This window comes from Thalassophryne amazonica, chromosome 12 (genome assembly GCF_902500255.1).
Source record: "Thalassophryne amazonica chromosome 12, fThaAma1.1, whole genome shotgun sequence".
Taxonomy (NCBI): Eukaryota; Metazoa; Chordata; class Actinopteri; order Batrachoidiformes; family Batrachoididae; genus Thalassophryne; species Thalassophryne amazonica.
The window spans coordinates 43,347,838-43,484,346 of NC_047114.1; the positions used below are offsets into that span (position 1 = coordinate 43,347,838).

Sequence of the window (136,509 nt, forward strand, 5' to 3'; positions counted from 1 at the left end):
GCAGGGGGAGAGAAGCTGCAGAGAGGTGTGTAAGACTACAACTCTGCTTCCTGGTCCCAACCCTGGATAGTCACGGTTTGGAGGATTTAAGAAAATTGGCCAGATTTCTAGAAATGAGAGCTGCTCCATCCAAAGTGGGATGGATGCCATCTCTCCTAACAAGACCAGGTTTTCCCCAGAAGCTTTGCCAATTATCTATGAAGCCCACCTCATTTTTTGGACACCACTCAGACAGCCAGCAATTCAAGGAGAACATGCGGCTAAACATGTCACTCCCGGTCCGATTGGGGAGGGGCCCAGAGAAAACTACAGAGTCCGACATTGTTTTTGCAAAGTTACACACCGATTCAATGTTAATTTTAGTGACCTCCGATTGGCGTAACCGGGTGTCATTACTGCCGGCGTGAATTACAATCTTACCAAATTTACGCTTAGCCTTAGCCAGCAGTTTTAAATTTCCTTCAATGTCGCCTGCTCTGGCCCCCGGAAGACAATTGACTATGGTTGCTGGTGTCGCTAACTTCACATTTCTCAAAACAGAGTCGCCAATAACCAGAGTTTGATCCTCGGCGGGTGTGTCGTCGAGTGGGGAAAAACGGTTAGAAATGTGAACGGGTTGGCGGTGTACACGGGGCTTCTGTTTAGAACTACGCTTCCTCCTCACAGTCACCCAGTCGGCCTGCTTTCCTGGCTGCTCGGGATCTGCCAGAGGGAAACTAACGGCGGCTAAGCTACCTTGGTCCGCACCGACTACAGGGGCCTGGCTAGCTGTAGAATTTTCCACGGTGCGGAGCCGAGTCTCCAATTCGCCCAGCCTGGCCTCCAAAGCTACGAATAAGCTACACTTATTACAAGTACCATTACTGCTAAAGGAGGCCGAGGAATAACTAAACATTTCACACCCAGAGCAGAAAAGTGCAGGAGAGACAGGAGAAGCCACCATGCTAAACCGGCTAAGAGCTAGTAGCTGCGCTAAGCTAGCGGATTCCTAAAACACACAAAGTGAATAATGTGTAAATAATTTAGAGGTGATTCAGCAGAGGGAGTGCTTTAGTTAAGGCACGTGAAGATTACCGTATTTTCCGGACTATAAGTCGCACCGGAGTATAAGTCGCACCAGCCACTTTATCCATTATAAAGAAAAATAAACCATAAATAAGTCGCACCGGAGTATAAGTCGCACCAGCCACTTTATCATTATAAAGAAAAATAAACCATAAATAAGTTGCACTGGACTATAAGTCCCATGGACATACAGGTATGTTAAGTTAACATGAAAAGTTCAGATGATAATATTGTGACGGCTACCGTTTTCAGATGCATATTTCACTAGTCGTAACTTACAATCTGCAGAGTATGATTTTCTTTTTGGTGGCATTTTTTCGGGCCTTCTCCGTTGTCTTGTTAAGTTATCAGTAACGTTGAAATTTTTATTTTTCTATGGTAGTCAGAAGTCGCAGGAACAGTCACACAAGCCTTGAGTGCCCTCTGGTGAGCTGCATTTACCTACAGATGTTTGTATTTTGCGGACCACATTGCGAGCCGAACCATGCAGCACCTACCTGCGCAGCTCATGACCACCCAGCGTTGTCGATCCAGCTCCTTCCAAGTGCAGACGCTAATCCTCCGCCGTCGCTCAGTGCTCCCATGCAGCTCTCAGCGTCAACTCTGCTCACACTGATATCCAAGGGTTGAAGCTGTTTTGTTAGCCGTCCCAGAATAAACACCATGTTCGTCTGCTTCAAACGCTATTCACAATCTTTGACGCCAGCTCCTTCCAAGTGCACACACTAATCCTCCGCCGTCGCTCACCCGGTGCTCCCACGCAGCTCTCAGCGTCAACTTAAACACTCTGCTCACACTGATATCCAAGGGTTGAAGCTGTTTTGTTCGCCATGCCGGAATAACAGCAAGCACCGTATTCGTCAGCTTCACACGCTGTGGGTGAGGTGAGGAATACGCATCCAACGTTCTGTTCTCTGATTGGTTATCGCGACCAGCGTGACTTATAGGACGGCCGCCATACTACAGTGTCCATGATGCATTGCATTTCCTTTTCTGGTGGCCATTTTAAAACATAGATCGACTCTGTCACGTAAAATTGTTTTGTTACAGTAAATTAATTGAGATCCTACCGGTATATTTTTCATTTATAAGTTGCACCGGAGTATAGGTCGCACCCCCGGCCAAAACATGTAAAAAAGTGCGACTTATAGTCCGGAAAATACGGTACACTGTGAAACAAATCGTTATCTAGGTAACTATACTCAACAAAAATATAAACGCAACACTTTTGGTTTTGCTCCCATTTTGTATGAGATGAACTCAAAGATCTAAAACTTTTTCCACATACACAATATCACCATTTCCCTCAAATATTGTTCACAAACCAGTTGAAATCTGTGATAGTGAGCACTTCTCCTTTGCTGAGATAATCCATCCCACCTCACAGGTTTGCCATACCAAGATGCTGCTGATTAGACACCATGATTAGTGCACAGGTGTGCCTTAGACTGCCCACAATAAAAGGCCACTCTGAAAGGTGCAGTTTTGTTTTATTGGGGGGGGATACCAGTCAGTATCTGGTGTGACCACCATTTGCCTCATTCAGTGCAACACATCTTCTTCGCATCATCCGTGAAGAGAACACCTCTCCAACGTGCCAAACGCCAGCGAATGTGAGCATTTGCCCACTCAAGTCGGTTACGACGATGAACTGGAGTCAGGTCGAGACCCCGATGAGGACGACAAGCATGCAGATGAGCTTCCCTGAGACGGTTTCTGACAGTTTGTGCAGAAATTCTTGGTTATGCAAACCGATTGTTTCAGCAGCTGTCCGAGTGGCTGGTCTCAGACGATCTTGGAGGTGAACATGCTGGATGTGGAGGTCCTGGGCTGGTGTGGTTACACGTGGTCTGCGGTTGTGAGGCTGGTTGAATGTACTGCCAAATTCTCTGAAACGACTTTGGAGACGGCTTATGATAGAGACATGAACATTCAATACACGAGCAACAGCTCTGGTTGACATTCCTGCTGTCAGCATGCCAATTGCACGCTCCCTCAAATCTTGCGACATCTGTGGCATTGTGCTGTGTGATAAAACTGCACCTTTCAGAGTGGCCTTTTATTGTGGGCAGTCTAAGGCACACCTGTGCAGTAATCATGATGTCTAATCAGCATCTTGGTATGGCACACCTGTGAGGTGGGATGGATTATCTCAGCAAAGCAGAAGTGCTCACTATCACAGATTTAGACTGGTTTGTGAACAATATTTGAGGGAAATGGTGATATTGTGTATGTGGAAAAAGTTTTAGATCTTTGAGTTCATCTCATACAAAATGGGAGCAAAACCAAAAGTGTTGCGTTTATATTTTTGTTGAGTATAGATCAATCTAACTGCGCAGATTAAACAGCTAACAGATACAGCAAAACACCGCTGTCCTCCGGAACAGGAAGTGATACAATACCGCAGTGAGAGCCAACCACCAGTAGAGGCAAGCAAGCAGATCCACTCAGCTACTTGCTCTATGATTCATACCGGTCAGTCACAAATATTTTGCTGATCAATATATGCTTTAAATCATCCGTCTTTGGTTCTTGGTTGTTGAGATATACAAAAAAGATGTGTTTCACAATTTCACCACAATTTCTTTGCACAGACTTTCTTAAGTCAAAGTCACACTTTGACGGATTGAGGAAACGTATGAGTAGCGGATACAAAATTCTAATATCCGTTCATGTCCGTTTTAGTCCTGTACAAATCCTTTTCTCATTTATTAAATGCACTCCTTGTCAGCTAATGTCCAGCAAGTCCGTCTGAAAGTTTTATTCATGCACCAATGTTTTAACGGACATCAGATGGAGCGCTTCCCCTGTGGCTACACCGTTTTGTTGTGGACTTGGTCATTAGTTTGCCGAACGTTAGTTGTATCCATGATTTATCTGTTCATCTTCTGGTTGCGTCTGGAAGCATTATGCACCCATAATCAGAGGATGGTCCAGTTATTCCATTACAGCCCCAAATCCACTGAAGACTGATGGATTAGGCAGTTTTTGCCACCGGACAAATTATTTCAGTCTGTTACTAATTGGTTTACTCAGTTCATCACAGTGTGACTACACTTTCAGATACAAGTATGGGGAGTTCCAAGAGAAAAAGATTGGGAACCACTCTACTAATGGATGCTAATAAGGAGTTTAAGGAGTGACAGATTTAAAGGTCTGCAAGGTGACCAAGAATAGATCTATGTTTCTGCCACAGCAATATAGGTAATGTATTTAAACATCCTAGACTTTAATTCAGTGGAGAAAACCATTCAGAGAACACGGTCCTCAACAACAGCTTGTGAAAACCTCTGGTCAAAGCGAGAGACTGTGGATTTAATCCCTCTGACTGGCAAGTATGGCTGTCCTAGTTTGACGGAGAGATTTGGATAACAGGAAGTGAGTCAGCAGGAGGAATTTACATCATGTCTTTCTGGACCTTCCTCTGTTCCATCAGAAAAATCACACATATTGGGAACATTTGTACAGATACAATTGTGGGGGGGGAGGCTTGGTTCATTATTGGGTGGGCTTAAGCCCCCCCCCAAGCTCCCCCTTGGTGTCGCCACTGCTGGAAGACCCAGCCACATTGCATCTTCAATGCTGTCACTGATGGAAGGAGGTTTTGGCTTAAAATCTCACGATACATGTCCCCGTTCATTCTTCCCTTAACACAGATCAGTCGTCCTGTCCCCTTTGCCCTAAAATGTTCTATTTTAGTTTCATCTGACCACATGATATTCTCCCAGTCCTCTTCTGGATCATCCATATGCTCTCTGGCAAACTTCAGACGGGCCTGGACACGTACTGGCTTAAGTAGGGGGACACGCCTGGCACTGCAGGATTTGAGTCCTGCTGATTAGTGTTACATACCTTTTAAGTTCTGTTTTTTTGCATTCATATTTTATTTATTTATTTAGATTTTGATTCGTGGACATAAAATAATAAGGATTTAGGATTAGGATTTCAGCAATGCATTCAGGACTTGACACACATTGGTGGAAATACCCTGGATTTGGTTCTTGCACGTGGTTTTACTGTCACTCAAAACTACACTTGATAAGATTGCGCCCCCAGTCGCTTTGGTTCAATGGTTACTTGCATGACCTCAGGCAGAAGGCTAGAGGTTTGGAACAGAAATGGTGTTGCTCCAAATTAGAGGTGTTCCACCTTGCGTGGTGTGATGCTATCTTAGATTATAAGAATGCACTATTGGCTACAAAGTGGACCTATTACTCTGATTTGATCAATAAAAACAAGCATAACTCAAAGTTTTGTTCAACACGGTAGCATTATTCATTCATGGACAGCCACCTGTTAGTTGCTCTCCCTTTTCAGAACAGGACTTCTTGGATTATTTCAAGAAGAAAATAGAAGACATTAGGTTGAGCATATCCCAGCATTCCTTGGCCCAGCCACTGCACCCTGCTATGGAGGTGGGTGCTACCACTGAGGTGTTACCTAGATTTACAGAATTTGAACTGATGAAACTCGGAACGTCTACAAAAGGCACAACCTGCTTATTTGATCCTATACCAACAAAACTATTTAAGGATCTATGGCCCACTCTTGGGCCAACTGTGCTGGAAATTGTTAATCTCTCACTAACTTCTGAGTCTGTTCCTAAATGTTTCAAATCTGTAGTGATTAAACCATTATTTAAAAACTCTCATATTGACCCTAGTGTATTGAAAAATTATAGGCCAGTATCAAATCTGTCATTTTGCTCTAATATTCTGGAAAATGTGGTTTTACGGCAGCTCATCAACCACCTTACTGAGAATAATCTTTTTGAGCCATTGCAGTCTGCTTTTAGAAAATATCATTCCACAGAGACAACGCTCACTAAAGTAGTGAATGACCTTCTGCAAGCATTGCACTCGGACATGGTTATGGTGCTGTTAGAGCTTCGTGCTGCATTTGATACCATGGATCATCATATTTTACTTGATAGGCTGGAGAATCATTTTGGGATTACTGGAAGTGCCCTTGCATGGTTGACATCATACCTGTCCAGTCGTTCTTACTGTGTTTTGAAGAATAACACTACCTCTAACCTTAATGACATGAAGTTTGGGGTTCTACAGGGATCCGTCTTAGGCCCCCTGCTTTTCTCCCTTTATGTAGCACCTTTTGGGCACATATTGCGGCTTTTTGGGACTGCCTTTCGTTGCTATGCTGATGATACTCAATTGTACATGCCATTAACTGTTGGTAATCTCATTCACATAAAATCCTTAGAAGATTGCCTTGCATAAGTGAGAAGCTGGATGTCTAGTAACTTCCTACTTTTAAGTTCTGATAAGGCTGAAATGATGGTTCTTGGTTCAGCAAGGCAACGGAATCAATTTGACCAGCTAGTGCTTATCTTAGATTTGTGTGTTATACATCATACGGACAAAGTGAGGAACACTGGGGTAATTTTTGATCCAACGTTGTCCTTTGACCTTCACATTAGTTACGAGGACTGCTTTCTTCCATCTGAGAAATATAGCGAACATTTGTCCCATCCTGTCTATGGCTAATGCTGAGTCTCTGATACATGCATTTATCTCTTCTAGATTGGACTACTGCATTGTTCTATTTTCTGGTTTACCGCAGTCCAGCATTAGGGGTCTTCAACTGGTTCAAAATGCTGCTGCCAGACTCTTGACATGAAGTAGAAAGTTTGATCATGTTACGCCCATTTTGGCATCTCATCATTGGCTTCCTGTCTCTGTGAGATCAGATTTTAAGGTTCCATTACTGGCCTATAAAACTGTTCATGGACTGGCACCTCCCTACCTGGCTGACCTGGTTAAGCCCTACGTACTGGCTCGGGCCCTGTAGGGTGCAGGACTTGTCTGCGTTCCTAGAGTGAATAAAAAGTCTGTGGGTCACAGAGCTTTCTCTTATCGTGCCCGTGCTCTGTAGAACGATCTCCCTGCACACATAAGGCAGTCGGATTCTGTGGAGACTTTTAAATCAAGACTTAAGGCCCATTTGTTTTCTCTGTTTTATCGTTAGTATATTATGTTTTGTGTTTTTTCTATTCTTTTTGCTTTTTTATGGTTTTGCTCTTTTATTGACTTTATAATCATTTAATTCATTTTGTTCTGTTTTCTGTGTTGTGTTGTGTTGTGTGAAGCACCTTGAGGTGACCATGTTGTGAGTTGGCACTATATAAATTAATAAATTTGATTTTTTTTTTTTATTTAGATTTTTTTAATAACATGAAAATCCAAGGGAGAAAATATGTCATAGGCACTGCCTCTTTGTTTATGATTTTAATTTATTCTGTTCCTTAAATTCGTTTTTTTTTTCCTTGTCTTCACACTCCAGCTGTAAGTAAATTCTAGTACAGAACAATCAGGATGAAAAAATGGCAGCCACGCTGTTACCAACGGGTCCTGATGGCTTACGGCAGTTCACTTGCGAATCCTTGGCTGCCCTGGAGCAGAGGATTGCGGAAGAGCAGGCCAAGAATGCCAAGGATTGCCACAAGAGTCTCAAGAACACAGAGCCAGCCAAACCCAGTGCTGACCTGGAGGCGGGCAAGCAGCTGCCGCGCATCTACGGTAGCGTCCCTACAGAACTTATTGGGATACCGCTGGAAGACATCGATTCCTTTTACTTCAAGAACCACAGGGTGAGATTTCCTCTGTGTTGTGGGATAGCGTTGTTGTCCTGTGGCGAGTTATGTTCCTTGCAACTTTTGAAATGCACATTTCTTCGATTCAACCTGCTGTGGAGTAACCTGTTATCAAAGCTGGTTATCTCAACCTCTGTTATCTCAGCTGTATGTATGTTACTTTCACAGAACTAAAAATGCTTAATGTTATGCTGTACAGTTAGGTTTACAAGTATTTAGACAGTGACAATTTTTGTAACTTTGCCTTAGTGCACTACCAGAGTGGAGTTAAAATGAAACTATCAAGATGTGCATGTAGCATATGCTTTCAGGTGTAGTTCAACCATTTAGGAATTATGCCCATTTGTATACTTAACCCCAACCATTTTTAGAACCCGGAAGGGACAAAATACAGTTCATCCGGAAAGTATTCAAAGCACTTCACTTTTTCCACATTTTGTTATGTTATAGCCTTATTTCAGAATGGATGATTTTTTTTCCTCAAAATTCTACACACAATACCCCATAATGACACAATTGTGAAAAAATTGAGATTTTTGCTAATTTATTAAAATAATAAACCTAAGAAATCACATGTACATAAGTATTCACAGCTTTTGCCACGAAGCACCCTGTTTCCACTGATTATCCTTGAGATGTTTCTATAGCTTAATTGGAGTCCACCTGGGGTAAATTCAGTTGCTTGGATGAGAAACAAAATTCTCTGGTCTGATGAGACAACGCTTGAACTCTTTGGTGTGAATGCTAGGCTTCATGTTTGGATGAAACCAGGCACCATCCCAACAGTGAAGCACGGTAGTGGCAGCATCATGCTGTGGGGATGCTTTTCAGTGGCAGGAACTGGGAGACTACTCAGGATTGAGGGAAAGATGAATGCAGCAATGTACAGAGACATCCTGGATGAAAACATGCCCCACAGTGCTCTTGACCTCAGACTGGGGTGATTGTTCATCTTTCAGCAGGACAATGACCCTAAACACACAGCCAAGATATCAAAGGAGTGGTTTCAGGACAACTCTGTGAATGTCCTTGAGTGGCCCAGCCAGAGCCCAGACCTAAATCTAATTGAACATTTCTGGAGAGATCTGAAAATGTCTGTGCACCAACGTTCCCCATCCAACCTAATGGAGCTTAAGAGGTGCTGCAAAGAGGAATGGGTAAACCTGCCTAAAGACAGGTGCGTGAAACTTGTGGCATCATATTCAAGAACACTTAAGGCTGTAATTGTTGCCAAAGGTGCCTCAAGGTATTGAGCAAATGGTGTGAATACTTACTGCGTACATGTGATTTCTCAGATTTTTATTTTTAAAAAATTGTAAACATCGCTCACTCATCTTCAACCGCTTAATCCAATTAAGGGTTGCGGGAGGCTGGAGCCTATCCCAGCAGTCATAGAGCGTGAGGCGGGGTACACCCTGGACAGGACGCCAGTCAGTCACAGGGCCACAATAGACAAACAAACACATTCACACCCACTCGCACACCTACGGACAATTTAAAGAGTCCAATCCACCTAACTCGCATGTCTTTGGATGTGGGAGGAAACTGGAGCACCCAGAGGAAACCCACGCAAACATGGGGAGAACATGCATACTCCACACAAAAAGGCCACAGGCAAGAATTGAACCCATGACCTTCTCGCTGTGAGACAACAGTGCTAACCACTAAGCCACCATGCTACCAAATTGCAAACATTTTAAAAACAAATAAAACAACAACAAAAAAAACTCTTTTATGTTCTCATTATGGGGTGTTGTGAGTAGCATTTTGAGAGAAAAAATTAATTTACTCCATAATGGAATTAGGCTGTAACATATTAAAATGTGGGGGAAAAAAAGAAGCTCTGTGAATACTTTCCGGATGCACCGTACTTACTTTCATTCCCATTCTCTCCAGAGTGTACTGCCATCTCTCCAGGCTAGTCTCAACTTGCTCTCTACTCTCACTACAGGTCACAATGTCATCTGCAAACACCATAGTCCATTATTGAGAAAAATCATGATCAGTGAGCAAAGCCACAAAATATTCTCTCATTATCTGCTGTCTCTGTAAAAATCTTCTCATACATGCAGCAAGTTTGACTAATAAATGCTGTGATGCATAATTTATCACACTACGCATTTTAGAGGCGGTCATGACCCCAAAAACAGTTAGAAATAAACCACAAAGTCAAGGATATTTCAGTAATGTACTCTATTGTTGTGGTGTGTCAGGTCTATGGTATTGAATCAGTTCAATTCAGTTTTTTTTTATAGCACTAAATCACAACATATTTCACCTTAAGGTACTTCACAAGTCTAAGATCTAACCTTACCAAACCCCCCGAGCAAGCACATAGGTAACAGTGGTAAGGAAAAAAACACCCATGAGTTTTGAGTAAGAAACCTCAAGCAGACCAGACTCAGGGGTGACCAACTTCAGCAGTTCTAAGAATAACAATGATCAAATAAACAACGTACAACAAAGAATTTTCAAAAATGCAAACAAGAACAGAAAATAAAAACAAAAAGGTTCTAATCCTTCAGCAGTTGACACCCCAAATTTTCCTTAGACAGGCTGCATCATGAGACACCAACAACTATACCTTTGCTTCACTAAGACCTGCTCCATTATTAGTAAAATTAGGATGAAGGCGGAAAGTAGCTCAGTACAACATTGATATCATACTCATGTGAAAGAGAGAACAGATGCACCTTTTATCTGGATTTGAATGTCTCCAGAGAATCAGAATGTCAGTGGGTGGATTGTTCTAGAGAGCAGGTGCATGGTGAGGAAAAAAAAATCTGTGGCCTGCTGACTTCTTTTTAACCTTTGGAACACAGTAATCCTGCATCCCGAGGATTCCAGTGCAAAAGGTTTGTTGGGTTGCTTTTATTGGATTACTTTTGAAGTGTTGCCGGGATAAAAATACTTACACAACCAGTGTTGTTTAATGACCAGAAAATCACACTTAAGTAAAAGTACAGATACCCATTAAAAAAATGACTTTGGTAGAAGTTCAAGTCACCGATTGAAATGCTACTCAAGTAAATGTCTTAAAGTATCTAGTATTTATTGTACTTAAGTATGACAAGTAATGTACAACTAAATGTACTCAAGTATTGAAAGTAAAAGTACAAGTAAATGTTAATAATCGAAAACGGACTGATTTTTTTTTTTTTTTTTTTTTTATTACAAAGTTTATCTAGGCTTGTAAATGACTGGTAGTATTAGTCAAAATACTGAAAATTGTGCACATCACACAAAAACACTTCAGAAACAAGGTTTCAAAACCTAAACGAGAGTAGGGTACTCACTAGGTGTTCACAAGAAACAGTTATTTATTTCTATATGTATTTATTTCTTTTCATTGTTAGTTGGTTTTATCTTTTCTGTTGTTTTCTTTCATTAGGTTCTTTTTGTCTCTTTCTCTAAAATTGTATTGTAACATTTAGTCTATTATTATTGATTATTATTGTGTATTATGTAGACTATTATTGTTGTTGCTATTATTAATATATGAATAAAAATAAATAAAAAAAATACAATTTGACTCTTTTACGACAACGAATGCTGAGCCATTATTTATACAGAAAACAAATCAACACAAACGTGCTGATGCAAACAGCTTAATGTAAACAGCTTAATGCAAACTTTAACACTGAAAACGCCATAGACATGCTAATGCGTTAGCATCGGTCCCGTTTTAAGTTATAAAATACATCTATCAACTGTTTCAGAAGACCATAACAGGTCAGTTTAACATAAAAATATTAACTATTACTCACAGACATATGCTCTTCAGGGTTTTAGCAGGGAAGAATTAGGATAAAGTGAAATTAAACAATGAATCCACGAATCGTAGATTGAAGCACTGCTTCAACCTGCGAATCACTGCTTCGATTGGTTCAAAGCAAAGAAATGAAAAGTTGATTACAGACCCGCTGCAGTTCTGTAATCAATGTAGAGAAATTATCATTTTCCTGACAAACACACCCAAGTGCGCAACTGCAAAAAAGCCTACCGAACATGCCTCATGACAAATCGGCCTGACTTTGTTGGAGTCATTAGTTGTCTCTGGGTGAAAACACGACTTTTTTCGTGTGTGTGTGTGTTTTGTAACGAGTAATGGCATGGCACATAGAACATGGATTGGAGTAGAAGTAGGCAATTAATGTCGGAAATGTAGTGAAGTAAAAGTGAAAGTAAGCTAAATTTAAAAACTCAAGTAAAGTACAAAGTCTCCCAAAACGTACTTAAGTACAGTAGTGAAGTATTTTTACTTCATTACTATACAACACTGTACAGAAGTACACAAGTTGGATAGACATATTTGAGCATCGAAGTGGTTACAATTCCTAAATGATTAGTTTGATATTTTTTGTTAAAGCCCCTGAATCAAAGCTAAAACTCTACAGTTCTGTTATGTGTCGGACGCAGCTCGGAGAACCGACCAGCGTTTGAAGGACCCAGTATGAAATAAGCAGAGCACGGTACAAAGGCTAACTGAATTTAATACATAACAGTGACAAAACAACAAAAGAATGTGCGGTCTGGCGTGGTGGTGATACGGTGCGCTCCCAGCAGCGCTAACGGTCCGGAGCCAGAAGCCGTTCGGACCCAAGGACCCCGCCGACACCCCCCAGGTGGCCGCAACAAACCGAGTCTGTGAAAGAAGGAACCATTATGTGAGTCCACACTCTACACACAGAGAGACCACTCAAAGGTGTACATAACAGCAAACACTTCCTGGCTTAATTACTAATCAGCTTCCCAACCTGCAGGCATGGAACATCCAGTTCACAAAACTCCACTGCAGTGGAAGCCGATACATGACTAACGTACAGCTCAATATAATAAGGTGTGAGGGACACCACATTACTGACTGTATAAACGTTAGTCACAAAATCTAACGTACCTCAGGAAGTGTGCTGACGAGCGTGAGACCTCACCCCCTCCTCTTTCACAGACCGTGCATCAAACCCTGGACGTTCTCTGCATCCACTGATGATGAGATGGCTCCCGAGACGACGATCTCACCCGTCTGGTCACAAGGTCGAGTCTCTGGCAAATACACACTGTATACTCCAGTCTTAAATGCCACCATGTTCCAATCCATATAGATGCACCACAGCTGTGAGTCCTGACGAGCCGCAGGTGATCAGGGTGAGGTCCTGATAACCTCAGCAACACAGCCACTCAGTCCCAAATGCAAGCCACCTGGAAGGAAAACCAAAAGACAGAAACAAAAAGGCAGCCAGGCCCCCCCAGCCATACAACAAGTTCAAGTACATTTTGAAGGATTAATTTCAACTCTATTACGGTGGTGTACAGAGGCAAAATTACAAAAATGATCATAGTCCAGATACTTCAATACATGAACACTTTTTCTGTCTTAGACCTGCTGTTTAGTTTGAATAACTTATGGATGCCGAAATCTGTTGCTTAACAATGTTAGGAATAATGCAAAATGTGACTTTTGACATGTTTTTGTGTTTTTGCAGACTTTTATAGTACTTAACAAAGGCAATACCATCTTCAGATTCAGTGCCACATCTGCACTTTATATATTTAGTCCTTTTCACTTCATCAGATCTATCGCCATAAGGGCTTTAGTCCACTCATATCCTTTGTTTTTTTAATCTCCATGTGTTTCTGTTTCTTCCTGCCACTGCTGCACATCATACATGATGATGATGCCATCCATGGTTGTACTTAGAAATATGATGTAATCATGTAATTCAGACAGGTTGGTCACTGTTGTGTTGATCATTAGCTCATATTATGTTATTGTCATGGTAATTATCTTGATGCTTTATTATTGCGGCACTCCTCTTTTTGGGAAAAGTGTCCCTAAGGGCCCCTTCACACATAATACAATTGAGGCAGAATGGCGCACGAAGGAGTCGTCAAATGCCACTCATGAAAAATCAGAGCCACCTCAAATGACTCGTACAGCTGTCGCTACAACCATTCGTGCACACCAGCGGTTGAAAGACAGCGAGTGCCCTGTGCGTGCTCATTCGACCCCCGTCTCGGCAGGTGTCAGCCAAATTCCAGGTGTCACACACGAACATCCAACAACGCTTGCTGGACACATAGAAAAGGCGGGGCTATTCGCACTCCTGGCACGAGAGTAGAGAGCAGGCGACCACATTTAAGCTGTTTATGAAAATTGTCTAAGTGCCCCACAAGTGTGGCATCACCAAGCAACACACATGGTTGTGGCTGTGCCAAGCCCCCCTAACACATCTGAACACACACAGCACAGCGCCTCTCAGCTGATCACCAGCCAGCCATGCGCTGACAGCTGGAAATGACGGCTCTGTGCACACGACGTGTTACATTAAAAACACAGAGAACAGAGACAGGACAGGTATATAAATTAATACTACAATAACTACATACATAATTACATAACAAATAACTAAAATAATTAATCACAGAATGGTAAGTGGACTGCATTTATATAGCGCTTTTCCATCTGCATCAGATGTTCAAAGCACTTTACAAATAATGCCTCACATTCACCCCGATGTGAGGGCGCTGCCATACAATGTATTCACTATACACCGGGATCAATAGAGGATTAAAGATCTTGGCCAAGAGCCCTTAGTGATTTTCCAGTCAGGCTGGGATTTGAACCGAGGATCTTCTGGTCTCAAGCCCAATGCCTTAACCACTGGACCATCACCTCCCCTATACACAGAAGACAGAAACAGAGAGTGACACTTTGTTCTGTGCGCTGAATGAAAAGGAGGGCCTGACCACACACAGCAGCAGTTGTTGAGATCTCGGGACCCGCGAATCACAGCTGGAGAACATGTACCGTGTTTTGACGGACATGACCTTTCAGCTCTACACCGTGAGGCGTGTGCTTGCTTTCCTCACGTGGAAATAATTAAAAACACATATCTGCTCCTGTCTGACCGTGTTTCCCTCCCGACAGCAGATGGAATGTTTTGCGGTTCCCCATTTCATTTTTTGTTTGTGGATTTTCTTCGGGTTTCTGTTTCATTCGCCCAATGTCGTGTTATGTGTGAAGCGGCCTTAATAACAGTAATAACTTTCAATAACAGTTAATGAAAGTAACAAACACAGCGTTTAAATCATTCATCAATCATTTAGTTATTGATTTGTCCAGCTAGTTTTTGTTGGTAAAATGTTGAGGGACAAACCATAAATTTAAATTATGGAATATCCAGATTTCTGTGTGTCAGAATGAAGATTAAACTAGAACACACACATATGTGTGTGTGTGTGTGTGTGTATATATATATATATATATATATATATATATATATATATATATATATATATATATATATAAAATATATATAATGTGTGTGTGTGTGTGTGTGTGTGTGTGGAACCACATCTTGCATTCTGTCCTTGCAGATGAGACCATTTATAATATTTACTGATGTCTGTCCATGTCAGTTTCTGTTGGATTTCATTTATTTATTTATTTACGTTTTCATAGTTCTATTTTTGAAACTGCTTTGTAATGGCCCCTTCTGACATGGCAAACCTAATCGCTACATCACCCACTGTTAATCTCTGAAATGAAATAAGACCAAAGAGATTTTACATCATATGAGAGCTGCCGATTAGCTCTGTGTCCTCACTGCACTTTTACATGTGGGAAAGTATTTTCATTTTGTCCCCTTTGTATGTTACAGATTTGAAAACCTCATTCTCTGTTTTGTCATTTCTAATTATTCACAACTCATTCATTGAGTATTAGTCTGTTTTTTTCTTCATCTGGAAGCGTGTGCTACTTTCTTGATTAGGTTTTGTTTCATTTAAAATAAACAATTTCGTAACTTTAAAGGTAACGTTTAGAAAATTTGAATTTGTTGTTTTATGTCAATCTCTCTTTTTGTCTCTCTTGTTTTCTGGTCTGTCACTTTATTGCTATGTCTGTCCCCTGTCTTTCTAGCTGTCTGTCTGTATATGTGTCTATGTGTCTGTCTGTCAATTTATTGCTCTCTGTCCTCTGTCTCTCTAGCTGTCTCTCTGTCTATGTGTCTCTCTGTCTATCAGTCTATGTATGTGTCTCTGTCCCTCTGGATGTATGTCTGTGTGTCTCTGTCTGTCTTCTGTCTGTCGTTTGATCTTTATGTCTCTCTTGCTCTCCGTCTCTCTCTGTCTGTCTGTCTCTCACTCTGTATGTCAGTCTCTCTTTTTGTCTGTCTCTCTATGTGTCTCTCTGTCTGCCACTTTATTGGTCTATCTATTGCCTTGTCTCTCTAGGTGTCTCTCTGTCTGTCTATGTGTCTCTCTGTCTCTGTCTGTCTGTCCCTCTGGATGTATGTCTGTGTGTCTCTATATGTCTTCTCTGTCTGTCATTTGATCGCTATGTCTCTCTTACTCTGTCTGTCTCTCTCTCTCTGTTTGTCTCTCAGAGAGAGATACAGTCATAGAAAATGACTAATTCTTTTGTTCCCATTTTAAACATAACCGCTGAATTTGTCATTCTGCTGTAGACACGATCACACACACAGAAGTTCAATATGTTGCTATGCAGATCTCATCAAAAACAATCAAACTATTATTACATATTTGAACTTGACTAATGTATGATTTAGTTTTAGTATAAATTCAGAGTTATCCACATTTGTAGATTTATTGTTTATTCTTTATTTTGTGTACTGTGAGTGTAAATGATTGTTTTATCCTCTCATTTCCTTAACTCATTTCCACATTGTTCAGCCTCTTCATAATGTTCACTATACTCACCAACTGTTTCTTCATGGCGATGTCTGATCCGGCACGTGGGCCAAATACTTAGAGTAAGTAAGTCTTAAAGTCTTCACCTGCATGGAGGCGAAGTTTTTGTTCTAATGTGGAGCTTTGTCAGGGTTTGTTTCTGTCATGTGCAGACAGTAAGTTGACATGTAAGCATGGAATGCACGTTTGCTGCACTCAGAATGCATCCTCAATCTGTTATTTTGTGTGCTTTTTAAAATCCTACAATGCTTCATACCTGAAGATGTTATAGAATGAAAACTAAATGTTTCAGGGGAATCGTGTTTTTAAGATGGTGTTATCAGTGTGTTGCAGCCACATTCAGCATGCTGCATGCAGTCTGCAAGGATAAATACACTGAATGTGTGTATTCATGCAGCTGTGCATTTTTACCTTCATTTCAGCTTCATTTGAAATTATATCTACAATATTAACAATTGTGGATCATTAACTAAGCTTATATCTTTGTATATTCAAACCCCCCCCCCCCCCACACGCACACAAAAAATACACAATTAAGCAAGTAGGTAATGTATTATCCAGAGTATAAGCACTGTTTCTTTAACTAGTTTGGGAGATCCTGTACCTAAATACACCAGTGTGACTTTTACTCCATTATATAAGTGCAACTTGCTTACCAAAATTTTTTATTGGGCTTTCCCAGGAGTCAAAGCACCAAAGAAAATAACAAAAAAATACAGGCCAGTAAGATAAAAAATAGAGAAAAACTTATATACAGTTGTGCTCAAAAGTTTACATCCCCTGGCAGAGTTTTGGTTTTTTGGAGAATATGAATGATAAACATTTTCTTTCACTCATGGTTAGTGGTTGTGTGAAGGCTTTTATTGGCGCACAACTGTATTTACTATTTTTAAATCATAATGATCATGGGTGGCAGCTGGACTTTGCCCGACTCCAGCGACGAGTGGGTCGAATGGCTATTCGTCCAGGGTTTGCCAACATTTGGCCACAGGTGTGAAGGCTGCCTCAATCGCGCCATTTGGCCATGGGTGTGACATAGCTCATGATTTCGTTCAGCTCCCTGGCTGCGGCATGATATGGCCAACATGCGTTAGACACACTGTGCGAATGATCCGAACACAATCAGATGGCAGTGCGACCTCATCTTACACACACCGTTCGAATGGGTTTTCTGCCATGAGCAGCACCCAAATGTAGAGTACATGTGCTGTGACCAAATGGTTGGGGCGACTACTGTACAAGGCGTTCCGTTTTTTTCACAAGTTTCACCAGTATTCACGCCTTACACAAGTGGGTTCAGGATACCCTGCACTTACAACAGTGAAACTGAGTTGAAAACAGATTAAACTAAATAAAAGTAAGCTATATATATATATATATATATATGTGTGTGTGTGTGTATATATATATATATGTATGATATATATATATATAATATATATATATATATATATATATATATAATCTATATGTATTGTGTGTGTGTGTGTGTGTGTGTAAAAATTTGCCCTGCATCACTTCCAGGAGCTTTGATGGGCAGCACTCTGCTCACAGGGTCTGATGTGTTTGCACCGACATCTATCAACTCACCTGAAAATACTGAAAAACTTGAGTAATAATCATAATAAAATTATTATAAAAATGCCTATTCAAATTTGCTATGTATTCAAAGCTACCTCAAAAAATCAAAGCTCATGGACCCAAGACCTCAGAGTGACGTCGATGTTAAACAGTAATGATAAACAACTTGACAGACAAACTCAGCATCCTCAGCTGAGGTGCTTGGGTTCAGATTTGGACTAAGATGAAGATCTTGCATGTTAGAATATAATTTGCAAGAGCTTCATCTTAGTCCAAATCTTATATTATATTATTTGTACAGTAGTATGTGTGTTTGTACTGCTTAGGATGATTTGTATTCTCAGTTCCACTATTTGTTTTCAGCTCAATCAAATGTATGCTGTTTACACTTTTTAAGACTTAACACATTTTCTGATCTAATGAAGCATACAATAAACAGCAATCTGCAATATCTAAAATCATATTGTGAACATTATCAGTTCCATTGAAGGATTTGACATTGTAAGTCTGTTCTTACTCCTTAGTTTAATGGATTGATTTTTTTTTTAAAGCTAAAAGTAGCTCTGAATTTGTGGTTTTGCTTTATGCCTGGTTTCAATTCTGACCCTTCTGAACTATGACTATTTTGCAGATATACTTTCACAGCCATCTACACATTTGAGTCAGCAATAAAGTATTAGCGAGGGGGTTCTGTGTTGATTCGTTCACCTTCCTGAGAGACCCTTGGAACTGGCTGGATTTCACTGTCATCGTCATGGCGTATGTAACTCTCACTGGTCTATTACCTATCGTATGATGTACGGTATAACAACTACTAGTGATTTATTGAGTTAGGCTCTCTCTTTCTCTTTCTTTCTCTCCCCCAAGAAATTAGCCACAAAAACATATCGGTATTAAAATATTAATATAGTTTGAATATTAAAATATATTAATATTTTATAAAGAAACAGATGACAGATCTATAAAAATATGTACAGGTGCTGGTCATATAATTAGAATATCATGAAAAAGTTGATTTATTTCAGTAATTCCATTCAAAAAGTGAAACTTGTATATTATATTCATTCATTACACAGAGACTGATATATTTCAGATGTTTATTTCTTTTAATTTTGATTATTATAACTGACAACTAATGAAAATCCCAAATTCAGTATCTCAGACAATTAGAATATTACTTAAGACCAATACAAAAAGTATTTCTAGAAATGTTGGCCAACTGAAAAGTATGAGCATGTACAGCACTCAATACATAGTTGGGGCTCCTTTTGCCTGAATTACTGCAGCAATGCGGCCTGGCATGGAGTCGATCAGTCTGTGGCACTGCTCAGGTAGTATGAGAACCCAGGTTGTTCTGATAGTGGCCTTCAACTCTTCTGCATTGTTGGGTCTGGCGTGTTGCATCTTCCTCTTCACAATACCCCATAGATTTTCTATGGTGTTAAGATCGGGTGAGTTTGCTGGCCAATTAAGAACAGGGATACCATGGTCCTCAAACCACGTACTGGTAGCTTTGGCACTGTGTGCAGGTGCCAAGTCCTGTTGGAAAATGAAATCTGCATCTCCATAAAGTTGGTTAGCTGCAGGAAGCATGAAGTGCTCTACAACTTCCTGGTAGATGGCTGCGTTGACCTTGGACCTCACAAAAGTAGATTTCTCCTGGTAGCATCAAATCTCAGATCAGTCTGACTTTCCAGGCTGAAAACCATCTAAATGAAGTATACAGTCTTACAACAACCATCAAATGAAGCATTTCTTTAAAATGAAGATGCAAGGTTTGGGGAAAAAAACGTTGAGTAGATGCACATAATAAATCTGTTTATTTCAGATATGTGACAGAGTTTGTAGACCTCGGAAATGTCTCTGCACTGAGAACCTTCAGAGTACTACGAGCACTGAAAACCATCTCAGTTATTCCAGGTAAGAAGTCTACAGTGTAAAACGTCCTGTTCATGTATTGCTGTCAGGTCTGCCACATTACTGAGAAATGGTTTGAGCTGTACTGATGTTGCACAGTGTCTCTGTTGGCTCATCCTTCCAGGTCTAAAGACCATTGTTGGTGCTCTGATCCAGTCTGTGAAGAAGCTGGCTGACGTGATGGTCCTGACTGTGTTCTGTCTCAGTGTGTTTGCCCTGATTGGCCTCCAGCTTTTCATGGGGCTCTTGCGACAGAAGTGCGTCCGCAGTGTTGTGCACTGTGTCAATTCCTCTTCTAACCCCAGCTCTTCTTTCATCTGCAACAACAGAACCTGGAGCTCCACAGCAGAGTTCCTCAGCAGTGAAGGTCAGTCTGAAGCTACTTCTGTTGGGAAAAAATTAGAAAAGTACTGTGGAAGAAAAAAAAAAATCAACTGCATATCAAGATCCCAAATCCTAGGGCTTTGTATTCTACCCAGTGCAAAGCTGCACACAACACAAGTATTATAGATGCTTTACATTTCATTTCAATGCCCTGCCTGCATGCTGATCCATAAATAGCAAGTACAAAAAAACTGTAAAATAAAATGTAAAAACAAGGTTTAAAAGTTTTATCAATCAGATTAAGAAACTGGAATAATCATACATATAAATGCCATCAAAAAGCAGCAGACCAATGGTAAGTGCTAAAAACAATTTGCTGTAAACTCATTCAACACAAGTTTGTCTCAGTTATAAGAAAGAGAAAACAGATGAGTCTTTTACCTGAAATTTTAAAAAAGTTCACAAAATCAGACTGCCTGTCTCAATAGGAAAACTGATCCAAAAAAAGGGTGCATAATAAAAGAAGTCTGTATGACCTGCTGATATCTTCACCCTTGGACAGTGTTGCCAAAGTTACTTTTTTAGTTACTTTATACAATTACTTAATACAGTTACTTCGTTAGCAGTTCTATGCAGTTACTATTAGTTAACTATTAGTTACATTGCTGAAAAGGTACTTTGCTGATTACTCAGTCTTAACCAAGTTAGATTACTAGTCACTTTATTACTTACATTTAGCAGCCGCCAACAAGTTGTTCACAGCTACTAATGAAGTACAACCCCAATTCCATTGAAGTTGGAACGTTGTGTGAAATCAATCAATCAATCAATCAATTTTTTTATATAGCGCCAAATCACAACAAACAGTTGCCCCAAGGCGCTTTATATTGTAAGGCAAGGCCATACAATAATTATGTAAAACCCCAACGGTCAAAACGACCCCCTGTGAGCAAGCACTTGGCTACAGTGGGAAGGAAAAACTCCCTTTTAACAGGAAGAAACCTCCAGCAGAACCAGGCTCAGGGAGGGGCAGTCTTCTGCTGGGACTGGTTGGGGCTGAGGGAGAGAACCAGGAAAAAGACATGCTGTGGAGGGGAGCAGAGATCGATCACAAATGATTAAATGCAGAGTGGTGCATACAGAGCAAAAAGAGAAAGAAACAGTGCATCATGGGAACCCCCCAGCAGTCTACGTCTATAGCAGCATAACTAAGGGATGGTTCAGGGTCACCTGATCCAGCCCTAACTATAAGCTTTAGCAAAAAGGAAAGTTTTAAGCCTAATCTTAAAAGTAGAGAGGGTGTCTGTCTCCCTGATCTGAATTGGGAGCTGGTTCCACAGGAGAGGAGCCTGAAAGCTGAAGGCTCTGCCTCCCATTCTACTCTTACAAACCCTAGGAACTACAGTAAGCCTGCAGTCTGAGAGCGAAGCGCTCTATTGGGGTGATATGGTACTACGAGGTCCCTAAGATAAGATGGGACCTGATTATTCAAAACCTTATAAGTAAGAAGAAGAATTTTAAATTCTATTCTAGAATTAACAGGAAGCCAATGAAGAGAGGCCAATATGGGTGAGATATGCTCTCTCCTTCTAGTCCCCGTCAGTACTCTAGCTGCAGCATTTTGAATTAACTGAAGGCTTTTTAGGGAACTTTTAGGACAACCTGATAATAATGAATTACAATAGTCCAGCCTAGAGGAAATAAATGCATGAATTAGTTTTTCAGCATCACTCTGAGACAAGACCTTTCTGATTTTAGAGATATTGCGTAAATGCAAAAAAGCAGTCCTACATATTTGTTTAATATGCGCTTTGAATGACATATCCTGATCAAAAATGACTCCAAGATTTCTCACAGTATTACTAGAGGTCAGGGTAATGCCATCCAGAGTAAGGATCTGGTTAGACACCATGTTTCTAAGATTTGTGGGGCCAAGTACAATAACTTCAGTTTTATCTGAGTTTAAAAGCAGGAAATTAGAGGTCATCCATGTCTTTATGTCTGTAAGACAATCCTGCAGTTTAGCTAATTGGTGTGTGTCCTCTGGCTTCATGGATAGATAAAGCTGGGTATCATCTGCGTAACAATGAAAATTTAAGCAATACCGTCTAATAATACTGCCTAAGGGAAGCATGTATAAAGTGAATAAAATTGGTCCTAGCACAGAACCTTGTGGAACTCCATAATTAACTTTAGTCTGTGAAGAAGATTCCCCATTACATCAACAAATTGTAATCTATTAGACAAATATGATTCAAACCACCGCAGCGCAGTGCCTTTAATACCTATGGCATGCTCTAATCTCTGTAATAAAATTTTATGGTCAACAGTATCAAAAGCAGCACTGAGGTCTAACAGAACAAGCACAGAGATGAGTCCACTGTCCGAGGCCATAAGAAGATCATTTGTAACCTTCACTAATGCTGTTTCTGTACTATGATGAATTCTAAAACCTGACTGAAACTCTTCAAATAGACCATTCCTCTGCAGATGATCAGTTAGCTGTTTTACAACTACCCTTTCAAGAATTTTGAGAGAAAAGGAAGGTTGGAGATTGGCCTATAATTAGCTAAGATAGCTAGGTCAAGTGATGGCTTTTTAAGTAATGGTTTAATTACTGCCACCTTAAAAGCCTGTGGTACATAGCCAACTAACAAAGATAGATTGATCATATTTAAGATCGAAGCATTAAATATGGTAGGGCTTCCTTGAGCAGCCTGGTAGGAATGGGGTCTAATAAACATGTTGATGGTTTGGATGAAGTAACTAATGAAAATAACTCAGAACAATCGGAGAGAAAGAGTCTAACCAAATACCGGCATCACTGAAAGCAGCCAAAGATAACGATACGTCTTTGGGATGGTTATGAGTAATTTTTTCTCTAATAGTTAAAATTTTATTAGCAAAGAAAGTCATAAAGTCATTACTAGTTAAAGTTAATGGAATACTCAGCTCAATAGAGCTCTGACTCTTTGTCAGCCTGGCTACAGTGCTGAAAAGAAACCTGGGGTTGTTCTTATTTTCTTCAATTAGTGATGAGTAGAAAGATGTCCTAGCTTTACGGAGGGCTTTTTTATAGAGCAACAGACTCTTTTTCCAGGCTAAGTGAAGATCTTCTAAATTAGTGAGACGCCATTTCCTCTCCAACTTACGGGTTATCTGCTTTAAGCTACGAGTTTGTGAGTTATACCACGGAGTCAGACACTTCTGATTTAAAGCTCTCTTTTTCAGAGGAGCTACAGCATCCAAAGTTGTCTTCAATGAGGATGTAAAACTATTGACGAGATACTCTATCTCCCTTACAGAGTTTAGGTAGCTACTCTGCACTGTGTTGGTATATGGCATTAGAGAACATAAAGAAGGAATCATATCCTTAAACCTAGTTACAGCGCTTTCTGAAAGACTTCTAGTGTAATGAAACTTATTCCCCACTGCTGGGTAGTCCATCAGAGTAAATGTAAATGTTATTAAGAAATGATCAGACAGAAGGGAGTTTTCAGGGAATACTGTTAAGTCTTCTATTTCCATACCATAAGTCAGAACAAGATCTAAGATATGATTAAAGTGGTGGGTGGACTCATTTACTTTTTGAGCAAAGCCAATAGAGTCTAATAATAGATTAAATGCAGTGTTGAGGCTGTCATTCTCAGCATCTGTGTGGATGTTAAAATCGCCCACTATAATTATCTTATCTGAGCTAAGCACTAAGTCAGACAAAAGGTCTGAAAATTCACAGAGAAACTCACAGTAACGACCAGGTGGACGATAGATAATAACAAATAAAACTGGTTTTTGGGACTTCCAATTTGGATGGACAAGACTAAGAGACAAGCTTTCAAATGAATTAAAGCTCTGTCTGGGTTTTTGATTAATTAATAAGCTGGAATGGAAGATTGCTGCTAATCCTCCGCCCCGGCCCGTGCTACGAGCATTCTGACAGTTAGTGTGACTCGGGGGTGTTGACTCATTTAAACTAACATATTCATCCTGCTGTAACCAGGTTTCTGTAAGGCAGAATAAATCAATATGTTGATCAATTATTATATCATTTACTAACAGGGACTTAGAAGAGAGAGACCTAATGTTTAACAGACCACATTTAACTGTTTTAGTCTGTGGTGCAGTTGAAGGTGCTATATTATTTTTCTTTTTGAATTTTTATGCTTAAATAGATTTTTGCTGGTTATTGGTAGTCTGGGAGCAGGCACCGTCTCTACGGGGATGGGGTAATGAGGGGATGGCAGGGGGAGAGAAGCTGCAGAGAGGTGTGTAAGACTACAACTCTGCTTCCTGGTCCCAACCCTGGATAGTCACGGTTTGGAGGATTTAAGAAAATTGGCCAGATTTCTAGAAATGAGAGCTGCTCCATCCAAAGTGGGATGGATGCCGTCTCTCCTAACAAGACCAGGTTTTCCCCAGAAGCTTTGCCAATTATCTATGAAGCCCACCTCATTTTTTGGACACCACTCAGACAGCCAGCAATTCAAGGAGAACATGCGGCTAAACATGTCACTCCCGGTCCGATTGGGGAGGGGCCCAGAGAAAACTACAGAGTCCGACATTGTTTTTGCAAAGTTACACACCGATTTAATGTTAATTTTAGTGACCTCCGATTGGCGTAACCGGGTGTCATTACTGCCGACGTGAATTACAATCTTACCAAATTTACGCTTAGCCTTAGCCAGCAGTTTCAAATTTCCTTCAATGTCGCCTGCTCTGGCCCCCGGAAGACAATTGACTATGGTTGCTGGTGTCACTAACTTCACATTTCTCAAAACAGAGTCGCCATAACCAGAGTTTGATCCTCGGCGGGTGTGTCGTCGAGTGGGGAAAAACGGTTAGAGATGTGAACGGGTTGGCGGTGTACACGGGGCTTCTGTTTAGGGCTACGCTTCCTCCTCACAGTCACCCAGTCGGCCTGCTTTCCCGGCTGTTCGGGATCTGCCAGGGGGGAACTAACGGCGGCTAAGCTACCTTGGTCCGCACCGACTACAGGGGCCTGGCTAGCTGTAGAATTTTCCACGGTGCGGAGCCGAGTCTCCAATTCGCCCAGCCTGGCCTCCAAAGCTACGAATAAGCTACACTTATTACAAGTACCATTACTGCTAAAGGAGGCCGAGGAATAACTAAACATTTCACACCCAGAGCAAAAAAGTGCAGGAGAGACAGGAGAAGCCACCATGCTAAACCGGCTAAGAGCTAGTAGCTGCGCTAAGCTAGCGGATTCCTAAAAACACACAAAGTGAATAATGTGTAAATAATTTAGAGGTGATTCAGCAGAGGGAGTGCTTTAGTTAAGGCACGTAAAGATTACACTGGGAAACAAATCGTAATCTAGATAACTAGATCAATCTAACTGCACAGATTAAACAGCTAACAGATACAGAAAAACACCGCTGTGCTCCGGAACAGGAAGTGATACAATACCGCAGTGAGAGCCAACCACCAGTAGAGGCCAAATGAAATGTAAATAAAAACAGAATAGAATGATTTAATATATATATATATATATATATATATATATATATCAAATCAATTTTATTTATATAGCGCCAAATCACAACAACAGTTGCCCCAAGGCGCTTTATATTGCAAGGCAAAAGCCATACAATAATCACAGAAAAACCCCAACGGTCAAAACGACCCCCTATGAGCAAACACTTGGCGACAGTGGGAAGGAAAAACTCCCTTTAAACAGGAAGAAACCTCCAGCAGAACCAGGCTCAGGGAGGGGCAGTCTTCTGCTGGGACTGGTTGGGGCTGAGGGGAGAGAATCAGGAAAAGACATGCTCTGGAAGACAGCAGAGATCAATCACTAATGATTAAATGCAGAGTGGTGCATACAGAGCAAAAAGAGAAAGAAACACTCAGTGCATCATGGGAACCCCCCAGCAGTCTAAGTCTATAGCAGCATAACTAAGGGATGGTTCAGGGTCACCTGATCCAGCCCTAGCTATCAGCTTTAGCAAAAGGAAAGTTTTAAGCCTAATCTTAAAAGTAGAGAGGGTGTCTGTCTCCCTGATCCGAATTGGGAGCTGGTTCCACAGGAGAGGAGCCTGAAAGCTGAAGGTTCTGCCTCCCATTCTACTCTTAAAAACCCTAGGAACTACAAGTAAGCCTGCAGTCTGAGAGCGAAGCGCTCTATTGGGGTGATATGGTACTACGAGGTCCCTAAGATAAGATGGGACCTGATTATTCAAAACCTTATAAGTAAGAAGAAGAATTTTAAATTCTATTCTAGAATTAACAGGAAGCCAATGAAGAGAGGCCAATATGGGTGAAATATCCTCTCTCCTTCTAGTCCCCGTCAGTACTCTAGCTGCAGCATTTTGAATTAACTGAAGGCTTTTCAGGGAACTTTTAGGACAATCTGATAATAATGAATTACAATAGTCCAGCCTAGAGGAAATACATGCTTGAATTAGTTTTTCAGCATCACTCTGAGACAAGACCTTTCTAATTTTAGAGATATTGCGCAAATGTAAAAAAAAGCAGTCCTACATATTTGCTTAATATGCTCATTGAAGGACATATCCTGATCAAAAATGACTCCAAGATTTTTCACAGTATTACTAGAGGTCAGGGTAATGCCATCCAGAGTAAGGATCTGGTTAGACACCATGTTTCTAAGATTTGTGAGGCCAAGTACAATAACGTCAGTTTTATCTGAATTTAAAAGCAGGAAATTAGAGGTCATCCATGTCTTTATGCCTGTAAGACAATCCTGCAGTTTAAGTAATTGGTGTGTGTCCTCTGGCTTCATGGATAGATAAAGCTGGGTATCATCTGCGTAACAATGAAAATTTAAGCAATGCTTTCTAATAATACTACCTAAGGGAAGCATGTATAAAGTGAATAAAATTGGTCCAAGCACAGAACCTTGTGGAACTCCATAATTAACCTTAGTCCGTGAAGAAGACTCCCCATTTACATGAACAAATTGTAATCTATTAGATAAATATGATTCAAACCACCGCAGCGCAATGCCTTTAATACCTATGGCATGCTCTAATCTCTGTAATAAAATTTTATGGTCAACAGTATCAAAAGTAGCACTGAGGTCTAACAGGACAAGCACAGAGATGAGTCCACTGTCTGAGGCCATAAGAAGATCATTTGTAACCTTCACTAATGCTGTTTCTGTACTATGATGAATTCTGAAACCTGACTGAAACTCTTCAAATAGACCATTCCTCTGCAGATGATCAGTTAGCTGTTTTACAACTACACTTTCAAGACTTTTTGAGAGAAAAGGAAGGTTGGAGATTGGCCTATAATTAGCTAAGATAGCTGGGTCAAGTGATGGCTTTTTAAGTAATGGTTTAATTACTGCCACCTTAAAAGCCTGTGGTACATAGCCAACTAATAAAGATAGATTAATCATATTTAAGATCGAAGCATTAATTAATGGTAGGGCTTCCTTGAGCAACCTGGTAGGAAGGGGGTCTAATAGACATGTTGATGGTTTGGAGGAAGTGACTAATGAAAATAACTCAGACAGAACAATCGGAGAGAAAGAGTCTAACCAAATACCAGCATTACTGAAAGCAGCCAAAGATAACGATATGTCTTTGGGATGGTTATGAGTAATTTTTTCTCTAATAGTTAAAATTTTATTAACAAAGAAAGTCATGAAGTCATTACTAGTTAAAGTTAAAGGAATACTCGACTCAATAGAGCTCTGACTCTTTGTCAGCCTGGCTACAGTGCTGAAAAGAAACCTGGGGTTGTTCTTATTTTCTTCAATTAGTGATGAGTAGTAAGATGTCCTAGCTTTATGGAAGGCTTTTTTATAGAGCAACAGACTCTTTTTCCAGGCTAAGTGAAGATCTTCTAAATTAGTGAGACGCCATTTCCTCTCCAACTTATGGGTTATCTGCTTTAAGCTGCGAGTTTGTGAGTTATACCATGGAGTCAGGCACTTCTGATTTAAGGCTCTCTCTTTCAGAGGAGCTACAGCATTCAAGGTTGTGCTCAATGAGGATGTAAAACTATTGACGAGATAATCTATCTCACTCAAAGAGTTTATATATATATATATATATATATATATATATATATATATATATATATATATATATATATATATATATATATATATATATATATATATATATATATATATTCAATTGAATACACCACAAAGACAAGATATTTAATGTTCAAACTGATAGACTTTTGTTTATGTGTAAATATTTGCTCATTTTGAAATGGATGCCTGCAACACATTTCAAAAAAGCAATGACAGGGGCAACAAAAGACTGGGAAAGTTGATGAATGCTCAAAGAACACCTGTTTGTAACATTCCACAGGTGAACAGGTTAATGGGAAACAGGTGAGTATCATGATTGGGTATAAAAAGAGCATCCCCAAAAAGGCTCAGCCATTCACAAGCAAAGATGGAGCGAGGATCACCACTTTGTGAACAACTGCGTGAAAAAATAGTCCAACAGTTTAAGAACAATGTTTCTCAACATTCAGTTGCAAGGAATTTAGGGATTCCATCATCTACAGCCCATAATATAATCAGAAGATTCAGAGAATCTGGAGAACTTTCTACACGTAAGCAGCAAGGTCGAAAACCAACATTAAATGTCCGTGACCTTCGATCCCTCAGGTGGCACTGCATTAAAAACCAACATCATTGTGTAAAGGATCTTACTGTGTAGGCTCATGAACACTTTAGAAAACCATTGTCAGTTAACACAGTTCGTCGCTACATTTACAAATGCAAGTTAAAACTGTACCATGCAAAGCGAAAGCCATACATCAACAACATTGAGAAATGCCACTGCCTTTTCTGGGCCCAAGCTCCTTTGAAATGGATAGACGTAAAGTGGTAAAGTGTGCTATGGTCTGATGACTCCACATTTCAAATTCATTGTTTTTGGAAATCATGGACGTCATGTCCTTCGGACAAAAGAGGGAAAAGACCATCCAGATTGTTACCAGCGCAGAGTTCAAAAGCCAGCATCTGTGATGGTATGGGGGTGTGTTAGTGCCCATGGTATGGGCAACTTACACATCTGTGATGGCACCATCAATGCTGAAAGGTACATTGCCATCCAAGCAATGTCTTTTTCAGAGACGTCCCTGTTTATTTCAGTAAGACAAAGCCAAGTCACATTCTGCACGTATTACAACAGCATGGCTTCGTAGTAAAAGAGTGCAGGTACTAGACTGGCCTGCCTGCAGTCCAGATCTGTCGCCCATTGAAAATGTGTGGCACGTTATGAAGCGCAACGGAGACCCCAGACTGTTGAACAACTGAAGGTGTACAGCAAGCAAGAATGGGAAAGAATTCCACCTACAAATCTTCAACAATTAATGTCCTCAGTTTCAAAATGCTTATTGAGTGCTGTTAGAAGGAAAGGTGATGTAACACAGTGGTAAACATACCACTGTCCCAGCCTTTTTGAAAGGTGTTGCAGGCATCCATTTCAAAATGAGCAAATATTTGCACAAAAACAGTTTATCAGTTTGAACATTAAATATCTTGTCTTTGTGGTGTATTCAATTGAATATAGGTTGAAGAGGATTTGCAAATCATTATCTGTTTTTATTTACTTTTTACACAACGTCCCAACTCCACTGGAATTGGGGTTGTAACTGTATAAAATCACTGTAAAATGTAACTGTAAAAAGTAAATAATAAAGTAACTTTTCAAAGTTACTTTGGCAACACTGCCCTTGGAATACACAAAAGTCCATGATCCTGAGCACGCACACCATCAATTTTATACAATACCGTAAAAATCTCACACACTCATCTTCACCTGCTTAGTCCAGTTAAGGGTCGCAGGTGGCTGGAGTCTATCCCAGCAGTCATAGAGCGTGATGCAGGGTACATCCTGGACAGGACGCCAGTCTGTTACAGGGCCACATTTAGACAGTCAAATACATTCACACCCGCATGCACACCTACATACAATTTAAAGTTTCCAATCCACCTAACCTGCGTGTCTTTGGATATGGGAGGAAGCCAGAGCACCCGGAGAGAACCCACGCAAACACTGGGGCAAACTCCACACAGAAAGGCCACAGGTGGGAATTGAACCCATGACCTTCTCGCTGTGAGGCAACAGTGCTAACCACTAATCCACCACGCTGCCCCGTAAAAAATTACAAAATCTTAAATCAAAATCTTAATTCAGTCCTTATCATAGTTCAAATAATTCCATCTGATAATTAATGATCCTGTTTATAGGTCAAGGTCAACTTTATATTGATCGCCTAGGAAGTGCCTGTTAAATGTGTATGAAGTCCATCCTTCAATATGTAATTCACCACAACAAATCCTCCAGTGTTAAACCACAATGTTATTCATTACTCTGAATGACAACAGCATTTCTATCACTTTTTCACTAGTTTATAACATTTACTCATGGAATTCATATATATTTTCTGTATTAATCACGTATGTTCTCATTTAAAATTATTTTATGGCATTTTAATGAATTTCAAGGCACTGTCACAATACTACTTAATATTTTACGTGAATGAAATTATGGTACATGTTGCACAGAAAAACTCTGTCTGTTGGGTATGAGTCATCTCTCCTTCTCTCGCTCACACTCACTCACTCACTCACTCACTCACTCACTCACTCACTGGGTTAGCCGGCCATCACAGGCCGGCCCATCCTTTCCTTATGCAGTTCGATGTGCCTGGGTCAGGCTCTCTTCCACTGTCTGACATGCTCTCCCTTCTGCCACAAATCTAAATATAACCATACAAATTTAGTAATTTCTTATGGTGCACAAGTAGCTGGCACTGCAACAGCTGCACCCCCTTTCATGCCCCTCCCCAACCACCACACAAACACACATTTAAAAAAAAATAAGTAAATGGTGGCATACACAGTTTTTACCCGATGCCATCAAATATGGCCATCAGGTATTGCGAAGACTTTGCATCTGTCTGTCTGTCTGTGCTCAGCATAAGTCCAATTCTATTACTGCCAGGGTCTTCAAACTCACAGGGAACATTCTTGGGACCCAAACCTTAGACAACTTCAAAGATGGTGAATCTTGACATAGAGTCATATTCTCTTACCTAATAACACCTCTGGAGTGATTTACAAGACATTTTGTGGACGTCAACATGCACACTAAGTTCCACGACTTCAAAGCTAACATTCGCTCTTGTCAAAAGCTCATAAATGTAAATATTGTTTATGATTGATTGACTGATAGAGGGGTTTTATTGAACATGTACAAATTGTAAATCAGACAATAGGATCTTAATAATTATATATATTATAATATTATATTATAATAATTATATATATATATATATATATATATATATATATATATATATATATATATATATATATATATATATATATATATATATATATATATATATATATATATATATATATATGACAGTGCTCATGCAGCTGAGGGTATTTTTGCATTGCATTATATTTAAAACTATGGAGTGTTTCTTCAAAGACTGCAAGAAAGTAATAATTCTCTATCTTTCTTTGTTCCTTAGATAATTTTTACAAAGTCGAAGGAGCAAAGGATGCCTTAATATGTGGATATGGAAGCGATGCAGGGTGAGTGCTTGTCTTGTTTTCTGTTAATCATCTTCAAGGTATTACACAGTAATAAAATGTTTTCTGTCTAATGGCTCTTGATCCCATGCATGCTGTATTTTATAATTGGATACAGTAGCTTTGACATCCACCCTGGTGCAGTACCCAAGAACACTCAGATACAATAGAAGATGTATGCTGTATTTCTTTTTGTGACTTATAAGCATAACATATTGAGGAGTTAGTATCTCCTCAAAGGGAGGGGTGCAGTGTGAGCATGAGAGAAGCGCTGCACAAGATGACGTGGTGTGTGGATAATCACCCGCGTTCCACTGGAACCCTTGACTGAGAAACATGGAGTTGCCAGCTGGAGAGAGGGGCAGTCTTTGGAGATTTCATCAGCTCTAAAGCTCTGTGACATGATTAGGTTAACCGCAGTGGACCAGGCCATTTGGGCTGGATGTTCTGTTATTGTCAAGATGAGATCCTGTATTCATGTTTTCAAGTGCATTCCTGCAACACCTCAGTTTGTGGCAGCTGAGCTCTTTGCCGGCACAATTTTTGGAGACAGTCAAACTAAAATTGTCCTGCAAACTGATTTTAATTGCAAAAAGTTAAATATTTTGCCCAGGCATTTACTACCTTCTTAGGTCAGTAAATACAGATCGGCATGAATATTTTATTTGTGGATTGGTGGACTTTGGTCTAAGTCAACATTCAAATATTGCTACTCAGCCTACACACTGAATAATGCCGTAAATCCAAATGCTTTTGAAACAAGCACAACAGGATGACTTTGTCCATGCCAGGCCTAGTTCAAGGGTTACAATGAACTAAATTCCCATCTGTGTGAATCTGAAATCCCATGGTTTAAAAAAATAGCCTCCATTAGATCTTCCTGTTAATGATACAAGATAGATAGATGATCAAAAATAACAAATATGTTGGTATAGTTTGGCTGGATGTGCTGCAGAGACTTGTGTTTCTATTTGAAACATTCTTGCTTGGAATTAATATATTAAGAGTTAGAAATGGCATTGGTGACAGTAGGTGTACTTTTTTTTATTGCAGAACACAACACAGATTTTAATCTGATTTACCTCCTCCAAAAAAAACAAAAACAAAAAAAAACACAGGAATTTAATCCATCAAGAAGTAAAGTCTGATTCAGTAATTTGTGTTCAACTCAGAGGAAAACATGATATCCCAGGACATTGAGGGGAACACAACATTTTCCTGAAATAGGTCAGGAAGATCACACCTGGCACACATTTGACTAATCCAGGTGTCCTAAATTCAACAAGTTACTGCAGATGAACTTTTGTATTTGTTTGTTTTTGTTTGAGTATTCAGGATCTGCATTGATATTAGAATTTTTGAGCTGTCTTGACAATCTATGGTGCTAGGTCTAAAACACATACCACAAATGCATGTGGACGGTGTCCAACCCCATGCTGCCATTTGCACAGTGCAAAATCTGAGCACAAACAAGGGAACAGGGTGCAAAGGAGTTATATTTCATCACCTATATAGTAATGGACATGTTTTGGGCATAGCATGATATGAACCAATCTGATTGTAAGCTGTATTCTATACCATAATAGGCAAGTGGCCTCTCTGTGAGTGCATGTGTGCATGCGTGCATATGGTTTTGATCACCCAGAAACCATGAAGAGCTGACAATTGCCGTTTAGTATACTTATGTACTGTATTTTGGGTCAAGGAAGAACGCTGCGAAAATGGAAAGCTGATAGGATGAATATTTATGGAGAAGTTAGAGATATTAGCTAACAACACTAAACGATGGACATTGCGCTGCAATGCACCTTGGGAGTTTGGGGTTTTAAATATTGTTATTGTGGTTCTTGTTAGTTTAATGGTGTTGTTAGAGTTATTGATTTATTGTGTTTTTGTACTTTAATTGGTTTAGTCATTTTAGTTAAGTGTCAAATTGCCGTTATCATGAGTGAGTTATGTGTCATGTTGCTGGTACCATGAGTGAACAGTGTATTGATTTTGATGTCTTCCAATTAAAAGCACCTGCTTGCAGTAGAATGCAGAAAAGACAAAAACCTCTTCTTGCATGTGTGCATGCATGCAATTTTGATCACAGACATGGGGAGAGCTGACATTTTGCCATTTAGTATGCTTATGTATTTTGGGTCAAGGCTGAAAGCTGCAAAAACAGAAAGTTGATAGGACTAATATTTTTGGAGAAATTAACTATATTAGGTAACAACACTGAACAATGGATGTTGTGCTGCATTGCACCGTGGGAGTTCAGGGTTTTGGGGTTTTAAATGTTGTTACTGTGGTTCATGTTAGTTTAAGAGTTGTTAGTGTTGTTGATTTATTGTGTTTTTGTAGTTCAGTTGGTTTTAGTCAGTTTAGTTAAGTGTCATATTGCCGTTACCATGAGTGAGAAGGATGGTGTGTTTGATGTCTTCCACCACCATCTCTGTTTGTGGGTTTATAAAAATAAAAGTGTGCATGTATACAATTTTGATCATGGACAAACTGGAGAGAGCTGGCATTTGCCCTTTGGTATGCTTTTGTATTTTGGGTCAAGGATGAGTGCCACCAAAGCAGAATGTTGATAGGAGTACTATTTTTAGAGAAGCTAGCAACACTGAACATTGGACGTTGATATTTACATTCTGGACTCGCACACAATCCAGCACAGGGTGGTACATCATCTATATATTAAAAGGTTGCATGCATGCATGCATGATTTTATTTAGTAAGTTCAATGTCAGTACATAACATAATTGTAAATATGTTAAAAATACATAGGTGACACAAGAAAGTGAAAACACTTCCATTGCGGTCCATTTAAAAATCAAATGACAAAATACAAGTTAATAATGAAATAAAATCATTAATATGTATATGTTGCGGACATGAATGAGCACCCCCCCCCCCCCCCCCCCCCCTCCGCGTTTTTTAAGCATTTTTCTTTATTTGCCTCTCACATGCCTGGAAACTCCTCACCATCTAAACCATATCATTTATGTCCTTCAGGCTTTTTTTTTTCGGTAAAATGATTCTTGCGAGCATGAGCATGGCTAAAATCTTTCAGCTTCTGGGGGAGTTCTGTCCCCTCACGACCCCTGCCTTTTTAAACATATTTCTTTTTTTCTTTTTTTTTTTACATTTTAGCTTCTGTGGGGGCTACACCCCCCAGACCTGCCTAATTACAGCCCTCTTAACCCCCTAGCTGCCACTTTAAGCATTTTTAATGTAGATGTAAATTAATATTCAAAGTTTTCAGCTAGTTGACAGTAGGGCTGTACAATATGGCCAAATGATCATATCTCATTATTGCCATATCAATATGATAAACGATATGACTATGATTTCACACAAAGTGCAGCAACAGTGAAAATTTAAACAGTAATAATGCCACGCTCATTTTGCACTCATAAGGTTAGGATACTGTGCCCTCCAGAAGTATTGAAACACTTGGTATTTCACACATTTTAATTTGTTTATGGCATTTCAAATACAAGAAATACAAAAAATATAAATAAAAATTTCTAAAATTATCTTCCGCAAACTCAAACTTCCTCAAGCAAATCTCAAAAAGTTGATAAAACCTGTAAATAATAATCAGTTTTATTGCCAGTTTTCTTCAGACAAGTCCGGGGATGGAAACATGAACATTTCCAAGTCACTGAACATGTCTTGGACTTTATTTACATCAGTTATGAAGAAATACAAGTTTCTTTCACCAAACCATCAAATCTAGACTTTCATCTCAAAATGTACTTTCTGGTAAATTGTAGCTGAACATTCAGGTCGTCTTTTTAAGAAAATCCTCCTCTACACCACTTCATCAGGAAGCTGGATTTTATATTTTTAATTAATTTATATAAATTTGTAGACATTTATTTTCAGTTTGAGTTTAAGGAGGATAACTTTAGATTTAGTTATTTATTTGTATTTGAAATGGCATAAACAAATTAAAATGTGTGAAATACCAAGTGTTCCACTACTTTTGAGTACAGTTGAGAAACACTCTGTGGCATGTGTATTTTTAAGTGAAATGCATCATCCTGGTGTCACTCAGACAGCAAAGGTAAGAGGTTATTTAACCAACAGATGCCTGCTCGTTTAAAAATCACTGTAGAAACACGTATATATAAGTCAACCCGAATTAAAGGAGAAATGCTGCTTTTAACAACCTGGACCTCATTTCTGGCATAAAATACGGTCATTTACTCACCAGTATAACTTTGGCGTCATTATTAGTCCACGGTTCAAATGACGTGTTCAGTTCAAATCTGAGGCAAACATTTTTCTTCATCTTCTAAGATGGATTAGAACTTTTTTGTGGTACACAGCACCAACTACTGGACAGGAGGAACCTAGCAGTCAATATGACACTGATTTCAAAATGCAGCTCTTTTCAACCAGACCTGTGGTGCCGTGACATGTCAATCATCTGTGTCCAATCAGATTTCAGGGGAGTCCAGTGAAACCCCGGCCTCTGCTCTAGCTCCACCGATGCTAGGAAGTGTTCAACATTTGACATTTCCTGTTTCACTGTGGACTCAAAATTTGGCACTTTCTGTTTCAGTGTGAACTTGCCACTGAGTTCCTGCGAGATTCCATGAAATCTCATTTGTCGATCCAGGAAGTATTTGACATTTGACATTTCCTGTTTCACTGTGGACTCAAAATTTGGCACTTCCTGTTTGGGACTCCCTGTGCCATGAGCAAGCTTTTGCGCCACTGTGCGGTGCTTCACTCGCATATTAATAATAATAATAATAATTAATGTGTATATGATAAAAAGAACCTAAGCAATTTATAAATACATTAAGACAGTACATTAACATTACAAAAATTATGTAATTAACAGGAGGTAAAAGGGCTCAGTTCTTCTAAAACTGTTGAGGTCTAAGGTTCTAAAAACATTCTGGACTCACATGCCATTCCAACTCATTACAGAACCTTTGTACAATTTGTTACCACCCTTGAAAAAGGTCAGCTACCTATTTTATAAACACTACCCAATCTAGTGCCCATGGATCCCCAGTGCAGCAGGATCAGGAGTATTGCTAGCCAGAGGGCAAACTTCAAAGTGAGGGGTTTTCTGGCGAGGACCACTGACTGGTCTTGTGTATTAGGCCCAGTAGGTTCAGCTGGCCTGAAGTGCCAGCTGTGAGAAAGAATGGCAACATTACAAAGTGGTAAATGCTTTGGTGTCGCAACTTTTTTTTGGAATCTGTTGCAGGCCTTAAATGCAGGAATGGACATATATTAACAAATGAGATGACGTTTAACTTGGAAAAAAAAAAAGAAATATCTTGGGTTAATTACTGTCTGCAATGAAACAGAAGTCAAACTAAATGTAAGAAATTGGAATTTTTTAAATTACCCTGTGTGTCAGCAAAGCAGTAAGCAGGGTATTGTTTTACTGTCATGTGGGTCTGTTTGTCTGTGGACAAAATAAATCAAAAAGGGTGCATTGATTTCCTTCAAACTTGTCCGGAAAAAGATGACCCTGTTGAAGTTCAAACTGAGCATCAGATTCAGTGGAGTCTTCCATGCCCTAATATCTGTCTGTCTGGTGCAAATTTAGAGAGAATCTCTGCAGTACTTTTGATGTAATCCTTCAAAGCCTATATAAAGTGAAATCTTGAAACAGGACAGACATGGGGCCAAATACAAAAGTATTTGTATTTGAAAATACTTAAATACATTTTTCAGAGTATTTGTATTTTCTGATTTTGAATTCAAAGTATTTGTATTTGTATTTCAAATACATCACAGATACCAAGTATTTCCAAATACTTTTACAAATACCTTTTCAAATACTTTTCAAACTTGGGAATCTCTGTGACACCATGTTGAATATAGATTGTGATAGTTTGATTATTGCCTGTGATATTATAATAGTGAATTTGTGATAAAACATTCAATCCTTTACTTATCAATAGTATTTTTCATGCTATTTTCACAATAAATTGTCACCGGTTTATCAGTTTTTGTGTTGATTTGTTGTTTATAGTTCATTGAAAGTATTTGTATTTGTATTTGAAGTACTCAAAATATAAAGTACTCAACAAAAATATAAATGCAACACTTTTGGTTTTGCTCCCATTTTGTATGAGATGAACTCAAAGATCTAAAACTTTTTCCACATACACAATATCATCATTTCCCTCAAATATTGTTCACAAACCAGTCTAAATCTGTGATAGTGAGCACTTCTCCTTTGCTGAGATAATCCATCCCACCTCACAGGTGTGCCATATCAAGATGCTGATTAGACACCATGATTAGTGCACAGGTGTGCCTTAGACTGCCCACAATAAAAGGCCACTCTGAAAGGTGCAGTTTTATCACACAGCACAATGCCACAGATGTCGCAAGATTTGAGGGAGCGTGCAACTGGCATGCTGACAGCAGGCATGTCAACCAGAGCTGTTGCTCGTGTATTGAATGTTCAATTCTCTACCATAAGCCGTCTCCAAAGGCGTTTCAGAGAATTTGGCAGTACATCCAACCAGCCTCACAACCGCAGACCACGTGTAACCACACCAGCCCAGGACCTCCACATCCAGCATGTTCACCTCCAAGATCATCTGAGACCAGCCACTCGGACAGCTGCTGAAACAATCGGTTTGCATAACCAAAGAATTTCTGCACAAACTGTCAGAAACCGTATCAGGGAAGCTCATCTGCATGCTTGTTGTCCTCATCGGGGTCTCGACCTGACTCCAGTTCGTCGTTGCAACTTCGCACAGCCATTGAAGAGGAGTGGACCAACATTCCACAGGCCACAATTGACAACCTGATCAACTCTATGCGAAGGAGATGTGTTGCACTGCATGAGGCAAATGGTGGTCACACCAGATACTGCTGGTATCCCCCCCCCCAATAAAACAAACTGCACCTTTCAGAGTGGCCTTTTATTGTGGGCAGTCTAAGGCACACCTGTGCACTAATCATGGGGTGTAATCAGCATCTTGATATGGCACACCTGTGAGGTGGGATGGATTATCTCAGCAAAGGAGAAGTGCTCACTATCACAGATTTAGACTGGTTTGTGAACAATATTTGAGGGAAATGGTGATATTGTGTATGTGGAAAAAGTTTTAGATCTTTGAGTTCATCTCATACAAAATGGGAGCAAAACCAAAAGTGTTGCGTTTATATTTTTGTTGAGTATATTTGAAAAAGTACAAAGTATTTGTATTTGGAATTCGAAAATCGAAAGTATTTATATTTGTATTTAAATACAATGCAAAGTATTTGACCCCATGTCTGATACAGGATCTGGATCAAGATCACCTCCAAAATTTAATGGTGTCTTCCATGGCCTATCACCAATGTGTGGTGAAAAATTTATGAAAATCAATGAAGTAGTTTTGATGTAATCCTTTAAAGCCTATATAAAGTGAAATCTTACTCTGGATCACCTCCAAAATTCAGTGGGGGTCTTCCATGCCCCAGTATCAATCTGTGGTGAAAATTTTGTCAAAATCAGTGCAGTAGTTTTGACAAACAGACAAATAAACGCCATTGATTTTATTACGTCCTTGGCGGATGTAACAATTATTGTAGACTGACTCAGACTCCAAACAACTCATCCTTTGTTGACCAACTGCCCACCTCCTCACATAAAATGACACTGAAACCTGTTTATGTGCATTTGAGATATCCTGTTGGCACACAAATGGGGCTGAAAACATTATACGTCCACAGCAGAGTGAAATGACAGAGCTTTATAATATTGCTTTATTGAGCATATATTGTGCGTTTTATTTTTTGTGTGAAATGATTGACGTCCTCGTAGATGGAGCTTTCTGAGGGTTGCTGTGTTGACAGGCAAGATATTAAACAGGTCAGGATGGAGGACATAAAAGATAGAGGATTGCTTAATCTTTTGAGTGTATTCCAACAAGTAATCCCTGAGTAGATTTCCAAATTAAAGCTTTGGCGACGTTATGATGAGACGCACGCGCGTGCACACACATATTTAAATATGTTCAACCCCATTAGTGACAAATGACTTGCTCAAAGGTCAGTGGCTGATTATCATTGTGCCAACAGCAGGTGTCAAGTGCATGTTTCTGCCGATTCACCTTAAAGTGGGAATACACCAACAATTAGACTCTACAGGTTTTCATAGGAAGTTTAAAAGAAAATGTTTGTTTCCTCTCAAATACAGGGTGACCCCCCCCCCCCCCCAAAAAAACAACAACAAAAACCAACAACAACAAAAATAACAGAACCCATTAAAATTGTAATAAATCCTACAAAGGTTATGTCTTTGGTGTTTTCCTTGATTGACCAAGACATGCTGGGGAAGACTCCCCAACATGTCTTGGTCAACCAAGGTAAAGACATTTTGTCTGAAGGCCTATTTTTCCAACAAATCATGCCAATTGGAGCATAATTTTCAAAGAACATGACTTTTATGCAAAGCAACTAATTTCTTGAAATTTGCTGAACCTTTGTAGGATTTATTACAACTTTAATGGGTTCTGGGGTTTTTTGGGGTCACCGTGTATCATCCAAAACAAAATGTTTCCATGACTCCCACTTCAGTTTTTAAGTATTTATCTAAAAACAGTTCCTTATATCTTACTGAAATTTTACTTTTTTAGTTAGTCTCATATTATGTGGAGATTAGATGGTCTGACAGGAAATGAGATATACTTTGTATGAATTTGCTTTTTTTTTTTTTTTTTTTTTGTGGCGTGCATCAGCTGATAATAAAAATTTTAATGTTTCCTGCACAGCAAGTTTGCCGGTATTAAATTTCCAGTGTTAAGGCATGTCAGAGTTAACTGTCGCTAATTGTGGGTAAAATGAAACTGCACGTCATTTAAGATAGCTCTCAGAGTTTCTGCTTATGTGGTCAAGGTAGGATGGTCTCCCATTGCCAGTTTTTGATAGAATGGAATAGAATAGATTATAATTTAGTCATTGCCGGTAATACAATGAAAATTTAATATACTAAATATCAAAGATATTAAATTCTAAAACAAACTGTAAAAGAAAAAGAAAAACACATAAAAGACAGACCCACATAGGCAGACAGTAATGATACCTGGTTGTGTTGGTTTTCGGTGTTAAAAAAATTGGACACCCAACAGAACAAATACACTACGTAAATGCAATGTTGTATTTTGGTTGAGGTTTAACATCCCAGTAATGTTGCTTCAAGGTTGATGATGACCAAATGTACACAAGTTCATATGGTTCTGAAGCATTTCACCTGACTAAGAGTCAAACTGAAGCAGTGGTAAGACATTTGACTGATGTGTGAGGGACCCCCGGTTCAGTCCTGGGTGGAGGCATAAACATGGCTTTCAACATGTACTAAGTATTACTGGAGTTAAACCTACTAAACAGTTTCCAGTAAAATACTAGCAAACGTGTTCCTTTCATTGGTTGTGTAAAGGTTGGAATACAATTCAGTTTCAATTTACTTCATTTATATAGTGCCAAATCACAACAAAGCTGCCTCAAGGCGCTTCACACAAGTAAGGCCTAACCTTAACAACCCCTAGAGCAGGGGTCACCAACCCTGTTCCTGGAGGGCACCTGCCCTGCATGGTTTCTAACTCTCCCTGATCCACTCCCAGGCAATTAACTCTGTCAGGTGTGCTCAGCCAGTCAACAGCTTGGAAGACACTTACAAAAAGTGTGACTTGAGTAGGTTGACATGGCAGGGTCTCTCCAGGAACATGGTTGGTGACCCCTGAGATACAGATTTGAGCAAAAGCTCATAATGGTCAGTATTTGTGATTGACTGATGAAGTCACAAAGCAGAGGTCACCAACCCTGGTCCTGGACAGCACCTGCCATGTATGTTTTCCACATCAACCTATTCAAGTCACACCTGTTTTTTTAAGTGTATCTTCCAGCTGTTGATTGGCTGAGCACACCTGATAGAGATAATTGCCTGGGAGTGGAACAGGGAGAGTTAGAAAACATGCAATCTTTCTGCACGTTTCCCACAACTCCACACATTTACTTTGCTGAAATGTCAATTCCTAACATTGCTGCCGCAATCAGTGTACTACATTGCCACATTGTTGTATTTTCATAAAATTGATAGCTGGGAAGAGTTTCAAATTGGGTGTAAAGTCGTGTTTTAGAATTTGAGCAATTGTGAAATTTTTAAACGTTTTAAAGCATTTGTGACATCAGTATAAGCCGTGATCCAAAACAGGTGAACAGCTGGATTTGACTGGTGCAGACCGGGAGGGTACGCTTGTGTAACAGCTGGATGAAAGTGGACAATCAGGTACAACATGCAGTCATCAGGACCTTCTTTGAGGGGAAGCCTCCTTCTGGTCCTCCTCCAGAACATGAAACACATGAAAAGGATGTCACGCTCTTCAACAGAAGACAGATGTTAACACAGATCTTTTAGTTTTTTGGATAAGTGTGGAATAAAAACGCAGAAGTCCCGTTTTACACCTGCACTGACCTGCAATCGGAATCATACTTACAACAATAATCTGTTACAGTCAAATGTAAGCAAATATGAAGTAGTAGTTAATATGACTTGTGCCTAATATTAAAAAATGTGACTGATTTACTCAATTTTGGAATCTGGACAAGAATTTGGGCCAAAAATCCACAATGGGAGACTGCCCTAAATCAGAGTAGTATGAAGTACCACATAGATGCTTTTGTCCTCGGCTCACTACCGCTGTCCACAGCACTGGATGTTAATGAACATCTCTGCCAAGCTGGCTGCTTGGAGATCTACAGTACAGCTGTTCCCGGCCAGCTGTTTCCCAGCCATTATCAAATTATCCTGCACTGATATTGACATGACCGGATTGTGGGTCTTACATATTCTCCGGACAATGAAGATCAAACATTGCACCATAGAGATGAAATGCTCAAACTGTTATTTGACATCCATCTGGCTCAGTGTAATAATCTCTTTTGTTATGGGTTGGTTTAGTACCTATGTGCAGAATTTCTGCAGCTGAGGTAATAGTGGTGTTTCCAATTTACACAGTTACTGACTCACCTTCTCTCCCACTTGGAGTCGATTATTTCTGAGCTACACGTCGACACTCTTTGGTGAAGCAGCATGGATTCTGCCAAAACTCTCTCTGTCCCAAATACTTCTGAATTAATTCTCCTCAGTTGTTCTTTATCAGTACTTTAATGTAATTATCAGTTTCTTGCTTGTATTTTTGGTCTGTTTTAAAATCTAAACTATGTTTGCTTTACAGGAAATGTCCAGATGGATTTGAATGCCTAAAAGTAGGGAGAAATCCAAACTATGGCTACACAAGTTTTGATACCTTCAGCTGGGCTTTTCTGGCCCTGTTCCGACTCATGACGCAGGACTGTTGGGAAAAATTGTTTCACCAGGTGCTGTTAATGAATATTTTTTACTCTTATTTTGTAACATAAGGTACTGTTTGGAAAAAATGTGTAAAAACTCTTCCCTGTCATGAATTGTATCTAATTACTATACAGAATAGAATAGAATACATACGTATTAATGTTTCTTTTAAAAAGTAATTCACGGTTTTGTTTTTAGAAACTGTATTAAACATCTTGTTGATTTTCTATAAAGAGTTGGGAGACACGGCCATATTTTTTTTATTGAAGCTCATTAACTTGCAAGGAATGTTTGCACAAATTCTTATTTTCCAAATGCTTAGCTGTGCTTATAACTTCTGTTTTGTAGTATGGTGCCAGAACCAGTAGGGGAGTTAGGACCACCACCTTTGAATCCCCACACACCTTCCGAGAACTACCAAAGCAAACCAGCTGTGTTGTTTTGACAAACACAATACACAATCAGGATGTTCCCCAAAATGAAAATAAATAAATAAATAACCCTGGTCTCAAGCCAGAAGCCAGATATTGAAGATGGTGTCCAAATTGATCACAAACATGATGTGTCCCACCCCCCACCCCCCATTAAAATAACTTAAAATATAAGCGTTTTCAAAAAAATATTCCAGATGACGAAAGGTTAAGAAATTTGTGCCTAAATCATTTGATTCACATGTTCTGAATTCATATTGACATCCAACTGGCAGTTAAGGTTGCTGCCATTTTGTTCCATTTGCAGAGTGGAAACAGAATATTTACTGGTCAGTTCTGAAACTGGTTTACTTTATTATTTTATCAGTTACTTTTTAGTTACTTTATACAGTTACTTCATTAGCAGCTTTATGCAGTTACTTTATTAGCAGCTGCTGACACCTTATAACTAATAAGTAATGTAACTTAATAAGGTTACTAGTAATCAAACTTGATTACTCTTAAGACTCTTAAGTAATCAGCAAAGTAACTGCACTGACACTTGCATGACGTGTGTCGTGCAGGAGAGTAAACTCATCTTTAACGGGTGTACACTGAACGGGAGAGGGGCTGCCGGCGCGTGAAATTGCACAAAGAGAATTTTGAAATGTTCAAAAAATCCTTCATGCATAAATGTTGTGTTACGTGGCGCAACCTGTTCGCCAACACGACATGCAGCTCTTCAAGTGGAGTAAAGAAGTGAACAGAGCAAGTGGTTGCATCAGAGTGCAGCTCATCTGAAGGATTATAATGAGATGTTAAATCTATCATAAACATATTTTAACAGCTGCAGACAAGAAGGAAAAAACATGCAACTGTTTTACCAAGCCATGACAATGTAAACATAATAAATAATTACCTTTTTAGATGGCTCCAAATGCTTTCTCTAGCTCATTCAGCGCACACACGTGAACAGCGCTGCTGGAGGGGTCCTCTGTGATTCAGGAAGCGATTAGAGCCATGTTCAGACAACTTGCAGAGAAAATGATTAATCCACTACAAAATAATCATTTTATATACACAGCATCCAGTGCAGAGCGCGTGGCAGGTGGTGGAACAAAGCACAGCGTCCAGCTGGGAACACAGCGGGTGGGATCATCACGATGACGTGCGTGCGCGGATCAAAGTCATGCAAGTATCAGCACAGCTTAACTCATAGTTACTTTTCTGAGTACTCAACCTTAAAAATAACCAAGTTAGATTACTACATTCAGCAGCTGCCGACAACTTGTCCGCAGCTGCTAATGAAGTAACTTTTCACAGTCACTGTGGCAACACTGTAATTGACTCAAGCCGAGCACACTGCAGAAAGATAAAACACTACAAAGCAAATTAACATGTTGAGTGCACACTTTGTATCATAAATTCAGAGCTTTAACCAGTGTGAAATATAATTATTGATATTAATCTATTGTTTATGCAGTGTGGTGACTCCAGATTAGTTGAAATTAATTGCATTCATCCCTGCTAGAGGGTGCCAGTGAACCAACAATACCACACCTGGAGCAAGTGGAATTTAATAACCTATGTTGTGCCTACAGCGTCTCAGTGTGTAGTCTGATAGTGGAGGCAGCATTGGCAGGTAGACAAAACTTGAACAAATGTCTTGTTTTTCAATTTTATTAAAAGCGTAACTAAAAGCAAGTATGTATATTCTTCATTATAATTATTAATTACAGCTTATTATGAATATTTGCTTCAGTGCTTTGTACCATATGAGTAGTTTTATTTGAATGAATTATTATTAAAATGGCATGGTATTAAACATAATAGTGCAAAAATAAATGATTACACACTCACACAAAGCACTTTTCCATTGTGGTCCATTGAAATAATCTGATCAGGTGTGAGATGGAGAAAGATGATTTCTGGAGTGAGTTTGATGATGTGGTGGAGAGTGTGCCCAAGCATGAAATAGTGGTAATAGGAGTGGACTTCAATGGTCAAGTTAACGAAGGGAATAGAGGTGCTGAGGAAGTAATGGGTAGATATGGTGTCAAGGACAGGAATGTGGAAGGACACACGGTAGTTGATTTTGCAGAAAAGATGGAAATGGCTGTGGTGAAAACCTACTTTAGGAAAAGGGAGGAGCACAGGGTGACATATAAGAGAGGAGGAAGGTGCACACAGGTGGACTACATTCTTTGTAGGAGATGCAAGATAAAAGAAATCAGAGACTGTAAGGTGGTAGCAGGAGAGAGTGTAGCTAGACAGCATGGGATGTGTTTTTTAGGATGACTTCAGAGGTGAAGAAGAAGAGAGTGAGAGCTCATTGAAGGGTCAGATGGTGGAAGTTGAAGGAGGAAGACTCGTGTGAAATTCAGTGAGTAGGCGAGAGAGTCCCTGAATGGAGGGGAACCAGTTTTGGACAACTGGAAAAGTACTACAGATGTGGTGAGGGAGACAGCAAAAAAGGTACTGGGTGTAACATCTGGACAGTGGAAGAAAGACAAGGAGACTTGGTGGTGGAACAAAGATGTCCAGGAAAGCAGAAGGAGAAAGAGGTCTACGAAAACATTTTGGGATAATTGGAGAGATGAAGAAAGGAGAGAGGAGTACAAATAGATGTGGCGTAAGGCAAAAAGAGAAGTGGTAAAAGCTAAGGAAAAGGCATATTGCGAGCTGTACAAGATGTTGAATAGTAAGGAAGGAGACACGGACTTGTACTGATTGGCCAGACAAAGAGGTTGAGCTAGAAAGGATGTGCAGCAGGTTAGGGTGGTAAAAGATGCACATTGTAATGTGCTGACAAGCACGGAGAGTGTGTCAAAGTGGAGGGAATATTTTGAGGAGCTGATGAATAAAGAAAATGAGAGGGAAAAGGCTGGATGATGTGGTGAGAGTAAATCAGGAAGTGCACGAGATTAGCAAGGATGAAGTGAGGACAGCTATGAAAAGGATGAAGATTGGAAAGGCAGTTGGTCCAGATGACATTCCATTGGAGGCATGAAAATGTCTAGGAGAGATGGCAGTAGAGTTTCTAACCAAACTGTTTAATAAAATTTTGGAAAGTGAAAGGATGCCTGATGAATGGAGATGAAGAGTGCTGATTCCTATTTTTAAGAAAAAGGGTGATGTGCAGCGCTGCAGTAACTACAGAGGCATTAAGCTGATCAACCACAGCATGAAGTTATTGGAAAGAGTAGTAGAAGCTAGGCTGAGAAAACAGATGAAGATATGTCAGCAGCAATATGGTTTCATGCTGAAAAAGAGCACCACAGATGCAATGTTTGCTCTGAGAATGCTGACGTGCAAGTATAGAGAAGGCCAGAAGAAGTTCAATTGTGTGTTTGTGAATTTAGAGAAAGCTTATGACAGGGTGCCAAGAGAATAGTTGTGGTATTGTATGAGGAAGTCTGGAGTGGAAGAAAAGTATGGGAGTGTAGTGCAGAACATGTATAAGGATAGTGTGACAGTGGCAAGATGTACAGTAGGATTTACTTATTCAAGGTGGAGGTGGGATTACACAAAGGATCTGCTCTGAGTCCTTTCTTATTAGCATTGGTGATGGACAGGTTGACAGATGAGATCAAACGGGAGTCTCCATGGACTATGATGTGTGTAGATGACATTATGATCTGTAGTGAAAGTAGAGACCAGATTGAGTCTAGCCTAGAGAGGTGGAGATATGCTGTGGAGTTAATGCAAATGAAAGTCAGGTGAATCAAGACAGAGGTCTTGATCCTACTGACGAAGGCCAAAGAGGAGGTTTATAGATGTGTTGAGGTAGGACATGGAGGTGGTTGGTGTGACAGAGGAATTTACAGAGGACAGGGTGAGATGGAAATGATTGATCTGCTGTGGTGACCCTTAGTGGGAGCAGCCAACAGAAGAAGAAATTAATGTGAGCACGTGATCAGTACAGGCAACATTAAGTAAAGAATTAAAATGCATGAAAATACAATAAACAGCGATCGACACTAATGAAATCTCTGATTTAAAAAGTTCCTATAACAAAACATTGTGCATTTCCTTTAGTTTAACTTCATGTCCAAATCCTTCAGACTCTGCGCTCAGCTGGGAAGACCTACATGATTTTCTTTGTGCTGGTAATCTTTTTGGGCTCCTTCTACCTCGTCAACTTAATCCTGGCCGTTGTGGCCATGGCTTATGAGGAGCAGAATCAGGCCACCATTGCTGAGGCCTGGCAGAAAGAGAAGGAGTTTCAGATGGCAATGGAACACCTCCGCAGAGAACAAAGAGTAAGTGCAACACAATGTCTTCAAACTTACTGACCTTCCCAAGTCATCTCAAACTTATTTCATATTTCTTGTGCAAAGTTGGCAGCTAAAAGACAAGCACATGAGACGGACTCTGTGTTGTCGCCGGAGTTGTCTGCGTTGTGTATGAAGGCAGGAAACATACGGCGAAGCAGCAGCAGACAGCGGAGATCTCACAGGACCTTATCAGCCGAAACAACGGAGGAGGTGGATGAAGATCAGGTTGATCCGCTGGAGGAGCCAATGGTGCAGCATTCAACAATCACAGGCTTATCAAAACGCTTAATTTTAAGAGGATTTTTAAAAGGGATCATTAACAGGAACTAATGGTACCTCTGTGTCTGCAGCCTCCTCTGTCTCCTTTGCCAGTCCACCCTCTGCTGGCCACCTTCTCCTCTCACCCACTCAGCACAAGAAGACCAAGTCAGAACAGCATTTTCAGCACTTTTCGTGCACGAAACAACTCAGAGGGTGACTTTGGGGATGATGAGTACAGCAATTACGGGGACCCGTTCAGGAGTCGCGCCAGTTCAACAGCGACAGCATGGAAGAAGAGGACAGGTAGCGTGCACAGCCACTGCTCCCAAGTCCTCAGTCCCAGCCACAACATCAACGGCCGATTCAACTTTTCCCTCGACCAGAACGGAGTCACCACAGTGAGCCTGCACATCCCCACCTCCACCACCGCTTACAGCATAGAAAAGGTCAAAGATGACACAGTGAGTGTTGGAAAATTTATGTAATTATGACAGACCACAATCCCATGAGTGTCCATTAATAATAATCTTAAGGCCCACTTGGCAGACCACCAAATAAAAGACAAGAATGCCTCACATTTCAAGCTGTACCTACCACTGTCTTGTTTTTCTTGTCTCTCAAAAGCCCATATGTGAGGACACGGTTCCAAGAACGGTTCCCCAGCCTTCCCCAGCAGTGATCGAGCCCCCAGTGCACAGGAAAAGAGGCATGAGCTCTATTAGCTTTCTCAGTGATGCCATGGATGGTGAGTTTCCCATTTTCTCAAACTCCAGGCTACAAAAACAAAACGGCTGCGGAAGCCTAGAAGAAGACATTGATTCTTGAATTTCCTTGTCCCTTAATGTTTTTCTTTTTCAAAATGTCACAATAACCACACAAATTTTAAAAATAATGCAATGTTAAAATACCCGCCGTTTTATGAGCATTGTGTTTTTATAGTTTGCAGTTGTTTAATGAATTGTTAAGATCCTATTGTCTTACATACAATTTGTACATGTTCAATAAAGCCCCTCTAGCAATCAATCAATCATAAACAATATTTTTATATTTTACATTTTAATAGTGGACATTTTGCAAATCAAGGAATATTTGTAGATCACCCTCTGTAAATTTTCAGGTGTCAATGAGACAAATTCAACTCCGTAGAAAGTTAGCTTTGAGTTAGTGGAACTTAGCATGCATGCTAACATCTACAAAAACTGTTTTATTTTTAGAAGTGTTTAGTTCTCGCTAACTTTTACATAATATATGACAAAGAGGATATATTTAAACACAAACAAAACCGAGTTTTGCAGCTAGTTACTATCTGTGATGTCACCATGCTAACGTCCGCGAAATGTCTTGTAAATAAGTTCAGAGTTATCATTAGGTTCCAAAAACAGCATTTTCAGAAGAAGTGTTTATTTCTCGCTAGTTTTCGCATAATAAATGAGAAACATTTACATAAACATACAAAACAAAGCAATTTTGGAGAGACCAGCCATTGACATTACGGTGCAGCTCTACTCTGATTGGATGCCACTAAAAAACAAAAATAGATTGAAACAGAATGCGACTTTTTAACCTCTTCAGTTAGGTCAAGGTTTGTCCAAGGTCTGTGTCCCAAGAATGTTCTCTGTCAATTTGAAGACTCTGGCAGTAATAGGACTGGACTTATGCTGAGCATAAGCAGACAAACAGATGGACGGACGGATGAAAAGCCTTTGCAATACCTGATAGCTATATTTGATGGCTTTGGGTAAAAATAATAAATTGGAAAACACAATAGATGAGATGGCAGCACACAAAAGGCATTGCACTATTGATGTTATAACAATTAATTGTATACGTAGTCTGCACTGTGTCATCTTCATCGTCATCAGCATCCTTATTTCTAAAGAATATGGACATATGCAGAGTATTGCTGTCTGGAGTTGGTTTTGACTTGTAGGTGACCTTCTCCTTTTCAGCTGCCGGAACCACTTGGTGTCATGACATTTAACACTGTCGGGTTCACAGTTTTCAATAAGGTGCTCCCAGTTAGAAACTGATGTCAAAAGACAAGAGGCTGTACTTGTATGCATCCTTAGGGCGATTGATTCGCGCTACAATCTTTCCATACAGTAGGTCTTTGGGAATGTGATCATCTTACATGCGGCAAATGTAGCCACTGTAGTCACCTTTGCTTGATAGGGGCTGCAACACTCGCCACTCGATCTACTAGTCAATCTTCATTCCTACTCTCACCTATGGGCATGAGGGTTGGGTCATGACCAAAAGAACTACAAGCGGCCGAAATGGGCTTCCTCAGGAGGGTGGCTGGTGTCTCCCTTAGAGATAGGGTGAGAAGTTTGGTCATCCATGGGGAGCTCGGAGTAGAGTCGCTGCTGCCTCACATTGAAAGGAGCCAGCTGAGGTGGTTCAGGCATCTGGTAAGGATGCCTCCTGGGCACCTCCCTAGGGAGGTGTTCCAGGCACGTCTATCTGGGAGGAGACCCCGGGGAAGACCCAGGACTACGTGGAGAGATTATATCTCCACACTGGCCTAGGAACGCCTCGGGATCCCCCAGTCAGAGGTGGTCAATATGGCACAGGCTGGAGCTGTTGCCCCCACGACCAAACCCGGAAAAGCGGTTGAAGATGAGTGATGAGTGTGACATCTTAGACCCAGTAAAACAGCACTTGCAGTTTGGCTTCACTATGAGCAATGAGAACAGCATGACTGTGTTGTCAGCTTTACACATTAGCTTTACTACCTACAGCAACACAGAGTAACAGAATTATTCACTGTAGCTCTCACTTGACTCTTGTTTGTTAAAATATACTTTATGAAAAATTCAGATGCAGAGGACCCTAGGTTTTGGATGCCGCTGCCCTTTGATTTAAAATGTTATTGTGAACATAGCTGGTGGGAACTGTTGCACATGGCTCCTGTTTAAGAATTATCTCTGAAACTTTCATACACAGTGGCTCCTCCCAGTTTGACCTGTATAATGTTAGGGAAACCATGCTCTGTGCTTGACTTGTAAAGAGATGGGAGGCACTCTGGATAAACTAAGGGTGCAAATCAACCATCACTTCATGCTTTCTAGCCTTGATATAAGGATTCCACTGTGCACAGTTGAGTACAATGCAGTCACAGCTAATAGAAATGATCAGAGAATAACTGTGACAATAATACCCAAATTGAAAATGACATTTTCAGTTGCTCAAACAGTTATCATAACTGGTGTTTGAAATGAATAATGAAGACTTAATTTGATGTGTCTTTGCAGAACTGGAGGAGTCGAGGCAGAAATGCCATCCGTGCTGGTTGACATTTGCCAAGAAGTATCTGATATGGAACTGCTGCCCCTGGTGGCTGATGATGAAGGAGTGGATCAAATTCATGGTGATGGATCCTTTCCTGGATTTGGGTATCACCATATGCATTGTGCTTAACACCCTGTTCATGGCACTGGAGCATTACCCTATGACTGATGAGTTCAGCACAATGCTCTCGGTTGGCAATCTGGTAAGTGGTTTTCAATTAAAAGAGGCGGGGATAGGAGTGGGCAGATTCCCCGTATTTATAGCTATTTTAAAAACATTGTTGCTGTGTGGTATATGAGCACTGCAGAAGTTCTTATGAAAAAAGTATGCTTAAAGTTTATCTTATTCAGTAAACGTAGGTAAGTATACCTCACGTTCACTACCTAAGTACGAGGTCTGTCCAAAAAGTATCGTACCTTTTTATTTTTTTGCAAAAACCATATGGATTTGAATCACGTGTGGTTGCATCAGCCAAGCTTGAACCTTCATGCGTATGCGTGAGTTTTTTCACGCCTGTCGGTTGCGTCATTCGCCTGTGAGAAGGCTTTGAGTGAGCAGTGGTCCACCCCTCTCGTCGGATTTTTAGTGCGAATAAATGTCTGAACGATTTGGAGCTTTGCTGCATCAAATTTTTCCAGAAACTGTGAGAGACCTCCAGGTGGACACCATTCGGAAAATTTAGATGGCTTTCAGCAACGATTTTATGGGGATTACACAGATTAAGGAGTGCTCCAGCCGGTTTAAAGACCGCCCACAGCATCTGAGAGTGCGGCGCACTCCGAGCGCCGATCGACAGGCTCAAACCCCACTGAAACAACCAGATCATTTCCAACGTGAAGGCTTTGTTGATCTGGGACGTCGTCTAACTTTCACAAAAAAGGCAGAAGGCATGGACATCAGCACTTTTTCGGCACATTCTACTGTTACAGGAGTTTTTTTTTCATTGAAAGAGAAGTGGAGGATTGCGCCACCATGCCGCTCATGGCGCGGGACAAAACTACCTCCGTGTTGGTCTCACAGGACGGCTTTCAGATGGCTCAGACGGCTTCCGGTTGCTTTTCAGTCGTGTGAGTATCCGAGAAATTGTGCATGAGCTGGACATGCCCCGACATGTCCTGTGAGGCTTCATCACGGCGTTGGTTTGCACCATGCGCCCTCCGCGACGCGCGGAGTTCCTCCGCTCCTCTTTCCATGACAAAAACTCCTGTAACAGTGGAATGTGCCGTTCATTTCTAAACTGGACGCTGTCTTGATCCGGTATGTCGTCTGATTAGCACAGGAATTGCGGAAGACGTGGACATCAGCACTTTTTCGGCACATTGAGACAGACGTGCGGAGGAAAGCACCGCCGTGACTTTATAGTAAACTGTAGCCTTTCATTATTTCTTGGGACTAATTTGGCCCACAGTTTAGTTTCTAAAAGTATGCTTGTAAATACACTTTAAGCATAAAGGTTGTAAAATTTGAGTACGCAACTACAACCCCTGGCAAAAATTAGGGAATCACCGGCCTCGGAGGATGTTCATTCAGTTGTTTAATTTTGTAGAAAAAAAGCAGATCACAGACATGACACAAAACTAAAGTCATTTCAAATGGCAACTTTCTGGCTTTAAGAAACACTATAAGAAATCAGGAAAAAAATTGTGGCAGTCAGTAACGGTTACTTTTTTAAACCAAGCAGAGGGAAAAAAATATGGAATCACTCAATTCTGAGGAAAAAAATTATGGAATCATGAAAAACAAAAGAACGCTCCAACACATCACTAGTATTTTGTTGTACCACCTCTGGCTTTTATAACAGCTTGCCGTCTCTGAGGCATGGACTTAATGAGTGACAAACAGTACTCTTCATCAATCTGGCTCCAACTTTCTCTGATTGCTGTTGCCAGATCAGCTTTGCAGGTTGGAGCCTTGTCATGGACCATTTTCTTCAACTTCCACCAAAGATTTTCATTTGGATTAAGATCCGGACTATTTGCAGGCCATGACATTGACCCTATGTGTCTTTTTGCAAGGAATGTTTTCACAGTTTTTGCTCTATGGCAAGATGCATTATCATCTTGAAAAATGATTTCATCATCCCCAAACATCCTTTCAACTGATGAGATAAGAAAAGTGTCCAGTCCAGAAGTGGCGCTCGTCTACCTGTGCGACACTGTGCAGCCTGCTGAGGCGTATGTTCTGAGTGCTGGGTGTTGTTGTTGTTGTCGATTGTGTGTTACTGCTGTGGACGTCTATGCCTGTATCTGTGATCGAGGACTAAGCGGAGTTACGCGGAAACATGAAGGGAGCTTACATCGGGATCTTCGTTGCTCTCTGGACTCTGTCGTGTCGGAGCATTAGCGGCTACCAAGATGGCGGAGAAGTGAGTGCTGGTAGGATTATCTACAGTCGGGAACTCTTGTTGTCTCTCCGTCTGCCAGAAGCGGGTTCGGAGTCCTTGCGTCCTCCTGGCTCGCCGGGTGGGTTTTTCGACACTGCAGAAAGTGGATTGGTACCAAGGAAACGCCGGAGAAGAAGGGGGAGGAGGGGTGGCGTCCAGCGCCGGCTGAGAAGAATTAGACTTGACGATAGACGCCGGCTCCCACCTCTCCCAACAGTCCTTCTTTCCAATGTTCAGTCTATCAGGAATAAGATGGATGAACTCGAGATCTACGCAAAGTGGAAACATGAGGTTAGAGAGACTTACCTCCTCGCGTTCACTGAAACATGGCTGGGAGAACGAGATAGGAATGAGGATTTCTACTTAACCGGCTTTGGACTCCCCATTCGTCTGGACCGCCCTTCTTTCATTACAAATAAGTCTAAAGGAGGTGGGGTCTGTTTTTATATTAATGAGAGATACTGTAAAACTGTTGGTGCGAGAGAAAATATGCACCTCAGATATTGAGCTTTTGAGTATCTCACTTCGCCCCTTATACTTGCCGAGGGAGTTTCCTCAGTTGTTTTTTTCCCTGGTTTATATTCACCCGAGAGCTGACGTCACGGCAGCTTGCCAGCTGATCGAGGATGTGAATAATAAACTAACTGCAATTTCCCCTGATGCTCCTAAATTTATTTTGGGGGATTTTAACCACTGCCGATTAGACAGAGTACTGAGGACATACGAGCAGTATGTTACTTGTTCAACAACTATGGGGAATTCTATTGTTGACCATGGTGCTATGGCTCAGTAGCCAAAGCTTATAGGTCCATCAGTATGCCCCCTCTCGGAGCCTCATACCATAATAGTGTTCTTCTTTTGCCGACTTATAAGCCAGTCTGTAGACGTCGGGAGCGGACTATAAAGACTGTGAGGTGTTGGTCCGAAGACTGCATCGACAAACTGAAGGCTTGCTTCGAATGGACTGCGTGGGAGGTTTTCTATGATACATGCTCTGATCTGAATGAATTGACACAGACTGTTTCCTCTTATATATCCTTCTGTGTGGATATCAACATTCCTCAGAAGAATATTATTAGCTATGCCAATAATAAACCGTGGGTCTCCAAAAATTTAAAGAGTGTTTTAAATAAGAAGAAAAAAATGTTTTATATAGGAGATAATGTGGAAAAGAAAGAAATTAACAAGGAGGTTAGGAACGAAATCCGTAAAGCTAAAAGAGCTTACAAAGACAAGGTAGAACATATGTACAGTAGTGGTGATTTGCGGGCAGCCTGGATAGGCATTAAATCTATGGCTTCAGTTACCAATGTCCAACAGGATAATAATAGAGCGCCAATTAAAGTAGAGGGGAGCTACGATGAGGATCTGCCGAATGCATTTAACCGTTTCTATTCTAGGTTTGAGAACTATGAGGTTGCAGATAAACTCCCCCTTGAGAGCACTTCCTCTGCTACTGACGATGGTATAATCATTAGCGAGGATAGTGTGAAAAGACTTCTGGAGAAGGTTGATGTAAGGAAGTCTTGTGGTCCAGATGGAATTTGTGGACGTACACTGAGGTATTGTGGTGAGCAACTCAGTAGTGTCCTCCTGTATATCTTTCAGAGGTCACTTAGTTGCGGCCGAGTGCCAGATTTATGGAAATCATCACTTATAATTCCTGTCCCGAAAAAGTCATTTCCTAAACAGTTTAATGATTTTAGACCTGTGGCACTTACATCACTGTGTATGAAGGTCTTTGAGAAAATTATGAAGAATATGATAATGTCAAATATGAAAGGGAATATTGATCCACTTCAATTTGCATATCAGGCGGGTAAAGGAGTAGAAGATGCTAAGCTTTTTATTCTCAACTGTCTTTACAGACATTTGGAAAAGCCTCGAGCTCATGCTCGGCTTTTATTTGCTGATTTCTCTTCAGCTTTTAACTTGATGCAGCCTTGCCTTTTAATTAAGAGGTTAAGGTGTGATTTTAAATTGCCTCACCAGATGGTTGAATGGTTGGCGGACGTTTTAACGAATAGGAGACAGAGAGTTTTGGTAAATGGACGCGTTTCAGACTCCTTAGTTTTGTCCACAGGCTCACCACAGGGCTGTGTTCTTTCCCCCTTGCTTTTCATCTTATATACAGATGAATGCAGAAGTGTCAGGCAACGCAGCTATTTAGTTAAGTTCTCTGACGATACTGCTTTGCTGTCCCTTCTTCAGGGAGAGGAGTCAGGACATGGGGAGGCCCTTGCTGATTTTGTTTCATGGTGCGATACAAATCACTTGGAGTTAAATGTATCTAAAACGAAGGAGCTTATAATTGATTTTAGACGTAACAAAGGTTTGCTATAGACAGCATTATTCATGGGAAAGCTGTAGAAAAAGTTCCTGCATATAAATATCTGGGCACTTTTTTTGATGAGAAGTTGAGATTCGACGTAAATACGGCAGACATTGTGAAGCGAGGGCAACAGAGAGTGTACCTCCTTCGCAAATTGAAGTCCTTCTCTGTCAGTTCTGTTATTATGGGTCGTTTTTATCAGTCTTTTATTGAAAGTCTTTTATGTTTTTCTTTCATCTGCTGGTTTTCTAGCCTGGCACTGAAAGATAAAAGTAGCTTGCATAGTATCACAAAGACATGTTCAAAGATCATTGGAGTGGAAACCAGAGACCTAGCTAGTTTTTGTGAACAGCAAATGGTGAGGAAGGCAAATTGTATTTTGTCTTCTCCCGGACATGTGCTGGCAGGTGAATTTTCTTTGTTGCCTTCGGGCCGTCGTTATGTTTCACCTGTCTGCAGGACGAATCGGTTGTTAAAATCTTTTATTCCTTCTCCTATCCGTCTTTTAAATTCCTTGTAAGGTGTGGATGTATGGGTATGTGGATGTAGTATGTTGCACATTTTATGTGGATGTAGTATGTTTTTTGTGTGTGTGTGTGTGTGTGTGTGATGTGCCGGTATGCAGGCTGCTGAAATTAATTGCCCCTGGTGGGATGAATAAAGTTGTCTAAGTCTAAAGTCAAATATCAACGTAAACTTGTGCATTTATTGATGATGTAATGACAGCCATCTCCCCAGTGCCTTTACCTGACATGCAGCCCCATATCATCAATGACTGTGGAAATGTACATGTTCTCTTCAGGCAGTCATCTTTATAAATCTCATTGGAACGGCACCAAACAGAAGTTCCAGCATCATCACCTTGCCCAATGCAGATTTGAGATTCATCACTGAATATGACTTTCATCCAGTCATCCACAGTCCACGATTGCTTTTCCTTAGCCCATTGTAACCTTGTTTTTTTCTGTTTAGGTGTTAATGATGGCTTTCATTTAGCTTTTCTGTATGTAAATCCCATTTCCTTTAGGCGGTTTCTTACAGTTCGCTCACAGACGTTGACTCCAGTTTCCTCCCACTCGTTCCTCATTTGTTTTGTTGTGCATTTTCGATTTTTGAGACATATTGCTTTAAGTTTTCTGTCTTGATGCTTTGATGTCTTCCTTGGTCTACCAGTATGTTTGCCTTTAACAACCTTCCCATGTTGTTTGAATTTGGTCCAGAGTTTAGACACAGCTGACTGTGAACAACCAACATCTTTTGCAACATTGTGTGATGATTTACCCTCTTTTAAGAGTTTGATAATCCTCTCCTTTGTTTCAATTGACATCTCTCGTGTTGGAGCCATGATTCATGTCAGTCCACTTGGTGCAACAGCTCTCCAAGGTGTGATCACTCCTTTTTAGATGCAGACTAATGAGCAGATCTGATTTGATGCAGGTGTTAGTTTTGGGGATGAAAATTTACAGTGTGCGTCCATAATTTATTTCTCAGAATTGAGTGAGTCCATATTTTTTTCCCTCTGTTTGGTCTAAAAAAGTAACCGTTACTGACTGCCACAATTTTTTTTCTTGATTTCTTATAGTGTTTCTTAAGCCAGAAAGTTGCCATTTGAAATGACTTTAGTTTTGTGTCATGTCTGTGATCTGCTTTTTTTCCTACAAAATTAAACAACTGAATGAACATCCTCCGAGGCCGGTGATTCCATAATTTTTGCCAGGGGTTGTAGTTTTATTTTACAGTGCAAGTGAACTTATAGGTAGTAGTTAAATACTTGTAGCCAACTTTTTAGTTTAGGAAAGTGATCTTATGGCCCAGTCACACGGCATATGACGATTCCTGAAAGTAAAAAGTAAAAAGCACAATTCATTGAGAAACAAGATTTATCAGCGAATAGCCTGCGAATCAAGAGCGCAAAAGGGATGAAAGAGGAACGAAACAAAACCAAAGCTAACATTGATCTCGACGCTTTAAATGAAACGCGCCTGGAGCCACTGCTGGAGCAGTGTGTGTCTGCATCGCTGTGTTCCAGGACTCTGCGCTGGGATGGAGCTGCAGCTCCTGAACTAAAGCGCTCAAAAACCAGCTTTTGTACTGTATGAAAACATTCAGCTGGTTGATCGAAGTCAAATGTTACAAAAACTAAGCAAAAGGACAAGAAACCGTCAAGAATAACAGCAAAACGAAATACTGATGAATTGAGGGTTTTGTTGCCCTTCGTTCAAATTTTTCGACAGTTTAAAAATCCTGATGAAGTGACTGCTGCAGGGACGAAGCTGGGCGAAGGTTAAACGATGCCAACAAAAGTCAAGATTTCTTGTTTCGTTTGGGCTTCATTGCCCTTCGTTAAGTGCCGTGTGACTGGGCCATTAGTGGTTTTCCAGCTTGATTGAGATTTGAAACTACGATTCTCTGATTTCGTACCCACATCTCTAATCCTAGACCATGACAGTCAGCTTTACAGCTGGATATCATGGATTTATGTATTACCTGAAGACACTTGCTTCTTACAGCTTGTATACGCCACTATAAGTGTGATTGTCAGTTTACCCAAGAATATTTACACCTTCCTGCATAATGACAGTATAACAACGTATTCTTGGACTTTCTACTATTTGTCAATATACACCAAAAATATTGTACTTACACTTTTCTGTGCATTTGAACTTTGACATCTTGAAGGAGTTAAGAGTAAAACCACTACTCCTTCACACCGATTGAAGTCAGCTGAAGTTATTTGGACGTGCAATTCAGATTACTCCCAAGTCCCAGACACATTGAAACATTGAAGAGACTCCAAGGTTGCTGAAATCAATGGAAAATAATCTGTCTTATCTAACCTGGTAACACCTGAAAAATCCATAACGAGGAACTGGAACATGTGGCTGGGAACAATGATGTTTTTACAACTTAATTACAATGCTGTCACCACAACCTGGCCTGGAATTAGCAGTTGGAAAATCAATCCATGGATTTGGAAATATTTTGATGGATATCTTGACTTTGCAAGTTACAACATGTGAAAAAAAATTTCAAATTTTATACTTAATGCCTTGGAAACTTGGTTTGTTGACTTTACGTTTTACTGCAGGAATGTAAGCTGGACAAATTTCAGACTAATAATGCTTGTTTTATCAAATGGGTATTAATGATTTTAGCAATAATGATATTTTGATGTATTTTCCAGTTTTTTGTGTTCATGCTTTTTGTTCTCCAGGTTTTTACAGGAATCTTTACAGCTGAGATGGTGCTGAAGGTGATTGCTTTGGACCCTTACTACTACTTCCAGCAGGGCTGGAACATCTTTGATGGCATCATTGTGTGCCTCAGTCTGATGGAGTTGGGCCTCTCAAATGTAGAGGGTCTGTCTGTCCTTCGCTCATTCAGATTGGTAATAAAAACATTGACACTGCAATTTCATACAGGCATGGTGTAACTACTTTTTTTATCAGTGATTATGAAATGGGATTTGTAGAGTTTGTATGAATGAGAAAATTACAATATTCACACTTAATGTGATGATATTGTGAAAATTATGGTGTGTTTTTTATTGCTCTTTCATGTGTGCATGGAACTATGGTTTTCAGTTGGAACATCGTTAATGTTACATGAATCTAAGGCACAAACTTTAGGCATGAAATCACTTGTTTTAGATTTTTCAATAGGTGAAAGTGTCCATAGAATAGTTTTTTAAACACAAATTTTAATGTATTTTTAAGACTCCTACATGAGCTACCACTTCTGTTCCACTGTGGGGTATAAGTTGGGTTACCAATATGTAGGCCTGGGTTTGTTTCCCAGTCATGCTACCTGTCTGTGTCCATGTACAAGACATTTTATCTGCATGATCTCCACCCAGCAATAAATGGGTACCAGACTTGACTGGCAAAGTAACCTATGATAGTGTCCCATCCAGGGGAAGTCATAGACTCTCATTCACTTCACATTCACTTCATGCTTAAGTATCTGGAGATATCCAGTGGACCTCAGAGCATGTATAGGTCTTGCTTCGTCTTCTTTAATATTCCTATACTGGAATTGCTTCCTGAATAGATGTACAACCTGACTGCATTTAAGGTTAACAATGGTTCGATTCAATTTATATATATCCAGGGTACAAAATCCAGGAAGCAAATCCAGGGTTTTTCCACTAATGTGTGTTGAATCCTGAATGCTGGAATCCTAATACAACCATAATTTCCATATATAATTTGTAGAGGGGATCAGAAGCCTTATTTATATGACTGTTGAAGTCACCAATAATCAGAATGTTATCTGCACTAGTTGACAAGTTAGAGATAAACTCACCAAATTCATCTAAGAATTCAGACTATGGGCCAGGGGGTCTATATACAGTGACAAAGTAATACGGCTGATTTGACAGTGGTAGTTATCGCAGGTCTCTAGCCCTATTTCTTATCATGGTAAATAAATATAAGCCCCTACAAATACATAGTTTGAGCCCCAAAATCTGGATTGTTATCCAAATCTGCATCAAACCTCACCTATTATTAGATAATATCACTCTATATGTATATGCCTTTTTTCCCAAAAGATCTGCCCATTATCTCTTGAGAAATTTGTGAAAATGTTGAAAATGCCCTAGGGTTAAAAAGAAATTCAGGATTCGTCCCTTAATCAAATTAGATCTAAAAGTTACTGCTTTCTATCAAGCTTAATGGTCAAGAATGGACTTTCTACTCTCACACTAGAGGAATACATTTAAAAGGCTTTACTGGTAAACAGGCAAAAAAAAAAAAGGTACACGGTTAGGCAGTCCAAAATCAGCAACAGTAACAGAAACATAAGGCTAAGGCATGGTCCAAAATGAGCAGGCAGTCAAAAACACAGCAAGGCAACAATGGGTCAAGTACAGGGCAAAAAACGTAGCTGGAAGTAAAAGCACAACGATCTGGCGGGGAACTAGTGCAACCAGTGAAGCTTATATACACCCTGGTGATGAGCTATAGATTAGAAACAGCTGTGTGGAAAGCTCCAGAATAGGGTGTGGCCCAAATAGTGTGCATCGCCTACCACCAAGTACCAAGAGAGGTAGACAAGAGAGACAGGGAAAGACAAAGCCCAAGCAGGAAAAATCCAGCAAGAGAAATCACAGAAAAGCAACCAAACCTAACCTAATTAAACAGAACAAAACAGAACAAACATAATACAAAATCCAAATCCTGACAGTTTCCTATGTGGCTCATACGTCACCCTTCCACCATTTTAGAAAATCAGTTCAGCTGTTTTGCATAATCTTATTAAGACAAACAGCGCTGAAAACGTTACCTCCTTGGCGGAAGTAAGGGAACAAATATTAACACTATAAAAAAATATATATGAGCATTTAATCATGTATGACAAGAAGGTTTACACTTTGCAAAGTTGAATAATGTAAGGTTTAACAAATGGACTCAACATTAAACTGATGTTTATTTTATAGTTGAAACATTATTTTTGTCCCTTCCTTATACTCAGTTAAGAGTCTTCAAGCTGGCCAAATCCTGGCCCACACTCAACACTCTCATACAAGAATCATCGGCACTCAGTGGGCGCCTTGGGCAATTTGACACTTGTGCTGGACATCATGTCTTCATCTTTGCTGTGGTGGGCATGCAGCTGTTTGGGAAGAACTATCAAGACTGCGTGTGTAAGATCTCCATTGATTTCAGCCTGCCTCGGTGGCACATGAAGGACTTCTTCCACTCCTTCCTGATGTGTTCCGAGTACTGTGTGGAGAGTGGATCGAGACGATGTGGGATTGGATGGAAGTAGCTGGGCAGCCCTCTGCATCCTTGTGTTCATGTTGGTCATGGTCTTGGGAATTTGGTGTGAGTAAAAGTATATTCAATTTAATTGCCATTTTTCTTCAGATAGTCAGGGGATGGATACATGAACATTTCAAGTGACTGAATATGTCTTGAACTTTATTTACATTAGTTATGAAGAATCAAACAGATGGCACTCTATGGTAAATCTGTGTGTAGTAGACGGTTCATCAAAAAACTGAGTGACTGTGCAGATGGAGAAGCTTGAAGACACCAAGACACCCAGACAACCCAGAAGAAGTTCAGGCTTCTGTGGCCGTGATTGGAGAAATTGGTGCACAGTGCATATTTTGCATTTTGTATACCAGTTATACAGCTTCATGATGAGTGGTATAGGGGAGGATTTTATAAAAAGAAGACCTGAAAAGTTCAGCTACAATTTGCCAGAAGGTACATCTGAGATGCAAGCCGAAAGAAAATCCTCCTCTTTTAATTTTACACTCACAAAAATATAACGTCAACACTTTTGGTTTTGCTCCCATTTTGTATGAATGAAACTCAAAGCTCTAAAACTTTTTCCCATACACAATATCACCATTTCCCTCAAATATTGTTCACAAACCAGTCTAAATCTATGAAGTGAGCACTTCTCCTTTGCTGATAATCCATCCCACCTCCACAGGTTGTGCCATACCAAGATGCTGATTAGACACCATGATTAGTCCACAGGTGTGCCTTAGAACTGCCCACAAGAAAGTCCACTCTGAAGGTGCAGTTTTGTTTTATTGGGGGGGATACCAGTCAGTATCTGGTGTGACCACCATTTGCCCTCATGCAGTGCAACACATCTCCTTCGCATAGAGTGTGATCAGGTTGTCAATTGTGGTCTGTGGAATGTTGGTCCACTCCTCTTCAATGGCTGTGCGAAGTTGCTGGATATTGGCAGGAACTGGTACACGCTATCGTATACGCCGGTCCAGAGCATCCCAAACATGCTCAATGGGTGACATATCCGGTGAGTATGCCGGCCATGTAAGAACTGGGACATTTTCAGCTTCCAAGAATTGTGGTACAGATCCTTGCAACATGGGGCCGTGCATTATCCTGCTGCAACATGAAGGTGAGTCTTGGATGTATGGCACAACAATGGCCTCAGGATATCGTCACGGTATCTCTGTGCATTCAAATGCCATCAATAAAATGCACCTATTTCTTCGTCCATAACAGACGCCTGCCCATACCAAACCACCACCACACAGGGGCACTCGATCCACAACATTGACATCAGAAAACACCTCACCCACATGACGCCACACATGCTGTCTGCCATCTGCCCTGAACAGTGTGAACCGGGATTCATCCGTGAAGAGAACACCTCTCCAACGTGCCAAACGCCAGCAAATGTGAGCATTTGCCCACTCAAGTCGGGTTACGACGACGAACTGAGTCAGGTCGAGACCCTGATGACGACGAGCATGCAGATGAGCTTCCCTGAGATGGTTTCTGACAGTTTGTGTGGAAATTCTTGGTTATGCAAACCGAATTGTTTCGCAGCTGTCCGAGTGGCTGGTCTCAGACGATCTTGGAGGGTGAACATGTTGGATGTGGAGGTTCCTGGGCTGGTGTGGTTACACGTGGTCTGCGGATTTGTGAGGCTGGTTGGATGTTACTGGCCAAATTCTCTGAAATGCCTTTGGAGACGGATTATGGTAGAGAAATGAACATTCGATACACAAGCAACAGCTCTGGTTGACATTCCTGCTGGTCAGCATGCCAATTGCACGCTCCCTCAAATCTTGCGACATCTGTGGCATTGTGCTGTGTGATAAACTGCACCTTTCAGAGTGGCCTTTTATTGTGGGCAGTCTAAGGCACCCTGTGCACTAATCATGGTGTCTAATCAGCATCTTGATATGGCAGCACCTGTGAGGTGGATGGATTATCTCAGCAAAGGAGAAGTGCTCACTATCACAGATTTAGACTGGTTTGTGAACAATATTTGAAGGAAATGGTGATATTGTGTATGTGGAAAAAGTTTTAGATCTTTGAGTTCATCTCATACAAAATGGGAGCAAAACCAAAAGTGTTGCGTTTATATTTTTGTTGAGTGTAAATTGAGAAGCCTGATTTACTTTTTGTATTTCAAATGTTTGTTGTCCATTCGGCTGCTCCCGTTTTGTGTTCGGGGTCGCCACAACGGATACAACCAGATCCGCATTGATATTTGGCACAAGTTTTACACCGGATGCCCTTCCTGATGCAACTCCAGTGTTACCTGGAGAAACACACACAGCTGTTGGTGTTCCAAAGAGGTCTCCCATCCAAGTACTAACCAGGTCCCACACTGCTTAGCTTCTGAGATCTGATGGGATCAGGCTTACACAGAGCAGATCGGCTGCACTTTTTGTATTTCAAATGCCATAAACAAATTAAAATGCATGAAATACCAAGGGGTATGCATACTTTTGCAAGCCACAGTGTGTAAATGGGGACATGGCTGCACAGTACAGAGATGTTTGGTGTTGCTGCTCTCGAAGCTATTAGGTGGATTAGAATTGGATGATTGGGCACTGTAGTATAGATAAACAGCATCATGAATTGTATGCACACGTGTGTGTGTGTGGCCGCTGTGTTTACAGTGCAGGATTATACAGTGCTGACAAAATCTGATGGCATTGATGACACACATGGAATCCCTTATTCTTCAGTTTAAAGGGGCCTTGTGTGGGAATTCATTTTGGACATATTTGGCCCAGATGTAGCCTAAAATATGAATCACGGACCAGGGCCAAATGAACCCCAGAGTTGCGGATCCAGGCCAGATCTACACCACGCCATGTCATTAATAACTGTGCTGGCCATGATCTGTTCCTGATCCGTAATTCAAATTTGTGCCAGCATTGGGCCACTGGAATACTAGACCCTGGGGCAGACCAGTTTAGCAGATCTGCACCAGATGCTATCTAACATCTGGCCCAGGTGTGGCACTGCTATCTTTGGCTGTCTGGACTTTGTTGAGTAAATCCTGCCATAAGAAAATTGGTCTCATGCAACAATACTGTCAACTTCGCTCAAATTTATCTTACCTTTTTTCTTACATTTAGCTCAGATTAGGGTATCACTGCAGATTTGGGAAATGCTTGTAAACTCATAAAATTGAATGCCAAATTGAAACACACCCCACCCTTTTATGGCGGAAGTGTCCAATCAGGACGCAGAGGAGCTTCACAAGTTTGGGGGTTGCTGTCCTTCTGTCGGAGTTACACAAAATAAAGTCTTTTTTTTTTTTTGCCAGCATGAGCAGTAGCATTGACTGGTAATGGCAGAGAATTCATTGATATAAACATATTGTGTGTACAAGAAACCAATTGGAAGGGAGGTAAGAACGGGGTGATGTGTGCATGTAGGTGGAATACATTCTCTGTAAGAGATGCAACCCAAAATAAATTGGAGACTATAAAGTGGTGACTAGAGAGAGTGTAGCTAGACAGCATAGGATGATGGTTTGTAGGATGACTTCAGAGGTGAAGAAGATAAAAGAGAACGAGAACTCAACAAAGGATCAGGTGGTGGAAGCTGAAGGAGGAAGACTGTCATGTGACATTCAGGGAGGAGGTCAGACAGGCAGTGGATGGAGGTGAAATAGCTTTGAACAACTGGAAAAGTGCTGCGGATGTGGTGAGGGAGACAGGCAGGAAGGTGCTGGGTGACATCTGGATAGAGGAAGGAAGGTGAGGAGACTTGGTAGAATGAAGATGTTCAGGAAAGTATAAGGAGAAAGAGGTTTTTGAAAAAAAATTGGGATAGTCAGAGAGATGATGAAAATAGACTGGAGTACAGAGAGAGCCGGTGAATGAAGAAATGGCAAAGGAAAAGGCATGTGGAGCTGTATACTAAAGAAGTGGACTTGTGTGGATTGGCCAGACAGACAGACTGAGATGGAAAGGATGTGCAGCAGGTTCGGGTGGTAAATGATGCAGATAGTAATGTGCTGACAAGCGAGAAGAGTGTATTGAGAAGGTGGAGGGAATATTTTGAAGAACTGGATGAGCCCTTTCTTGTTTGCAGTGGTGGTGGACAGACTTGAGACAGGCCAAAGAGGAAGTTTTGGATGTAGTGAGGGAGGACATGCAGGCGGTTGGTAAAACAGAGGTTTAAACGGGTGACGTGCTGTGGAGACCCCTAATGGGAGCAGCCAGAAGAGGAAGAGGAAAACTAGGTTTGAATAACGGCAGATTAAATACACCTTACCTCAGCTACAGCCTGGACATTTTGTTCTTATCTTAGTCCATGAGCCACTCATCAATTTTGAACAAATCGGTACCACTTAACGGAAATAAACAACACTTAGAATCCAGCCTCAGTGTATCATGGCCTACACAAAAATGTATGACAGCCATCCCATGGTGGTAGCTGTAGCCAGGTAGGGGTCAGTGAAGAATTACACAGAGGTCAAACTTTAAAAATGTTCCAATCATGCTGAAAACTATATCACATTACTTGTCTGATCATAATGATTTCAAAAAGGTATAGTTTGGACTATTTGTGATGGACTGGTCTGGAGTTATGGGGTAAAACAGCAAAAATGGTGACAAAGGTCAGTTTCAGTTTGTATAGGGGTCAAAAGTTAAAGTTGCTAAATTTCAGTAAAAAAAATAAATAAAATGATGCAAATTATTGTTTGGGTTAATAGGGTTCTAATAAGGAAGAGTTTGCACCATCTGTCAAGCTTAGTTTTCATGTTACAGGGCAATATATGTCACATGTCATAGAATCCAATAGATGTTAAACTTGTTTGACCTTTACCTTGGAGACCAAACATTCAACACAGATCATCAAAACTATACCTTTTTGGAATCATTATGACCAGACAAGTAATGTGATATAGTGTTCAACATGATTGGAGCATTTTTAAAGTTTGATCTCTGTGTAATTCTTCACTGACCCCTATGTGGCTACAGCTACCACCATGGGATGGCTATCATACATTTTTGTGTAGGCCATGATACACTGAGGCTGGATTCAAAGTGTTGTTTATTCCCCTTAAGTGGTACTGAAAACCTGCTTGGCTCATGGACTATCTTCAAAAAAACACAAAATACAAAAAAAAATGTTGAAAAGGAGAAGTTGTCTTTAATCCCTTACAAGATGTTTATGAATGAAACTGTTCCTGTCACAAATCTGTGCATTAATGTAATGTGTATCCATGTGTCAACAGGTGCTGAACCTTTTTCTGGCCCTGCTCCTCAGCTCCTTCAGCTCTGACAACCTCTCGGCTCCTGATGAAGATGGTGATTTGAATAACATCCAAATCGCCATCGCACGCATTCATTCTGGCATCTCCTTGTTCCTCAGAAACATCGTTGACCTCTTCAGCAACTTCAGGCACCGACAACAGAAGGCAAAGGAAGCCAGTCAGGCCATCACGCTGGTTGACAATCATGTGGAAAGCAACGGCGGGATTTTTACCCACTACGGAGAGAAGTACAGAGAGAAGTACATTCTACCAGAGCAGGACAGCTACCTGACTAATTCCACCTTGACTGTCATTGTTCCAATTGCACCAGGAGAATCAGATATGGAATTTCTTGAGGAGGAGCAACTATCAGAGTTGTCAGAAGATGAGGAAAACAAACTGGTGAGTTTTTCACTGCCAGAATCAGAACTTCTTAACTTGTTTGATTGTTCTCCATCAGGGTAAAAATTTGACACCGAAGCAGCGTTTGTTGTAGTTTTGGTTCAAAGTTGAATGGCCTTCCTTTCTTTTTTTGGACAGGTTTCCAGGTCTGCACTTTATAAGCCATCCTGAGGAGGCAAGCCAGATTAAGCAGTTTCATCCAGTTTTTGCACTTTTTTGGATCATGGTGGTAGAATGACACCCTGTGGAATAGCCCTATAAATTGTAAATGTAAAAAACGTGCTGGAATTACCCTGTGCTATAATAGAATATTTACTTGCATTGTAAGGGAGTGCCATCTTCAATTCAAAACAGTGGTTTCAAGGTCAGTGAGAGCTGCAGTCCTTAACAAGGCATCTCCATGTCCAGCTCAGTTTTAACCGAAACCATCAAATATGGCCACTGGATATTGCGAAGACTGTGTCATTCCTTCCGTCAGCTTAAGTCCAGTCCTATTACTGCCAGTCTTCACATGGAACATTCTTGGGACACAGACCTTGGACAAGTTCAAAAATGGCTAACCTTGACCTATTTTAAGAGGTTAAAAAGTCAGATTCTGTTTTTTTTTTTTCTTTTGGGGGATGGGGGTGACAGCCAATCAGAATAGAGTGACGCTGTGATGTCAGTGGATGGTCTAGCTAGCTGCAAACTCCATTTCGTTTGTGTGTAAATATAACCTCTTTGTCATATATTATGTAAAAGGTAGCAAAGGCTAAACACTTCTAAAACTGAAAATGCTGTTTTTGGACCCCGATAACACCTCTGAAGTGATTTACAAGACGTTTCGCAGATGGTAGCATGGTGACGTCACAGGCTGGCCTAGTAAGCTGAAAACTCTTTAATTTGTGTGTAAATATAACCTCTTTGTCATACAGTATATTATATAAAAGCTAGGGAGAAATAAACACTTCTAAAACTGAAAACACTGTTTTTGTAACCTGATAACACCAGCAATTTATAAGACATTTTGCTGACGTCAGCATGCACACTAACTTCCACTAACTCAAAACTAACTTCCGTTGTGAAAACCTCATGTATCCATCCATCCATCCATCCATTTTCTTCCGCTTTATCCGGAGTCGGGTCGCGGGGGCAGCAGCTCAAGCAAAGCCGCCCAGACCTCCCGATCCACACACACCTCCCCCAGCTCCTCCGGGGGAACCCCAAAGCATTCCCAAGCCAGCCGAGAGATGTAGTCCCTCCAGCGTGTCCTGGGTCTTCCCCGGGGCCTCCTCCCAGTGGGACGTGCCCGGAACACCTCTCCAGCGAGGCGTCCAGGGGGAATCCGGAAAAGATGCCCGAGCCACCTCAACTGACTCCTTTCGACGTGGAGGAGCAACGGCTCGACTCCGAGCCGCTGCTCATGTATTGTATTGTAAATTGTATATGCAAGACAATAGGAACTTAATAATTAATGTAAATAACAATAAATGTAATTTTTTGTCTGTCTGTCTGTCTGTCTGTCTGGCTGGCTGGCTAGATAGATAGATAGATACTTTGCACTGGGATACCAATTAAAAAACTGCAAATTATAAAGAAGACCATCCTCACACAGCCGAGAGTATTTTTGTATTGCATTATATTTTGACTTCCTTTGACGTCATCAACATAACATAATTGATCCATTTGGTTTCAATATGTTATGTAGTTCCTGTGATATGGTCATTAATATTGCTGTCACAATATACTGAACTCCTGATGTGATGTGTTTCTTGATGTTTTTATATGTGTCAAGATATTTGAAAAATGCACTTCTGCAAGTGTTGCAATTTGATGTTACTCTCATGGGTATGATAAAGTAGTCAAGAGGGTCTTTGTTTTTTTAAGAATGAAACAAATGGCTGCCTGAGTGAGAGTCTGGTAAAGAGTCAGTGCTTCATTGTGCATTTTGCGTAAGTTAGGGTTTATCTTGAGAAGAATCTTTTGATAGCTCTTCAATGCGTAGCTGTCAGAGCTTGTTGCAGTGTTGTGCTTGTCAATAACAGTCTTCTCTGGCAGGCAGACAGCAACAGGCCAGATGTGGATCCCAGCTCTGCAGGTCAGATTAAACTGACAGCTGACCTAAGCAGGCTGCAGTCTGTCGCTCTCTCTTTCTATTTCCCTGCTGGACTTTACTCAGCAACACATTAGAATTAGGGAGAAAACATCCTCCAGCCATCCATCAGCTTAACTGTACATGAACAGCTGGATGCATTTTACATGTACATAGGGCTTTAAACACATGACAAACCACAGCAGTACTGTGATAATTGAGAAATTGTTGCTAGAATGATTCTTCAAACCTTTTAAAGTAAATATGTTCAACCACTCAATCAGAGTTGTAAATGTGGGGCAATATATGTGGTCTTTGTGTTTCATACAATGCTCACTCCACAGCCATCTATGTCTCAACTGTCTCTTAATCTTTTCCCAGGTCTGGATTGTCTTTAATGCTGGATTAGAATTTGTGGCATTTATAGGATTGAAGAAGCACCTCTGTCCTTTAAATCATGCTAAATATGCTGCACATGAAAATCTCATCAAAACTGTATTAAGGCTCAGATGACATTGAGAAAAACTCAACCAACGCGGATAAAGGATGAATCCAGACTGCATAATAGAGGTGGGCGATACCGGGAATTTTGGTATTGATCCGATACCAAGTAAATACAGGCCCAGTATCGTAGATATCAATACCGATACTTTTTCATATTTAAGCTTCATAGATCCAAAGGATCCAAAAGACCTAGGATAGAATTTTGCCAAACATTGTACGTGACAACAAAATACTTTATTATCACAATCAAGATTTTTGTTTAAAAAAAAAAAAATCACTCAACACAACTTAAAACAAAATCTCCTGAGGTGGAGGGCTGACAAACCACAATACAACAAAATTAACTCACCACAACAAATACTGTAAACAGTTTTAAACTTATTCTGTTTTTCAAGTCGAACAATACAATAAAATAATACAAAAAATAAGGAATTTCTTCCCTTCAGTGCACTTCTCTATGTTGTTTCTTAACTAAAGAGTGTAAAAAAAATAGAACTTAAAGCAAATTAAAACAATCTTCTGAGGTTAGAGAGCTGGCAAACCACAATAGAGAAAAACTAACACACCACAACAAATATTGTAAACAGTTTCAAACTTGTTCTTTTTTTTTCAAGTCACGCAATACAAGAAAATAATACAAAGAATAAGGAATTTCCTCTCTTCAGTGCACTTCTGGCTCTAAACAAAATAAAAACAAATTGAAAATTAAATGAAGAAAGTATAAATAACGAAAGAAAGAGCACTGCTCTTACAGACAGAGAGTAGACTTTGATGAATCTGCATGCGCAGCAGTCAGTGCGTGCGGGAGAGAAAAAAGCTTGAGTATCGATCTTTTTACACGAGGATCGTTCAATATCAATATCTGTTGGTATCGATATTATCGATATTAGGATCGATCCGCCCACCTCTACTGCATAAAGCAGCTGAAATTTTGTGCCTAACTTAAGTAAATTAATTGCTATGCCTAATTGAACTCACTGAATTAATATGCAGATATGTTTGGCTGCCAGATTTGGTTAGTTTAGGCCAAAGAGCTTTGGAGTTGCAGATGTTCGGACGGACGGACCATAAAAAAGTAACATTCTGCACACATTACAAAGGCATGGTTGCAGTAGAAGAGGGTATGGGTACGGGTCTGGCCTCCCTGGAGTCCTGAACTGTGCCCTATAGAGAATGTATGGAGAATTTTTAAACAAAAAATGCAACATCAGTGAGCTCATCCTATGCACACCTAAAGAACAACGGGACAAAATAACATCTGAAACGTTTCATCGCTTGGTATCCTCAATGCCAAAACTTCTTTTAAGTATTATGAGAAGGAACTGAAACATTTCAAAGTGGTAAATGCTTTAGTGACCCAGCTTTTTTTGGAATGCGTTGCAAAGCTTAAATGCAGGAATGGATGTACAGTGGTCACTCGTTTATCGCGGGAGTTACGTTCTAAAAATAACCCGCGATGAGCGAAATCTGAGAAGTAGTCAGTGCTATTTTTTTGCAATTATAGATGTTTTAAGGCTGTAAAACCCCTCACTGCACACTTTATACACTTTTCTCAAACGGCATTAACATTTTCTCACTTTTCTCTCCTGTGTAAACACTCTCTTTTTTCTTCTGGGCAAGAAGATTATAAACAGACACACGCAGAACTCTCCCTTCACTCACTGCCTCCGGAGGTACGGATGCGGGACCCGCAAAGAATCCAAGTCCTCTCTAGGTGGCCACGGAGCTCGGCGGCTGCGGTCAACATCCACATCAAAACGGCGAGCATAATCTTTGGACCTGTTGCCAGATTTGACGCAGCTCCACACAGCAGACAGTGGGGTGGTGTGAGTGGCCCGCTGCGGTGTTTACAGAGCCCGCAGACTCAGTAAGCGCATCGGAGGCAGTGACAGCAATCACGGTGATGCCAACCGGTGCCACGACCGGAACCGCCTCATAAGAACACAGAACACAACGCGCTGTTAAAAAAAAAGCATGCAAAATTGCACAAAAGAAATCCGCGAAACTGCGAGGCCGCGAAAGGTGAACCGCGTTATAGCGAGGGACCACTGTATACTGATGAATAAAATGAAGTTGACCACTCAAAAGATTAAATAAATTGAGTTCATATGGTCTGCAATGAAATAAAATAGTCAAAGCTGAAGTAGATGTTAGAATCCCTGTGAGGAGGGAGGGGGGCAGTTAATTGCATTTTCCATACCATCTCAACTTTTTCTGATTTTGGGTTTTAGTGAGTGTTACAGCTTCTGTTCATAGCAGCTGCTTGGTTAGGGCCTGAGCCAGACTGGGTACATCTTGTGACCAGGCTGGTTTTCAGTTGTCTTGTTGGTATTTAGCACATCAAGGGTCTGTGTTACCCGTTTGACCAGTACCATACATGTTTAATGGAATAATTGCTTGTAGTCACATTTATTACTGCTTTATGCTCATCAGCACTGCTGAAACATATACAGTTGTATGCAAATGTTTGGGCACCCCGATAATTTTCATGATTTTCCTTTATAAATCATTGGTTGTCTGGATCAGAAATTTTAGTTAAATATGTCATATAGCAGATGAACACACCAATATTTGAGAATTGAAATGAAGTTTCCAGTATTTACAGAAAGTGTGCAATAATTATTTAAACAAAATTAGGCAGGTGCGTAAATTTGGGCACCCTTGTTATTTTATTGCTTTGAATACATTTAGCACTAATTATTGGAACACAAAATTGGTTTGGTAAGCTCATTGACCCTTGACCTCCTTACACAGGTGAATCCAGTCATGAGAAAGGGTATTTAAGGTGGCCATTTGCAAATGTTTCCCCTCTTTGCATCTCTTCTAATGAGTGGCAACATGGGAAGCCTCTAAACAACTCTCAATTGACCTGAAAACAATGACTGTTCAACATCATGGTTTAAGCGGGCTGTCCATGCTCAGAAACCAACAAACCTGAGATGTTTTGTAAAGAGGATTGGTCCAAAAAATCCTATTAACTTCATTTCACTTCTCAAATATCAGTGTGTTTGTCTGTTATATGATATATTTAACTGAAATTGCTGATCCAGACAACCAATGGGAAGTCATGAAAATCATCAGGGGTGCCCAAACTTTTACATACCACTGTAGATTGTCAAGCATTTTAGAGTGCTTTGTGGAATGATGATTTGAACATAAGACATTTTGGAAAACATGAGCCCTGTTACACCAGGTGTAAAGCTCACAGTGTCATTGTTTTCCAAACCATGTACACCATGGCCACATAAACCCGATCCTCAGAACTTTTCTTAGTCAGTACTGAGTCTGCAACTGCTATCAGAAGTCTTCCTCAGGTCTTCATACACAATGTGTCTAGGACCTTGTTCCCTGTTTGAGGCTTTTGAATGAAAAGTATTTGTATTATTATTTCCCAAATGTGAAATAGTAAATCTTTGAAGCTATGATCTCCTCCCTCTGGCTTCCTCTGGGGTGTACTTCATTTGAAACACAGCTTTATTTGTGTCATATGTAGAACATGTGGTGAGAGCTGACAGCTTGCTCCACCCTGCCTTGCATTCTTTCTTACTCTCAACTGTCTCTCAGTTGTCCATCTGTCACTACTCTTTCTTGGTTGTCACCCAGCCTTGCTGTCCTTAATATCAAATATCTACTGATGGCAAACTAGGGTCCATCATCAGTACTGTAGCCTGGGAAGGTGAGGACTTTTGGTTTTTCATGTTTTTCAACATCAGACGCCCTGACCCACGTCAGATCTCAGCTTTTATTTAAGCAGCAATTTCCCAGAGATCTGCTTTTTTGATCCAGAGTCATCTGGAGGCTTTCTTTACAACCACTGGGCCGCTATGGCATCCCTCCTCATCAGACCTTAGATCATATGGTCCATAAAATACACTGAACAAACATAAACCCAGCACTTTTGTTTTTGCTCCCATTTTTCATGAGCTGAACTCAAAGATCTAAAACACTTTCTCGACACACAAAAGACCTATTTCTCTCAGATTAAAAATCTGTCTAAATCTGTGTTAAATCACCTGCAAAACTGTCTCCACCCCAAATGCAAATGTTTGGATTGCCCACACAATTTAGTACTCATTACCCAGGATCTTTAATACATCAGGCCCTAAACGTGCTGTATTTTTCTAACTGAGCAAAATTAAACAACATGCCTGTGAGCGTTTGGTGGTAACAGTGAGCTTTTGATTCTCAGCAGAAGATCAGCTTCTCAGAGGGCAGCACAGTGGATCTGAGGAATCCTGGAGATGAGGTGGACAATTTATCTGCTTTTGCTGAAGATAAAATGGAACCAGAGGAATGTTTCCCAGAAAGTGTGTCTATAATTTATATTATACTCTAATATACGCACAGCTACGGTATATTCTAGAAATTAGGAGTTAATTTTGACACAGTTCTTGGGTCTGACACAATTTTTTCTGCTTTTCACTGTCACTCAGTGTGCGTGAGACACTGTCAGTGCTGTGACATCAATACCAGCCGTGGACTCGGACAGGCCTGGTGGAGGTTGAGGAAGACGTGCTATCAAATTGTGGAGCACAGCTGGTTTGAGACCTTCACCATCTTCATGATCCTGCTTAGCAGCGGCGCTCTGGTATGGCTGCTCGATTGGAAACTCCTTCAGAGGGTGTGGATATGAGACAGACAAAATAAGATTAAATGTTCATGTTTGCTGTAAGAAAATGGTTTTAAGCACAGCAAATATATGTGAAAATGTCCACGGTGCTCTATATTTTTTGATGCTAATGTAGTTGTACCTCAGTAGTTGTGCCTTCTAATAATTCATCTCTGTGTTGCCTCAGGCATTTGAAGACATCTACATTGAGCAGAGAAAAGTCATAAAGGTGGTGTTGGAGTATGCAGACAAGGTCTTCTCATATATCTTCGTACTTGAGATGTTCCTTAAGTGGATTGCGTATGGTTTCAAGAAGTATTTCACCAACTACTGGTGCTGGCTGGACTTTCTTATTGTGGATGTAAGTAAGCTTTCAGGTGTCTCTTCATTATTATTATTATTATTATTATTATTATAGCCAAGTGGCCTCTGTGTGTGTATGGCTTTGATCACGGAGAAACTGGGGAGAGGTGATTTGCCATTTGGTGTGCTTATCTGTTTTGAGTCAAGGATGAATACTGTGAAAACAGAAAGTTGATAGAACTAATATTTTGGGAGGAAATGGGGATATTACCTAACAATAGTGCACAATGGACATTGTGCTGCAATGCACCATGGGAGTTTGGGGTTTTGGGGTTTTAAATGTTGTGGTTCATGTTAGTTTAACAGTGCTAGTGTTTGTGATTTATTGTGTTTTTGTAGTTCAGTTGAGTTAGTCAGTTCAATTAATTGTCATGTTGCCGTTACCATGAGTGGGAAGTGTACTGTGTTTGATGTCTTCTGCTACTGTCTCTGTTTCTGGGTGTGTATCACCAGTTATCCATCTTCATGATGAAGTGGCATAGAGGAGGATTTTCTTAAAAAGAAGACCTGAAAGTTTAGCTACAAATTGCCAGAAGATACATCTGAGATGCAAGCCTGGATTTGATATGTTTTGGTGAAAGAAAATCCTTCTCTGCTCTACTCCACTATGAAGCTAAGAGTAGTGATGCAAAATGCAAAACTTGCACTGTGCACAATTTCTCCAATCACAGCCACATAAGCTCATAACTTCTCCTGGGTTGTCTGGGTGTCTTGGAGCCTTTCCTCACTCTTCTACTTCTTGCACAGTCACTCAGTTTTTTGAGAACTGTCTACTCCATGCAGAATTACCACAGAGTGTCATATTGTTTGTATTTCTTTGTAATTGATGTAAATAAAGTCCGAAACATTCAGTGGCAGCTTTACCATCAGAGAGCCTCGTCCACAACTACCACAAAAGGCTCCAAGCTGTCGTTGATGTTAAAGGGGGCAATACACAGTATTTAGAACAGGGTTATGTAAACTTTTGATCAGGTTCATTTGGGTAGTTCTCTGTCATTTTGATTTAAAAAGAGGAAACAGTTGTTTGACAATAAATGGCTTCACCAGGTTTTTGTGTTGTCATTCATAATCTCTTAAAAATGGCCAAAAAAGCAAAAATTCTGCCAGGGTATGTAAACGTTTGAGCACAACTGTATGTGTTGTACTGTCCCAGTAGGCCAGCTATACTTTGAGCAGTTCTATAAGGCATCTCCAGCGCCAGGCTTTTGTTGACTGATCCTACAGCCAACTGCAAACCACCAAATGTTACAGAGATCACAAAAGCATTGAAACAGTTGAGGACAGGGAAAGTTCCAGGGATCTGCCATATTGGAACTGAACTCCTTCAGGCATGTGGAGATGCTGTTCTCCTGGCATTGCAAACAGTCTTTGTTTCATTGTGGGAGACAGACTGGAAGAAAGGATGTGTCATCCAACTTGGAACAGAAAGGGTGATGGCTTGAATTGTACAAATCCAAGGGCACTACCCTTAACCTTACTCTTGGATTCTTAACAGAATTCAGTCGCAGTTACTTTGAGCAGTCTGGCATCACACCCAAGAAGTCATCCTTTGGCCATATCCTAGCTCAGTGAGTAGTCATTGAACCCAAATGTGAATATCAGTCATGATTCTTTACAGCTAATGTTATTTTTGTAAATGCTGAATTCACAAAGCATTTGATTTGGTTGGTTGGGCTGCTCTCTGGAACATCATGAGAATTTGCAAGGCCTGCCCATAGGTTTCTGGCCATCATAGCCATGATACACAGGTATCATAAGTGCTATGTGGATGGGTGACAGTCTCTCTGACTTTTTCTGCGTAACATCTGGTACTCGTCAGGGATTTTGTTCTGGCTTCCACCCTGTTAATTTTGCGCATGTTGTTGGATAAGGTTGTGGGCATCATTAGTGTAGGTGCATTTGTCAGTGAGGAAAGGTATAGTGAAATTCCGTCAAAGCTGTGCTCTTTGCAGACTCATTAGGTGGCTTGATTGCAGCTTTTGAGAAGTTGGGTGAGGAGTCAGAGTGTCTGGGTTTGAGATTATCCTCGATTGCAACTAAGAACTTTGCTTTTAATGACTTCCTACACTCTACCATCAGAAATGTATTTGTATGCAATCAAAGTGTGGTATTCACTTATCTCTGCAGTGACAGTTATATCTCTAGGTCTCTCTGGAGGATCCTTTGTGTCAAAGGATTGCTTACGTGAGGGAACTCCGATGAGGACCACCAATTGTATCATGAGGGGACTATGACATTTTGCCTACGTGGTGTGCATCTCTATGCATGATCTGGCACACTGGTCTCCAACAACTTGCCCCTGGCCGATATACAGGTACTGGTCATATAATTAGAATATCATGAAAAAGTTGATTTATTTCAGTAATTCCATTCAACAAGTGAAACTTGTATGTTATATTCATTCATTACACACAGACTGATATACACTCAACAAAAATATAAACGCAACACTTTTGGTTTTGCTCCCATTTTGTATGAGATGAACTCAAAGATCTAAAACTTTTTCCACATACACAATATCACCATTTCCCTAAAATATTGTTCACAAACCAGACTAAATCTGTGATATTGAGCACTTCTCCTTTGCTGAGATAATCCATCCCACCTCACAGGTGTGCCATATCAAGATGCTGATTAGACACCATGATTAGTGCACAGGTGTGCCTTAGACTGCCCACAATAAAAGGCCACTCTGAAAGGTGCAGTTTTATCACACAGCACAATGCCACAGATGTTCGCAAGATTTGAGGGAGCAGTGCAATTGGCATGCTGACAGCAGGAATGTCAACCAGAGCTGTGCTCGTGTATTGAATGTTCATTTCTCTACCATAATCCGTCTCCAAAGGCGTTTCAGAGAATTTGGCAGTACATCCAACCACCAGCCTCACAACCGCAGACCACGTGTAACCACACCAGCCCAGGATCTCCACATCCATCATGTTCACCTCCAAGATCGTCTGAGACCAGCCACTCGGACAGCTGCTGAAACCATCGGTTTGCATAACCAAAGAATTTCTGCACAAACTGTCAGAAACCGTCTCAGGGAAGCTCATCTGCATGCTCGTCGTCCTCATCGGGGTCTCAGACCTGACTCCAGTTCGTCGTTGCAACTTCGCACAGACCATTGAAGAGGAGTGGACCAACATTCCACAGGCACAATTGGACAACATGATCAACTCTATGTCGAAGGAGATGTGTTGCAAACTGCATGAGGCAAATGGTGGTCACACCAGATACTGACTGGTATCACCCCCCACAATAAAACAAAACTGCACCTTTCAGAGTGGCCTTTTATTGTGGACAGTCTAAGGCACACCTGTGCACTAATCATGGTGCCTAATCAGCATCTTGATATGGCACACCTGTGAGGTGGGATGGATTATCGCAGCAAAGGAGAAGTGCTCACTATCACAGATTTAGACTGGTTTGTGAACAATATTTGAGGAAATGGTGATATTGTGTATGTGGAAAAAGTTTTAGATCTTTGAGTTCATCTCATACAAAATGGGAGCAAAACCAAAAGTGTTGTTTATATTTTTGTTGAGTATATTATATAATCATCAAAATTAAAAGAAATAAACATTTGAAATGTATCAGTCTGTGTGTAATGAATGAATATAGTATACAACTTTCACTTTTTGAATGGAATTACTGCAAAAAAGTCAACTTTTTCATGATATTTTAATTATATGACCAGCACCTGTATGGTTATTATCAGGATGTGGAGATGGACAGGTTGTATCCGTCAGTGGTTTCTATCCAGAATCCAAGGCAGTTCCATAGTGTGTGGATGTAGTGACACATGGCACCAGCACATGCCTGACCTGAATGAGTGGAAACACATGGGTCTGTACATATGTTGCTTATTAATAAGATTGAAAAATCACATTTTGTGACCCCATGTTGAGCTGATGTTTCTTACTTTTATAACAGTACACAGTGGAAAGTGTGTGTGTGTGTGTGTATGCGAGAGAGTTTACTGTTTCTACCTGAGTTTAGTGTTTCTTACACTCCATTTTAATAAAACTCCAAGCAGTCTACCTTGATTTTGCAATTTGCTACAAATATTCAAATTACTTATCAAAAGTTTTGGGTCTTGAAACTGCTTTGTCATTTTAAAGTTTCTTTCCCAGAGCATTTCTGGGATCACTGCTTGACAAAGTCTATGTTGTTCTGTAGTAGAGGTCTTCAGGGATCCTACGTTTTAAACCTGATCTTAAACCCATGTGTGGAATATCCACTTGAGCCTGACATGTAATCAAATTTTTAATAAAAGAGATCTGACCTAAAATTGACCCATGGAGAATTTGACACAAACAGTTCATAGATTTTTTTTTTTTTTTTTTTAGGGTGTTGGTGCAAAGAATACTGTGAGTTGCTTGGACTTGCCATGTTTTCTGGAATATAAGTTGATTGGTTTTTGTTTTTTTACTAGTTTGGGAAGTCCTGTGATTTATAATCTGGTGCACGTTGTACACCAAAAACTCATACATTCATTATTAATAATAATGACTAGTTAAACAGGGCTGTAATCAAAGCACTAAACAAAATAAATTCTAATAATAAAATAATAAATGCCAACAATAAATATACAGCAGTGCACAAATATCCCAAATTAAAGAGGTGACAATACAGAAAATAGCTATGACTTATTTAGTTTATTTTTTCCTATTCAAGAGGCATTTTCATTAACAGCTACAATTTATACTCGAGTGTGAACTTATACTCCGGAAAATACGGTACTATGTCCTATGGACACACCGATCTGATGTAAGGCAGTGGAACACTGAGTTAAATTTGGATATGAACTGAGTCAGGTTTTGGTGAGATTTTGGGTTGTATCAACCACATGGACTCATGAAGACCTCATGTATAGTCAGCCAAAGGACTGAGACCCACACAATGAGGGCTGACACAGTTTCTTCCTCTAATTTCACCTGCCATTACACAGCTTGCCACAGACCACTCTATTGTTAGGGTAAGTTCTAGTTAGTGGGTCCCAGATGAGTATGGACACTGGGATGGGAAACATCTCAAACACTCCTGTGTTTCTTCACTTGTACTTTCTTTGTGTTTTGATACTCAAAACCACTGTCTGGTTTCCCCCCCAAAAAACTGATTTGTGATGACGTGTAATAAATTTGCTCTGCTACATAACTGTCCATCGATGTTGCCACAGGACTTTGGCTTTTATATCAAAAAGACATGTTTCATGTGACCTCAGGGTTACCTACAGAGAATCTGATGTTCACAGCCGATCAAAACTAGAAAATTGTTGAGAATCAGACATTGTTGGTTTTGTTTTTATTAAGTATTATACTGATTGAATCCAGTGGCAGGCTATGCATTGAAACCTAGGCCTTGGGACAACCATCTTCTCACAATGGAGACGCAGTATCACGTAGTGAGTGCAACATGACACATTGACATCACATATGTCATAAATCACATGTCATTACCAAAGAAACATACAGAAAACCCACAACACATAGGCACATTTACTCATACAACCACCAACCAAGCAAAAACAATGCCATGAACACAAAAAACAATCAGAATTCAAAAGATTTGAGCCAAGCTTTTGATTATACGAGGTCTGTCAATAAAGTATAGGTCCTTTTTATTTTTTTCAAAAACTATATGGATTTCATTCATATGTTTTTACGTAAGACATGCTTGAACCCTCGTTGCGCATGCGTGAAGTTTTCCACGCCTGTCGGTGACTCATTCGCCTGTGAGCACTCCTTGTGGGAGGAGTCGTCCAGCTCCCTCGTCGGAATTCCTTGGTCTGAGAAGTTGCTGAGAGACTGGCGCTTTGTTTGATCAAAATTTTTCTACACCTGTGGAGGGCACATCGAAGTGGACACGGTTCGAAAATTAAGCTGCTTTCGGTGAAACTTTTAACGGCTGATGAGAGATTTTGAGGTGATACTGGTCACTTTAAAAGGACTTTACCACGGTGGGCGAGACGTACGTGCAGGCACTCCCAGGGCCGCCGTCATCAGCCTTGTTCAAGCTGAAAACCAAAAACCTCCACATTTCAATGCTGTATTGATCCCGGGACCGTCGTGAGAGAACAGAGAATTTGCAGAAGAAAGTCCGGTTTCATCAGCATTTATCTCCGGATATTCCACTGTTAAAGGGAGATTCTTTAATGAAAGACGTGCGGACGAATTGCAGCGTCGGCTCGCAGCTGCCGCGACGCGGCGCTACAGGAAAAACACCTCTGTTGGAAGCCTTAAGGACAAGTTGGAACATGTCCAGCTGTTAAACAATTTCTCATATACTCACTCCACTGAAAGCTATCAAAAGCCGCCTGGATTTTACAAATGGTTATCAACACGGAGGTGTTTTTCCTGTGCCGCCGCACCGCGCCGGCTGCGTCCCGACGCACGAACCCGTCCGCACGTCTTTCATTAAAAAAATGTCCTTTAACAGTGGAATATCCGGATAAAATGCTGAAACCGACTTTTTCTGAAACTTCTCTGTTCTCTCACGACGTCCTGGATCAATAGAGCCTGAAATGTGGAGGTTTTCAGCTTGAAACAGGCTGACGACGGTGCCTGAGAGCGCTGCGCGACGTCTCGCACCGTGGGAAGTCCTTAAAGCGACAGTATCACCTCAAAATCTCTCATCAGCCGTTAAAATTTTCACCGAAAACCAGCTTAATTTTTCGAACCGTGTCCACTTCGATGTGCCTCACAGGTTTAGAAAAAATTTTGATCAAACAAAGCGCCAGTCTCTCAGCAACTTCTCAGACAAAGGAATTCCGACAAGGGGCTGGACGACTCCTCCCACAAGGAGTGCTCACAGGCGAATGGCGTCACCGACAGGCGTGGAAAAACTCACGCATGCGCACGAGGGTTCAAGCATGTCTGACGTAAAAACATATGAATGAAATCCATATAGTTTTTGAAAAAAATAAAAAGGACCTATACTTTATTGACAGCCCTCGTATGTGCACCTGCCACACACATTTGCACAGTAACACTGTATACCTCATCTCACACAAGCTATAGTCTAAAGCAAGCAATAATCAACAGGAAGGAAAGATGCATAAAAATCAATTAAACTTACCTTTCTTTCTTTATAAAGAGTTCAATGATGCTGTCATAGTACACTGGGGCTCATCACCAAATCTGATTCACAGTGTGTGTTAAAAAACAGGGCAAAGTAAAATGTGACAACTAAAACAAACAGAAAAATTCCACAAAAGACAGTTAAATGAAGTAGAACTAGAACTTAAAGGCTATGTTATATGTGTTGACTACTGGCTCCCGGATCAGTTCACACTACTGATGTAGCTGCGAGCCAGTTAGCAGGTCATGGAGGGTCAAGGAACACATCCAATATAGGAAATCTGGTTGAAATGAAGATCTCTTCAACCTTGTCTATTACTGCGGCGACGCATTAAACCCTCAACTATGACTGAACTCGAGGCTAGACTGCCTGATATTTTAGTTTCAAGTTTGGAGAATGCTCAGTTAGTAGACAGTCTTGCGGATAGTTTAAATAACAGCGCTCAAAACTATACTTGATAAGATTGCGCCCCCCTCTATTAAGACCACGGGCCTTCCCGAGGCACAGTCGCCTTGGTTCATGGTTACTTGCATGACCTAGGCAGAAGGCCTAGAGGTTCGGAACGGAAATGGCCTAGCTCCAACTGGAGGTGTTCCACCTTGCGGGGCATGATGCTATCTTAGATTATAATCATGTACTATTGGCTATAAAGCGGGACTATTACTCTGATTTTGATCAATAAAACAAGCATAACTCAAAGTTTTGTTTGACACGGTAGCATCACTCATTGATGGACAGCCACTGTTACCTTTTCAGCACAGGACGTTTTGGATTCAAGAAGAAAATAGAAGATATTAGGTTTGAGCATCCCAGCATGCCTTGACCCAGCCACTGCCCCTGCTATGGAGGTGGGCACCATCACTGATGTGTTACCTAGATTTGCATAATTTGATAGTATCATCACGAGGTGTGCTGATGAAGCTCGTGATGTCTACAAAAAAGCACAACCTGCTTATTTGATCCCATACCAACAAAACTGTTTGAGGACCTGTGGCCCACTCTTGGGCCGACTGTGCTGGAAATTTGTTAATCTCTCACTAACTTCTGGATCTGTTCCTAAACATTTCAAATCTGCAGTGATTAAACCATTACTTAAGAAACCTAATCTTGACCCTAGTGTATTGAAAAATTATAGGCCGATATCAAATCTATCATTTTGTTCTAAAATTCTGGAATATGTAGTTTTCAAGCAGCTCCGTGGACCACCTTTACAGAGAATTAATCTTTTTTGAAGCCATTGCCGGGTATGCTTTTTAGAAAATATCACTTCACAGAGGACAAACGCTTAATAAGCCTGTCTGCTCTGTGGTAAGTCTGATTCCCCGTCAGATCTCAGACGTAAGCAGTGCCGCATCTGGTTAGTACTTGGCATGGGAGACCTCTTCAGAACACCAGCGGCCGGCTGTGTGTGTGTGTTTCTCTGGGTGAAATGGACGATGCATCAGGAAGGGCACTCTGGCATAAAAACATCTTGTGCCAATTACCATATGCGGATCTGGCTGGTATCTGCTCGTGGCGACCCTATCCCAGACTGGGAGCAGCCGAAATAACAACACACACACAGAGGACAGTGTGCTCACTAAATAGTGAATGGAACCTTCTGTGAGCACTGGACTCGGACACCGCTACAGTTTTGGTGCTGGTTAAATCTGCCGCCGTTTGATATCCGTGATCTTCATATTTTTTACTTGATAGGCTGGAGACATCATTTGGGATTCCTGGAAGTGCCTTTGCATGGTTGACGTCATAACATCGTTCAGTCATTCTTACGGGTTTGTACCCAGTAACACTACATCTAACCTTAGTTGACATGAAGTTTGGGGTTCCACAGGGATCCGTATTTAGGCACCCCTGCACTTGGGCATATACTGCGCGTTTTTTGGATTGCCATTTCATTGCATATGCTGATGATACTTCAATTGTACATGCTGATAACTGCATGGGTCATTCTCAGTCACATAAAATCGGTTGTCCTCTTGACTCCCACTTCTAGACAGTTACGAGGGACTGCTTTTCTTCCATCTGCGAACTATTAGCGGACGATTAATCCCATCCTGTCAATGGCTGATGCAGAGACCCTGATTGCATTGCATTATCTCTTCTAGATTGGGACTATTATAATGCTCTATTTTCTAGTTTACTGCAGTCCAGCATTAGGGGTCTTCAATTGGTTCAAAATGCTGCTACAAGACTCTTGACATGAAGCAGAAAGTTTGATCACATTACGTCCATTTTGGCATCCTTCACTGGCTTCCTGCCTCTGCGAGATCGGATTTTAAGGTTCTGTTATTGGTCTATAAAATTGTTCACGGACTGTCACCTCCCTACCTGGCTGACCTGGTTAAACCCTATGTACCAACTCGGGCCCTGCATCCGCAGGGTGCAGGACTTCTCTGTGTTCCTAGAGTGAATAAAACATCTGCGGGTCACAGAGCTCTCTCTTATCAGGCCCTTGCTCTGTGGAAGATTTCCCTGCACACATAAGGCAGTCGGATTCTGTGGAGACTTTTAAATCAAAACTTAAGACTTATTTGTTTTCCCTGTTTTATCGTTAGTATATTATGTATGTGTTTTTTATTCTTGTTACTCTTTTATGATTTTGCTCTTTTGTTATGTTTTAATCTTTTAATTCATTTTGTTCTGTTTTTCCGAGTTGTGTTGTGTGAAGCGACTTGAGGCAACCTTGTCGTGAGTTGGTGCTATATAAATTAATAAATTTGAAATTTGAATTTGAAACCTCAAGCAGACCAGACTCAAAGTTTTACAAAACTTTGCAAAATTTGTGATTTTGCAAAGTCTCACTTTTCTTCATGATTTTTAATTATTATTTATTTATTTTATCATTATTTACAGGGCTGTGCCTTGTGGCTACAGTCAGGGGTATTTCCACACCGTCTTCTCATAACAGCATAATAGCAGTCCATAGCCATCATGAACACTTTGTTCGCAGATGTATCATCATTTCTGCCATGCAAGTGGCATTTGACATCCATAAGAGTGCCAAGCAGCATTCGAGTGGCACTCGAATGGTATATATGCGGACTACTCATGATTTTTGGCCGTGCAGCATTCGGCTCACATTGTCATAAGTAGGTTCAAACATTACAACATTAAAACATTACAACAGCATTCTCGCACCTACTAACACACATCCACACACTAATGCACCTTTCTTAAAGTGCATGTACTCTATATGAATAAAATAATAATGTACTGAATACCAATTCAGCGAGATACCAACTGAGAATTTGTTGCTGATTCATTTGTTTTGGCAAAAATTTGTGTCTCTAACTATTCTCCAACAGTCACAGCCGAGTAAGATAGTGCCCAAAGCATTTCATAGCTAAAAATGAATGTCAGTAAATACATAAATGATTAGAATGCTATTTTTTTGTAAAATACTTGTAACAGAAATGAAAATATTAATTAATGGAAATGGGTTTTCAAATTCTGACAATATCTAAGTTGGCACAGAAGGCCTTGAGGCCCTGATGGCACGCCTCTTATTGAATTAACAACAAACCTATTATGTCTAGCTCATTTACAGAGTGTTGTACTTTATATTTTCATTTTCTTTCAACATATTTCAAAACTATGCTGTTGTATTTGCTCTGTACGTTTTGGGAGAGAAAGACCATTCTGACCATTTGTTTTGAGTATCTGCTTTAGATGTATTTTACAGACACTTCTGTTAAATGACTTTTATAAAGAACTGCAAACCATTGGGACATTAAGACAAAATGATTATAACTGTCTTATTAGATCAATTGGATACAATTTGGGGGAAAAATGGCAAAGTGATTTGTTAAAATTCTTTATAAAACTCACTCTTTGATATATATACATATGTTATATGCATATATATGCGTGGACTCTGAATATGTGCATACTACTACTGTGTTTGGTCATTTTGATTATATCACTCCTTTCTTTTGCCTCATTCCACTTTCATTCATTGCGATTTACCCAAGGGTCATTCAACAGCACAATAGTATTTTGTCTTGTCTGTTTCGGATGAAAAATAGAGTGGAACACTAAATTTATTTATTTAAAAAAAAAATCATGCAATCCCTCCAAAACAACAGCTAAAACTGGAAAATGTAATTGTGTTCCAAACTGTGGAATGTCCCAAAACACATAGCATAAAACTCTTAACGCTTAGCTCTTCAACTGTTTTTATCTGTCTGTTATGGCCTTTTTTTCCTTCATTAAAATATGCATACTGTATGAACTGCATTTTTAATTTTTTATACAGCTGAGCATGCAGCTACTTTCAAAACTTTTTGTGTAAATGCATTTATCTTTTTTCACAGACATTTCAAGTGGACTGGCTTAAAATTTGGTTCTCACAATTGAAATGTCTGTCTTTACAGGTGTCCTTAATAAGCCTGATGGCAAATTCTCTTGGTTATTCTGACTTTTCTGCCATTAAGTCACTGAGGACCCTCCGAGCTCTGAGACCTCTGAGAGCTCTGTCTAGATTTGAAGGCATGCGGGTGAGAAATGATTTTTCTGTTTTACACTTTTATGTAAAAAAATCTGGTCAGTAATCCCATTTTAAAGGACATGTCACACCAAAATCATAACAATTAAGATTTAGGCTGTTAGTGACCATCCGTGTGCACTTCTGTGACCGGCATTCACAACAAACCGCTACGGAGACTTACAAAAACAATGTCCTGGTGTGTTTCCAACAGCAGTGACGTAGCTATTAGAAATGTCCCAGTATACGCTTGAATGGAATGTAACTGCTAACGTTAAGATCTGAGGCACAGAATAATTCCAAAGTTTACACAAATGTGAGTAATAACTGCTCTTTTTGATGTACGAGGTCTGTCAATAAAGTAACAGTCCTTTTTTTATTTTTTTTTAAACTATATGGATTTGATTCATATGTTTTTACGTCAGACAAGCTTGAACCCTCGTGCGCATGCATGAGTTTTTCCACGCCTGTCGGTGACGTCATTCGCCTGTGAGCACGCCTTGTGGAAGGAGTGGTCTGCTCCCTCATCGGATTTTCATTGTCTGGAAATGGCAGAATGATTTGGAGTTTTTTTCCATCAGAATTTTTTCAGAAGCTGTTAGAGACTGGCACCTGGAAACCATTTGAAAAATTTATCTGGCTTTCAGTGAAAATTTTTTACGGGCTTCACAGAGAATGAGTGTTACTACAGCTTTAAGGACGGCTTTAAGGACGCTCGGCGCGCCGCGCTCCGAGCTGCGACGACGAGGCAGAAAACGCCAGATCATTTCTAAACGGATGGCTCTGTGGATACGAGACCGTCGTGTGCACTTTCTCTGGTTATCACAAGAGCTGGACATTAGCCATTTTCCATCAGATTTCACTTTTAACAAGAGATTTTGTCATGGAAAGCTGTGCGGAGGCTTCGTGCGTAACAACCGATTCGCTGTTTGAGCGAGACAAAGGAACACCTCCGTTTCGGCGTGTCAGAGGACAAGTTAGGATGTGTCCAGCTCTCCACAATTTCTCTGATACTTACTGGACTGGTAAGCATTGAAAGCCGAGATAGGCATGTCCCAACTTGTCCCATGACACGCCGAAACGGAGGTGTTCTTTGTCTCGCTCAAACAGCGAATCGGTCGTTACGCACGAAGCCTCCGCGCGGCTTTCCATGACAAAATCTCTTGCTAAAAGTGAAATCTGCTGGAAAATGGCTGATGTCCAGCTCTTGTGATAACCAGAGAAAGTGCACACGACGGTCTCGTATCCACAGAGCCATCAGCTTAGAAATGATCTGGCGTTTTCTGCCTCACCGTCGCAGCTCGGAGCGTGGCGCGCCGAGCATCCTTAAAGCCGTCCTTAAAGCTGTAGTAACACTCATTCTCTGTGAAGCCCATAAAAAATTTTCACTGAAAGCCAGATAAATTTTTCAAATGGTTTCCAGGTGCCAGTCTCTAACAGCTTCTGAAAAAATTCTGATGGAAAAAAAGTCCAAATCATTCCGCCATTTCCAGACAATGAAAATCCGACGAGGGGGCGGGACCACTCCTTCCACAAGGCGTGCTCACAGGCGAATGACGTCACCGACAGGCGTGGAAAAACTCAAGCATGCGCACGAGGGTTCAAGCTTGTCTGACGTAAAAACATATGAATGAAATCCATATAGTTTTTGAAAAAAATAAAAAGGACCGTTACTTTATTGACAGACCTCGTAGTCACGGTAAAAGCAGTAGCCCTGAGTAGGTTTAGTGCACCTGCACGGCCATGTGTCATAAACACAGCCTGTAAAATCAAAATAAAACACTTATAATGGCCCCTTCACACATAACACAAAGTTTGGCGGAAGACGCAGAAACCGGCCGAAAAAGAGCAACAAGAACTGAATTGGCAAACTGTGAAATGTTACACCTGCTGTCGGGAGGGACACACGGTCGAACAGGCATGAACGATCCCGTGGCGACGGTTTCGTGCATGAGGATGTGCACAGTGCGAGCATGTACATCGCACTCACACTTCAGCACCAATTACATGTTGGACGTATTATTAATGCTGTGCATAAATCAACAGAAATGTGTAAATCACAAAACAGAACATCATAAGAACAGTGAATCTACTATTTAAATGTAAGACAATCATGTTACTGGCCAAGATTCTGTTCTCATTGTAAAAATAAAAAAAAAACCCACAAAAAACCACAACCGCACTTTTTAATATTTAATTCCTGTTATAAAGAGTGGACAATACAAGAATTATCCTCCTTCTGGATGTAAACACTGAAGTACTGAACTGACATGGATGACATTTTTTCTTCCTTTTATTTTTTACATGAATGGCCTGATGTGCTCGTATCATTAACACATCAGGTGGCTCTGCGTGTCCCTCTGTCCAGCATGCACAGAAGCGCTGCTGACCGATGCACACGCCTCGTGGTGGCATCTCGTTAGGTGATATTTTGCATGGCAAGTTGTGTGTTCCCCAGCTGTGCATACTGATGGCACAGTGGTCAGGTGCAGTTTTGACTGCATGGTCATAGCCATGCATGCTGATACGTGGTTGGGGCAATCCAGTTTGTTTTTATTTTTCCCCATGTCGTCATCATTTGCAGACTTGCTTGCACCATGGTGCCTTGCACATGGGTGACCGGAGCATATGTGACAGTATGTGTTCCCCAGCTGTGCATTGTGCTGACACCATGGCTGTGATATGGAGCGGCGCATGCTGCAGGACCACAGCACTGACCATGGGCAGTGCATAGCCACCTCCCTGCATGATTTTGAATGTCATCCAACCCATGACGTGATTATATGTCAACCATGGCCCCCTGACAAATGCATAACTGTAGTGCGTGCGTGCGTGCGAACGTATGACCATATCAATCAATATATGATCAACATGTGAAACAACCACCTTCACATTGCAGCAATGCACTCACATAGATGGGCTCATGGCTCCAGCCTGTGGGGCAGTTGAGCTGGCCATGCTGATTTTTCTGTGAGGCTATTAGTCAGGCTGTGACATGAAGGATGGATTGTGGATGTTGCGATCATGTGTCACGTGACATGTGACATCTGTGAGATTTTATGTCCATGTACAAAGTGGCAATAAAACAGCTGAGATGCACATTAAAACAGTGTGCTGCACACACACAGACACATCCACATTCATTCCCACAGACTCGCAGCAAAAGATTTAGAAAAATGAGCATGCCACTCACCCAGCTGTAAGGATTTCCAAATAAAAAATCCACAACATCAAAGAAGCCCCCACGCATGTATCACATGTGTGTGCGATTCCCACCCAAGGAAAAGGTCCACTCATCCTCACATGGTTCGACAGCCAGAGAACATTTTCAAGTTGCACGAGTCCTCAGGTACAAATAGATGGCCAGAGACTAAAGTCCAGGTCCACTTGTCCTCAGGTTCTGATCACGGGCGTTCATAATGTCCGATCGGAACTCTGCCTTCAGCTCAAGTTCTGTCATGATTGTGGCACGTTAGATAGAGTCCATTATCTCCTGAAAATGTCTTCTGAGTTTTTCCGATATGAGACATTTTTAACCTACCATCCCTGGTTCTCAAACCAGGCACCTAAGTGGCTCTACTCTACTCTTTTCTACTCTCCTGTTTTACTCTTCCTTTTTAGATATTTAGATATACCTTTGTATACTGCCATAGTTCCACCTTAGAATTGGAATATAATTCATAAGATATACCTTACTGAATTTTCATACATCTGCGTGTCCAGGCAGTTTGTATAAACAGCGTAGTGGAGTCAGTCCACGTCCATCATGTTCACAGCAGCAGTAAACCAGCATCCTGTGACACAAACAGCGCATCACCACAATTAGTTTCCAAAATCCGACACTCTCTAAAAGTTAAGCATTTTGAGGTGAAGTGTGTCATCTCCACTATAAGTCTGAGCCATCACTTTCAAAGAAAAGCTCAGAAGCCTTGTTATCAGACATAACTGCATTTGTTTCGCTCTGTCTGTCAGCCATCAGGATATTTTTTGTTTTGCTAATATGTATGTCACATGCCGAGAATTGCTGAGTAAGACATTTTCTGGAAATGCACCTGTTACCTTGCTCAGGCAGAGCAATAAAAAACATTAGAGACCACTAATGTGCATGGAGAGACTTACAGTCATGAATACTTTGATGTGCTGCTAACTAGGATGCTAAAAAAGTACAACATGTCCTTTAAGTATCAACCCCATTTGTTAGTTAACATGTCTGACAGCAGGATGCTTAAACATTATGACCTGTTTTCTGTGAAATTTGTGTCAGAAGCCTATGCTGAAATATGTGATATTTCTAGATTTATATACTTATATATACGATACGTGCAGTATGGGACATGTGCAGCATGGGTGGTGTAATATGGGACAATGACAATGTGGGATCAGTGCATTACAAGTTATGTTTGTCTCCGAGCTTGCCCACCCCGCCCCCCCCAATCTCCTGATGTTTTTTAATATTAATTGAAGTACGAGGGCTGTCAATAAAGTAACGGTCCTTTTTATTTTTTTCAAAAACTATATGGATTTCATTAATATGTTTTTACGTCAGACATGCTTGAACCCTCGTGCGCATGCATGAGTTTTTCCACGCCTGTCGGTGACGTCATTCGCCTGTGAGCACTCCTTGTGGGAGAAAACGTCCAGCCCCTCGTCGGAATTCCTTTGTCTGAGAAGTTGCTGAGAGACTGGCGCGTTGTTTGATCAAAATTTTTTCTAAACCTGTGAGACACATCGAAGTGGACACGGTTCGAAAAATTAAGCTGGTTTTCAGTGAAAATTTTAACGGCTGATGAGAGATTTTGAGGTGATTCTGTCGCTTTAAGGACTTTTCACGGTGCGAGACGTCGTGCAGCGCTCTCAGGCGGCGTCGTCAGCCTGTTCAAGCTGAAAACCTCCACATTTCAGGTTCTATTGATCCAGGACGTCGTGAGAGAACAGAGAAGTTTCAGAAGAAGTCGGTTTCAGCATTTTATCCGGATATTCCACTGTTAAAGGAGATTTTTTTAATGAAAGACGTGCGGACGGGTCCGTGCGTCGGGACGCAGCTGCCGCGACGCTCCGCCACAGGAAAAACACCTCTGTTGAAAGCCTTAAGGACAAGTTGGAACATGTCCTGCCTGTTAAACAATTTCTCATATACTCACTCCACTGAAAGCCATCAAAAGCCGCCTGGATTTTACAAATGGTTATCAACACGGAGGTGTTTTTCCTGTGCCGCTGCGTCCCGACGCACGGACCCGTCCGCACGTCTTTCATTAAAAAAATCTCCTTTAACAGTGGAATATCCGGATAAAATGCTGAAACCGACTTCTTCTGAAACTTCTCTGTTCTCTCACGACATCCTGGATCAATAGAACCTGAAATGTGGAGGTTTTCAGCTTGAACAGGCTGACGACGCCGGCTGAGAGCGCTGAGCGACGTCTCGCACTGTGGGAAGTCCTTAAAGCGACAGAATCACCTCAAAATCTCTCATCAGCCGTTAAAATTTTCACTGAAAACCAGCTTAATTTTTCGAACCGTGTCCACTTCAATGTGTCTCACAGGTTTAGAAAAAATTTTGATCAAACAACGCGCCAGTCTCTCAGCAACTTCTCAGACAAAGGAATTCCGACGAGGGGCTGGACGACTCCTCCCACAAGGAGTGCTCACAGGCGAATGACGTCACCGACAGGCGTGGAAAAACTCACGCATGCGCACGAGGGTTCAAGCATGTCTGACGTAAAAACATATGAATGAAATCCATATAGTTTTTGAAAAAAATAAAAAGGACCGTACTTTATTGACAGCCCTCGTATATGTATGGGTGAGTGTGTTTGAGGGTGGTCATTGTTTTTGAGGATGCACAAGCAAATTTTGCTGTGCAATGACAATAAAGGTGATTCTGATTCTGATACTAACAAGCATTGGTGGCCTTGATGGCCACCAGACTGATGCTCTGGAAATGAAAGAAGCTACCAAACAAGCTAATTTCCAGCTACATGTGACTTTGGCTACCCCTGCTTTTAAGGTCTACTATACATGTGCAAAAAGCCAAGACATGTCCAGCAGGTGGCAAACAAGCTAGATGTAAGTTTAATTACAATTACGCTTATGTTTCATCATCTATCCAAGACCAGACAACCATCCAGTAGGTGACAGTGTTTAACAGGTGGCAGGCAGGTCTACAGTATGAGCAAAACACATTTGCTTTATAGAATGACTTCTTAGCAAGAATTACTTTGTTGCGAAAGTAAAGTGGATATTTTATCAAGGTATTTTATTTTCTATTTGCTTTTTATGTGTTTTGGCTGAACCATGATCCAGACTGTTACAATGATTTTTCAGATAGTAGTTTATTGTCTACAGTAACTTGTCTTTGCTTACTGTTGGACATGTTGGCTTGGAAATAGAATGTTTAGGCCAAACACGTAGGATAGCGTGACAGCCAACCTTCTTTCTCTTTTTTGGTCATCAGGTGGTCGTGAATGCTCTCATAGGAGCCATACCATCCATCATGAATGTGCTGCTTGTGTGTCTTATCTTCTGGCTCATCTTCAGCATCATGGGAGTCAATCTGTTTGCCGGGAAATTTGGGAAGTGTGTGAACAGAACAGGCTTCATCCACAGTGTCTTGATGATCAACAACAAGTCAGACTGCCTAGCCATGAATGACACACAATTCTACTGGACGAAAGTGAAGGTCAACTTCGACAATGTAGGACTTGGATATCTCTCCCTTCTGCAAGTGGTGAGTTGTCTTTGTTTCAAAATTTTGGACACTGTATCGGACCGTCATTGGTGAAGAAAGGGCTGAGTCAGAAGGCAAGGCTCCAGCTTTACTAGTCGATTTATGCTCCAATCCTCACTAGTGTTCATGAGTTTTGGGTAATAACTAAAAGAACAAGCTCACAGATACAAGAATCTGAAATGAACTTCCTCTGTCGGATATCTGGGCTTACAGTCAGAGATAGGACAAATAGTCAGTGCTCCTTTGTTTTGAAAGAAGCAGCTGAGGTGGAACCTGGTGTTTGGACTTCTCCCTAGGGAGGTTTTCCAGGCTTGTCCAAGTGGGAGGAGGCCTCAGCGAAGACCCAGGAAGAGCTAGAGGTCTTGGAAAAGATTAAGGAAGAGCGTAATGAGCTGCTTAGTCTGCTGCCACCTGGATAAATGGCGAAAATTAATGAATTTTACTGCATGCTTTGCCAATGCAGCTGGTCTGCTCTGTGTAAGCCTGATCCTGTCAGATCTCAGAAGCTAAGGTTAGTACTTGGATGGGAGACCTCTTTGGAACACCAGCGGCTGTGTGTGTGTGTGTGTGTGTTTCTCCAGGTAAAACTGGAGTTGCGTCAGGAAGGGCATCCGGCGTAAAACTTATGCCAATTACCAATGCGGATCTGGCTGTATCCGCTGTGGCGACCCCGAACAAAACAGGGGAGCAGCCGAATGAACAACAACGACTGCATGCTTTGCCAATATTGTGTTGTGCCTCCTGTTCTGTCTCGTGAGAAGAGCTGCATCAGATGTCGACCCTACTGAGTGCAGTCTGCTTGAGGTTTCTTCCTGTAGAATAACAAAAAATGATGAGGGACGTTTCCCTTATACTGTTGCCAGTGTTGCTGGGTAAAGTCTAGACCAGGGGTTGTATGAATGGACAAGAAGGTGCAGGTTTTCTTTGCTATGACACGAGAAGAGGATTTCACAGATGCTTCAAGGTGACCTGTGTTATGATTTGAGAACTTTATAAATAAGATGAATTGAATTTGCTCTTAGTCTATGGTTTATAACCTGGTCTTCAAACACCTCCCCCTCCCCAACACTGCATATGTTCTATCTCTCCCTGTTCTACCCACCTCTAATTAGCTCAGTCAGGTTTCTTCCTACTTTTGATTGGCCTACCACGTTTAATTTGATAATGTTCTTGTGGTACAACACAGTGGCTTAGTGGGTAGCTCTGTTGCATCACAACCAGAAGGTTCTATGTCCACTTCAGACCTCATCCTATCAGTGGAGAGTTTGCATATTCTCCCAGTTTCTGTGCAAGTTCCCTCTATGTGTGCCGGTTTAACCCCCACGTACAAAAACATGCTCGATAAAAGGCCCGGCCACACGGCATAGAATGGTTCCTGAACGAAGGGGGGAAAAAAGCAAAAAAGTCACAAATTGTTGAGCAAAGGTGGAGGAACAAGCTTTATCACCGAATAGCCTGCGTATCAAGAGCGCAAAAGGGATGAAAGATGAACAAAATGAAACCGAAGCAAACCTTGATCTCGCCGCTTTAAACGAAATGCACCAGGAGACACTGCTGGAGCAGTGTGTGTCTGCATCTCTGCATTCCAGGACTCGGCGCTGGGATGGAGCTCAGCTGCAAACAGAAGCACATGATCTGACCCACTGTGGAGATCTGTGCACATGTCAGTGGATCCACCTGCTCTGGTTCCTTGTCCAGAACAAGAGAGAGAGCATCTCTTTCATCATCAGAATCCTCGCTGTCTGGTAGTTTAGACTCTGACGACACGCTGCATGCTCAGTCTTGCTCCAATTAAAAAACAAAAACTGAAGCACTTGCTCAACATTCATAAGACACCTCAATTTAAAAAAGAAAAAAAACACCACTAAACTAACCACACACTCTGAATACACCACCAAAATGATATACACTGGAAACATGCCTAATATTTCTCAAAATACCAAAACTCTAATCGCTGTCGAGAGAGAGAGAGAGAGAGAGAGAGAGAGAGAGAGACTGCAAAGTCCTCCCACTGCAAACAAATATGCAATGATCAAGGATCACTTCCTCAAAACCTTTGAACTGTCACACGCTGACAGGGCCAGCAGGTTCTTCTCTCTGCGCGGGCTGGAGGACAGCAAGCCCTTCAGAGTTCACGGACAGAATGCTGCAGCTGCACCACAATCACAGACTGCCGTGCGCTGGTGGAGAGGGTGACAAATGCTTCCTGGCAGGCCAGCACCACCGCATGACCACGGCAGCACTCGCCACATCACACACAGCAGCAGAAGCCCAACACCGCACACCAGCACCGCCGTAGAAGAGCTGCATCTCTCCTCCATAGCAGTGCTCACAAACCAGCTTCTGCACTGTGAAAACATTCAGCTGGTCAAATGAAGTCAAACTAAATGCTAACATTACAAAAACTAAGCAAATGATAAAAAAAAAAACTAAAACATCAAGAAGTACAGCAAAATGAAATACGGATGAATTGAGGTTTTCTGTGGCATTTGTTAAAATTTTTCAACAGTTTAAAAATCCCGACGAAGCACCAGCTGCAGGAACGAAGCTGCATGAAGGTTAAACAATGCCAATGAAGGTCAACAAAAGTCCAGATTTCTTGTTTCATTTGGGCTTTGTTGCCCTTCTCTAAGTGCTGTATGACCGGGCCTTTAGGTGAATTGGTGTATGCTTTTGTCTGTCCATATGTCTCAGCCCTACGATAGACTAGTGCAGGGCTCTTCAACTTGTTTCAGAAAGGGCAGAGAAGGTGCAGATTTTCTTTGCAACCACCAACTCCACCAGGTGATGGAATCAGTTATTCAGTGAAATCACCTGGTGGAGTGGGTGGTTGCAAAGAAAATCTGCACCCTCTCTGCCTTTTCTGGAACAAGTTGAAGAGCCCTGGACCAATGGCCTATCCCGACTGTGCCCTGCCATTCACCCAGTGAACACTGAAATAGGCTCTCTCCCCCCCCCCCATATTACCCTGGACAGTTGAGAAATATACACAGCTTCGGTTCTTGACCAGGATTGAGGACCACTGCTCCAGAAAACTATGCATAGTGCCAGTGTGAAGTCTGGAATGTGGAATATATTCTGGCATTCTCACCACACTGTATTTTTATTTTATAAGTATTTGTTTTGTGTGAGTTTTGTATGCACGTATGTGTCCTTCTGAATCTGGATCCTGAACATAGATTGAATTGAAGGCTTATATCCTTTTGGCTTGCATCAGGCCTTTTTATTTTAGCAGATACCATATTATCAGTTTAAGTATTCACTCTGATATTGATATATTGCTAAAGTCACATACATTGCAGTACACCGATAGTACTGTTATATATTTTTGTGTTATAGGCTACATTTAAAGGATGGATGGAAATCATGCACGCGGCTGTTGATTCAAGAGGAGTAAGTATTCCTATTTGAGGTGCACTGTGTACAATATATATGATAAGTATCATGTTAATGGAAAAAAGTGCTTATTTTCAGGTGGAGGAACAGCCAGTCAGAGAAATCAACCTCTACATGTACCTGTATTTTGTTGTCTTCATCATATTTGGCTCCTTCTTCACTCTCAATCTCTTCATCGGTGTCATTATTGACAATTTCAATCAGCAGAAAAGAAAGATGAGTATTAAGTCATAACGTACCTGCAATTCACTTGCTGTTTGCAGGCATTTCCCAGTAGACATAGAACTAATGTTTTACCTCCTCCTTGTTTATTTACAGCAAAAATAATGAACTTTTTTTTTTGCCTGTACTTAGGTGGACAGGATATCTTTATGACCGAAGAGCAGAAGAAGTACTATAATGCGATGAAGAAGCTGGGATCCAAAAAACCTCAAAAACCAATCCCAAGGCCTACGGTAAAGTAACGCTTTACACTCACGGTTTTTTCAAATACGGTGCTGTGCAGGAGTTTTAAGCCCCGGTCACACAGGACTAATAAGACGAAATTAGAAATCCGGACTTTTGCTGACTTTCCGAGGCATCATTTAACCTTCATCCAGCTTCGTTCCTGCAGCTGGCGCTTCGTCAGAATTTTTAAACTGTGAAAACTGTAAAAATTTGAATTAATACCGACGACAACCTCAATTTGTCCATATTTCATTTTGCTTTTGTTCTTGACCGTTTCTTATCGTTTGCTTAGTTTTCGTAATGTTAGCATTTTGTTTGACTTTCGTCCAACTTTGTTCAACCTCCCAAGTCCGATGTATTGAACGAAGGTTGACGATATCTGAACGAATCAGTAAAGCTTATTCGTATAACTAAAGCTTCGAGCTGAACAAAGCATCCTTATATCGCTGATAAATCATCCATGTCTGGAACAAAAAAGCAACATTTGCATACAGAAACAATAGCGTTAAAAAGGTTTTATCAACTGGTTTGAAATATTTACGCACGTTTCAACCGTTTGTGGCTGGCCTGTGTGTGCGTGTCTTCGGGAGTAGCCTCCATCTGACATGGACAGTTCCCAACCCAGTCTCACGGCATGTCGTGATTCAGCAGCACGTACAACCCCAATTCCAATGAAGTTGGGATGTTGTGTAAAATGTAAATAAAACAGAATACAATGATTTTCAAATCCTCTTCAACCTATATTCAATTGAATACACCACAAAGACAAGATATTTAATGTTCAAACTGATAAATTTTATTGTTTTTGTGTAAATATTTGCTCATTTTGAAATGGATGCCTGCAACACATTTCAAAAAAGCTGGGATGGGGCAACAAAAGACTGGGAAAGTTGATGAATGCTCAAAGAACACCTGTTTGGAACATTCCACAGGTGAACAGGTTAATTGGAAACAGGTGAGTGTCAAGATATAAAAGGAGCATCCCCAAAAGGCTCAGCCGTTCACAAGCAATCTATTGGTTCATCATATTGTCACAAAAAGTGCAAATTTTTTGTCATGGGAGTACGAATTTATTCGAATTCATTCTACGATGGGTGCATGCAATTAAAAGTGCAGCGGGGTTGGGGTGGTTATGGTTAGGGTTAGGGGAAGGAGTAGGGTTAGTAATGGTGAGTTAAAAAAAAACCCCGTCACAAAAGTTTGAATCATTTCGTGACGGGAGGACGAAAAAAAAGAGACTGGGGTGCAGTTCCCCATGGCTAATGCCAAGACAAAGTAAAGTGTACAGATAAAATGTACAACAAGGTACAGACACGCCACGAGAACTCAGAATTTGAAGACAAATAAAACTTGTTGTCAAGACAAACAAAATCCTGCACCTGCGAGTACTGCGGACATGAGAACAAGGCTGGGTGCGCTGGGTTTATATTTCGTTTGATTTCGTTTACAGCGTCGAGGTCAACGTTCGCTTAGTTTTTCTTTCGGCAGTTTCGGTTTTGTTTCGTTCCTTTTTTTGTTCTTGATTCACAGGCTTTTCGGTGATGGAAAAGGTGCGGGATCTTTCATCCACCTTCTCTTGACGATTTGTGACTTTTTCACTTGTTATCCTTTGTCCAGCTATCGCCGTGTGCCATGTGACCGGGCACTAGGTGCACAGTTCAGTGTTTTCTGAGAATGTAGTTGATTTACAGTTATGGCACAGTTTGAAACGTCTATTCTGTTGAGCCTTTTGAGAAATGGGGGTTTTCATGTTACAAATATTTTAAATCTAAATAAAATAAATGTCATTTATTTTAGGTGATTTCTTGTATTATTTTTTTTCTTTTTATCAAGGTGAGGTTGCATTTATTTAGGTTTTTACAGTCATTTTGATGTTAAATCATCCACAACTGTTTTAATGCACTGGCATTTTCCTGAAAATAAAATTCCTTTAATTTGAAAATGAGGTTTCTAAATTAATAGCTGGTTTGTATCTTCAGTGTTGGGGGGGGGAGAAAATATATATATATATATATATATATATATATATATATATATATATATATATATATATATATATATATATATATATATATATATATATATATATATATATATATATATATATATATTTGAAAGAATAATGTTGGACACTTTAAATGTTATTTGACCCACTCAAATATTAAACACAATATTTTCATCAAAGTTCTAGGGTTTCTTAAAGGGTGTATTCTTGTAAACACATTTAGCATATTTTAAATGTTAATCTTGTATGAGTAATTGTTATATCCTCAGACATTGAACTTTGGCATTCTGAAACATTCAATAACAGTTTTCCTGGCTGACATACTGTTTTGTTTTTCTCAAACCCAGAACATTTTCCAAGCCTTCTTCTTTGACCTTGTATCCAAACAAGCCTTCGACATCATGATCATGATGCTCATCATTGTTAACATGGTGACCATGATGGTGGAAACCGATGAGCAGTCGCCACAAACAGAGTCCATCCTCAACAGGATCAACCTCGTCTTCATCGTGATCTTCGCGACCGAATGCCTGATTAAGATCTTTGCCCTCCGTTGTTATTTCTTCACAGTAGCATGGAACATCTTTGACTTTGTGGTGATCATTCTTTCTATCATAGGTAGGTAGAGACAAATGTTCGTGATGTTTAAAAAAGGATCTGCCACAGAATGTAAAGATATCTCCTCGAGTCCGTACCCAAGCTTTTCACTATATTAACAACAAATAAATCTTTTTGTTAGTTTGTAGGTGATCCTCATAACAAATTACTTAAAATCCTGATTATTTGTGAAATTACCTGCTGTGGTGATCAGTAGCAAGGAAAACCTGCGTGCCAAATCTGAAAAACCAACCATTTTTGAATCATAAACTGATCAAGATCATGACTTTAGTGCAAAGGATTAACTGATTATGGCTGATGATTTTGCTTATTCTGATGATGAATGTGACTTTTCATCAGCAACTGAAAATCCATTAAAGCAAAAATGCAAAACAGAGGCAGGCTGATGGGCAAAGCAAATGTATTTGTATAGCAGAATTCAACAACAGGCTGACTCAAAGTGCTTTACGGTGACATTATAACAGAATAAGAAGAGAAGAAACTTAAGATACACAATTTAAAAAAAACATCAGAACCAATTATAGATTTAAAATAATCTAGTTAAAAGAAATGGTGAACAGTTGAGTTTTTAACCTTGATTTAAATTAACTCAGTGTCTCAGCTGATCTTCAGTTTTCTGGGAGTTTGTTCCAGATATGGGGGGGGGAGCATAGAAATTGAATGCTGCTTCTCCATGTTTAGTTCTGACTCTAGGAAAGGAGAGCAGACCTGTCTCAGGTGACTGTTATATGACGGTCACTGTTATATGCTTGAAGGATGATATTTTATGAACTTGCACTCCAATGTTTGGGAAGATGAACAGACATTTCCCATGCGTCCGATTCGTCCAGCAGTGTTGATCTCCCATATGTCTGTTTGGGAGCCGTCTGCTCTTTGAGGAACGGGATCATCCTGGAAAACGGTTTCCTGCTCTTGCTGGTCCTCTCTGACTCTATGTGTCAGCAAGATCACGGAGGACTATATCATGTCTCCATTTGTTGCAACCTTGGGTCTGAGCTGTATTACTTACTGAAAACATATGTTCCATAGTTTGGATCCACAGTTTTTTTGTTTTTTTTTTATATTGTCATATACAAGATGTTTCAACTCTTATGAATTGGGGATCTTATTTATGGGATAGATTTTGAAGCAGATCACATTTTAACCTTTTCTATTTTTAAAATGATGCACATAAAGGTAGTATCTGCACTTTCTTCTTTTCATTCCTCTTCCGTAATTTTGACATTTACTGTGACTTTATGTCCTAAATCCTGATTTCTTGAATATATTGACATTCTTGGTGTTACTATGCATTTATAGTTGTTGCTTTATGTCTCATTTCAGGGATTGTTCTTGCAGATATCATTGAGAAGTACTTTGTATCTCCGACCCTATTTCGAGTCATCAGACTGGCTAGGATAGGACGAGTGCTTCGACTTATACGTGCAGCCAAAGGAATAAGGACTTTACTCTTTGCCTTAATGATGTCCATGCCAGCGTTGTTTAACATTGGCCTCCTGCTGTTCCTCGTCATGTTCATCTATGCTATTTTTGGAATGGCAAATTTTGCCTACATCAAAAAACAAGATGGGATTGATGACATGTTTAACTTTGAGACCTTTGGGAATAGCATGATCTGCCTTTTTCAGATCAGTACCTCGGCAGGCTGGGACAACCTTCTGAGCCCGATAATGTCAAGCCCCCCTGAGGAGTGTGACATTAACTTTGTTAATACAGGCACTAATACCCGGGGAAACTGTGGCAACCCCTCGGTAGGAATAGCTTTCTTTGTCAGTTACATAATCATATCTTTTCTCATTGTGGTGAATATGTATATAGCTATAATTCTGGAGAACTTCAGTGTTGCCACAGAGGAAAGCACAGAGCCACTGAGTGAGGATGACTTTGAGATGTTTTACGAAGTGTGGGAGAAGTTTGATACTGAGGCCACCCAGTTCATTGAGTTTTCCATGCTGTCAAACTTCGCAAACACTCTTTCTGAGCCTTTACGCATTGCCAAGCCCAACATGCTCAAGTTGATTTCCATGGACCTTCCAGTGGTCAGTGGGGATAGGATCCACTGCCTGGATATCCTGTTTGCCTTCACCAAGCGAGTCCTGGGAGAGTCTGGTGAGATGGATGCTCTCAAGCAGCAAATGGAGGAGAAATTCATGACTACCAACCCCTCTAAAGTTTCTCATGAGCCCATCACTTCCACATTCCGCCACAAAATGGAGGAGGTGTCCGCTATCATCATCCAGAGGTGTTATAGGAGGCATCTAGTGTGCCGACAGATGAAACAGGCATCCTACCTCTACAGACAAATCAACTATGAAACTGTGGTGGATGTGGAGAATGCCCCAGAAACAGAGGGCTTGATAGCATCCATGATACAGCACTATGGACCCGTTATCATGGAGGATACACAGACAGTGGAGGCGACCCTGATGTCCTCACCACCATCTTATGACAGTGTGACAAGAGCAGTATGTGACCTGCCAGAGAGTATGGCATTAGTATCTAAAGACTCTGAACCAGGGAAGCCTGGCCTTTCCAGTGATGGCTATGAGGATACTTTTCTCTGAGACTTGACTGTGTGGAGAGCATTTGTTGGAGGTTTTTGTTTGTTTTATTTACAACTGGAAATGGCACAAAACAATTTATGGTCAAAGATGTTTCAAATGATCAGATTCAAGGAAATTATGCAACTCTTTTGTAACCTGTAACCTGTGTCTAAGTTAGTTTTTCCGGTGATATTAAATTTTGTAACAGCTTACAACATCTACATATGATACTGTTTCAAAAAACACACACACACATCTGCGTCATAAACAAGGCAGCTTTTGACCGAACGTCCCCCTCTGGAAGCAGTGTTCTTTAATGATTAAGCAACATTTTTTTTTCTTCCTCCCTCACAATGGGCTTCTGAGAACAAATACCAACTTTGGTTTTGATACATCAACGTGTTGCTGAGTTATGACCTCATTTCTTATTTGGTGGCATTACCACCAATTTCGATGGGTTTGACAACTAAATCCTCAAGTCAACCAGCCACAGAAATAGAATTTTGAGGCTTGCTCTGAAGATCAACTGTACCAACTTTTGTGAAGATTGGACAAAATCTGTGGCCTTTGAAAAATGTTTAGGCTTTTACATAAAATCCAATAAGGCAGAAAAAGTGGCATCTGTGGCAACAAAAAAGTGGCAACTGACATCATAGGGTGCCTTGAACTCTGTTTGATCCAAGAAATCCAACAGTATTTGGGCATAATTTAAAATTTGCAGTTTTAAAGTGTGTTTGCACCTCAAAATTTGATCACTTATTGGTATTAGAGTGCTGGTGATGCAGAGATAAAACTTGGTGAAAATAATCACAGGGCTGTCCTCAATGGGTGTTGTACATTTCACAACTTTTTACCATAGGTCGAGTGTTGATATGAAATGTGACACAGACGTACATGCTGAAGCGGGCGATAACACATACATAGGTTTCCATTCACATGGGGGAATGTTTGTGAATTAGCTGCATAGTGTTACATGTGCAGCACATTATTTTCCGAATATATATATACATCAATGTTTTTCACAGATCTGTGTTTACTGTACAACCCCAATTCCAGTGAAGTTGGGATGTTGTGTAAAATGTAAACAAAAAAACAAAAACAAAAAAAAAGGAAAATGTTAATGTTCAAACTGATAAACTTTATTTGTGTGCAAATATTTGCTCATTTTGAAATGGATGCCTGCAACATGTTTCAAAAAGCTGGGACAGTGGTATGTTTACCACTGTGTTACATCACCTTTCCTTCTAACAACACTCAAGCATTTGTGAACTGAGGACACTAATTGTTGAAGCTTTGTAGGTGGAATTCTTTCCCATTCTTGCTTGATGTACGACTTCAGTTGTTCGGGGCCTCCATTGTCGTATTTGGCGCTTCATAATGTGCCACACATTTTCAATGGGCGACAGGTCTGGACTGCAGGCAGACCAGTCTAGTACCGCATTCTTTTACTACGAAGCCACGCTGTTGTAACGTGCAGAATGTAGCTTGGTACTGTCTTGCTGAAATAAGCAGGGACGTCCCTGAAAAAGACGTTGCTTGGATGGCAGCACGTGTTGTTCCAAAACCTGGATGTACCTTTCAGCATTGATGGTGCCATCACAGATGTGTAAGTTGCCCATGCCATGGGCACTAACACACCCCCATACCATCACAGATGCTGGCTTTTGAACTTTGCGCTGGTAACAAACACGACGTCCATGATTTCCAAAATCAATTTGAAATGTGGACTCATCAGACAACAGCACACTTTTCCACTTTGCGTCTGTCCAGAGAAGTTGGTGGCATTTCTGGATGTTGTTGATGTATGGCTTTCGCTTTGCATGGTAGAGTTTTAACTTGCACTTGTAGATGTAGCGACGAACTGTGTTAACTGACAGTGGTTTTCTGAAGTGTTCCTGAGCCCACGCAGTAAGATCCTTTCTACAATGATGTCGGTTTTTAATGCAGTGCCGCCTGAGGGATTGAAGTGCGACCAATCCGGTGTTCGAATCCCACTGCCATCCCTGCCACAAAATAATAAGTCATCTGGTCACCCATGCTAGAATTTCGCAATGCTCCACATTTACAATAACTGAGAAGTTGAACTTAAAAATTATTTGACCACAATACTGAGAACACAGTTAAGACAAAGGCCATGGAACCAAATTTTTCCCAGTAAGATAGAATACTGTAAAAGCAATTTAAGCACAAGTGACTCAGCATTCATGACTGTGCACTGCAAATGTAGGGAAGCTTTTTTTTTTCAGTTGTCAATTTAAACCAATGCTCCCTACCTCTTAATAATTTCTGCTAATATTACTCCCATTCATGCATATTTCTCATATCTTTTGAGCCATTTTTAAAGTTCACATAATAGTGGTAAATTGAAAAGCAGAAATTGTCACCATTTATCATCTCTTGTCATGTTTGGGACTTATTTGAGCTATCATTTTATTTTGGTGAATTCAAGATTTATTTTCAAGAAGAATTTTAATTAATCATTGCTCTTGTTTCTCAATAGGAAAATGTAAAACAGAATTTGTTGTACATAGCACAGTTGTGAGTTAAGCATTTGTGTCATTTACAAAGAAGGGCTTTACTCACAAATAATCCCAGAATTCTGTGCCTGATTTTGATTGTTGTCCGCACATTTCTAGAAATCTCTTTTGGACATTTAATTTGATCTTAATGGATGTATGAATGCACTACAATCTCATTTTTTAAATATTCTGTACAAAGAACTTTGGAATTGTATAAGCATAACTGATTTTTACCTTCTTTTTTGCATTTATATTGAAAAACTTAGTGACACTCGACAACTGTATTAATAACAATGCTGAAATTAAATATTGTACTAATTTTTATATAAAATACTGATTTTCCTTGAGAACCTATTTTTTCTGCATTGCATTTATTTTGACTACTTGACTGAATAAAACTCTTTTCCATAATTGTGTGGTTTAAAATCTCTATATATACATTTAAGCCTTGGTGGCCACCGGAACAAGGTTTTGGAAACAAAGACACTGACAGACAAGGTATGAGGAGCGATTGAGAAATTTTGAGCCTGACCCAGGATAAGTAGGGCATGGTTCTCCATCTATTGCATTCTCAGAAACCAACATTTCTCAACATTGCACCCAGTGAATCAAAACTTCACGCATTCTCAAGAAATGTTTGTTTCTCAGAATGCATGTATTACTTGAGTTTTCAATGTAACTGCTGTGAAAGTGTTAAAGTGACTGTTTACTTCTCTGATTCATAACATTTCTGCATCGGAAGTCTCACTGACAACCACACCTGCTCCTGATCCATCATCTGTCCAGCAACCATTAACCATCAAACATGAGTCGGACATATCTAAAGGGATACTAGTAAAGCTAATTTATTTTGGTTTCTTCTGGGATTGTCACAGCAGACATGGTATTGGTCTGGATGTTGATTTGGCACATGTTTTACACTGTATGCCCTTCATGAGGCAGTTTCAGATGAACATAGGGTGTAGATAGCTTGAACTGGGGACCTTCTTGTAGGGAGGTAAGCATACTTGCTGCTTGTGCAATTGCATACTGCCCTGTCTATGGGATTTTACAAAGGCAAAATTAAGTTTTTCTATTGATGTGGTGGATCTGAGTCCAGCAAATTTTAAGGGCTTTGTTAGTTTTCCTTTTAATCTGGTGTGTTACAATCGAATAGAATTCATTGTTTTTGAATAATGTTGGCATACTAGAGAGGGGTGAACTCATTTATCTGCACTTAAAACGATAATAATGTTCATATTGAACAATGAGAATGATTGTTTTTATCATACACAGGACAACATTCAGAACTGCTGTGTGTGTGTATGTGTGTGTGTGTGTGTGTGTGTGAGAGAGAGAGAGAGACTCAGTTAGCTATTTGCCCTCATTACACAATGCTGTTAAATCTTTCACTGACCAAAAAAAAAAGACAGATGGGAACAAACCTCTGCTTCTCAGTCGCTCTGTGACATTTTGAGACTTTGTGTATAAGCCGAATGTACCACAATCATGGAAAAGCCCTCAGCAACACAGCAGTAATATAATCTGCATGCTCTTTTTTTTTTTTTTTGTATGTGTGGTACCAGCTCAGCTCAAAGCAAATTATGTAACAAAAAATAATTAGTGGATAAAATGTTCATCAGTTTCATCAGTTTGCATAAGACAATATGATTCTTTGGTAAGTTTAACTGATCTCAGCTTGTCTTAATAGTTGAGCACTGTGACAGTTTGAGTTTGGACTAAAAAAAAAAAAAAAGAAAATCACCAAGGGTGCCAATTTGGATTTGGCCCCAAAGAGATTTCCTCTCTCTGGTTGTCAGGGAGGTCAAATCCAACTCTGACCAGCTGGAATAGAGAGATAATCTGTGTTTAAAAAAAAAAAAATCACTTGTTTTAATTACACACTCACAGATGCAAATGCATATGAACTCTAGCTATCTTTCTCTCTCTCTCTCTCTCTCAAAAAAACAAACAAAAAAAAAACACTACTTTTGCCATCTTTCTTGCTTTGGGAGACCAAAGCAAAAATGTAAATTCAAAAAATGCAACCTTGTCATTTATCTGCATTATCTGCAAACATTTTAAAGATTAAAACTAAAGTATTACATCTAATTACAAATTTCACCAGGCCGCAGTAAAGTGCTGCAGTGCCAGTGTCATACTTTGCATAGTGTCTGCAGAGGATGTGACCCAACAAAAAGATGTTTGGAGCTTTTTAAACATCAGGCCATTTACCAGTTAATCCTTGGTACAAACTGTCACCGCTGAAATGTTAAATGGATGTTAGGAACTTTTTAACTCTGTAAAATTAACCAAAAGAAGGACTGACAAACATATGAAAAAGATAACTTATTAAAACTAAATTATTTCACACAGGCCTCTGGTATAAGATTCTTGTAAACCAGTATCATCTAATGTGTATATCACCTTAAGCTCTGGTCCCACCGAATAATGAAGGATGAATAATGAGCCATGTAGCATGTTTTTTTTGTTTTTGTTTTTTTTTGTGGTATGAGTCCAATTATTCAACAATCATGGGAGAATAGTGGCTCTGAGAGGCTCTTTGGAGCTGAATATTTGGCTAACGATGCTCATCTCTGAGCGTGGCACTAATTTCAAGAAGTTCAAAATTTAGCAATAACATCGTGGGGCAGTTTGGACAACGAAGATTATAGAGGCATGATGTTTGTGGTGAGGCCAAGGCTGTTAAAAGCCCATTATCCAAGCACCTGGTGGCTATGAGGACAGGACAGTCTATTTTGGCTCAGCCCTCTTGCGCACTACAATCCCACCTGCTTTGTGTGCCAGATGCTATATATATATAAAATAATTATTTTGTAGCAGATTTATCATTTTCTGTCAGAGCTTGGATGTTGAAAACACCTCTAATTGCTTCTGGAATCACAGAGGACATTTGGAGCTTTTTCCTCTCTCTGTCTCGTGCACTGAAGTGGAGAATGTATTTGGAGCAGCCTAAAAGGTTTGTAATGTTTATATTGTAATAGCTTGGTAAAACAGTTGCATGTTCATTCCTTCATTATAAGCAGCTGTAAAAGTATGTTTATGATAGATTTAACATCTTGTTATAATGGATCAGATGAGGCACACTCTGAGTGTGCTGACGCAATGACTCGTGCTCAAGACGAGCATTTACACAGAACGCGAGCTCTCAAAAGAGTGATTTTGCAGACATTAACGGAAGAACACAAAGTCAAAAGTTGGATCACCGGTGTCAAAATGACTGTGAAACTGCAGAAGAAATAAAGCCGGCGAGAAGAAGCACAGAGGCGACTGTCCAGGAACGCAGAACATGAGTACGCAAAAGAGTGATTTTGCAGACATTAACAGACGAACACAAAGTCAAAAGTTGGATCATGGTGTCAAAATGACTGTAAAGTTGGGAAGAAATGAAGCCAGCGAGAAGAAGCACAGAGGCGACTGTCCAAGAACCCCATGGTTCTGTTCTAACTGGTCTGGTGCATTTAATGACTCTGGAACACAGGTGAACAGCAGCATGGGGCACGGCGCACACCGGCCAGACTGTGTGACAACTGTCAGGGTCAAATACCTTACCCTACCGGACATTTATAAATGAGTGAACACGAGACCAGCAACCTTTTCAGCTTTGCATGCAAAGGGAAGAGCAGTCTCAGAGAGCCGTCTCCTTTCTCTCTCTCTTTGACTCTCATCGAACTGTCTTCCTGTGCTCAGCATTATTAAGCAAAAGTGGCATACAAGCAGGGCGTGACGACATTATCGGTTATTATGAATATCATGAATAAAAGCAATGAATAGGAGCAAAACATCCTGTGCAGCTGGTGAGCTATTGCAAGCTAATATGTGTTTCCGTGGGTTTGCTGCTGTCTGCCTGTACTCTTTTTCCCCATCAAACAACATGTCACCCGACATGACGTGAATCCAGCTGGTGTACATCAATTCCATTGTTTCACTGTCCTCCCACAGACACTGTCCTTGCTTCAAGGCCGTAATCCCAACAGAGACGTGCAAAACTACATGGTGCAAAAGATATATGCATGCATATGACATGTGATGCAGAACAAACGATAATATATGTTGTGACAATATATATATATATATATAAGGTGTGCTGGTGATAATATAATGATATACAGTCAGGTGCCTAATTTCTCTAACATATCCCTCCTGTTTATCGTATGTGAATGCAGAATATCAGATGCTTATCACTTGTATTTGACACATTTTCAATAAGCACATCATTAAAGCATCACACATTCTCATATACCGCACTGATACCGACAAGCTGCACAGGTTCAGGTTCACGGGGTTCTTCTTGCTATTGTTGCTTTAGGACTTGGTGCTGTAGGAAGGAACGAGTCATCACTTGAGAGAACATGCTACGAATACATGGAAGCACACAGAGCATTAGAACACAAAACATAACCAAAACAACGAGTGGTATACACGTTTTCAAAAGGAGTTGCCACCAAGTTCCTGATGTGAACCAAGTCCAGAAGTCCCAGCTTTTTGAGTTCATGGTAGTCAGCACAGCGCCTCTGGTGGTAGTCATTTCAGCGATGGCCCTGTGGATGGCTCCGCTGTCCGCAGTGTTGTCCCGTATGAAGGTGCAGCTTGCAGTTCCCACTAGTACGCACACACCTCCCTGTGGTGCGGTCAGAAGGTCGAGAACCATGCGATTCTGGAGCACCATCAGTCGCAGAGCGGTGAGTTCCTCCAAAGTGGCCTTTGCGAAGGTCAAGGATGATTTCATGAACTGCAGAAACTTGTATCTGGTGAATTCCATTTCTCTTCTTACGGTGGTAATCGTAATCATGGCGATGTCTTGTCCTGTGGAGAAGATGTGGTGGTCCTTCGGAATTTTTCATATCCTCGTTTGTTCCATGTCCTGCCACACACCGTCCATAGAAGCCATAATGGGTGACACCCTCCATCACCTGAGGAGCGGTTGCTTGTGGCCAAGCCTGGTACACCACGCGACGTAACCTTTTGCAGTCGTGGGAGGTTAGAGGGTCATTTGTCTTGTATGGCTGAAAAAGGGTGAGTAGAGAGTCATTTGTCTTGCCCCTGCCGGGGTACGTTGCCATTGCCATCAGGCATCCTGATTCCACAGTTGTGGGTGTAGTCGTATAGACATTGTGTTGTGATGTTGATGTTGCCATACGAGCACAAACATAGCAGTTAGTCATGTTGTTGGACGTGGCAGTATAGTTGATAAAGCGCCAACATATATCGCCTTTGTAGTGATGCATCAAATCAACTCAAATCAATTTTATTTATATAGCGCCAAATCACAACAAACAGCTGCCCCAAGGCGCTTTATATTGTAAGGCAAGGCCATACAATAATTACGGAAAAACCCCAACGGTCAAAACGACCCCCTGTGAGCAAGCACTTGGCGACAGTGGGAAGAAAAAACTCCCTTTTAACAGGAAGAAACCTCCAGCAGAACCAGGCTCAGGGAGGGCAGTCTTCTGCTGGGACTGGTTGGGGCTGAGGGAGAGAACCAGGAAAAAGACCTGCTGTGAAAGAGAGCAGAGATCAATCACTAATGATTAAATGCAGAGTGGTGCATACAGAACAAAAAGAGAAAGAAACACTCAGTGCATCATGGGAACCCTCCAGCAGTCTAAGTCTATAGCAGCATAACTAAGGGATGGTTCAGGGTCACCTGATCCAGCCCTAACTATAAGCTTTAGCAAAAAGGAAAGTTTTAAGCCTAATCTTAAAAGTAGAGAGGGTGTCTGTCTCCTTGATCTGAATTGGGAGCTGGTTCCACAGGAGAGGAGCCTGAAAGCTGAAGGCTCTGCCTCCCATTCTACTCTTACAAACCCTAGGAACTACAAGTAAGCCTGCAGTCTGAGAGCGAAGCGCTCTATTGGGGTGATATGGTACTATGAGGTCCCTAAGATAAGATGGGACCTGATTATTCAAAACCTTATAAGTAAGAAGAAGAATTTTAAATTCTATTCTAGAATTAACAGGAAGCCAATGAAGAGAGGCCAATATGGGTGAGATATGCTCTCTCCTTCTAGTCCCTGTCAGTACTCTAGCTGCAGCATTTTGAATTAACTGAAGGCTTTTCAGGGAACTTTTAGGACAACCTGATAATAATGAATTACAATAGTCCAGCCTAGAGGAAATAAATGCATGAATTAGTTTTCAGCATCACTCTGAGACAAGACCTTTCTAATTTTAGAGATATTGCGCAAATGCAAAAAAGCAGTCCTACATATTTGTTTAATATGCGCATTGAATGACATATCCTGATCAAAAATGACTCCAAGATTTCTCACAGTATTACTAGAGGTCAGGGTAATGCCATCCAGAGTAAGGATCTGGTTAGATACCATGTTTCTAAGATTTGTGGGGCCAAGTACAATAACTTCAGTTTTATCTGAATTTAAAAGCAGGAAATTAGAGGTCATCCATGTCTTTATGTCTGTAAGACAATCCTGCAGTTTAGCTAATTGGTGTGTGTCCTCTGGCTTCATGGATAAAGCTGGGTATCATCTGCGTAACAATGAAAATTTAAGCAATGCTGTCTAATAATACTGCCTAAGGGAAACATGTATAAAGTGAATAAAATTGGTCCTAGCACAGAACCTTGTAGAACTCCATAATTAACCTTAGTCTGTGAAGAAGATTCCCCATTTACATGAACAAATTGTAATCTATTAGATAAATATGATTCAAATCACTGCAGCGCAGTGCCTTTAATACCTATGGCATGCTCTAATCTCTGTAATAAAATTTTATGGTCAACAGTATCAAAAGCAGCACTGAGGTCTAACAGAACAAGCACAGAGATGAGTCCACTGTCTGAGGCCATAAGAAGATCATTTGTAACCTTCACTAATGCTGTTTCTGTACTATGATGGATTCTAAAACCTGACTGAAATTCTTCAAATAGACCATTCCTCTGCAGATGATCAGTTAGCTGTTTTACAACTACCCTTTCAAGAATTTTTGAGAGAAAAGGAAGGTTGGAGATTGGCCTATAATTAGCTAAGATAGCTGGGTCAAGTGATGGCTTTTTAAGTAATGGTTTAATTACTGCCACCTTAAAACCCTGTGGTACATAGCCAACTAATAAAGATAGATTGATCATATTTAAGATCGAAGCATTAATTAATGGTAGGGCTTCCTTGAGCAGCCTGGTAGGAATGGGGTCTAATAGACATGTTGATGGTTTGGAGGAAGTAACTAATGAAAATAACTCAGACAGAACAATCGGAGAGAAAGAGTCTAACCAAATACCCGCATCACTGAAAGCAGCCAAAGATAACGATATGTCTTTGGGATGGTTATGAGTAATTTTTTCTCTAATAGTTAGAATTTTATTAGCAAAGAAAGTCATGAAGTCATTACTAGTTAAAGTTAAAGGAATACTCGGCTCAATAGAGCTCTGACTCTTTGTCAGCCTTGCTACAGTGCTGAAAAGAAACCTGGGGTTGTTCTTATTTTCTTCAATTAGTGATGAGTAGTAAGATGTCCTAGCTTTATGGAGGGCTTTTTATAGAGCAACAGACTCTTTTTCCAGGCTAAGTGAAGATCTTCTAAATTAGTGAGATGTCATTTCCTCTCCAACTTACGGGTTATCTGCTTTAAGCTGTGAGTTTGTGAGTTATACCACGGAGTCAGGCACTTCTGATTTAAGGCTCTCTTTTTCAGAGGAGCTACAGCATCCAAAGTTGTCTTCAATGAGGATGTAAAACTATTGACGAGATACTCTATCTCACTCACAGAGTTTAGGTAGCTACTCTGCACTGTGTTGGTATATGGCATTAGAGAACATAAAGAAGGAATCATATCCTTAAACCTAGTTACAGCGCTTTCTGAAAGACTTCTAGTGTAATGAAACTTATTCCCCACTGCTGGGTAGTCCATCAGAGTAAATGTAAATGTTATTAAGAAATGATCAGAGAGAAGGGAGTTTTCAGGGAATACTGTTAAGCCTTCAATTTCCATACCATAAGTCAGAACAAGATCTAAGATATGATTAAAGTGGTGGGTGGACTCATTTACATTTTGAGCAAAGCCAATTGAGTCTAATAATAGATTAAATGCAGTGTTGAGGCTGTCATTCTCAGCATCTGTGTGGATGTTAAAATTGCCCACTATAATGATCTTATCTGAGCTAAGCACTAAGTCAGACAAAAGGTCTGAAAATTCACAGAGAAACTCACAGTAACGACCAGGTGGACAATAGATAATAACAAATAAAACTGGTTTTTGGGACTTCCAATTTGGATGGACAAGACTAAGAGTCAAGCTTTCAAATGAATTAAAGCTCTGTCTGGGTTTGGATTAATTAATAAGCTGGAATGGAAGATTGCTGCTAATCCTCCGCCTCGGCCCGTGCTACGAGCATTCTGGCAGTTAGTGTGACTCGGGGGTGTTGACTCATTTAAACTAACATATTCATCCTGCTATAACCAGGTTTCTGTAAGGCAGAATAAATCAATATGTTGATCAATTATTATATCATTTACTAACAGGGACTTAGAAGAGAGAGACCTAATGTTTAATAGACCACATTTAACTGTTTTAGTCTGTGGTGCAGTTGAAGGTGCTATATTATTTTTTCTTTTTGAATTTTTATGCTTAAATAGATTTTTGCTGGTTATTGGTGGTCTGGGAGCAGGCACCGTCTCTACGGGGATGGGGTAATGAGGGGGTGGCAGGGGGATAGAAGCTGCAGAGAGGTGTGTAAGACTACAACTCTGCTTCCTGGTCCCAACCCTGGATAGTCACGGTTTGGAGGATTTAAGAAAATTGGCCAGATTTCTAGAAATGAGAGCTGCTCCATCCAAAGTGGGATGGATGCCGTCTCTCCTAACAAGACCAGGTTTTCCCCAGAAGCTTTGCCAATTATCTATGAAGCCCACCTCATTTTTTGGACACCACTCAGACAGCCAGCAATTCAGGGAGAACATGTGGCTAAACATGTCACTCCCGGTCCGATTGGGGAGGGGCCCAGAGAAAACTACAGAGTCCGACATTGTTTTTGCAAAGTTACACACCGATTCAATGTTAATTTTAGTGACCTCCGATTGGCGTAACCGGGTCTCATTACTGCCGACGTGAATTACAATCTTACCAAATTTACGCTTAGCCTTAGCCAGCAGTTTCAAATTTCCTTCAATGTCGCCTGCTCTGGCCCCCGGAAGACAATTGACTATGGTTGCTGGTGTCGCTAACTTCACATTTCTCAAAACAGAGTCGCCAATAACCAGAGTTTGATCCTCGGCGGGTGTGTCGCCGAGTGGGGAAAAATGGTTAGAACTGAGAACGGGTTGGCGGTGTACACGGGGCTTCTGTTTAGTGCTACGCTTCCTCCTCACAGTCACCCAGTCGGCCTGCTTTCCCGGCTGCTCAAGATCTGCTGGAAGGGAACTAACGGCGGCTAGGCTACCTTGGTCCACACCGACTACCCTTCCATGCATTTTTTGAGTCTGTTTTTAACAGTTCCATTGGTTCTCTCTACCAACCCTGCACTTTGTGGGTGATAGGCACAATGGTTTTTCAAAGTTATTAGCAAATTATCTGCCATCCTTGATATCACATTATTTACAAAATGAGGTCCATTATCACTGTAAATGATCTCTGGGATGCCAAAATTTGGCACAATAGTTTTACAAATGGCTTTTGCTACAGCTAGTGCATCAGCTTTTGTAGATGGAACAATTTCAACCCATTTGGAAAAAGTGTCAATGAGGACCAAACAGTATTTATATGGTCCACTCTGATTGAGTTCAATGAAATCCATGTGAAGTGTGTGGAATGGATATTTTGGCTGTGGAAACTGGCCTCGTTTTGGTCTCACGTTCCCCTGTGGATTGTGCCTAATACATGTTGGACACATTATACAATAGTGTTTTGAGTAAGTATTAAACCCAAATGTTGCGAAATGTTTGCTAATGAGGGCTACCATCCCTCCTGTGGATACATGACTCGGCCCGTGCGACAAAATGGCTGCTGCTTTGAACAATCTACGGGGTAGGACCGGCATGTCATTAATGCAATAAAGTTGCTTCGTGTTGAGCACAGCTCCTTTATCTGTCCAAAGTCTTTTCTCTGGTAATGGAGCCCCCTGTTGGCAGCTCCTCAGTATCTCAACGTCAATCAAGGTGGGGTCAGTTTCTGCGGAATAGATGTCAGATATTCCAAATGTGCCTGAGGCAGAGGTTTTAGCAATTTCGTCAGCAAATCTATTACCAATAGATACCATGTCCGTGCCTTTGGTGTGTGCTACACATTTGCACAGAGCCAATGAGGTAGGTAAACAAATGGCAGATAAAAGGCCTTTCAGAAGAGCAGCATGTGTTACGGGCTTGCCTGTAGACATCACCATTCCTCTTCGCTCCCATTGTTTAGCGAAGAAAAAGACTGTTGAGAATGCATATTGACTGTCTGCGTAAAGGGTTACTTTTTTACCTTTGGCTAGGATACAAGCTCTGGTCAAAGCAATGAGCTCAGCAGCCTGAGCTGAATGTGTGTGTGTTATCTGTTTTGCTTCAATTACATTATTCTGTGAGGTCACCACAGCATATCCTGTCTGCGTCTCTCCCTTAGCGTTCTTGGAACAAGAACCGTCAACAAACCAGACTTCTCCCTCAGACAGGGGAGTATCCGTCAAATCAGCTCTGGGGAGTTGGAGACTTTCAGTAACAACAACACAGCTGTGGGGCCTTCCTTCCTCCTCAGTGGGGAGGAGAGTAGCTGGATTCAGAGTGGTACATCGCTTTATGACCACGTGGGGTTGTGACAGCAACGTAGCAGTGTAGGATAAATGTCTGGCTGATGACAAAAAATTCATTTTAGCCTGTAGCAATAACACATCCACGGCATGTGGCACTAACAGTGTTGTAGGATGAAACAAAACAACATCAGCTGATGACTCAACGACCATAGCTGCGGCACACACAGCTTGAACACAAGGGGGCAGTGCCTGTGCCACAGGGTCTAACCTTGTTGGGAAAGTGTAGTGACACGGACCCACAACAGGGGGCGCAAATGAACGGTCAATAGATGAGCCAAAAAGTAACAATTTAATGTTGTGAATGTGCACAACGAACATACAGACAATCTCAGAATATCATAACTGTCAATACACAAAGGTGACGTGTGGGCAGGCTCGAGGATAGAAGACGTCTGTCCTGAGAAGAGCCGGAACCACACGATTTCCGCCGCCCCAGAACCTGCTGAATACTGGAGTCCCGAATTCCCAGGTGATCACCGTCCCCGACTGTCGGATCTGGTACTGCTGGCGAAGAACAAAGACAGTCAAGTGTGGGTGTGTGTACACCCAGTAACAACAACGGTGGGAATGCCACCTCCACCTCTCATTCAATATGTTGCAGCGGTCTCAGCTGAAAAGGAGCGCCGTCTTGCACAGCCTCCTCACAAATGAACGGTTCTCCTGCAAACACTCACAATAACAGATTTACAAATCTCACAAAAAGGCTGAGAGTATTACCTCCAATGAAGTATGATATCTCGGCAACGAGGTGGAGATGACGTCTGGTCTTTATGGAGTGAGATGATGTTGAGTAGATGGATGACAGCTGTCAAGAGGTAATGAGCGACAGCTGTCACCCCCAGCTGTGTCCATGGCGGCAGCGCCCTCTCGTGCCTGAAGCCCGCACTTCAGGCAGGGCGCCCACTGGTGGTGGGCCAGCAGTACCTCCTCTTCTGGGGGCCCACCCTCAACCGGCTTGTTAGGGTGTCGACGGTAGAAGTCGGCCAGGAGGGCCGGATCCAGGATGAAGCTCCTCTTCACCCAGGAGCGTTCTTCGGGTCCATACCCCTCCCAGTCCACCAAGTACTGGAACCCCCGACCCATCCGACGGACGTCCAGGAGCCGGCGCACCGTCCAAGCCGGCCCCCCGTCGATGATCCAAGCAGGAGGGGGCGCCGGTCCGGGAGCACAGAGGGGTGAGGTGTGATGAGGTTTGATACGTGACACGTGGAAAACCGGATGGATCCGGAAGTGAAGCCGGGAGTTGGAGCTTCACTGCGGCAGGACTGAGGACTTTGAGGATCTTGAAGGGGCCAATGTACCTGTCCTGAAGTTTCGGGGAGTCCACCTGGAGGGGGATGTCCTTCGTGGAAAGCCACACCTCCTGCCCGGGCTGGTAAGCAGGGGCCGGGGATCGCCGGCGGTCTGCATGGGTCTTCGCCCTCGTCCGGGCCTTCAACAAGGCAGAGCGGGCGGAGCGCCACACCCGACGGCACTTCCGCAGGTGGGCCTGGACCGAGGGCACACCGACCTCTCCCTCCACCACGGGAAACAACGGGGGCTGATACCCCAAACACACCTCAAATGGGGAGAGGCCGGTGGCCGAAGACACCTGGCTGTTATGCGCATACTCGATCCAGGCCAGATGGTTACTCCAGGCCGTCGGGTGCGCGGATGTGACGCAGCGGAGGGTCTGTTCCAGTTCCTGGTTGACCCGCTCTGCCTGTCCGTTCGTCTGTGGATGGTACCCGGACAAGAGGCTCACGGTGGCCCCCAGTTCCCTGCAGAAGCTCCTCCAGACGTGTGAGGAGAACTGGGGACCATGATCTGAGACGATGTCGGAGGGTATCCCATGCAGACGGACAACGTGGTGGACCAGGAGGTCTGCTGTCTCCTGGGCTGTTGGGAGCTTCGGGAGGGCCACGAAGTGGGCCGCCTTGGAGAAACGGTCCACTATCGTGAAGATGGTGGTGTTGCCCTGGGATGGCGGGAGGCCCGTGACGAAATCCAGGCCGATGAGGCACCGGCAGCAGCTGGAGGAGTCCTTGGGCCTTCGTGTGTACTGCCTTGCCCCTGGCACAGGTGGTGCAGGCCTGGATATATTCCCGGACATCTGCCTCCATAGACGCCCACCAGAAGCGCTGCCGGACAACTGCCATGGTCCTTTGCACCCCTGGATGACAGGAGAGCTTGGAACTGTAACAGAAGTCCAAGACTGCAGCTCTGGCCTCTGGTGGGACGTACAGATGGTTCTTCGGACCTGTTCCTGGGTCCGGGCTCCGTGCCAGGGCCTCCCGGACGGTCTTCTCCACGTCCCAGGTGAGGGTGGCCACGATAGTGGACTCAGGCAGGATGGGCTCCGGTGGATCCGACAGTGCAGTTTTGACCTCCTCTTCGTGTACCTGTGACAAGGCATCCGACCTCTGGTTCTTGGTCCCGGGGCGATAGGTGATCGGGAAGTCAAAACGCCCGAAGAACAGTGACCAGCGGGCTTGCCTGGGGTTCAGCCGCTTGGCGGTCCTGATATACTCCAGGTTCCGATGGTCAGTGAAAACCGTGAACGGCACAGATGCTCCCTCCAACAGGTGTCTCCACTCCTCAAGAGCCTCTTTCACCGCAAGGAGTTCTCGATTGCCGACGTCATAGTTCCGTTCAGCCGGGGTCAACCTGCGTGAAAAGTAGGCACACGGGTGAAGAACCTTATCGGTCTCTCCGCTCTGGGACAGCACGGCTCCTATCCCTGAGTCAGAGGCGTCCACTTCAACCATGAACTGGCGGCTAGGGTCGGGCTGCACCAAAACTGGCGCAGTAGAGAACCGTCATTTCAACTCCTTGAACGCGGCTTCGCACCGATCCGACCAGGTGAAGGGGACTTTTGGAGAGGTCAGGGCTGTCAGGGGGCTAACTACCTGACTGTAGCCCTTAATGAACCTCCTATAGAAATTAGCAAAGCCGAGGAACTGTTGCAGCTTCCTACGGCTTGTTGGTTGGGGCCAATCTCTCACCGCCGCAACCTTGGCCGGATCAGGGGCGACGGAGTTGGAGGAGATTATAAACCCCAGGAAGGACAAAGACGCACGGTGAAACTCGCACTTCTCGCCCTTCACAAACAGTCGGTTCTCTAACAACCGCTGCAGGACCTGACGTACATGCTGGACATGGGTCTCAGGATCCGGAGAAAAGATGAGAATATCGTCCAGATATACGAAGACGAATCGGTGCAGGAAGTCCCGCAAGACGTCGTTAACCAAGGCTTGGAACGTCGCGGGGGCGTTGGTGAGGCCGAACGGCATGACCAGGTACTCAAAGTGACCTAATGGGGTGTTAAATGCCGTCTTCCATTCGTCTCCCTTCCGGATCCGAACCAGGTGATACGCATTCCTAAGATCCAGCTTAGTAAAGATTTTGGCTCCATGCAGGGGGGTGAACACGGAATCTAACAATGGCAACGGGTATAGGTTGCGAACCGTAATCTCATTCAGCCCCCTGTAATCAATACATGGACGAAGTCCGCCATCTTTCTTGCCCACAAAAAAGAAACCTGCCCCCATCGGGGAGGTGGAGTTCCGGATCAGCCCGGCAGCTAATGAGTCCCGGATGTAGGTCTCCATTGATTCGCGCTCAGGTCGTGAGAGGTTGTACAGCCTGCTGGACGGGAACTCAGCGCCTGGAACCAAATCAATGGCACAATCGTACGGACGGTGCGGGGGAAGGGTGAGTGCCAGATCCTTGCTGAAGACGTCAGCAAGATCGTGGTACTCAACCGGCACTGCCGTCAGATTGGGAGGGACTTTGACCTCCTCCTTAGCCTGTGAACCGGGAGGAACCGAGGATCCTAAACACCCCCGATGGCAGGTTTCGCTCCACTGAACCACCACCCCAGACGGCCAATCAATCCGGGGATTGTGCTTCAACATCCATGGGATGCCCAAAATCACACGGGAGGTAGAAGGAGTTACAAAAAACTCAATCTCCTCCCGATGGTTTCCAGACACCACCAGAGTTACTGGTTGTGTCTTGTGTGTGAGTAAAGGGAGGAGGGTACCATCTAGTGCCCGCACCTGCAATGGCGAAAGAAGCGCCACCAGAGGGAGCCCTACCTCCCTTGCCCATCTGCTGTCTAGCAGATTCCCTTCTGACCCCGTGTCCACCAGTGCTCGGGCTTGAAGGGTTAAATCCCCGCTCAGGATTGTGACTGGGAGTCGTGTGGCAATTTGTGTGTGTCTCACTTGAATGGTTTGACCCCTCCTTAGCCCAGTCTCTAAGGGCGAGTGTTGTCGTTTTGGCTGTTTGGGGCAGTTTCTCTGTGTGTGCTCAGTTGAGCTGCAGAGAAAACACTCTCCACGGATCAGCCTCCCCATTTTGGCCCTGTGCGTTTCCCTAACAACGTCAGCAGGGGGAGCTGTTGCCCCACAAAGCGCTGCGGCTGTGGAGCGTGGGGAGGGCGGCGCCTTTTCGAACCCGGAAGGGAGAGGGGCGGCGCGTATCCGGTCACGTCCTTCGCCTCGCTCCCGACGGCGTTCCTCCAACCGATTGTCTAACCATATAACGAGATCGATAAGCCCATCTAAATCCCGCGGTTCCTCCTTAGCTACCAGCTGCTCCTTCAGAACCAACGACAGTCCGTTTACGAAGGCGGCGCGGAGCGCAACATTATTCCAGCCGGACCTCGCAGCCGCGATGCGGAAGTTGACTGCATAAGCGGTTGCGCTCTCGCGTCCCTGTCTCATTGACAGCAGCACAGTTGAAGCGGTCTCTCCTCTGTTAGGGTGATCAAACACTGTTCTGAACTCCCCCACAAACCCAGTGTATGCTGATAACAACCGTGAGTTCTGTTCCCAGAGCGCCGTAGCCCAGGCGCGTGCTTTACCCCGAAGCAGAGCAATCACATAAGCTATTTTACTAGCGTCTGACGCGTACATGACGGGACGTTGTGCGAAGACGAGCGAACACTGCATAAGAAAGTCCGCGCACGTCTCCACACAACCTCCGTACGGCTCAGGAGGGCTTATGTATGCTTCAGGGGATGGTGGGAGGGGTTGTTGAACCACCACTGGAACGTTTATATCCTGCACAGGGTCGGCAGGAGGATGAGCTGCAGCAGCGCCCTGAGCGCTCGCCGCCATCTGTGCGGAGAGAGCCTCCACCCTGCGGTTCAGGAGGATGTTTTGCTCAGTCATTTGATCCAACCGAGCCGTAAAGGCGGTGAGAATGTGCTGCAGCTCACCAATCACGTCTCCTACAGACACCTGCGCTCCCTGCTTTCCCATTGGTCGTTCAACAGCGGGTAACACCCCTCGGAGTCCATGACGCTGGCCGAGATATCCTGTTGGGAAAGTGTAGTGACAACGGACCCACAACAGGGGGCGCAAATGAACGGTCAATAGATGAGCCAAAAAGTAACAATTTAATGTTGTGAATGTGCACAACGAACATACAGACAATCTCAGAATATTATAACAGTCAATACACAAAGGTGACGTGTGGGCAGGCTCGAGGATAGAAGACGTCTGTCCTGAGAAGAGCCGGAACCACACGATTTCCGCCGCCCCAGAACCTGGTGAATACTGGAGCCGTCAAGTCCCGAATTCCCAGGTGATCACCGTCCCCGACTGTCGGATCTGGTACTGCTGGCGAAGAACAAAGACAGTCAAGTGTGGGTGTGTGTACACCCAGTAACAACAACGGTGGGAATGCCACCTCCACCTCTCATTCAATATGTTGCAGCGGTCTCAGCTGAAAAGGAGCGCCGTCTTGCACAGCCTCCTCACAAACGACCGGTTCTCCTGCAAACACTCACAATAACAGAGTTACAAATCTCACAAAAAGGCTGAGAGTATTACCTCCAATGAAGTATGATATCTCGGCAACGAGGTGGAGATGACGTCTGGTCTTTATGGAGTGAGATGATGTTGAGTAGATGGATGACAGCTGTCAAGAGGTAATGAGCGACAGCTGTCACCCCCGGCTGTGTCCATGGCGGCAGCGCCCTCTCGTGCCTGAAGCCCACACTTCAGGCAGGGCGCCCACTGGTGGTGGGCCAGCAGTACCTCCTCTTCTGGCGGCCCACACACAACAAACCTTTTTGAATAAAATGCATTCAGTTTCAATTTGCCTCCATGAGGTTGTAGGAGCACTGATTGCATAAAGCCAGATCTGCAGTCAACTGTTTGTGTGAATGGTTTAGAATAATCAGGAAGTGAGAGCACAGTAGAAGACGATAGTTCTACTTTCAAATCACAGAACTGCTTTTCTGCTTCTTTAGTCCACGTGATCCTGTCAGTCAGTCCCATGGGGGTGTCATAGATCAAATTCAGCAGCATTTGTGTTTTAGCAGCGTAGGATGGAATCCATGCTCTGCAATAATTACAAAGGCCCAAAAAGGCCATCATCTGTTTCTTGGTCACAGGCTTGGGAGTGTTTAAAATAGCCAACTTCCTCTGCTGCTGGATTTGTCTCCCTTCAGCAGTAAGTGTGTCCCCCAAATAATCAACACTTGGCTGCACCCACTGCATCTTCTCTTTTTTTACTTTATTTCCTGTCTTTGCTAAATGAGCCAAAAGGGCTAGAGTCAACTTTACAGCTCTCAGCAGTATCAGATGCAATCAAAATGTGATCAACATACACAAGAACTTGACTTCCACGTGGGGGTGTGAACGTGGATAAACAACTAGTAATAGCCTGTGTGAAAATAGTTGGGCTGTCTGAAAAACCCTGGTGTATGTATATTGTTTGCCAGCATGTGTAAATGCAAACCAGAACTGAGAATCTGGGTGAACTGGGACTGAGAAAAAAGCATTACTCAGATCGATCACTGTAAAAAACGTGCTGCCTGGCCTCAGTGAGTTTAACAACGTGTGTGAATCTGGCACTAAAGGAACTCTTGGTTCAATAGCTGCATTAACGAGCCTGAGATCTTGTATTAGACACCAGTCGACGCCATTTGCCTTTTTGACGGGAAATATAGGTGTGTTACATGGCGAATCAGGACATTCCCTAAGAATTCCTGCTTTTAACAACCCATCAATCACAGGTTTGATACCATCTTGTGCGTCTGCTTTGAGTGGATATTGGCGTACTCTAGGCCTCCAATCGGATCTAGGTTTCAACTGCACTGGAGCTATGGACTTAATAAGTCTCACATCAGTGGGATTTTTAACCCAAAGAGTTTCTGGGAGGTCTGCAAGGCCGGCCTCCTCCTCTGCTGTTAGTGGTAGCAGAGTACCTGCCATCTCTGGTCAAAAAAGGTCATGTACAGCAGGGTGTGCACTGGTGAGCAGCCCTAAAGATTTTCGGTAGATTTGTGTTGAGGGGCTGAACTCCCAGCCTTCCTCATCTTGGGCCTGAAAATCAGAAGCACACACTGCTCGGGTCACAAACTGACCTAAATCTTTCCACTGCAGATGCTGAGGCTTGCATAACGACACGTGTGGGCTCCCCGACATAACAAACAACGGGGAGACGTCAGGAGATAACACAGCATCAATACCCGCAGTGGATTTCCTATCTGTGTACAGATAAGGAATGCGGAGGGCAGCTGGGTCATGTGACATCAGTTTTTCTTGGTAAACACAATCAGGCCGCTGCGTGACACACATTGTAACATGTAACTTTTCTGCCACCATAATGTCTTCTGGTTGTTCCAGTGTGGCTTGAGCCATTGTTTACAATTCAGAAAATGGGTTCTGTGTCAAATCAAGCGAATAATAAACTCTTTGATTATCTGTTTCTGCCTGTGCATGAAAAACATCATCTGGGTTGATCCTGACTGCCCTCATGCCCTTTGAAGTAGGAACAACAGCTTATATGGAGGAGCTTCATTAAATCTCTCCCCAGCAAATTAACTGGACAGTCTGGTGAGAGAACCACTGAAGCTCGAACATTTTCACCACTCTCAGGATCAGCGACACACATTGGCTTGGATATGCGCCATTGCTCGGTTGCACCATTACCTGATTTAACCCAAATTACTCCATTAGACACTTGGACATGAGGCACAGTTATTTTGAGAACAGTCCTACACGCACCTGAATCACAGAGAAACTCCACCACTTTGCCATTCACTTTCAAAAAGATGTTTGGTTTTTCCTCCAATGAGTTTAACAAATTCCACGCTGCACAAACATCCACACAAATGTCTGGTCACGTGGACGCAGCATTTAGTCACTTTGGGTTGTCTACTCATCATGGCATGGTGGTGCAGAGGGTTTGGGGCCACGGCGTCCCCAGCTTTGTTGTTCATTGTCGTTGTAAGGGCAGTTTCTGGCATAATGCCCTATTTTGCCACATATCCAGCATGCATCAGGATGCAGACTGCTTTGCTTCATTTTTCCACCACGGAAACCACTCCGGCCACGCCCTCGGCCGCGGTAGTGACCCTGGAATCGGTCCTCCCCTTGGAAAAATGCTTCCCCGCTTACTGATGGAGCATCATCGGACCAGAACACGTTGGCGCCAGATTCGGATTTCAATTTGGGTTTCGTGCTTTTCTTCGTCTCAAGTACTCTGGAGGCGTGTCTGGCCCACTGCATAACTGAAGCAACAGATGCCGTATCTAATTCAATCATGTGTTTCCTTATCCAGGCACTTAGACCTGGTTGGAAACCATTCACTAGCGCCTGTTTTAATTGTTGTTGATACGGTGTTGTGTGATACGTACGTAATGGGTTTACGACCCTCCGTTGGGTCAGGATTAGGGACCTCTATTAGGGGAAATGATTCAGAGCAATAACGCTGTGGTTAATTCGCCTGTGCTGCAACCAGGTTTTGTCGTCTCCATTCGGTTGTCACAATAAAATAAATACAGAAATACATTTAAAAAAATAAAGAAATCTGACAGATTAGGCGTGTCTTTTTAATTGAGCGAGCAAATATCCACATGTCAAGAATTATTGACATGTGAAAAGAGAATACAGTGGTCCCTCGCTATAACGCTGTTCACCTGTCGTGGCCTCGGAGTCTCGCGGAGTATTTAGTCCAGTTTTGCATGCCTTTTTTTACACTGTTCTGTGTTCTGCGTATCTGTTTATAAGAATCTTGTTGCCCAGAAGAGAAAAGAGCGCCAACATCTACTCATAACTGTGTTTGTCACTCGGAAACAAACACCTGCTGCAGCGAGATGTGAGTGGGAAAAGGCGCGGCGTCAGGACGCAGAGGCCCGATCTGTGACATACTGGTCAGTCACTATTAACAATTTCCTATGTGTCCGACCTCGTTCGTTGATCGTTAAAATTAATTTGTTAGTTCTAAATGCCATCATAATTATTTATAGGAAAACGTTCTATTTTTATTTCTCAAACAAATGTTTGGGCCTGAAAACAGTTTGGTATTATTTTTCTACTAAGGTTTGAACTTTGAGAGTGTTTACACACGAGAGAAAAGTGAGAAAATGTTCATGCCTGATTGAGAAAGTGTATAAACTGTGTAGTGAGGGGTTTTACAGCTTTGAAACGTCTATAATAATTGTAAAAAATAACGCTGACTACGTCGCGGTTTCGCGTATTACAGGCTATTTTTTAGAACGTAACTCCAGCGATTAATGAGGGACCACTGTAACACTTTTTTGATTATACTACAAAACAATTGATACAAGAGCCGCTTTTGACGCTTTATTGGCACGCGTCATGATTGGTGGAGTTCTTTTTCACTGCCGTCTTTCCGGCTTCCATGTCGTAAAATGAGGGTGTGTCTGAAGCAGAGTCTGAATATTTATGGGCGTGTTTATTATAATTACGATCATTTCCACCCGCCACATTTATCAAGATCACGTCAGGCGTACGCCAGAAATGGGCAGGTGCGCACTGCTTGATACATGTCATGGCAGCTTTGGTGTATTTCAAGTTTACACCGTTAATTTACGCCACAAATGCGCAACATTGATACATGAGGCCCAATATCACCAAATCACAACTTATCTCTTTTACATGTAAAGCACACAAGCACGCACCGACATGCGTCTGTTACTGTGGTCCTTCAGCGCCACTATTCTCAATCATCTCAATCAATTTGCCAATGTCCAAAGGGTCATTTCAGCATGACCATGCAAACACAATGGTAAAGTATAAAACTTGTGCACCTTACTTGCTTTGCTGTCTGTCTCCGTTCCACTCGTCTGGGTCCGGATGCCGTCAATCCGCCGTTGGCAGTCGGAGGTGACTCTAAACACCGGCCTGGCGAGGAACGACCCCTCCCAGGTCTTTGCTTCAGTCCCACTAGTAGGAACCGGCCGTCGACGGGCTTCGGCGCGTCGTCCTCCTCCTGTCAGCGACTGGGTATGTTGGCAACCGGGCAGAAACACCAAGTTATGTCAGGGTCAAATACCTTACCCTACCGGACATTTATAAATGAGTGAACACGAGACCAGCAACCTTTTCAGCTTTGCATGCAAAGGGAAGAGCAGTCTGAGAGAGCCGTCTCCTTTCTCTCTCTCTTTGACTCTCATCGAACTGTCTTCCTGTGCTCAGCATTATTAAGCAAAAGTGGCATACAAGCAGGGCGTGACGACATTGTCGGTTATTATGAATATCATGAATAAAAGCAATGAATAGGAGCAAAACATCCTGTGCAGCTGGTGAGCTATTGCAAGCTAATATGTGTTTCCGTGGGTTTGCTGCTGTCTGCCTGTACTCCTTTTCCCCATCAAACAACATGTCACCCGACATGACGTGAATCCAGCTGGTGTACATCAATTCCATTGTTTCGCTGTCCTCCCACAGACACTGTCCTTGCTTCAAGGCCGTAATCCCAACAGAGACGTGCAAAACTACATGGTGCAAAAGATATATGCATGCATATGACATGTGATGCAGAACAAACGATAATATACGTTGTGACTATATATATATATATATATATATATATATATATATATATATATATATATATATATATATATATATATATATATATAAATAAAGGTGTGCTGGTGATAATATAATGATATGCAGTCAGGTGTGTACAGATTTCTGTAACAACATCTTGAATGGATGCCATAAATTGAAAACCCACAGTTTAATGGGACCGAGTGTGGAAGGACTGGAGGGTTGGACCAAACCCATACCTAAACGTGCACCAATGTCGCATTACATGCCGCTACATGGATCATATGTGGCGACACGAACCATTTGAGGCTGGACGGGGCTCAAATGACAGGTCGGTTGTGGCTCACTAGAGGCTGATACCTGGCACATGTGAGGTACAGAGAGGCACATAAAGGCACCTAAGTAGCGGATATGTGACAGCTTAAAACGTGGAACATTCTTCAAATAATCGCTGACACACCCATACGTGGCTCATTATTCATGGCTTATGATTCAGTGGGACCGAGGCTTTACAGTCAACGACAGCATGCCTGCTTTGGCATACAATTCACAATGGTGTGTGAGGCGGCGGTGATGAATCTTAAGGCACAGTGATACAGTTGTGTCAGGGACTGACAACTGGTTGAGGCACACCTCTATATGACATATCTGTAATCCAGTAAGGGCAGGAAGGTAGCAGTTATCAGTAGCTTCTGGGGAAGAGGAAACATGACATATTTCTAAAAAGGAAGCCGAGCTTCAACTTACCCTTGACCTTCTCCCATTATAGACAGTATGTTACATGGACAACAATTATCTGATTATTGACATTATTCTGAATAAGAGCATATTTAAAATGATTGGTGTTTACCTGAGTTTTCTAATGAATATTTCCTTCATATTCCTTTTATATCTTACAGAGCATAATCTGATTAAGTTCAGGTGAGGGGACCCCTCAAGGCCCCTTCAGATTCTTTCTCCTATGCGTGGGACAGATCAGTGCTACATTTAAAACTATAAAACAGGATGCCATCAATGTAATTTAGGTAGGATTTTTCAACTAAAACTGCTTCAAAGTATTTAAATATATGATTAGTTACTAAAAACATATGTTGGATGACAGCAGACTAATTACATATCAGGTCTGGACCACTCATATTTTGCTTTTACCAACAACAAATTCAGACTACAAGACAATTTATGAATATAACAAATCCTCTTAAACACTGTTAGTACAACTGATTCTTGCTTGAGTCCCATTTCCTGAAGGTAGAAGATATATTGCTTGAAAATACAAGCAGGTCTTATGATCACATCTCAAAATTAAAGCAAACAGTAGAGAATGTGGCTTTTTTTAAATTTTAATTTATTATAAGGTTAAGGGCCACTCTGTCAGTCATCATGCTCTGCAGAGATTTACATGGTGGCAGATTGTCCAATGTGTCATTAATTCCTCCACCAAGTTCTCCAGAATTATACCATTAGTTCCTCTTCGTGCAGAATAACAAAGCCTTTAGCACCACCACAAGGGGAATTCAGATTATTGCATATACAGTTGATTTTATAATTGGAATTTATGGAATTTATTGGATTTATGTATGCTAGTCTGTAAATATAGTTGTATGTAAAACTTTGGGCACCCCTGATGATTTCCATGATTTTCCTTTACAAATCATTGGTTGTTTGGATCAGCAATTTCAGTTAAATATATCATATAGCAGACAAACACAGTGATATTTGAAAAGTGAAATTAAGTTTATAGGATTTACAGAAAGTGTGCAATAATTCTTTAAACTAAATTAGGCAGGTGCATAAATTTGGGCAAATTCTAGACTAATTCACTGTGCCCCAGGTGCATGTGACACACGAGTCATGTTATCAAATATCTGATAGTCTGGAGAGAACATAACACATGCTCAACAGTTGGACGGGGTAGTTTTCTAACTAACAATTTTTTGGGCCACCTTTCCTCTGTTGTGAGAAATAAATACAAAGACACTGACATCCACAAAATTTACTTTTGATAGGAAAAAACTGACTTCACTTGCCACTTAGTTTTACCCTTAATGTATCCAAAACAAAACACTAATTTGTAAGGGGGGTGTCTTTATGCATGAAAATATGACATAACTGCTGCAAATATATATGTAGTTTTGCAGATATAGCCTAATCCTTTCACCATCGGCGTGTAAAATCTAAAGCCACCTTATGTGTCACTGCATGAAGCATTAAACCCTTTAAACTTAAATCAGAAAAAGAAAGAGACATCTCAATGTAAATAAACTGTCTAGGGTTAGCTGTTGGAATACTGGTTTCCTTAAACCTTAATAGAATACCAAATAGGTTAGATTAGATACATTACATAGAACTTTACTGATGTCTATTGGGAAGACTCCCTCAGGTAAATTGAGGTTCCAGGGGCATTTTATAGCAGCACACAGGGTAAGAAGCACACAGAGTATCAAAAATGAAAGTGAAAAAAAGTTTGCAAATATTAATATAAATACATAATATACCGGACATACTGATCAGTACTGGTTTACTGGCTACTACTATTCCTCTCATTTCCGTCCTCTGACTTCCTGTTACTCTTACTTCTATATATATTTTTTTAAATTTAACCTTTATTTAACCAAGTTAGTCCCAATGAGATCGAACTTTTGCAAGGAAGACCTGCACAATAATAAATTTTCCAATTCACCTAATCTGCATGTCTTAACCCTATGGAATTTGGTAAGGGTTGTTGGCATGACAGAAAAAGACGGATGAGCTGCTATGACGACTCCTAACGATGAAGAAGGTTTAATGTGGACTCAACAAGGTACTGGAATGTTTGATTTGCGTTGTGCAAGTGACTTGGGTACATTAAATATAAAAAATATATTTATTTTTTTTATCATGTCACATACATGTGTAATTCCAGCAAAATAAACACACAATAATAAAATAATAATATAATTATTTTATGGTGAGTGTATCTGATGTATGATTATTGCGGGCTCCAAAACAAACGCCCTCTTGTCTGAAGTGACGCGGCCAGCAGCACTGCTCTTGTTTCAGGAAGAAGTTGGCGCCCATAGCGTTGGGTCTCGTTAGCTTACCATGCAGCTTTTTCCGCTATAAAACCTTTGAATACTGTTACAATTAAACATTTCCAAAATGAATGACATGGGTATGTATTGGTTTTGTGAATGTGTACGGAACTGTGTGTTTTTCCCACATCGTAGTCTGCTGACATTTTAGCTAAAGCGTGGGATTAGCCGTGGCTGGCTAGGCCTCGACTACTCCCTGGAACAACGATTGTTTTGGTTAGCGTCGAGCCGGTTTTTACATAAAAGACAGGCGGCCTTATAGCTAGTCTATTAATATGGGCAAAGTTAACACTTTGCAGCAGATGGAAATAGTACCCTTCTCGGTTTTAAGACGTGCTATCTGCCGTGTTTGTTTTATCATTAACCAAACGCTACGCTTGCGTTGTTTTTCTCCCATGTTATTTTTGATGAAGCTAACTGTGCTAACAACAGCTGTTCAGTAGCTAAAACATTTGCAGCCCGTCACTGCTGCACGTTCTGCAGAGTTGGAACAAATTTAAATGTTTGAAATTCGTTTCTAGGATCCGGGATTACACGAATTTTATTTTATTTTTTTAAAGCATGCAAACATGGGCAGAATGAATGGGTGTTGTGCTATAAATTATTCCACGTTGTGCTGTCGTAATGGCAGATTCTCTCCAGCATGTGTTCTAGTAATTGAAGCATACTGAATAAATTGCGCACAATATAAATCGTTGAGATGAAAAAGGGGTATTTATTTGACAATCGGTCCCCCCTCCTCTCTTGTCTTTAAAGAATTCAGTGTTCCCTTATCTTCACTGGCACTCCTCGTTCCTCCTCTACGCCTGATGTCAGCAGTGATGTGGGAAGTAGTTCGCCAGAGGAACATAAAGCACTATGGGAAACTGGAAGAGTTTGTGTCCATGGTAACAGATGCAGTTCCTGAACTGATGAGTAAAAGAGAGGGCAGACTCCTTTCACTGGGTCTGAGAGCAAGAGTAAGTGAAATATTTATATATAGCATGCCACATTTATAACCGCCAGCAAAAATTAGGGAATTGCCACATGAAGAGGATGTTCACCCACCTTTGGAACTTGGTAGTAAACAAATCACATATATAAATATATAAATTAAATATTATTTGAATTAATGACAATGCATCTGGAGGCTGAGGATCTCTCTCCACTAATTACTGAAGTATTCGTGTATAAATCGCACTCATAACACTGGTCAACGTGATTTTTCTTGCATGGAGTTTTGCAACAGATTTTGGGTAATTTGGGGGTGCTGAATCCAAATATGGTATTTTTTGCCAATCACATGCTTTTGAGATATGAAAACATATTTCTTGTATCAAGCATTGAAGCAAAAGATGCAGTCTCGCACACCTCTCGACCAGTAAACGATATTATGGCTCTAGTTCCCATTTTGTGAACCTGGTTTAAAAACTATGCTTTTGAAGCCGCTTTTGTGCATGATGAGTGGCACCAAATAGGGGTGCCGGAAAAAATCGATTCACGTCTGAATCACGATTCTTATTTATTAAGATTCTGAATCTATCCAAAATGTCCAAGAATAGATTTTTAAAAAGCATTTTTTTTTTTTTTTTTTTTTACATTTTCTTGCTTACTCGCTACGTGTACTGTTTGTCAGGCAACGGCCTCTGTACTACAGTGTCCCCGCGAGGGGAGGGTCTGGCATGCTTCAAACACTCGTGAGCTGCAGCTTGGCATGGCGGACGAAGAGCTAATTCAGCCAGCACCATCTTTGCTGAAGGCAAATGTTTGGGCGCATTTTTGGATTTTATTATTTGCTGCGTAAAAAGGAGCTTGACATGACTTATGCAGTGTGCAAAATCTACAAAATGAAAGTCATATACTTTGGAAACACTTCAAATCCGCAAGCCCACATGCTACGCCATCACCTGGAGCTAAAAGAAGCGGAGCAGCGGTCTCTGCCGACTACTGACCAGCGCACACTCCATCGCTTCGCTAAACTGCCAGCCAACTCTGAACGAGCAAAGCAGATAAGTAAATTTACATCTTTAGAATCACTTGATTAACCTTGTAAAGCTGCATTTTCTTAAACATAAACATTTTTTAAGTAATATAACTATTTCTCAGAGCTCTTTGAATCGAAAATCGATTGAGTCAAATCGTCACCCCAAGAATTGGAATCGAATTGAATCATGAGTTGTAAGATTCACATCCCTAGCGCCAAACCTGTAAGCAACTTTTGCGTAATCCATCAATACGTACATACATGCAAATTGCAATAAAATGTGATAGAGGAAATCTGAGCTCAGATTCAGCACCCCAAAATTACCTTAAATCAGTTCTCAAACTTCATGCAAGAAAAAAAATTGTTGACCAGTGTAATCCAGCAAAGAAGGACACAGATGTATCATCATTTGGTATGGCCCAGCAGTTCATAGGTTGGGGAAAACTAGTATACGAGTATATGATTATGCATATAAATTTCAGACTCAATCAAACAGAGGTTATTGTTTTTATTTCAAGTGTTTGAAGTGGCTCTGTTGTAAAGATCCTGATTAATAGACGGTCCAGTCGTTCATACGGTGAGGAAACATAGTATATGCATGTTGATTTTGGAATAAACCGAATAAGGCATTCATAGTGTTGTAAGAAAAACATGAAGGATGGCCGCACATAGAGACGGAGCATGATGTTTTCCCCCTGTCCCGTTGCGTTTACCTAACAGCAGCAACATCTGTCAGTTGATTCTGTCAGTATCATTTAGTGAGTGCTAATTTACAGTCACCCACTGCAAAAGATCTAAAAAGAAAAATTACATGAACTTCTCGAGCTGGATTCGAACACATCTACCAAAAATATTCAGACACATTCTAGGTGTGCAACTTTACAGGGTCAGCCATTGAGCTGCTCAGTTCAGCAACATTTCTCATATAATATCAACTGAATGCGTCACCAATTCTGAAACGTTTTGTTTTGGTTTACTCCTGCACTTATCTTCCAAAAAACTAGAACATATAAATATTTTATTTTGCTTCTTGAGGCTGTGATCTACACACGACGTAGCTGCAGACACTCAGCCACAGCAACAGCAGAACACAAGTTTACTACAATTTTTCTGTTTTGGTTTGACACTGTTGTTTCCAAAGTATTGGCCACCTAGTGAGCTGTGAAGGTACTACAGGTAGGTTGTGAGAGGTCATGAATCATTTTGACGTTTTTGTCGTGGGTAACTAATTTAATTCTCACTAAATGACCACATACTTGGCAGTGACCAGCAATGTATTTGTGAGCGTGTGACAAATCAGCTGTCAGATGTTACTGCTGTGAGATAAAAGCAACCACAACCAGTTAATCTGAGGAACCAGTAGGGATATAACACTGGTATTGACGGCAGGTTATTATAAAGGCTCTTGTAAGATTGAGTGAATCCAATCTTTTTAATTTCTTCCTCTTCCCTCCCTTAGAAGAAAAGTGAAGACCAGAAAATTGCCTTCTTGTAACTGGATGTCAGTCATGATTTTTTTTTTTTTTTTTAATCACTGAAATGGTTTTTGAAAATTTCTTTTTACATTTTTCCTTTGGCACCAGTAAAATGTATCCTGGGAAACCCTCGGGGCCTCTCCCAGTTGGGCATGACTAAAAGACCTCCCTAGGGAGTCAACCAGGGGGCATCCTCACCACATGCCTGAACCACCTCAGCTGGCTCCTTTTGATGCAAAGTAAAATTTGGTAATATTTAATGCTGCCAGTACGATATCAAAATGAATGCCAACAGATCATATCTGTCCATTTTTGCTGTGTGCTGTTTGTGTGAAAAATAGTAACTGACACACATCTCTAGAGATGCATGGTAGCTGCACCATGAGACACCCATCTGCAGTTATGCAGGCAGTGTGCAAGCTGCAGCCTGTTAATACAGCTGCAGGAGGCTTCACTGCCTCTATGCACTTGAAATACATTTGGTGTAAAACTGGCCCGACATACTGGGGGAAAATTAAAAAGCACCATACATTTCTGTCATGATGTCTACTTGATTTACTCATGCAAGCTGATGACAATGGAGTGCTCTGGTTTGCATGGAATAATGAAAATCCATACAGTAGATCCATTGTGTACTTTATTTCTTATTTGTACCGCCAAGTAAATCTTAGTCCTTTCAGCTTCTCCCTTCATTTGGTACAAGTTTTACACTGGATACCCTTCCTGACCCAACTCTACATTACATTACATTACATTACATGGAGAGTGGGCAAATGTGGCCTTGAACTGGGAACGTTCTGCTCTGGAGTATGCTGTTTGTCCACCATAGCTCTTTAACTCTGTTCATAATAATAATAATAATAATAATAGTAAGTCCCTTCCCCCCTTTTCAATCATCATAATGATATTTGAATAATGTATGGATAATACAAATCCTCATTATTAATCCTTACTATTGGTCCATCTGTATAATATACAGCTGTTGTTTCAGTCATATTGATCATGAAAACACTGAAATATTAAGTACATTTTGCTCTAGACAACTTTGGAACTGTTACGCTCTGAGCACCCTGAAGATCTCAAAGCAGTTGAAATCCACCTCACCAGAATCCGTTCATCTTGCATAGAGGAGGTGAGCAATGGTGTGGTCGTACTTTTGTTGTTGTATTTTTCCCCCTTTTTTCTTTTTGATCAAAGTCATTTGAATGCAATGTCTTGTTTTGTAATCCAGACCAATGACCCTGTAATTGAAGCTCCTGAAGCAAATTTTATGAAGTTGGTACAAGGCCTCATTGAAGACACTGATGGCAGAGAACATTTCCTCAAGGTAAAAAAAAAAAAATTCCAACTCTAATTGTAACTGCTGTTCATAAATGTGAGGTTTTTATGTTTGTGTTTGTTCAACATTACACTTATTGCTGTAGCAGTTTGTTGATTAACTCACTGAGTGGCTAATTGGCCGAATACATTTGTGTTTGAGATCAAAAGAAACCAGGCATTTTGGACTTCCGCGGATTTCCGTGGATCACATGAGCAAAATGTCCATCTCCATAATTTGTGCAAATCCATGATGCATGGCAGGCAGTGTAGGAATTTCATGGCGGCCATGGCTGCCCCTGGGTGTGGCTGTAATGCCCTGAAAGATTATTATGCACCTACAGCAGCCATGGCCGTTGTGTGCCAAGTCCAATTTCCAGGTACTGTTTTATTTTGTTTGTGTGCTTTTGCAAACATTGCACAAACAGTGCAAAGCAGTCTGGATTTTTCAAAGCAGTCTTCTAAGATAAAACTTTGAGGCTTCTGTTTGGAAGAGCTCTCCTAGCTCTTTCCAGGACTTAAAAACAAGCAAACTGCAGACCGTAGCTTCTGACTAACTAAGCTATGATGTTTAGTTATCCATTGATAATGTTAGACATCAAGGTAACGTTTGCTAATCCACTGCGCTATCAGACATCTGCTTTAACCAGTGCTGCTAATTGGTGGGTTTGTAGCAGTGCGTTGATTTGCCTTCATGCCAGGGTTTAAACAATTGTGCCAACTACATGAAAAATGTGTCTGCGAGAGCAGGCAGCAAAAATGCATGCGGCTGGACAACTTTGTCAAACTGTTATTTGAAGTATTTTCATAGTTCAGCTGTATTAGACATAATTACACTGATCAGAATGTTAAGTGGCAGAACTGCCTTATTTAATTCCAAGCAGAAGAGGAAACGTGTAAGTGAAAGTCAGCCTGTATTTATTTAATGTATTTAACCATCAGGACTTATAGTTAAATACATTGACTACTAGTCTCTCACCTGACAGGGGTGAAGTATGGGAGCGCATTAGGATGCATAGCCGGATCTGCGTGGGGCACAGACCCCTTCAGCAGACAGGACATCTCAGAAGAATGCAGCTGCTCAACCCTCTAGGAAATTATCATCCATGGGCCAAGCAGGTTTTCGGTGCTCCTTAAGGTGATTAAACGACACTTAGAATCCAGCCTCAGTGTGCCATGGCCTACACAAAAATGTGTGACAGCCATCCCAGGGTGGCAGCTGTAGCCAGGTAGGGGTCAATGAAGCATTACACAAAGGTCAAACTTTAAAAATGCTTCAATAATATTGAAAAGTATACTGTATTATTTATCTGATCATAACAATTCTAAAAAGGTATAGTTTGGATTATCTGTGATTGAATGTTCTGGAGTTATGGGGTTAAAAACAGCCAAAATGGTGACAAAAGTCAGTTTCAGTTTGTACAGGGGTCAAAAGTTAAAGTTGTTCCAATTTCAGTAAAAAAAAAAAAAAGATGCAAATTATTGTTTGGGTTAATAGGGTTCTAAAAAGGAATAGTTTGCACCATGTGTCATGTTTAGTTATCATGTTACAGGGTAACATATGTCACATGTCATAGAATCCAAAGTACGTCAACCTTGTTTGACCTTTACTTTGGAGACCAAACGTTCAACGCAGTCAAAATCCATTTATTAGTCCTTTTATTTCAACCAATAATTTGCATAATTTTTTCCGAAATTCAGATCAGAAAAATGCAGCAACTCGGCTGAGAAAAACTAATGTATATGTAATGTATGAGGTATGAATTTATAAGGATACAGGCAGGAAAAATAATTATGTAAACCCCCAGAAAATGCAGCAGAATACATCAGTTATTAGAAAATCCTGTGACACCTGGTCACCATTTAGTATAATGTATAGCGTAGTTCTAAAGCTGCCGGCGTACCCGGAGGGAACCCACACCGGGAGAACATGCAGACTTTACACAGAAAGGCCCCAGGTGGGAAGCGATCCCATGACCTTCTTGCTGTGAGGTAACAGTGCTAAACACAAAGCCACCATGCTGTCCACCACTCATACACATGCAATAAATTGAGACTCTTTTGTTGTATATATATGTTTTCCAAATTAAGTATTAACACATCCATTCCCAAACTTAAGAATGAAAAGTATCTAAGGCCCATCCAAATCTTTAATCACAATTCTGATTTACACAGAAGAGTGAGATGAAGTATACGAGTATATTATGGGTGTCGGAAAAAATCGATTCACGTCCGAATCGCGATTCTTATTTATTATAATTCTGAATCGATCCAAAATGTCCAAGAATCGATTTTTAAAAAGCATTTTTTAAAACATGTTCTTGCTTACTCACTG

General features: G+C 41.3%; 2 protein-coding genes across 2 annotated transcripts in view; both read left to right on the forward strand.

The window, feature by feature from the left end:
- The first annotated feature begins 7,396 nt into the window (after window positions 1-7,396).
- LOC117521651 (sodium channel protein type 4 subunit alpha B-like) lies at window positions 7,397-102,335 on the forward strand. Its single transcript, XM_034182974.1, is given in 31 exon segments — window positions 7,397-7,672; window positions 13,159-13,277; window positions 16,361-16,425; window positions 16,428-16,449; window positions 18,600-18,640; window positions 18,643-18,727; window positions 19,797-19,888; window positions 20,010-20,252; window positions 31,712-31,775; window positions 42,974-43,115; window positions 47,564-47,761; window positions 47,840-48,025; window positions 48,127-48,498; window positions 48,662-48,782; window positions 51,292-51,530; window positions 59,258-59,431; window positions 61,519-61,753; window positions 61,756-61,824; window positions 61,827-61,869; window positions 66,837-66,840; window positions 67,027-67,446; window positions 74,211-74,328; window positions 74,455-74,609; window positions 74,818-74,991; window positions 86,447-86,569; window positions 93,008-93,280; window positions 96,620-96,673; window positions 96,755-96,892; window positions 97,027-97,131; window positions 99,476-99,746; window positions 101,070-102,335. Coding segments are annotated over 31 exon segments (5,853 nt in total). The 5' UTR covers window positions 7,397-7,405; the 3' UTR covers window positions 102,311-102,335.
- A 27,030-nt stretch (window positions 102,336-129,365) lies between these two features.
- The window catches only part of LOC117521900 (zinc finger protein 345-like), a 12,949-nt gene continuing 5,805 nt past the window's right edge, over window positions 129,366-136,509 (forward strand). Inside the window, exons 1-4 of the mRNA XM_034183259.1 lie at window positions 129,366-129,499; window positions 130,176-130,378; window positions 133,897-133,989; window positions 134,089-134,184. Coding sequence (XP_034039150.1) covers window positions 129,487-129,499; window positions 130,176-130,378; window positions 133,897-133,989; window positions 134,089-134,184 — 405 coding nt within the window. The 5' untranslated portion in view covers window positions 129,366-129,486. The remainder of the gene's footprint in view (window positions 129,500-130,175; window positions 130,379-133,896; window positions 133,990-134,088; window positions 134,185-136,509) is intronic.